Here is a 141,005-nt window from a genome sequence, read left to right as displayed (position 1 = left end):
CCTTTCTGGAATTAGCAATTGCAGTATGTGCCTTGCTTCTGGGTCTCTAGGTGCTTAAAGGACACATGAGCTTGGTTGGGACTAGGATGGGGCTAGCATCGCCAAGGCTACAGGACAGGAGGTAGAAAAGAACAAACTTGCAATGGCCGGAGCTGCCCTCTGGGGCTGCTGGCTGCTGCACACTCAAACCTATAGCACAGCTGCCTGTTCCTTAAGGCTGCACTGGGGACTTACAGAAACTGGGTTGCCTGCAGTGCTGAGGTGGCTCTCCATAAAACAAACTGTGTGACCTCCCTACAGTCACCCCCACTTTTTCCACAGGAAACTTGTCCTCCTGTAGCTAAACCCAACCTCTGTCCCAAGCTTCCAGGGTAAAAGAGAGGCTGTCTTCCAGCTGAATGTGGGGCCCCCACATCAGGCTTGGCATCAAAGCCACTGCCCAGATGCCCCTATGGCAAAAGCTCACCCCAGCTGTTTTGCATAGGATTTCTTCAACAGGCACACAAATAGTTGGTGTGCTTTGGGAACAGTGAGCTGTAAACTCAGCCTTGAACAAAAGAGAACTAAAAGGAAGGTCTTAGGAAGGAGGCCTTGGCCAGAATGCCAAGTTTCCAGGTGATGCCAGGATGAAGTTACTGATTGGAAAGGGATAGTACCTTGGGGGAGATGTTGGTCAGGGAAGGGGGATGTATTTGAAACTTAGTTTACATTTGGCTTGCAAAAAGGCTTTCTTTGAAACAGACCTCCCTAAATAAGTTGGGTCCCCTGTTCTAACATTTCACTTGTTCAGTGTCCATCATCGCCCTAGGAGGGCAGCTCTGCCATGACAGGGACTGGCCCAGCCTGTCTGCCTAATGCATGGCTGACACTGGGTGAATTGGAGGGGAAGGGTGGGGAGAAATAATCAATGTTATCTGCATCTCAGGCCTGGGTCCCTGGGAGAGGGCTTTCCTCTGAGTGGTTGCTGTCTGACATCCCTCTCTGCCCCTGCCCTAGAAGGACGGCTGATGCTGTCTGCCTGCAGGAGCTGTCAGCACCTGGCCCTGCCCTGCCCTGCCCTCCCCCTAGCCCATAACACTGCAGGGGATGGAGAAGGGCTGACCCTTGGATGCTCACCTGGAGTAATGGAGGATGAGTGAGTGCCACCCTGCCCCCCTCCCTGTGATGACTTCTGCTGATAAGTTTGCCACAAGGGCCTCCTCTGTTGTCACCACCGCTGTCACTTGCCACCTCCCAGCTCTTCCTCTTCCCTGTTGCTTCCCTTTATCAGTAGACTCCAGCTGAAGGAATGCCACAGGGGCTGGCAGCATGCTGTCCCCAGTGGCAGCATAGGACCATCCACCCCATTCCATCCTGTCCTCCCAGCAGTGGTATGTATTTGAAACCATCTGATGGAAGCACACAGTCTTTTTTTTTTTTTTTTTGAGATGGAGTCTTGCTCTGTCGCCCAAGCTGGAGTGTAGTGGTGCCATCTCAGCTCACTGCAAGCTCCACCTCCCGGGTTCACGCCATTCTCCTGCCTCAGCCTTCCGAGTAGCTGGGACTATAGGCGCCCGCCACCACGCCCGGCTAATTTTTTTTTTTTTTTTTTTTAGTAGAGACAGGGTTTCACCATGTTAGCCAGGATGGTCTCGATATCCTGAACTTGTGATCCGCCTGCCTCAGCCTCTCAAAGTTCTGGGATTACAGGCATGCGCCATCGCGCAAGGCCATGGAAGCACACAGTCTTACCCAAGTTACACACACATCTGGGAGAGGGTTTCTGCACTGGCGTTTCTCTAGAGGATGGACCAGGCCTCAGCTGTTTCTGAGGTTTGTTTCCAGAGATGGGATTACCAGAGAGGCTCACTTTCTATGTCTTGGACCTCTCTAGTTTGGCTTTTCTTTCTTTTTCTTTTTTTTTTTTTTTTTAAATAACAGAGTCTTTCTCTGTCTACCAGGCTGGAGTGCAGTGGTGTGATCTCAGCTCACTGCAACCTGTGTCTTCTGGGCTCAAGCAATTCTCCCACCTCAGCCTCCCAAGTAGCTGGAACTATAGGCGTGCACCACCACGCCTGGCTAATTTTTGTATTTTTAGTAGAGACGGGGTTTCACCATGTTGGCCAGGCTGGATGGACTTTCTTAAATAAACATTTTGTTTCAGAATAAAAATAAATAAAATATGGAAAATATGGCCAGGTGTGTGGCTCATGCCTGTAATCCCAGCACTTTGGGAGGCCAAAGCGGGTAGATGTCTTGAGCCCAGGAGTTCGAGACCAGCTTGGGCAATATGGCGAAATCCCGTCTCTATAGAAAATAATAAAATTAGCTGGGCATGGTGGCTCATGCCTCTGGTTGCAGCTATTCATGAGGCTGAGGTGGGAGGATCACCTGAGCCCAGGAGGTCAAGGCTGCTGCTGTAAGCCATGATCACACCCAGCCTGAGTGAGTCCCTGTCTCAACAAAAAAAAAAAAAAAAGGAAATATATGGGCATTGTTTGCTAATTATTGGTTACTAATATCTTTTTTTTTCTTTTGGTTACAAGTAACAACTAGTATCTTTCATAGTTATGTTTTCAGGATTAGGGCTGTGCTTAACTGACCTTTCCATAATGTCTATAGTTCTTTTGAAATTTGAGACATTTTCTAAAAAAGTCCACATGTTTTGTAAAGCACAGATTTAAAACAATTTTTTAACCTATTTTTGGCCATTAGTTATAGGCAAATAGTTCCTATCTAACTGAATAGTCTTTTTTGACTATTAAAGCCTAGTTCCAATGGCTTTATTGGATCATACACACTGAAAAGCGTGTATCATCTTGGAATATTTGAGAAGTGTTTGTTTCATTGCTTACTGTTTTACCAATTGCAAAGTTTTTTCTAAGTGATGTTTATTTGACACTTTTGAAGGGAGAAGAATGTCCCACAGCGAGTCACTTGGAGCCTTGTTTCCAGAAGTGGAGTCCTGGAAATAACCACATCTGTGGGTAGTGGGCGTCTCATGGTATAATGTTACAGTCAGTGTGGCCTAGAAGTGAGCTCCAGCACCCTGCCACCCTCCCAACACAGGACACTAAATATGTAACCAGAAAATAGAAACAAGAATGGCTCCTGTTTCTAGACTATTTAAAAGGAGGGAATCTCTTATTTTTAGATTTAAATTTAAACTTTATTTTTTTTAGAAACAGGGTCTCGTTTTCTTACCTAGGCTGGAGTGCAGTGACACCATCAAAGCTCACTGCAGCCTTGAACTCCTGGGCTCAAGTGATTCTCTCACCTCAGCCTCCCTAATAGGACTGCAAGCACATGCCACCACACCTGGCTGATTTTTAAACTTTTTTATGGAGACAGGTTCTCCCTATGTTGCCCAAGCTGGTCTTGAACTCCTGAACTCAAGTGATCCTCCCGCCTTGGCCTCCCAAAGCGCTGGGATTATAGGCATGAGCCACTGTCAAAAGGAGAGAAACCTTTGCAATGTGAATAGACTTTTCTAAAAGCACACTTGGCTTCATCCCTCAAACTTATTTGATTCTGATGCTTTTTCTCACTCCATAAACTCTTTTACAAAGTTGAATTTACATGTGTCGTTAAGATAGGTAATTTCCACTGTTAGATCCTTCTTAGAGGTCACTTCCCCTTACCTGCTGCTTGATACCACCTTTTTGAGGGGGTGTGATTAAGGACATCATGGGACTAGACTGAGCTTTTTGAAAGCAGGGGCCATTTCTTAGTCATCTTGGGTATCTGCAGCATTTGTTGTGAGTGAAGGAATGAATGAGGATGGAATGAGTGATGCCTGCTCTGCTTTCACATGGCCATAAAGCAGCCATCCAGGTGCCCATTTCCAGGAGGAGGTGGGGTCCATAGTCTCCACCCCCAAGCCCCCACCCCTTCCTGGACCCTGGCGGGAGCCCAAGTGTAAAGCAGCCCAACCCAGGGAAGGGGTTACAGCTGGACAGCCCCCAAAACACAGGAGGGCAGGTTGCTCGAGCACCCCAATCTGAGAACAGTGGGGGCAACATGCCAGAATGGAGGTGAAGGGAACGGAGGGGCAGGGGCGTGAGCTCACCTCCACCCTGCGGCCAAGGAACAGGGGCACAGGGAAGAAGGGAAGGAAACGTCCTGGGCTCAGCAGGAGAGCGCAGACCTGTGAGAGAAAGCGAGGAAGAGCTTGCAATGTTGGGAGGAGAGGCAGGAAAAAAGTTTCCTTTCCTCAGAGGAAAAGGAAGGAGAGCCCAGTTTTAAAAACAAAACCCTCACCTGCATCCTCCATTACCAAAGATCCCGGGATGCTGATCCTCAACAGCGGAGAGTGGGCTGGGACACAGAGTGGTTCATCCGCCCCCGAACTGCAGACAGCAAGCTGTGGGAGGAGCAGGTTTATGGGCCTTGAAACCCTCTGAGATGGGAGAGATAATTTCCATAAAATCCTGGATTGCTAGAGAGTCGCAGACTTGCTTCTCTAAATGGCTGAAAATAGAAAGTAGGAAGTGAAATTAATAGAGCTGGGAATGAGAAAGAAACAAGGCCATGTGTGCGTATGTTTAAAGCTAGAAAATAATAATCACATCTTCTGAACACATTACATTCCCGATGCTGAACTAAGCAATTTGCACTTATTTAATCCTCATATAACAATCTAAGAAGACGGATATTACAATCTTGTTTTATTGGTGAGGAAATTCTCTCAGAGAAGTTGTTACCACACCTGTAATCCCAGCACTTTGGGAGGCTGAGACGGGCAGATCACCTGAGGTCGGGAGTTTGAGACTAGCCTGACCAACATGGAGAAACCCCGTCACTACTAAAAATAGAAAAATTAGTCAAGCATGGTGGCACATGCCTGTAATCCCACCTACTCGGGAGGCTGAGGCAGGAGAATCACTTGAACCCCAGAAGCGGAGGTTGTGGTGATCTGAGGTTGCGCCCTTGCACTCCAGCCTGGGCAACAAGAGCGAAACTCTGTCTCAAAAAAAAAGAAGTTAAGTTACTTGCCTGAAGCCACATAGCTGAGCCCAGTTCCAGCTGACTCAAAAGGGTACGAATTTAGTCACTATGTCGGTTAATTTCAAACTTTGTTTCTTTGTTTGTTTGTTTTTGAGACGGATTTTGCTCCTGTTGCCTAGGCTGGAGTGCAATGGTGCAATCTCAGCTCACTGCAACCTCCGCCTCCCGGGTTCAAGGGATTCTCCTGCCTCAGCCTCCTAAATAGCTGGGATTACAGGCATGTGCCACCACACCCAGCTAACTTTTTGTACTTAGTAAAGACGGGGTTTCACCATGTTGGTCAGGCTGGTCCTGAACTCCTGACCTCAGGTAATCCACCCGCCTCGGGCCTCTCAAAGTGCTGGGATTACAGGTGTGAGCCGTGCCTGGCCTGCTTTCAAACTTTTTTGACTACGACCCACAGTAAGAAATATATTTTAGACAGGGCCCAGTGGCTCACGTCTGTAATCCCAGCACTTTGGGAGGCCGAAGCAGGCGGATCACCTGGGGTCAGGAGTTCGAGACCAGCCTGGCCAACATGGCGAAAACCCATCTCTCCTAAAAATACAAAAATTAACTGGGCGTGTTGGTGAACGCCTGTAATCCCAGCTACTCAGGTGGCTGAGGCAGGAGAATTGCTTGAACCTGGGAGACAGAGATTGCAGTGAGCCAAGATCGCGCCACTGCACTCCAGCCTGGGTGACAGAGTGAGACTCTGTCTAAAAAAAAAAAAAAAAAAAAAGGAAGATATTTTAGATTCTAAGCCAGCACACATACATATAATTGATAACTAAAAGGAAAATTTTATAAAATGCATGTACCCTTACTACTTATTATTAAAAGAAGAACCTTAGTCAATAAAATTTAGCAGAGTTTATTTGAGCAAATAATGATTCATGTTAGGTGTGGTGACTAATGCCTGCAATCCAGCACTTTGGGAGGCTGAGGTGGGAGGATCACTTGAACCCAGGAGTTTGAGACCAGTCTGGGCAATATAGTAAAACCCTGTTTCTAAAAACAAACAAACAAACAAACAAGCCAACAAAAAAACGCTCTTGCATCACTTGAGGTCAGGAATTCCATACCAGCCTGGCCAACATGATGAAACCATAACTCTATTAAAAATACAAAAAATTATTCAGGCATGGTGGTGCACACCTGTAGTCCCAGTTACTCGAGAGGCTGAGGTGGGAGAATCACTGGAACCTGGGAGGCAGAGGTTGCAGTGAGCTGAGATCGTGCCATTGCACTCCAGCCTGGGTAACAGGGTAAGACTTTGTCTCAAAAAAAAAAAAAAAAAAAAAAAAAAAAGAATCCATGAAAGAGTGGTTTGTAAAAAAAGCACTGACAAGTGTGAGTTGTAATTTATATCTTATATATAATTTTTTTGTGGGGGACAGAGTCCTGTTCTGTTGCCCAGGCTAGAGTGCAGTGGCGAGATCTCGGCTCACTGCAACTTCCACCTCCTCGGTTCATGCCATTCTCCTGCCTCGGCCTCCCGAGTAGCTGCGACTACAGGCGCCCACCACCACGCCCGGCTAATTTTTTGTCTTTTTAGTAGAGACGGGGTTTCACCATGTTAGCCAGGATGGTCTCGATCTGCTGACCTCGTGATCCACCTGCCTCGGCCTCCCAAAGTGCTAGGATTACAGGTGTGAGCCACCGCGCCCGGCCGACACCTTGCTAATTTTTATATTTTTAGTAGAGATGGGGTTTCACCATGTTGGCCGGGCTGCTCTTGAACGCCTGAACTCAAGTGATCTGCCCTCCTTGGCCTCCCAAAGTGCTGGGATTACAGGTGTGAGCCACAGCCCCTGGCCTATATCACATATGTATAATTTCCTCTGTCCCCTCCACTAGAATGTGAACCTTTTGAGAATGGAGAATTCTTTCATTCGCTACCTTTGTATTTCCAGCACTTAGCCTAGGGCCAGCCATTTAGATGCTCCTCAATACATTTTGGAGGATTGCTATCATTAATTAATCAATATCTGCCTGAAAGAGGACTCTGGGGGCATGGGCCAGGGCTTCAGCCTTAGTCCTCTTATGTTCAGCATTCTTCTCAGCTACTTGGACATGGAAATGGATGACAAATTTATCAAAGTTTCAGGTGGCAAAAAACTGGGGCAGCCAAAGTACTGGATGACAGAATCAGGGTCCAAAAATAACTTAGCAGCCTGGAATGGTGGGCTGAACGAAGGTAAAGAATAATAGAGATCTGTATTCTGCCTTTCTGTCTAAAACTTAGCTTCATAAGCACAGGATGAGGGGGTAGATGATTTAACAGCAATACACGTGAGGGACTTGTGGTTTTTATTGCAAGCTGATGAATGAAGCAGCAGTATGATAAGGTCGCCACCTCTGCAGACTTAGACTGTGAAAATACAGACTCAGTGAACAAAAGAGGGAGACCAGAGTCCCTCTACTTTATGCAGGTCAAATGACACTGGAAAAACTGGCTTTGTCTGAATGACAATTATTAAGGAAGACATTGACAAATTGCAAACCTTTTTAGAGAACAATATGTTGAACTTGCCTGCATCACAATTAAGGATTCCTGTTAAGTATAAGACACCATAAAGGTATTGGATGAATAACAAACTAGGAAAAGATATAACGTGTAAAACTAACACAGAATTAATATCTAGAGTATTTAAGGAACGTCCGCAAATCAACAAGAGAAAGCCAGGAGCCTGTAAGAGCAAAGGTCACAGGGAATGAGTAGTCATTTCACAGAAGAGGAAGCTTGAACTGTTACCAATATAAGAAAAGACACTAGGATTCACCACTAATCAGATAAATTAAATGAAAACAACAGGACTTCTTTTTTCTGGTAATAGGAGTATAACTCTCTCAAGCAACTCTCCAGCTGAAAACAACTAAATAGTTGAATAAAATACTGAAAACATGCCAGGCATGGTGGCTCATGCCTATATTCCCAGCACTTTGGGAGGCCAAGGCGGGCAGATCACCTGAGGTCGGGAGTTCGAGACCAGCCTGGACAACATGGTGAAACCTTATCTCTACTAAAAATTTAAAAAAATCAGCCAGGCGAGGTGGCGGGCACCTGTAATCTCAGCTACTTGGGAGGCTGAGACAGGAGAATTGCTTGAACCCGGGAGGCAGAGGTTGCAGTGAGCCAAGATCGCACCACTGCACTCCAGCATGGGCAACAGAGTGAGACTCTGTCTCAAAAAAAAAAAAAAAAAATACTGAAAACATCTTCTGTAAAGAATTGACAAGGTGGGACAGCATCACTCTGTAGGCAAAGGAGAGAGGAGTCCAGAGGCTGTTCTGTCTCCAGGAACCTTCACCCATTAGGGGAGGGTGGAGGGTCGAGCTTCTGCTGATGATGTATTTTTCCCTGCCTCCCTCCCTCCTTTTTTCTTTCTTCCTCTCTCTTTCTTTCTTCTTTTCTTTTCTTTTTGTAGAGAAGTCTCACTGTGTTGACCAGGCTGGTCTTGATCTCCTGGCCTCAAGCAATCCTCCTGCTTTGGTCTCCCAAAGTGCTGAGAACCACTGCATCCAGCCCAATGGCCTCTTTCAATGAAAGGATCTGTATTACAGCCCAGCGCCATCCTAGGTGGGAAACCTATCAGGACATCCCCTTTTCCCCAGTGAACTAAAAGTGGACCAACCTGCCAGAATTACAGCCTGGCTCTATTTGCCTGGATTATCCAGGGAACCCCCAACCCTTGACTTTGGGTAGCCCAAGACTGACAGTGCTCCCAAGCTCCTAGCAGATGCAAACACAAATTCTCTGCAGAGGAAATCACCTTCATCTTGGCTCTTAAATTATTCCCACAAATAATTTTTCAAATATAATGACCAGCATATAGTCAAAGATAACTAGGGACACAAGGAAATTAAGCTTCAGGTCACTGCCCTAGAAGTACAATTTCTGTAGCTGTGGGACTCCAAATCTAACACCTGGGGGCAGGGATGTCATAGAGTCTCTGGCCACCAACAGCTACATGCCCCAGGACCCAGAGACTGCATAAGTGAGTGAGAGTGTGGGTACATGTGTGTGCCACAATGCTGGAAAGTTCTGCCTGGCAGAGCTGGTATGGTTTTGTGACACAATAATATAACTTTTGTGCAGATCCAGAGCTTATGCCTATAATGCCAGCACTTTGGGAGGCTGAGGTGGATCACTTGAAGCCAGGAGTTCAAGACCAGCCTGGGCAACATAGTGACCCTGTCTCTACAAAAAACATTTAAAAAAATTAGCCAGGTGTGGTGGTATGTGCCAGCTACTTGGAGGGCTGAGGTAAGAGGATCGCTTGACTCCAGGGAGCTTAAGGCAGCAGTAAGACATGATTGCACCACTGTAGTCCAGCCTGGGAGACAGAATGAGACCCTAGCTCCAAAACAAAAAAAAAAAAAGCAAGTCACGTTGTAATTTGTGTAAAGGTGCTCTATGGCCTAGTGGCAGCCCCACGTACATACATTAAATATTACAACTATCTGGCTGGGCACAGTGGCTCACACCTGTAATCCCAGTGTGTCCAGAATTGGTGGGTTCTTGATCTCACTGACTTCAAGAATGAAGCCAGGGACCCTCGCAGTGAGTGTTAGAGTTCTTAAAAATGGGGTGTTTGGAGTTTGTTCCTTCTGATGTTCGGACATGTTCGCAGTTTCTTCTGGTGGATTTGTTGTCTCACTGGCTTCAAGACTGAAGCTGCAGACCTTCGCAGTGAGTGTTACAGGTCTTAAGGCAGTGCATCTGAAGTTGTTCATTTCTCACGGTGGGTTCATTGGTTCGTGGTGTCACTGGCCTTAGGAGTGAAGCTGCAAACATTCATGTTGAGTATTACAGCTCATAAAGGCAGTGCAGACCCAAAGAGTGAGCAGTAGCAAGATTTATTGCAAAGAACAAAAGAACAAAGCTTCCCCCATTACAAAAGGGGACCCAAGCAGATTGCCACTGTTGGCTCGGGCAGCCTGCTTTTATTTTCTTATCTGATCCCACCCACATCCTGCTGATTGGTCCATTTTACAGAGAGCTAATTGGTCTGTTTTACAGAGAGCTGATTGGTGCATTTACAATCCCTGAGCTAGACACAAAAGTTCTCCAAGTCCCCACTGGATTAGCTAGACAGAGAGCACTGATTGGTGCATTTACAAACCTTGAGCTAGACAACAGGGTGCTGATTGGTGTATTTACAAACCTTGAGCTAGACACAGAGTGCTGATTGCTGTATTTACAATTTCTTAGCTAGACATAAAGATTCTCCAAGTCTCCACCAGCTTAGCCAGATACAGAGTGCTGATTGGTGCATTCACAAACCTTGAGCTAGACACAGAGTGCTGACTGGTGCATTTACAAACCTAGAGCTAGACACAGAGTGCTGATTAGTGTATCTACAATCCCTTAGCTAGACATAAAGGTTCTCCAAGTCCCCACCAGACTCAGGAGCCCAGCTGGCTTCACCTAGTGGATCCTGCAGGGGGCCACAGGCGGAACTGCCTGCCAGTACTGGCCCGTGCACCAGCACTCCTCAGCTCTTGGGCGGGCGATGGGACCAGGTGCGGCGGAGCAGGGGGCGGTGCTCGTCGGGGAGGCTTGGGCATGGCAGGTTGCAGATCCGGAGCCGTGCCCCGCAGGGAGGCAGCTGAGGCCGGGCTAGAATTGGAGCGCAGCCCTGGCGGGCGGCACTGCTGGGGGACCCAGCGCACCCTCTGCAGCTGCTGGCCTGGGTGCTAAGCTCCTCACTGCCCAGGGCTGGTGGTGCTGGCCAGCCACTCCGAGTGTGGGGCCGCGGAGCCCACGCCAACCTGGAACTCGCGCTGGCCCGCGATCGCCTCCCTCGCCTCTCCCTCCACATCTTCCTGCAAGCAGAGGGAGCGGGCTCCGACCTCGGCCAGCCCAGAGAGGGGCTCCAATAGTTCAGCAGCGGGCTGAAGGGCTCTTCAAGCGCGGCCAGAGTGGGCGCTGAGGCCGAGCAGACGCCGAGAGCGAGCGAGGGCTGCCAGCAGGCTGTCACCTCTCACCAGCACTTTGGGAAGCCAAGGCAGGTGGATCATCTGAGGTCAGGAGCTCAAGACCGGCCTGTCCAGCATTGTGAAACCTCTTCTCTACTAAAAATACACACACACACACAAATAGCCAGGTGTGGTGGTGCATGCCTGTGATCCCAGCTACCTGGGAGGCTGAGGCAGGAGAATAACTTGAATCCGGGAGGGAAAGGTTTGCAGTGAGCTGAGATTACGCCACTGCATTCCAGCCTGGATGACAGAGTGAGACTCCATCTCAAAAAATAAAATTAAATATTACAACTGTCTGTTACATACTACATGGTGGCTTATGCCTTTAATCTCAGCACTTTGGGAAGCTGAGGTGGGAGGATCACTTGAGGCCAGGAGTTTGAGACCAGCCTGGACAACATGATGAGACCCTGTCTCTACAAAAAATAAAAATAAAAAAAATTAGCTGAGCATGGTGGTGCATGGGTGGCTGAGGCAGGAGGATCCCTTGAGTCCAAGAAGTTGAGGCTGCAGTGAAATGTGTTCATGCCACTGTACTTCAGTCTGGGTGACAGAGTGAGACGAAGTCTCAAAAAAATGTTTTTAAGTTCATATAATAAAATGTAGCCTAAAGCCAAATCTGAGATGTGAAGACCATATGTTAAATTTATATCAACGAAGAAGCACTCACTATTTTGTGGAAAGTTGATTAAGAGACCCAAAGCAGTACTTTAAACACATTCATAACATATGTTTAAGACAGTAAATTGAATCTATCTTATTAAAATCAGATCCCCTAACTCCGTATACCAGATGCAATTTGTGCTGATAATATTTAAAACAGTTTGCAATTCCTGAACATCCCTGGCTGGTCCCTGGAAGATGATCCTTGGGAAAGCTCTATGGGTGGAGGTGGGGGCTGCCTAGAACCTGACATTCAGGCTGGGCACATCTGGCAGCCTGTCTGGGCCTGGATAACAGAGGATTGACTATTGAAATGTATTGCTACCAATCGGCTTTCATATTTCTCGGTTTGTTGGTGTAAAATTGTTTATGTTGAGGCTACATTTGCAAACTCATTAAAGGATTAAAATTACACTGATTTGCTTTGTTGTATTTGGAATGCAAAGCTCAGATACATTTTTATTGGATTCTGGAAGCCCTAGGGGTTTCTCATAAGTAAGCTGCTTGTTAATTGCCTTTTTTGTACATAAACAAAATCCGAAATTGGAAAAATAAAAGAAAATGGAGAACTAAACTTTCTCTACTTTAAAGGCAATTTGTATAGTTTTATGTATTATTTTCCCCTTTCATTAATTATTTAACACGTTTTATGATACATGGGGGTAATTGGTCTGCTTTAAAATTAAAACTGAGAAAAAATACTTATGAGATCCAAATGATGGCGTTTTTTCCCAATAATAGTTCTGAGATACAATGGGATGCATTTGAAAGAGTATGAACTTTACAATCACTCAGACCTGGGTTTTAACTGGGGTTTCTCCATTAGCTATAAATTAATGACCCTTTTGGAGTTTCTGCTCTGTGAAATGGGATTATCACTCCCCTTGCGGTTGTTATGAAGGTAAAAGATAATATGAGTAAAGTGCCTGGCATATGAGAGACAATTTTTTTGTTTGTTTTTTTGTAGAGACAGGATCTCACTCTGTTGCCCAGGCTAGAGTGCAGTGGCACCATCACAGCTGACTGCAGCTTTGACCTCCTGGGCTCAAGCGTTCCTCCCACTTCAGCCTCCTGAGTAGCTGGGACTACAGACATGTGCCACTACACCAGGCTAATTTTTTTATTTCTCATTTTTGTAGAGATGGGGTCTTTCTTGTTGCCCGGGTTTGTCTCGAACTCCTGGCCTCGAGTAATCCTCCTGCTATTCAGCCTCCTGAGTGGCTGGGATTACAGGCATGAGCCACCGTGCCTATAAATTCTTTCCAGTGTGACTTCATTTCCCCCGAACCTAACATTTTCATATGAATTAATTAATCTAATCCATATAATAGTCTATGAAGGTCTGTCTCAAGACCATCAATATGAACTTATAATTAAAAACTAGAAAATTAGCAAAGAATCCACCACAAATTAGACTTTGTTTACACCACAAACAGTGCAGGATTAGACCCATAAGCACTTCAGAAAATGAAATTACAAGATTCAGCCTGTAAGTATGTTAAAAATTATTGAGGTTATAAAACAAGGAATCAAAAGAGAAATAAACAGAATGCTATTGGAAAATTAGGTATCATTTTCAAAATTATTATTATAAACAGTGAATGGGTTAAGCAGATGATTAGAAGTAGCAGAGAGGCTAGGTGCAGTGGCTTACGCCTGTAATCCCAGCACTTTGGGAGGCCGAGGATCACTTGAGCCCAGGAGTTTGAGACCAATCTGGGTAATGTAGCGATACCTTGTTTCTACAGATAGTTTTAAAATTAGGTGGGTGTGGTGGCATATGCTTATAGTGCCAGGTACTTGGGAGGCTGAGGTGGGAGGATCACTTGAGCATGGGAGGTCAAGACTGTGGTGGGCCATGATTGTGCCACTGCACTCCATCCTGGGTTACAGAGCGAGACCCTTCCTGTCTCTTAAAAAAGAAAAGAAATCACTGAGGACAGAGATGGATACTAGAAGATAAATCTGACAAAATTCTCTAAAATGTAGCATAGAAAGATACAGAGATGAAAAATGTGTGAAAGAGATGTAGAGGCATGGTGGCTAGCATAAGGTATTCCAATAAATATCTGAAAAAAGTTTGAGCAGGAGAGAATAGAGAGAAGAAGATGAGTGGAGAAAATGCTCATTTACAAAATCATTCAGCTGTTTAGAAACATCTAATGTGTGCCAGGCACTATTCTAGGCTCTTAGAACATATAAGGAGATAAGAAGAAGAGATCAGAGCTGATCATCCTCCAGAACTGACTTTGGACAATAATTCTCTTTCAGGAAATGAGTCCCAAGATACACTAGATTATCACCTGGGCACATAGAGAAACTGAAGGACTCAAAGATGGAGATGGGGTTAAAAAATAAGAAAGCAGGCTGGGTGCTGTGGCTCACGCCTGTAATCCCAGCACTTTGGGAGGCCAAGGCAGTCAGGAGTTCAAGACAAGCCTGGCCAATGTGGTGAAACCCCGTCTCTACTAAAAATACAAAAATTAGCTGGGAGCAGTGGCGCACGCCTGTAGTCCCAGCCACTTGGGAGGCTGAGGCAGAAGAATCACTTGAACCTGGCAGGCGGAGGTTGCAGTGAGCCGAGATTGTGCCACTGCACTCCAGCCTGGGCGACACAGCGAGACTCCATCTCAAAAAAAAAAAAACAAGAAGAAAGCAAACACATTTCCTACAAAGCAACAATGCCTGGACAGATGACAAACTTCTCAACAGCTGCTGTAGAAATTAGAAGACAAGGGAATACAGTCTTCATAGTTCTTAGAGAAAGTATCTGGCAACATAGACTATAAAACCCAACTAATCCATCCTTTGACATGGAAGGTGACTTGAACTAGTAACCAGTATACAGTCAACTCTGGTTTAGATTTACCCAAATCCTTACAAACTTTTTGGACAGCTGGAGGAATGTGAATATAGACTATATTAGATAGTTTAAGGAATTACTGTTATTTTTAGTGATATAATATTGTGGTTAAGTAGATGTCTTTAATTTCATAAGATGAATACTCAAGAATATTAGGTGAAATGTCACGATGTTACAGCATCTTTGGGGTGTCAATTTTCTTTCCGGAAACCTTTGTGGCTGGTGGTGCCTTTGGAGCCTTTGCCCATGTTCTTGTCCTGTGTCCAGGTACACAGACAAGCAAAGGGTGAAGAAGATGAAGAGGACCTTTATTTAGTGTTAGAACAGCTCAGAGGAGACCCACGGTGGGTAACTCCTCTCTGTAGACAGGTTGTTCTGTCGAGTGTTCAGCTCTCAGCAGAGAAGGCCCTGGAGTGGGTAGCTCCTCTCTGCCCATGGTCATCTGCTGCCCTCAGCAGAGAGGAGGCCCTAGAGAGAGTGGCTGCTATCCATAGGCAGGTCATTCAGACATCTCCACAGGCCTCTGAAGGTCTCAGCAGAGAGGGCAGCTCCTCTCTGCAGCTGGTCATCCTGTCGTCTCTCTGTCCTCTGCCCTCTGCCCTGTTCTGGCTGAGTCTAGGGCTTTTATGGAATGAGAGGGGATAAAGTGCCTACCAGTTGGTCATGGGCAGCCATGGGTGGGCCTGGAGGAGTCACCACAAGTGCTCACTCTGGTAGGCAGAACTGAACGCCTGGCCCCCAGCCTTCAGGCCCTCCCTGGCCTGAAAGTGGGGCCTTACTGAGGACCCCCTTCCACCCAGGGCTGTGCCTCCCACTGCCATTCAAAGCCCTAGGACTGGCCCCAACCCGGTTCCCATTGGAGCTGCCGGGGAGAGGAGAGAGGCCAGGCAGTGCGAAGGCTGAGTGGGGTGGGGCGGGCTGCAGAAATGCCCAGGTCCTGTGCCTGGGAGGGCAGCTGCAGCTGCAACCAGGGAGCTCCCACCCTGCCAATTTGGAAGGGGCAGGTTTCCTGCTTGTCCCCAGCTCCTGCCTGTTCCATGGAGCAGGAGGCCCAGGTCTGCTGCTGGGGGTCAGGAGGCTGCAGCTGCAACCCGAAGGGCAGATCCTGCCTGCTCCTGCCCTCTCCAAGAGCACAGAGAGGCTGGGATCCACAGCCACAGTTTGGGCTCCGTAGAGCAGGAGGCCTAGGTCCACAGCCAGGGTTTTAGTGGCTGCAGTGGCACCAGGAAAGCTCCCGCCCCAGGTCAGAAGGGGCAGGGCTCCCACTGGCTTCATGGAGTGTGCAGCCCCAGCCAGACCTCCTCGCTGCAGCCGGCATGATGGCAGCAGCCACTGCCATCAATCATGTGTGAAATAATTTTTTTAAAACCATAATGAGATATTGTTTCACATAATTATATTGGCTAAAGTAAAAAAATCTGAAAATACCAAGTGTTGGGGAAAAGAAATGCCTTACATGCTACTGGAGGAGGTGTAAATGGGCTAATTAGACAGGAATTTGAGACTAAGTGGTAAAGTTGAAGATGTAATCTCCTTCTACTCAGTAATTCTGCTTTTTAAGTTTATAGCTTAGAAAAATTCTCCTGCATATACAGAGGCATCTTCTAAGTGGTCCCAATGAGTGCTGCTTAGAGGTTGCATATGTATGGCCCTTTATCCCCAGCATACGTTTTCCAACATTCTTCCTTGTCTCTTGCTTTTTTTTTTTTTTTTAGACAGAGTTTCACTGTTGTTGCCTAGGCTGGAGTGCAGTGGGGCAATCTTGGCTCACCACAACCTCCGCCTCCCAGGTTCAAGAGATTCTTCTGCCTCAGCCTCCCGCATAGCTGGGATTACAGGCGAGGAGCGAGCGAGGGCTGTAAGGGCTGCCAGCACGCTGTCACCTCTCAATGGCAGGCGCCTGTAGTCCCAGCTACTAGGGAGGCTGAGGTGGGAGGATCTCTTGAGCCCGGAAGTCAGAGGTTGCAGTGAGCCAAGATGGCGCCGCTGCACTCTAGCCTGGGCGACAGAGCCAGACTCTGTCGCAAGAAGAACTATTCTGATGTGAATATTGCATCACCTATGATGTGATCAGCCAATAATGTTTGATATGAATCCAATGAAAACTTTGGATCTAATTTACAGTTTATAGGAAATATAGAGGAAAGAGGAATGTGCTAACCACTATCACAGGAAGCAGTCGGACCCAGGAGGTGGGAAACTCTGCAGGACAGCCTACCCTGTCTCTTCAGCCAATGAGCACCATGAAAAAAGGACTGTCCAAGACTAAAAGAGACTAACAGGCATACTAAATAAACTGACAGTATGTGGTTCTGGATTGGATCTGAACTGAAAAAGCAAACACTATTGGGATAATTGGGAAACTTTGAATATGTAATAGATATTAGATGATACTAAGAAATTGTTTATTTTGTTAGATGTGTTTATGTTTATTTGACTAAGAAAAAGTTCTTTTTTAATATAGACAAATTACATTTAAGGTTGGAATATCAAGACATCTAAAATTCTGGATTTTTAAAATATAAAGCAAGTTAAAAAATGTTTTAAATGAAGGTGAAGTCGAGTCATTTTTATTCAAAGAAAAACAAAGAGTTTATCACCTACACAGCCTCAGTGAAGGATTTCTAAGAGATGTATTTCAAGACGAAGAAAGCTGAACACTAAGAGGCAGGAAAGAGGAATCTACGAATAAATCAGTAAGAACTCGAGTACATTTAAAGAGGAGCTGACTGTACAAGGCAAGAATAATAATAACATCAATCTGGGGCATAGAAAATAAGATACAGCGATACGCTGGACACCAGATGGAAGGGAGGTGGTCAGTGTGGTAGCATTCAGGGGCCCTTTACTCTTCTGAAAGAAGGCACTGAAGTTGATCAATTTTACACTTGGTCAAGTGTGCATATTAAAATATTAAAAATAGGCCAGGTGCAGTGGCTCATGCCTGTAATCCCAGCACTTTGGGAGGCCGAGGCGGGCAGATCACAAGGTCAGGAGATCGAGACCGTCCTAGCCAACATGGTGAAACCCCGTCTCTACTAAAATACAAAAAAAAAAAAATCAGCCAGGCATGGTGGCGTGCACCTGTAGTCCCAGCTACTCGGGAGGCTGAGGCAGGGGAATCACTTGAACCTGGGAGGCGGAGGTTGAAGTGAGCTGAGATCGTGCCAGTGCCCTCTAGCCTGGCGACAGAGAGAGACTCTGTCTTAAAAAATAATAATAATAATAAAATAAAATATAAAAGATATTTACCAAGAGAATAGAAACAGAAAGTGTAACTTCAAACCAGTAGAGAGAAAATAATGGAAAAAAATAAAACATAGTAATTCCAAATTATTATCATGAGGTCAGGAGTTTGAGACCAGCCTGACCAACATGGTGAAACCTTGTCTCTACTAAAAATACAAAAATTAGCCAGGCGTGGTGGCAGGAGCCTGTAATCCCAGCTACTTGGGAGGCTGAGGCAGGAGAATTGCTTGAACCCAGGAGGCGGAGGTTGCAGTGAGCCAAGATTGTGCCACAGCACTCCAGCCTGGGTGACAAAGCAAGACTCTGTTTCAAAAATAAATAAATAAATAAATAAATCCAAATAGTCACCAATAACAATAAGTATAATTTTCTCATCATTCCAAGGATTAGTGGGTTGAATGATTTTTAAATAACAAGCTATGTGCTATTTACTAGATCACATTTAAAACAAAGAAGCTATTTTCAGAAAAGTTGAAAATAAATGGATGGAAAAAGATATAGTAGACAAAAAGCTAACCAAACGAAAGGGTTATTAGGGTGGGAGCAGTGGCTCACGCCTGTAATCCCAGCACTTTGGGAGGCCGAGGTGGGCAGATCACGAGGTCAGGAGTTTGAGACCAGCCTGGACAACATGGTGAAACCCCATCTCTACTAAAAATACAAAAAATTAGCCAGGCATGGTGGCAGGCGCCTGTAATCCCAGCTACTTGGGAGGCTGAGGCAGGAGAATTGCTCGAACCTGGGAGGCAGAGACTGCAGTGAGCCGAGATCGCGCCACTGCACTCCAGCCTGGACGACAGAGCAAGACTCTGTCTCAGACACACACACACACACACACACACACACACACACACACACACACACACACACACACACACACACACACACACACACACACACACACACACACGATCCCATGGATCAGAGCCGTTAGCAAATATGTCTATTACAATTTAACATTCAGGAACCTGGGAAATAACCACATGGTGAGTTCATGGCCTAACCGGGCCTGCCTGTTGTGAGTCAGACTGGAATTGAGAGTCCATCCATCACTTGACCACTGTAACCCCTATTTGCTTTTTTTTTGTTTTTTTTTTTTTTTAAGAATCAGGATCCCACTCTGTCTCCCAGGATGAAGTGCAGTGGTGCAATCACAGCTCACTGCAGCCTTGATCTCCTGGACTCAAGCAGTCCTCTCACCTCAGCCTCCTGAGTAGCTGGGACAACAGGCTTGCGCCATCACTGGAGCTGTTTTTAAATTTTTTTAGAGCTGGGGGTTTTGCTATGTTGCTCAGGCTAGTCCCAAACTCCTGACCTCAAGGAATCTCCTGCCTCAGCCTTCTGAGTCACTGGGATTACAGGTGTGAGCCACTGTGCCAGCTCCCATATATCCCTTCTTGGAATGGCATTTTGAATCCCCAGAATTGGCATTAATGCAGAGCCAGTGTCCAATAATCCCCAAAAGGTCTGGGTATTTCCTTTTTTGCAAGGCACAGTCACTCTAGGAAATGCCTGCAGATTCCTTTAGGGAATGCTTAGAAAATGTTTTTTGTAGTTGTTGGTGTTTCTTGTTTTGTTTTGTTTTGTTTTTTAGACAAGGTCTTGTTCTGTTCCCCAGGCTGGAGTGCAGTGGTGCAATATCAGCTCACTGCGACCTCGATCTCCTACAGTCAAGCTATCCTCCTACCTCAGCTCTCAAGTAGCTGGGACTACAGGCACACACCACCACACCTGCTAATGTTTTGTTTATTTTTTGTAGAGATGAGGTCTCACTATTTTGCCCAGGCTGGTCCCGAACTCCTGAGTTCAAGTGATCCTCCCACCTCAGCCTCCCAAAGTGCTGGGATTACAGGTGTGAGCCACTATGTCCAGCCAGAATGCTTAGAAGAAGATGAAGGTGTTCCCTCCCTCCCTCCTTTCTTTCTCTTTCTTTCCTTCCTTCCTTCCTTCCTCCCTCCCTCCCTCCCTCCTTCCTTCCTTCCTCCCTCCCTCCCTCCTTCCTTCCTTCTTTCTCTTCCTTCCTTCTTTCTTTCTTTCTCTTTCTTTCTTTCTCTTTCTTTCTTTCCTTCTTTTTTCTTTCTTTCTTTCCTTTTGAGGCAGAATCTCGCTGTGTCACCCAGGCTGGAGTGCAGTGGTGCGATCTCGGCTCATTGCAACCTCTGCCTCCCAGGTTCAAGCGATTCTTCTGCCTCAGCCTCCTGAGTAGCTGGGACTACAGGTGCATGCCACCACACCCAGCTAATTTTTGTATTTTAGTACAGACGGGGTTTCACCATGTTGGCCAGGATGGTCTCAATCTCCTGACACCGTGATCCACCTGCCTTGGCCTCGCAAAGTGCTGGGATTATAGGCATGAGCCACTGCGCCTGGCCACAGGTGTTTTCTTACAGCAGTGTTACAAGGTCCTGCAAGATCTTCAAGGGAACCTAGCCTCCTATTCAAGCAAAGGGCTCTGAATCAGTGAACCAACTTAAGCCTGGAAACTGAGTGAGAGGCCACCATTCACCATTGTTATGACTCAAATCAATGCCTGACTCAAATCAAGTATTTGGCTGCTGGACATAGAGTTTTCCTATTATATAGATCAGTTAAGATCTCTGTAGGCCAAAGTGTTTTGATTACTGAAACATTTCTGATGCCCTTTATGGTTGATGTGCCCGCCTTGTCTTTGTTGGTTAAGTGCTTCAACTTGGCCTCTGCTGCAGTGCAATACCGTCATCCCCACTGAAATTAGGGGGCCCATCTTAAGGCTGGAACCACCTACAGCCTGGCCTAACAAAGGGAATAACCACAGAACTTGTCAAAGACACAGGTGCTCCCCTGACAAATGTATTTTTTAATGCCTTGGTAAAGGGAGTATCTTCTTGGGTCTTCACATAGAATATAGTTAGGGAATAAGTCACACATGATCAATCCACTCCAACATTGCCGTCTCCCTGTGCTCTTGGATTTCTTCTTCCACAACACACGAGCAAAGCTCTGGTGTCTTAACCTCATTAAATTAGACCTCATGAAACTTGAATTTTGAGTTCAAGTTTCAGTCAATCAACAAAATAAGCGGTTAGATTCATCTTTATCTACACAAGCTAACACTTTGCATTCAGAATTCTAGTAAGCACACTCATGTTAAAGAATTTGGCCTGATATTGTGCTATATTTTGCCCTCTGATCTACCAACCTCAGAATCCATTCCTATGTATAGTCCCCAGATTACTACTAATATATGTTAGTAAGGCCCTGCAATCCTTTTAGTGCCTAAGCTGTCTCCCCCTGGGTCTTAAGTCCTCCTGTCCCTCTGGAGCATGCTAAGACTTTGTGGGTCTGGTGGCCACAGGGTATGGTTATGGCGGGTCTAGTGGAGAATGAGCATCCCTATTCAAGGCGTCTGCCTCAAGCAAGGTTGTCACAAGGATTTCAAACAGAAGAAAGGTAACGTCCTCAGACACCAGAGGACAACCTACTTCTGCTGGTCAGGGGACTCAGAATGACCCCCTGATAATCTTGGATCTCAAGACTATGGGCTTCATTTGGATGTCTCAATTCATTTGAGTTGTCTCAGTTCATTTGAGATGTCTTGATTACAAGGTTCAGGATCCCATTCTTTCCTAATCAGTGCCCTAACTTTCACATTAAAAACTTGGCAAGACTGTGAACTGAAATGTCATTATTATTCAGCAACCTGCACAATTAAATTTTATTTTTGGTCTTCAGCGATATCAGCCCTGGATCTACAAGAAAGATTCCTAAAAATAATTTTTTTTTAGAGACAAGTTCTCGCTATGTTGCCCAAGCTGGTCTTAAACTCCTGGCCTCAAGCAATGCTCCTGCCTCAGCCTCCCGAGTTGCTGGGATTACAGGCATGAGCTACAGTTCCCGGCAAGGTTCTTTTTAGGGTCATCATGGAAGCTTTCTGGTTCTCACTTCAAGACTTGAACTGAAAGGTAACAGACATGAGCTTGTCATTTTTTCTCTTAGGAGCTCTCAAGTACACTGGAAAGAACCGTCCCACACCTTAGAGCTTATAGTCTTTATTACTGTCATAATGGTTCAGGGTGGCAGCCATATGGGCTCCTGAGGCATGTGCTTCCTTCCGTTGGCACTCTATAAAAATCAACCACAGATGATGGCTTGACTAATTGTGATGCCATTGCATGCCCATTTCTTATGGACAAGGAGGTTAGTACTGTGCTCAAGCCCAAGGACACAAACAAACCAATGCCCAAATCTCACCTTTATCAGTCTATTCCTGGGACCACTCCTGGGATGGATTTTTCTTTTTTTTTTTTGATGAAGTTTTTGCTTTTTGTCACCCGGGCTAGAGTGCAACGGCACTATCTGGGCTCACTGCAATCTCCGCCTCCCAGGTTCCAGTGATTCTCCTGCCTCAGCCTCCCAAGTAGCTGGGATTACAGGCGTGTGCCACCACGCCCTGCCAATTTTTATATTTTTAGTAGAGACAGGGTTTCACCGTGTTGGTCAGGCTAGTGTCGAACTCCTGACCTCCAGTGATCCACCCGCCTCGGCCTCCCAAAGTCCTGGGATTACAGGTATGAGCCACCGTGCCTGGCCAGGACTGATTTTTTATCAGTCTGTGTCCAATTAGTAGACAGAAACCATCCAGTAACTTAAACAGGGTGGCTTAATATAAAGAATTATTAAATGATGACAGGATGGTAACTATAAAGATGTGAAAAAAGCTCTAAAGGGTATTGTGGAGTGGAGGGAGAATACTACTAAGGCCCTGGTTGAGACCTTACTGGAGAAACTGCGGCTGCAGTCCACTGGATGGCGGAAAGGTCTGCCACATGCCCAGGCCAGAGCTAGTCAACAATCAGCAGGCAAGCAGGAAAAAACCCCCAGGGTGCCAGGGGAATGAGGCTGATGGACAGGCCTGCATGGAGAGCTTGGCTGCTTGGAGCACGTGGTGTCCACATCAGGAGGGTTGCGAGGTGAGCTGAGGCCAGTGGACAGGCATGCAGAGAGAGTGAGGGCACCACTACGGCTGCGCGGTCTGGAGTGTGCTAAATCTGCATTGGCAGCAGCAAGGTGGTCTCTGGGCCCACACTGGGGCCTCATGGTAGCCTATTTATAGTGTGCAGCTGAGGGGCTGCACTCCCATTCTTGGTGCACACAGCTTGAACAGAGCACTCGTAGATAGTCCCCACCATCGGCATACACTCATTGCTGATAGACCGTGGAAGAGGAGCAATAAAACAAAATGCAGCACGCTGGAACTAGGAAGAGAAACTCCCTTCCTTCTACAGCATCCCTCCTGTGCCCTGTACTGCAAAAGCTCAACATCACGCTCCTTGCAAAGGAGAAATGCTTACATAGTCCAGTCTTTAACATGCTTTGATAGGGCCAGCTGCAGTGACTCATACCTGTAGTCCCAGCTGCTTGAGAGGCTGAGGCAGGAGGATCACTTGAGCCCAGGAATTAAAGACCAGCTTGGACAACATAATGAGAGCCCGTCTAAAACAAAACAAAAAAATACTGTCATAGTGGCATTCTGGCTGTCACACCTTTCCTGAGTTTGTGGCTGATTAGCTTCAATCTGTCATTTTCTTCATTCAGCATATCAATGGCACTTAACAGCAACTTAATAAGGTATGATACACAGATTAGAAAGGGAAAAATAAAACTGACATCATTCATAGATGACATAGAAAATCCAAAACAGTTCACAGAAACTGTTAAAATTAAGAAGTAAATTTAGCATAATCTTTAAATCAATTTTTTAATTTTTAATTTTTATTTTTTTGAGACAGAGTTTTGCTCTTGTTGCCCAGGCTGGAGTTCAGTGGTGTGATCTCGGCTCACTGCAGCCTCCACCTCCTGGGTTCAAGTGATTCTCCTGTCTCAGCCTACCAAGTAGCTGGGATTACAGGCGCTTGCCACGATGCCCGGCTAATTTTTGTATTTTTAGTAGAGACGGGGTTTCACCGTGTTGGCCAGGCTGGTCTCGAACTCCTGACCTCAGGTGATCCACTCGCCTCAGCCTCCCAATGTGCTGGGATTACAGGCGTGAGCCACTGCGCCCAGCCTCATCAATATCTTTTACAAGTACCTTTTTATATGCCAGTAACTATCAATTAGAAAATGAGATTTTTTAAAAAATACAATCCAGGCACAGTGGCTCATGCTTATAATGCCAGTGCTTTGGAGGCTGAAGCAGGAGGTTTGCTTGAAGCCAGGAGTTCAAGACCAGCCTGAGCAACATAGTGAGCGCTCATCTCTACAAAAAATTAATAAAATTAGTCAGGCATGATGGCATGTACCTGTGGTCCCAGCTACTCAGGAGGCTGAGGCAGGAGGATCACTTGAGCCCAGGAGTTTGGGCTGTAGCGAGCTATGATCACACTTTTTCATTCCAGCCTGGGTGACAGAACAAGACCCTGTCTCTTAAAAAGAAAAAATAATAATTACAATTGCATCAAATACCAAGAAAAATAACACAGTATCTAACCTAGAATGATATCTAACAAAAGACATGCAAGATCTTTACAAAACATCATTAACAGTGACACTAGTAAAAATGGTGGAGGGGGAACCTCTGGAGGCCACCCCTCCCCAGAGACACCCAAAAAAACTATCAAGAATTGTCAGAATCAACCTTATCAAACTCTAAAATATAGTCAAAAGTTTACTGCAACCAAGCAAATGCTTAACCAGAAAAGCTACTGTAAGGGAAGGAGAGTGTCAAAGTATTATTTTTGTTTTGTTTTGTTTTGTTTGTGAGACGGAGTCTTGCTCTGTCGCCCAGGCTGGAGTGCAGTGGCGCAATCTCGGCTCACTGCAACCTCTGCTTCCCAGGTTCAAGTGATTCTCCTGCCTCAGCCTCCTGAGTAGCTTGGCCTACAGGTGTGCCACCACGCCCGGCTAACTTTTTGTATTTTTAGTAGAGACGGGGTTTCACCATGTTAGCCAGGATGGTCTCGATCTCCTAACCTCGTGACACTCCCACCTCGGCTTCCCAGAGTGCTGGGATTACAGGCGTGAGCCACTGTGCCCAGCCCCTAGAGGTGTTTTAACTGAGCCTTTCCCCACACTCCTCCTTGGCATGGAAGATGGCAGCTGCCATTCCTGATAACTGGTTCCAGAGGGAACAGAGTGGACTTTGTTCCCAAGAAATTGTGTTTATCTGTTTTCACCTGACGAGTTTCCCTGAAGGATTGATATAAGAGGCTTCTCTTTGTTTTCCCTAACTCAGAAATCTATCAGGGTGGAGCAGCTGTGCAGAGGGCATTCTTTGAAAACTGAAAGATAAATGAACTAGCTGCTGCCACCCGGGGCAAAACGTAACATTGGGGCAGAGGAGACATGAAGAAAGCCTGGGAGGAAAATCTGGAGAGTGAGATTTTGGGGAAATAGGAGGTCTGGAAAATCTCCTCTGTATACTGGGGAGCCTAGAAATCCACACACATGCCCAAGGCAGGATGCATGCCCAGAAAAGACCGGAGAAGAGCACAAGCATTCACCTCCAGATGGTCTTTAGGCTCAGAAGAAACAGAAAGTGAAGGCTAAGAAAGAGTTGTAAATGGCCAGGTTAGGCATTGAAAAAGTCTCCCAACACAGAGCCAATCTGCAAACACCTAGAGAGTAATTTCACTTTGCCTGCTTTTCTTTCCTTCCTTCTTTCTTTTTCTTCTTTCTTTCTTTCTTTCTTTCTTCTTTCTTTCTTTGTCTGCCTCCCGAGTTCAAGCGATTCTCCTGCCTCAGCCTCCCAAGTAGCTGGGGTTACAGGCACCCACCACCATGCCCAGGTAATTTTTTAATTTTTAGTAGAGGTAGGGTTTCACCATGTTGTCCAGGCTGGTCTCGAACTCCTGACATCAGGTGATCTGCCCACCTCGGCCTCCCAAAGTGCTGGGATTACAGGTGTAAGCCACTACACCTGGCCCTCTTTCCTTCCTTTTTAGTCATATCATAATATTAAAGGTGTCGGCAGGCACAGTGGTTCACGCCTGTAATCCCAGCACTTTGGGAGGCCAAGGCAGGTGGATCACCTGAGGTCAGGAGTTAGAGACTAGCCTGGGCAACATGGTGAAACTCTGTCTCTACTAAAAATGCAAAATTAGCCAGGTGTCATGGCAAGCGCCTGTAATCCCAGCTACTTGGGAGGCTAGAGCAGGAGAATCCCCTGAACCTGGGAAGTGGAGTTTGCAGTGAGTCAAGATTGCACCATTGCACTCCAGCCTGGGTGATAGAGTGAGACTGTGTCTCAAATAATAATAATAATAATAATTTAAAAAACACAAAATACAAAAAATAAAAATACAAAAGTTAGCCAGGCATGGTGGCAGGCACCTGTAATCCCAGCTACTCAGGAGGCTGAGGCAGGAGAATCACTTGAACCTGGGAGGTGGAGGTTGCAGTGAGCCAAGATTGTGCCATTGCACTCCAGCCTGGGCAACAAGAGTGAGACTCCATCTCAAAATATAAATACATATATATACATACACACACACACACATACATATATATGTGTGTGTGTGTGTGTGTATATATATATATGGTGTCTAGTTTTCTTTTTATTTAATTTTTTTTCTAGATAGGGTCTCACTCTGTTGCCCAAGCTGGAGTGCAGTGATGTGATCTCAGCTCACTGCAATCTCCGCCTCTCCAGCTCAAGCAATCCTCCACCTCAGTCTCCAGAGTAGCTGGGACTACAGGTGCGTGACACCACACCCAGCTAATTTTTGTATTTTTTGTAGAGATGAAAGGCTGATGCAGGAGGGTTACTTGAGCCTGGGAGGTCAAGGCTGCAGTGAGCCATGATCATGCCACTGTACTTTAGCCTGGGTGACAGAGTGAGACCCTGTCTCAAAAAAGATAGAAAGAGAGGAAGAGAGAAGGAAGGAAGGAAAAGAAGGAAGGAAGAAAGAAAGAAGGAAGGAAGAAAGAAAGAAAGAAACAAACAAACAAATGAACAGAGCCTAGGAGACTTGTGAGGCACCATTAAACGTGTCAATTTAGGCATAATGAGAATGCAAGAAAGGGAAGAGATAGAAAGAGGTATAAAGAATATTTGAAGAATTAATGCCCCAAAATTTGATAAAAGACATGAATCTACACATCCAAGAAGCTCAACAAACTCCTAAACTCAAAGAGATCCACATTGAGACAGATCATCAAACTGTTGAAAGCCAAGTATAGAGACAAACTTGAAAGCAGAGAGAAGTGAATCATAATGTGCAAGGGATAATCAATAAGTATAACAGCCAGTTTCTCATTAGAAACCATTAAGGCCAGAAGGCAGTGGAATGACATATTTAAAGAGCTAAAAGAAAAAAAGCTGTCAACCAAGAATTCTATTCCAGTCAAATTATCCTTCAAGAATTTAGAAGAAATTAAGACATTCCGAGATAAACAAAAGCTGAGAGTTTATTGCCATTAGTCTGGCCCTATAAAAAAGTTATAGGGAGTTCCTTGGGGCAAAAGGAAAGGAACCCCCACAATAATGAATTTGGACACTTATTCACACCATAAATAAAAATTAACTAAAAATCAGTCAAAAACCTGAAAGTAAGAACTAACACTATACAATTATTAGAAGAAAACTTAGGGAGAAATCTTCATGACCTTGGATTTGGCAATGGTTTCTAAAATATGACACCAAAAGCACAAGCAACAAAAGAAAAAATAGGTAAGTTGGACTTCATCAAAATTAAAAACTGCTTGCATCAAAAGACACTATAAAGAAAATGAAAAGATAATATTTTCTCCCAGACAGAGCCTGTGAACCATTAAGCATACCAACTTAGACCTAATGAGAATGCAAGACAGAGAAGAGGCGGAAAGCGGCAATAGAATGGGAGAAAATATTTGCATATTAAACATCTGATAAGGGTCTAGTATCCAGCCTATATAAAGAACTCTCGGCCGGGCACAGTGGCTCATGCCTGTAATCCCAGCACTTTGGGAGGCCAAGGCAGGAGGATCACCTGAGGTCAGGAGTTTGAGACCAGCCTGACTAACATGGAAAAACCCTGTCTCTACTAAAAAATACAAAATTAGTGGGATGTGATGGCTCATGCCTGTAATCCCAACTACTTGGGAGGCTGAGGCAGGAGAATCACTTGAACCCAGGAGGCAGAGGTTGCAGTGAGCCAAGTTCGTGCCATTGCACTCCAGCCTGGGCAACAAGAGTGAAACTCTGTCTCTCAAAATAAATAAATAAATAAATACATACATACATACATACATACATACATAGATAAAATAGAACTCTCACAATTCAACAGCCAAAAGACAAACAACCCAATTAAAACATGGGCCAAAGTGCATTGCTGGTGGGAATGGGACATAAAATGATGCAGCTGCTGTGGATAGCAGCATGGCAGTTTCTCAAAAAATTAAATGTAGAGCTACCATATGGTTCAGTAATTCCACTTCTGGGTGTATATCCAAAAGAATTGAAAGCAGAGCCTGGAATAGATATTTGTACACCAATGTTCACAGTGGCATTATTCACGGAAGCCAACAGGTGAAAACAACCCAAATGTCATCTACAGATGAATAGATAAACAAAATGTGTTATATACATACAATGGAATATTATTCATCCATAAAAATACAGTCTACAACATGGATGAACCTTGAAAACATGCAAAATGTAAGAAACCAATCACAACAGGCCACATATTATGTGATTCTATTTATATGAAATGTCCAGAATAGGCAAAGCCATGGAGACAGAAGCAGATTGCAGAAGCTGGATGCACGGGGGAAATGAGGGGCGACTGCTTAATGAGTACAGGGTTTCTGTTGGGTAATGAAAAATTTCTGGAACTAGATAGTGGTGACGGCTGCATAGCATTCTGAATGTATTTAACACCACTATATCACTTTAAAATTGTTAAAATGGTAAATTTTGTTGTATGTATTTTGCCACAATTTAAAACTATTTTTTTCTTCTTTTTTTAAGACACAGGGTCCTGCTCTGTTGCCCAGGCTGGAGTGCAGTGGCACGATGATCGCTCACTGCTGCCTCGACCTCCCGGACTCAAGCAATACTCCTGCCTCAGCCTCCTGAGTAGCTTGGACCACAGGTGCCAGCCACTGCGCCTGGCTTATTTTTAAATTTTTTGTGGAAGGCCAGGTGCTCACACCTATAATCCCAGCACTTTGGGAGGCCAAGGCGAGTGGATCTCTTGAGGCCAGGAGTTCAAGACCAGCCTAGCCAACATGGTGAAACCCCATCTCTACTAAAAATACAAAAATGAGCCAGGCATGGTGGTGCACACCTGTAATCCCAACTACCTGGGAGGCTGAGGCAGGAGAATTGATTGAACCTGGGAGGCAGAGGTTGCAGTAAGCAGAGATTGTGCCACTGCACTCCAGCCTGGGTGACAGAGAAAGACCCTGTCTAAAAAAACAAACAAACAAACAAAAAGCACCTTTTTTTTTTTTTTTTTTTAATGTAGAGACAGAGTCTATCTATGTTGTCTGGAGCGGGCTTGAACTCCTGGCTTCAAGTGATCCTCCTGCCTCAGCCTCCCAAAGTGTTGAGATTACAGGTGTGAGCCACTGTGCCTGGCCACAAAGTAATTACTAATGTGAATAATGCTGGAGTGAACATGGGAGTGCAGATATTTTACAAGGTGGTGATTTCACCTCTGGGCATATACCCAGCAGAGGGGGTTGCTGGGTCATACGGTAGTTCTATTTTTAACTTCTTTAGGCGTCTCTGCACTGCTTCCCATAATGGTTGTACCAATCTACATTCCCAACAACAGTGTGCCAGGTTCCCTTTTCTCCACACCCTCACCAACATTTATTATCTCCTGTCTTTCTGATAATAGCCATCCTTATGGGTGTAAGGTGGTATCTCATAGTGGTTTTAACTTGCATTTCCCTTATGGATGAACGGATAAAGAAAACGTGTGTGGGGGGGGGGTGTGTATGTGTATGTGACAAATATATATAATGGAATATTATTCAGCCTTTAAAAAGGAGATCCTGCCATTTGCCACAACATGGATGGACATGAAAGACATTATGCTAAGCGAAATAAGCCAGACAGAGAAAGAAAATATTGCATGAGCTCACTTATATGTGGAATATTTTTTAAAAGAGCCCAACTACAGAGATAGAGAATGAGAGAGTGGTTCAGGGAGGGGGAGGAAATGGGAAGATATAAGTCGAAGGATACAAAGTAGCAGATATGTAAGATAAACAAGTGTAGACATCTAACGTACAGCATGAAGACTGAAGTTCATAAAATTAATTATTACTAAGAATTTATTATTATTTTGTTTTGAGACAGAGTCTCATTGTCAGCCCAGGCTGGAGTGCAATGGCACCATCTCAGCTCACTGCAACCTCTGCCTGCTGGGTTCCAGCAATTCTCCTGCCTCAACCTCCAGAGTAGCTGAGATTACAGGCGCTCGCCACCACGCCCAGCTAATTTTTGTGTATTTTTAGTAGATATGGGGTTTCACCATGTTGGCCAGGCTGGTCTCAAACTCCTGACCTCAGGTGATCCACCCGCCTTGGCCTCCCAAAGAGCTGGGATTACAGGTGTGAGCCACCACACCCGGCTAAGAATTTATTATTTGTTAAATAAATAGATCTCAGCTGCTTTTGTCACAAGAAAAAGTAACCATATGAGAGGACAGACATGTTAACTTGCTTCATTATTGTAATCATTTTACTATCCATGTGTATCCCACAACATCATGTTGTAAATCTGAAATATACACAATAAAATTTATTTTTAAAAATAATTGCTATTAGCCATGCATGGCGGCGGGCGCCTGTAATCCCAGCTACTCAGGAGGCTGAGGCAGGAGAATCACTTGAACCCAGGAGGTGGAATTTGCAGTGAGCCAAGATCGCACCACTGTACTCCAGCCTGGGAGACAGAGCAAGACTCTGTCTCAAAATAATAATAATAATAATAATGATAATAATAATAATAATAATTGCTAAAAAATAGTAAGGACTTAAATAAATGAAAGGCTATACCACATGAATGGGAAAATGCAATATTATAACGATATCACTTCTGAAATCTCTAAAAATAAATATAAACAAACAGATGGAATTGATTCCAAAATGTATATGGAATTGCAAAGAGCAAGGAATAGCAACACAATCTTAAAGTAAAAGAACAAAGTTGGAGGTCCTACACTAATAGATATCATAAAGCTATAATATTTAAGACAGTGTGGTATGGGTGAAAAGACAGACAGACTAATGTTATGCATTTTCTGTGTCAGTTCACCACATTACAAAATGAAACAACTAAAGTGGAACACTGTGAAGAAAGCAGGTGAACTGAAAACACTAAAGAATCATGTATATTGGAAAAGATAAATTATATTAGGAGGAGAAGGCATAAAAAGATATATGCTTGGCCATGCACATGTTCCATCTCTCGTGGATACCTTATTTTCTGCGTGTGAGAAAATAAAGACAAATTATTAAAATAATTGTGGTTCTGGAAAGCTGTGCAATCATCACCACCGTCTAGCTTACTGTGTTCCTTTAAAAAAATGCATTGATTTAGAAGGAATAATGCTGGAAGGAGCTAAGCTGGAGGAAGAGGAGAGTTATGGACGGAATTGTGTTCCTTGACCCTCTCAAATTTTTATATTGAAGCCCTCACCCTCAATGTGACTGATTTTGGAGGTACAACCTTTAAAAAGGTGACTCAGGTTAAATGAGGACATAAGAATGAGACCCTAATGCAATAGAAGCGGTGTCCTTATAAGAAAGAATAAGTTGGACGCGGTGGCTTACGCCTGTAATCCCAGCACTTTGGGAGGCCAAGGCGGGTGGATCAGCTGAGGTCGGGAGTTCAAGACCAGCCTGACCAATATGGAGAAACCCTATCTCTACTAAATACAAAAAATTAGCTGGGCGTGGTGGCACATGCCTGTAATCCCAGCTACTCAGGAGGCTGAGGCGGGAGAATCGCTTGAACCCGGAGGTTGCAGTGAGCCGAGATCGCACCACTGCACTCCATCCTGGGCAACAGAGTAAGACTCCGTCTCAAAAAAGAAAAAAAAAATCTAGAATAAAAGACACCAGTGATGCGCACACACTGGGGAAAGGCCATGAGAAGACACAGTGAAAAGGCAGTCAAACAAGCCAAGGAGAGAGACCTCAGAAGAAGCCAAACCTGCTGGGACCTCAATACTGAACGTCCGGCCTCCAGGACTATGGGAAAATAAATCTCTGCTGTTTAAAACCCCCAGTCTGGGGCATTTTGTTATGACAGCCCTAGCAAACTAATACAAGGAGACACTAGTAACTGACGACAAATTTTTAAAGGAAATTTTAATCGTGAAGACAGAATGGTTGCTGTTTGCTTATAAGAGATGATGATTGGCTGGGTGCGGTGGCTCACGCTTGTAATCCCAGCACTTTGGGAGGCTGAGGCAGGCAGATCACGAGGTCAGGAGTTCAAGACCAGCCTGGCCAACACAGTGAAACCCTATGTCTACCAAAAATACAAAAATCAGCTGGCCGCGGTGGCGGGCGCCTGTAATCCCAACTACTCCCAACTACTGGGGAGGCTGAGGCAGGAGAATCACTTGAACCCGGGAGGCGGAGGTTGCAGTGAGCCGACATGATGCCACTGCACTCCAGCCTGGGCGACAGAGCTAGACTCCGCCTCAAAAAAAAAAAAAAAAAAAAAAAGAGAGAGAGAGATTATGATCACACCAAGAGGACAAAAATCACATTCAAAAATGCATTCTGGCACAGTCTAGGGTTATCAGAAGCTGCATGACACAAGCAAAAGGAATGGGACACTTGTCCATTTTGAGTTTCTTGTGATGCTTTGCCAATACTTTCAGAAGACGATTAACAATCATCCACTTCTGAAGACTCCATTGCCAAGAAAGAAAAGCAGACTGTCCATCAGCTTCTTGGATCCGAATATGGATGAACCCCAGGCATTCACTGTTTCACTCACTCCTTCCACAGCTCATTTTGTTCACTTTTATCTTCCGCTAACAGCAACGGGGACCACAGCCTCCATATCCACATATCCCTTTTCATCTCCAAACTTCACTCACTTCACTCCTCACTAACCAACTTGCTTTTAAAAGCAAATCTAAAAACTTGCTTCATTTTATTATTGCTAAGTGTTATTTACCTTCATTATGTGTCTTTCACACATATTTCACTGTTCACATTTGTTGCAGTTAAAGGAAAACATAATTTGTATCTTGTAATGTTACTACACAAATAAACTAATGAGTTAATTTAGTGTTAAACAATTATGCTATTGGTGTTTTAAAGGCTTTATATTAAGCAGAAAAATCTTATATATATACGTATATATAGAAAATGGTTGGGGTGTTTAGATGTGCTAGGAATACATTATCATTTTTTTCCCATTTAAAATAATGACATACAGACTCCCACTATTGAAAATCACTATCTAACGTGTTTTTAGGAATGGATTGGAATCTCTGAGGGATGTCTGAAGTAGGATACGAGATATTACAAAGGATGAAGTCATACAGTCACCATATTGATGTGTATTTTAGGTTATATTCCATTAGAAGGCAAATATGATCGACCATTAGTTATGCTAAAGTTGACCCCTACCTAGATTAGGGTGGTGACATTCTGATCACTCCATTTATAGTTAACGTTTTCCTTTTGGGACTAGAAGTAATCTGTACGGTGTTACTTTGGTCCTATATGAATGTCTACAACAATCAATCATCTATTGTTTTCAATGCCAGATGATAATTCTTACCTGAATCACTAATTTATTGGAGTTTGTGAAATTACATTTCTTTTATTTCATTCACATGTATTAACTAGATGTGTACACATCCACTTAAGTTTAAAAAAATTAAAAAGGCTGAGTGTGGTGGCTCACGCCTGTAATCCCAGCAGTTTGGGAGGTCAAGGCGGGCGGATCACTTGAGGCCAGGAGTTCAAGACCAGCCTGGCCAACGTGGCGAAACCCTGTCTCTACTAAAAATACAAAACAGATTAGCCAGGTGTGGTGGCGCACGTCTGTAATCCCAGCTACTCAGAAAGCTGAGGCACAAGAATCACTTGAGCCTGGGAGGCGGAGGTTGCAGTGAGCTGAAAACATGCCACTGCACTCCAACCTGGGTGACAGAGCTCTGTCTCAAAAAAAAAAAAGTTAATAACATTTAAAACAAAAGATATTAACTAGAATTCTGTGAAGGCTTTACTCATCAACTAGGGCTATTTTGTTATCCTAAAATAAATTTTTACTGAAAGAGCAAAATAAATGCTTTTTTTTAATTTTTGAGACAGGTTCTGGCTCTGTTACCCAGGCTGGAATGCAATGGGGCAATCTCAGCTCACTGCAGCCTCAACCTCCTCAGCTCAAGCAATCCTCCTACCTCAGCCTCCCGAGTAACTGGGACCACAGGTATGCACCAACATGCCTGGTTAATTTTTGTATTTTTCTGTGTGTGTGTAGACATGGGGTTTAGCCATGTTACCCAGTCTGGTCTTGAACTCCTGAGCTCAAGCAATCTGCCTGTCTCGGGCTCCCAAAGTGCTGCGATTACAGGCATGAGTCACTGCACCTGGCCTAAAATTTTAATTTTTTTTAATTACCAATTTTCAAAGTAAGGAGTTGTTTTATAATAGTTGTCTCAAATGGTAATGAATGCAACTTCTTGACTTCTTCTTATTGTATCTTTATGAACGAATGAATTTTCATTGATTCAGTATATTCAATCCAAAATTATCATTATACTTTTAGTTGTCCAATTGTCACAACATTGTTCAGTGGGGACACCTTCACATGTGCTCCTGAGTCCTTTTGACGTGACATTATCTTCTAAAGCTTTCATTCTTCTTTTTTTTCTTTTTCTTTTTTTTTTGTTTTTTTTGGAGACGGAGTCTCTCTCTGTCGCCCAGGCTGGAGTGAAGCATGCAATCTCAACTAACCTCCGCCTCCCAGGTTCAAGCGATTCTCCTGCCTCAGCCTTCTGAGTAGCTGGGGACTACAGGCGCACACCACCACACCTGGCTAGTTTTTTTGAATTTTTAGTAGAGATGGGGTTTCACCATGTTGGCCAGGCTGGTCTCAAACTCCTGATCTCATGTGACCCGCCCGCCTCGGCCTCCCAAAGTGCTAGGATTACAGGCGTGAGCCACTGTGTCCAGCCCTGCTTTCATGCTTCTTAACATGAAAAGGAGTCCCAGGCTCACCTTGAAAAGTACCTGCACTAGACCTGAAATCAGCAGTTTCCCAATGAGCCATATCTTGTTTTAATGTGGAATGGTATTAGAGAGCACAGCATGGACATTAGGAATGCTCATTTCTTCTGGTCCATTTCAGTAGACAGGACCAGAAAAAAAATTATACATATATTTGTGTGTATATATATATATATATATATATATATATATAAAATAGAGAGAGATATATAATTTTTATATATTTTTTGAGACAAGGTCTCACTCTGTCTCCCAGGCTGGAGTGTGGTAGTGTGATCTTGTTTCACTGCAGCCTCAACTTCCTGGGTTCATGCCTCCTACCTCAGTCTCCCAGGTAGCTAGGACTACAGGCATGCACCACCATGCCTGGCTAATTTAATTTTGTATTTTTTTGTAAAGGCAGGGTTTCGCCATGTTGTCCAGGCTGGTCTCAAACTCCTGGGCTCAAGCGATCTGCCTCGCTTAGCCTCCCAAAGTGCTGGAATTATAGGCGTGAGCCACAGCTCCTGGCCAGAAAAAATATATATATATATAGTTGTTGTTGTTGTTGTTGTTGTTGTGTTTTTGAGACGGAGTCTCGCTCTGTAGCCCAGGCTGGAGTGCAGTGGTGTCATCACGGCTCACTGCAAGCTCCTCCTCCCGGGTTCACGCCATTCTCCCACCTCAGCCTCACAAGTAGCTGGGACTACAGGCACCTGTCACCACACCCGGCTAATTTTGTTTTTGTATTTTTAGTAGAGACAGAGTTTCACCATGTTAGCCAGGATGGTCTTGATTTCCTGACCTCATGATCTGCCCACCTCGGCCTCCCAAAATGCTGGGATTACAGGCGTAAGCCACCATGTCCAGCCCAGAAAATATATTTTTAAAAACAATGAGTTAATATTGATTTTTCAATTCAATTTTAACATTATTGTGTTTTCACTTAGTTTCTTTGATTATATAATTGTATCTTTTCTCTTGTACTAAAAATACTCGTTCCTGACCAGCTGCAGTGGCTCATGCCTGAAATCCCAGCACTTTGGGAGGCCGAGGCAGGTGGATCACCTGAGATCAGGAGTTCAAGACCACCCTGGCCAACGGCGAAACCCTGTCTCTACTAAAAATATAAAAATTAGTCAGGCATGGTGGCGGGTGCCTGTAATTCCAGCTACTCAGGAAGCTGAGGCAGGAGAATTGCTTGAACCCAGCAGGCGGAGGTTGCAGTGAGCCGAGATCGCACCACTGCACTCCAGCCTGGGTGACAAGGAGACTCCGTCTCAAAAAACAAAACAAAACAAAACAAAAACAAAAAACAAACAAACAAAAAACCTGGTTCCTTACATTATTATAACTATTTATGTCTCTTATGAGAAAATTATATATTTTCAAAATTCCAGTACTGATAATACTACAAACAATATTACTTCTGAGAGAGTTTAAAATTTAGGAGAGTTTAATATGTAAGGGTCTAAAGTTTAAAATTTTAATTTCAGCTTTTTTATCCTTAAAATACATCCTATTGGCTGGGAGCGGTGGCTCATGCCTGTAATCCCAGCACTTTGAGAGGCCGAGGTGGGCGGATCATGAGGTCAAGAGATTGAGACCATCCTGGCTAACATGGTGAAACGCTGTCTCTACTAAAAATACAAATATTAGCTAGGTGTGGTGGCAAAAGCCTGTAGTCCTAGCTACTCAGGAGGCTGAGGCAGGAGAATTGCTTGAACATGGGAGGCGGAGGTTGTAGTGAGCCAAGACTGCGCCACTGCACTCCAGCCTGGCGACAGAGTAAGACTTCGTCTCAAAAAAAAAGAAAAAAAAGGCATCCTATTAATGACGTAAAGTCTCTCTCTCTCTCTCTCTCTCTCTTTTTGAGACAGGGTCTTGCTCTGTTTCCCAGGGTGGAGTGCAGTGGCACAATCATGGCTCACTGCAGCTTTCACCTCCTGGACTCAAGTGATCCTCTCACCTCCTGAGTAGCTGGGGCCACAGGGGCGCACCACCAGGACCAGCTAGTTGTGTGTGGGTGGTGGTGGTGGGTGGGGGGTTGTTTGGTTGGTTGGTTGTTTTTGGTAGAGACTGCAGTCTCACTGTCTTGTCCAGGCTGGTCTCAAACTCCTGGCCTCTTTTATTTTGGGGTTAGGTAATGGCATTACATGACTCAAAGTATACAAGAAGCAGTCTCAAAGCACATGGAGTCTTGTTTCTGTTTTTACCTCTTCAACTCCTCTCCCGTTTTTATTGTTTCTTGTTTATTCTAGCAGTGCTTGTTTTTACAAATATAATATTAGACCTTTCTTATTTCTTCGCCACCTCCACCTTTTCTCATATAAAACATAGCATGCTATATATCCTGTTCTGCACTTTACTTTTTTCACTCAACAATATATACTGGAGATCATTCTACATCAATATGTGGAGCCTCTGATTATTTTAAGAGTTAAGCAAATAAGAATAGTTTTCTTTATTAACTTGGACCAGAACTATGTGCTTATAATATAAAATTTTTGATCAGACATTCTTAAAGTGTATAAATAGCTATTTCCAAATTTATTTCCCAATCTTTCTTTACATTGACTATATACACAAATTTTAATTTATACACTTATCTAGAGCATGTATATGTATGCATTTAGCATTTTACTCAACCCATAACCATGAATTTTTTATTATCTATAAATAGCCAATGCCATCAAAAGACAAGCCCACCCCCCCGCCTTTTTTTTTTAGTGATGGAGTCTCACTATGTTGCCCAGTCTGGCTTTGAAATCCTAGGCTGCAGGGATCACCCCCCTTCAGCCTCTCAAGTAGCTGGGATTTACAGATATGCCTCACCATGCCCAGGTACAGGCCTTTTTTTTTTTTTTTTGAGACGGAGTCTTGTTCTGTCGCCCAGACTGGAGTGCAGTGGCGGGATCTTGGCTCACTGCAAGCTCTGCCTCCCGGGTTCAAGCCATTCTCCTGCCTCAGCCTCCCCAGCAGCTGGGACTAGAGGTGCCCGCCACCACGCCCGGCTAATTTTTGTATTTTTAGTAGAGACGGGGTTTCACTGTGTTAGCCGGGATGGTCTTGATCTCCTGACCTTGTGATCCACCCACCTCGGCCTCCCAAAGTGCTGAGATTACAGGCGTGAGCCACAGCGCCCGGCCGACAACTGAAATTTTCAAGAATAACTCCCTGGCTGGGCGTGGTGACTCACCCTGTAATCCCAACACTTTGGGAGGCCCAGGCGAGGCAGGCGGATCACCTGAGGTCGGGAGTTCGAAACCAGCCTGACCAACATGGAGAAACCCCATCTCTACTAAAAATATAAAAATTGGCCGGGCATGATGGTGCATGCCTATAATCCCAGCTACTCGGGAAGCTGAGGCAGGAGAATCACTTGAACCCAGGAGGCGGAGGTTGCAGTGAGCTGAGATCGTGCCATTGCACTCCAGCCTGGGCAACAAGAGCGAAACTCCATCTCAAAAAAATAAAAATAAAAATAAGAACTCCCTAATATCATCAAATGTTCAGTCAGTGGTTGAGTCTACAGTTGTCTCATAAATGTCATATTAAAAAGAGATCGAGACCTTTTTTTTAACACTATGATCCAAGTAAGGTCCACACATTATGATTGGTTAATGTGTCTTTTATTTTTCTTAGAGACAAGGTCTTGCTCTGTCACCCAGGCGAGTGCAGTGGTGCTATTATAACTCACCGTAGCCTCGAATTCCTGGGCTCAAGCCATCCTCTTGTTTGTCCTCCTAAAGTGTTGGGATTACAGGAGTGAGCCACTGTGCCAGGCCTCTTTTACACTTGATCTTAGCCAAAAGGCCAAGAAGCAATGCCAGGCCTCTTTTAAACTCTAGGTTCCAATCCATCTCTTTTTTCCCTTGCAATTTTTTGTGTGTGTGTGTTAAGGAATGGGTTGTTTGTCCTTTAGAGTTTCTTACAGTCTCGATTTTGTTGATTGTACCACTTTGGTGTGATTTAATGTGTTTCCCTGCCCTCTGCATCATTTTCTGTAAATTGATAATTAGATCTTTTTTTTTTTAATTTCTACAGAAATAAATTTATTTATTTATTTCCATAGGTTTTTAGGGAACAGGTGGTATTTGGTTACATGATTAAGTTCTTCAGTGGGTTTTTTTTTTGGTTTGTTTTTGTTTTTTGAGACAGATTCTGTCTTTGCCCAGGCTGCAGTGCAGTGACCTGATCACAACTCACTGCAGCCTCCACCTCCTGGGCTCAGGTAATCCTTTCACCTCAGCCTCCCAAGTAGCTGGGACTATAGTTGTGCATCACCATGCATGGCTAATTTTTGTATTTTTTACAGAGATGGGTTTCTGCCATGTTGCCCAGCCTGGTCTCGAACTACTGGGCTCAAGCTATCCTCCACCTCGGTCTCCCAAAGCGCTGGGATTACAGGCATGAGCCACTGCACCCAACCTATATTTTGTTTATTAAGAAATGAGACTTGGTCAGGCTTGGTTGTTCATGCCTGTAATCCCAGCACTTTGGGAGGCCGAGGCTGGCAAATCACCTGAGGTCAGGAGTTTGAGACCAGCCTGGCCAACATGGTGAAACCTTGTCTCTACTAAAAATACAAAAATTAGCCAGGTGCGGTGGCATGTGCCTATAATCCCAGCTACTCGGGAGGCTGAGGCAGGAGAATCACTTGAACCCAGGAGGCGGATGTTGCAGTGAGGCAAGATCACACCACTGCACTCCAGCAAGGAGGCCTGGAAGATAGAGCGAGACTGTCTCCAAAAAAAAAAAAAAAAAGAAATGATACTATAGTTGTGCTAAAAGAATAAGTATATATACATTGACATGGCCGGGCGCGGTGGCTCACGCCTGTAATCCCAGCACTTTGGGGGGCCGACTTGGGCACATCAGGAGGTCAGGAGATCGAGACCATCCTGGCTAACACGGTGAAACCCCGTCTCGACTAAAAATACAAAAAAATTAGCCAGGCGTGGTGGCGGGCGCCTGTAGTCCCAGCTACACGGGAGGCTGAGGCAGGAGAATGGCGTGAACCCAGGAGGCAGAGCTTGCAGTGAGCTGAGATCACATCACTGTACTCTAGCCTAGGCGACAGAGCGAGACTCCGTCTCAAAAAAAAGTAGAATATATACATTGACATTACAGACTGAGTAGTCATCGCAATATTCCCAATTCACAAAAAAGCAAGTCAGAAAAATTAGAAAGTTTTTTAAAAAAAATTTAATCACAGTAGAAATTCTTCACACACACAAAATTAAAATAAAGCTACAATCAGAGAGTAAGTTTCCACATAGTTCATTTGTAGCCAAGCAAGGAAAGCCATTTATCAATAATGAGTTAATTAAATCATGTGATGCAGAAGCCAAAGAAATGTGTCCAGAGGAAATAAATTTGTTTAAGACTCTTATTCATCAAGAACAGCTGCTTGAAGAGTTGAGGACACTGGGATAAACATCAATAATCAACTAAAAAACAAGGCCAATGATTAAATGTGATTTTCCCTTGGCTCTTGATGAGCAGACAGATGCTACTGACACTGCTTAGCTGTTATTTATTCAAGGAGTCGATGTGAAGTTTGGAGTGAATGCAGAATAAGCCGCTATCAATAGTATGTTTGGAACAATTACATAGGATAATATTTTCAAAAAAGTTGAGAAAACACTACTTCTGTACAGCCTGAAGTAGAACCTACTAAGATGTACTACAACTGTTGGTGGTAAAGGAAACGGTGTAGTGAGGCATATTCACAAAGCATATGAAAATGTAAGGTGTTTAAAGCCTGTGGTTATTCACTGTATTAACCATCAGTAGGTACACTGTGAAGAATATTTGAATTTATCATGTGTTATTGAACCAGTGTGTCCACAGTGAACTTCATTTGCATCTCGTGGTCTTAACATTGTCAATGCTTTGAATGGAGTGTTTGTGTACCCCCAAAATTCATATGCTAACCCCTAATCCCAATATGATGGTATTTGGTGGTGTGGCCTTTGGGAAGTAATTAGATCATGAGGGTGGAGCTTTGCGAATGAGATTAGTATCATTATAAGAAGAGACACAAGAGAGCTTGCTTCTCTCTGCTCTCTGCCATGTGAAAATATGAGAAGATAGCCATCTACATCTTGGTCTTTCCAGTCTCCAGAACTGTGAAAAATACGTGTTTGTTGTTTAACCTACCAGTCTGTGTTAATTTGTTGTAGCAGACTGAACTAAAACAGTTTTTGTTAGAAATAGAAGTTGAATATCCTGACTTGTCCTACCATACAGCAGTTCATTGACATAGTGGTGGCAAAGAGGTGTTGAGATTTTCTTGAGCTCAGGGCTGAGATGGAAAATTTTCTGAACATGCCTTCAAACACATGTAATGGTTAAACTTTCTGTGTCATCTTGGATAGGCTATGGTGTCCAGTTCTTTGTTCAAACACTAGTCTAGATATTGCTCTAAGAGTATCTTGTAGATATAATTAACACTTAAAATCAACTGACTTTAAGTAAAGTAGATTACCCTTGATGATATGGGTAGGACTTATCCAATTAGTCAAAAGCCTTAAGAACAAAGACTGAGGTTTCCTGGAAAATAAAGTATTCTGCTTCAAGACTGTAACATTGAAATTCTGCCTGAGTTTCCATCCTGCTGACCTGCCCTACAAATTTCAGACTTGTCAGCCCCCACAGTTGTGTGAGCCAATTCCTTAAAATAAATCTTTTTTTAAAACTTTTATTTTAGGTTTAGGGGTACATGGGCAGGTTTGTTATATAGGTAAACTGTGTGTCACCAGGGGTTTGGTGTACAGATTATTTTCTCACCCAGATAATAAGTGTAGTACCTGATAGGTATTTTTTCTGATCCTCTCCTTCCTGCCACCCTACACATTCAAGTAGGCCTCAGTGTCTGTTGTTCCCCTCTTGGTATATGTGTTCTCATTGTTTAGCTCCCACTTATAAGTGAGAACATATGGTATTTGGTTTTCTGTTCCTGCATTAGCTTGCTTAGGATAATAGCCTCCAAATCCATCCATGTTGCTGCATTGATCTTTTTTTTTTTTCAGACGGTGTCTCTCTCTGTTGCCCAGGCTGGAGTACAGTGGTGCAATCTCAGCTCACTACAACCTCCACCTCCCGGATTCATGAAATTCTCATGCCTCAGCCTCCCAAGTAGCTGGGACAACAGGCATGCACAACTACTCCTGGCTAAATTTTTGCACTTTAGTAGAGAAGGGGTTTCACTGTGTTACCCAGGCTGGTCTCAAACTCCTGAGCTCAAACAATCTGCCTGCCTTGGCCTCCCAAAGTCCTAGGATTACAGGCGTGAGCTGCTGCCCCTGGCCTTGATGAATTTAATCTAAAATTACAAGGTAAAAAGGTGCTTATTGTGAAACTTATACTACAGTAGATTTATTAAAGTTGTTTGAATCACAGGTAAGGTTAAGCTACTTTATATATTTCCTGTCATCAAAAGCTAAAACAAGAACCAAAATCTCCATTCCCATACAAAATTTGCAGCAGATATATTTTCTGAGCTCAAACTACAGTTCTAGCAGGTTTTTTGGTCCTCAGTGCAAGTGCAAAGGAAATTTCTATATTTCAGGCAGGGCTTGGGGGCTAATGCCTATAATCCTAGCACTTTGGGAGGCCCAGGTGAGCAGATCACTTGAGCCCAGGAGTTTGAGACCAGCCTGGCCAGGGTTTTTGTAGAAACCCTGTCTCTACAAAAAATACAAAACTTAGCTGTGGGTAGTGGCACATACCTACCGTCCCAGCTACTTGGGAGGCTGAGGCAAGAGGATTGCTTGAACCCAGGTGGTCGAGGCTGCAGTAAGCCGAGATCAAACCACTGTGCTCCAGCCTGGATGACAAAGTGAGACCCTGTTTCAAAAAAAGAAAAATTCTATATTTCATTTAACTGTGCAATTGAGGAACTTCTACCTAACCCTCAATTGGAGGTGATTAACCTACAATGTAATGACATGCTAAAAGGCAAAGATCAAGAAAAGTATGTGTATTAGTCTTTATCATGCTGCTGATAAAGACATACCTGAGACTAAGAAAAAAAGGTTTAATTGGACTTACATTTCCACATGGTTGAGGAGGCCTCAGAATCATGGTGGGAAGTGAAACGCACTTCTTACATGGTGGTGGCAAGAGAAAATGAGGAAGATGCAAAAGCGGAAACCCCTGATAAACCCATCAGATCTTGTGAGACTTATTCACTATCACAAGAATAGGACAGGAAAGACCAGCCCCCATGATTACCTCTTCCTAAGTCCCTCCCACAACATGTGGGAATTCTGGGAAATACAATTCAAATTGAGATTTGAATGGGGACACAGCCAAACCATACCATTCCACCCTTGGTCCCTCCAAATCTCATGTCCTCGTATTTCAAAACAAATTATGCCTTCCCAACAGTCCCCCAAAGTCTTAACTCATTTTAGCATTAACCCATAAGTCCACAGTCCAAAGTCTCATCTGAGACAAGGCAAGTCCCGTCCGCCTATGAGCCTGTAAAATCAAAAGCAAGCTAGTTACTTCCTAGATACAATTGGGGTACAGCTATTAGGTAAATACAGCCATTCCAAATGGAAGAAATTGGCCAAAACAAAGGGGTTACAGGGCCCATGCAAGTCAGAAATCCAGCAGAACAGTCAAATTTTAAAGCTCCAAAATGATCTCCTTTGACTCCAGGTCTCACATCCAGGTCACGCTGATGCATGAGGTGGGTTCCCATGGTCTTGGGCAGCTCTGGCCCTGTGGCTTTGCATAGTACAGCTTCCCTCCCACTGCTTTCACAGGCTGGAGTTGAGTGTCTGTGGCTTCTCCAGGCACACGGTGCAAGCTGTCAGTGAATCTACCATTCTGGGGTCTGGAGGACAGTGCCCTCTTCTCACAGCTCCACTAGGCAGTGCCCCAGTAGGGACTTTGTGTGGGGGCTCTGACCCCACATTTCCCTTCTGCATTACCCTAGCAGAGGTTCTCCACGAGGGCCCTGACCCTGCAGAAAACTTATGCCTGGACATCCAGGCATTTCTACACATCTTCTGAAATTTAGGTCAAGGTTCGCAAACCTCAATTCTTGACTTCTGTGCACCTGCAGGCTCAACACCACATGGAAGCTGCCAAGGCTTGGGGCTTCCACCCTCTGAAGCCACAGCCTAAGCTGTACATTGGCCCCTTTCAGCCATGGCTGGAGTTTCTGGGACACAGGACACCAGGCCCCTAGGCTGCACACAGCATGGGGATCCTGAGCCCAGCCCATGAACCACTTTTTCCTTCTGGGCCTCCAGGACTGTGATGGGAGGGGCTGCTGTGAAGGTGTCTGACATGGCCTGGAGATAGTTTCCCCACAGTCTTGGGATTAACATTAGGCTTCTTGTAACTTATGCAAATTTCTGCAGCAGGCTTGAATTTCTCTTGAGAAAATGGGTTTTTCTTTTCTATCACATTGTCAGGCTGAAGGTTTTCTAAACTTTTATGCTCTGCTTCCCTTATAGAACTGAATGCCTTTATCAGTACCCAAGTCACCTCTTGCATGCTTTGCTGCTTAGAAATTTCTTCCGCCAGACACCCTAAATCATCTCTCTCAAGTTTAAAGTTCCACAAATCTCTGGGGCAGGGGCAAAATGCCACCAGTCTCTTTGCTAAAACATAACAAGAATAACCTTTGCTCCAGTTCCCAACAAGTTCCTCATCTCCATCTGAGACCACCTCAGCCTGGATCTTATTGCCCATATTGCTATCAGCATTTTGGGCAAAGCCATTCTACAAGTCTCTAGGAAGCTGCAAACTTTCCCACATTTTCCTGTCTTCTTCTGAGCCCTCCAAACTGTTCCAACCTCTGCCTGTTATCCAGTTCCAAAGTCACTTCCACATTTTCGGGTATCTTTTCAGCAGCATCTCACTCTACTGTTACCAATTTACTATATTAGTCTGTTTCCATGCTGCTGACAAAAACATATACGAGACTGAGAAGAAAAAAAGGTTTAATTGGACTTACAGTTCCACACGGCTGGGGAGGCCTCAGAATCACGGCAGGAGGTGAAAGGCACTTCTTACATGGCGGTGGCAAGAGAAAATGAGGAATAAGCAAAAGCAGAAACCCCTGATAAACCCATCAGATCTCGTGAGACTTATTCACTATCATGAGAATAGCACAGGAAAGACTGGCCACCACGTTTCGATTATCTCCCCCTAGATCCCTACCACAACACAGGGGAATTCTGGGAGATACAATTCAAGTTGAGATTTGAATGGGGACGCAGCCAAACCATATAAGCCTATAATAAAATTATATAAAGCCTTCCAAGTAATGAATATACCCAATCAAAACCAGATGGTCTTGGATTGATATCAGTATTTGGCAATACCTACCTTTGTAAAGACATTTTCAATGACAAAATATGTAAAATCTCATTGTAGATCAGCATTAACAGATGAATATTTAGGGCCGGACGCAGTGGCTCATGCCTGAAATCCCAGCACTTTGGGAGGCCCAGGTGGGTGGATCACTTGAGGTCAGGAGTTCAAGACCAGCCTGGCCAACATGGCAAAACGCCATCTCTAATATAAATACAAAAATTAGCCAGGCGTGGTGGCATGTGCCTATAGTCCCAGCTACTCAGGAGGCTGAGGCAGGAAAATCGCTTGAACCTGGGAGGCAGAGGTTGCAGTGAGCCGAGATCACGCCACTGCACTCCAGCCTGGGTGACAGAGTGAAACTCTGTCTCCAAAAAAAAAAAAACAGATGAACATTTGCAATTGACTTTAATGATAGGGAACACTAAATTTGAACCCCAATTAATCAGCGAATCTGTATTACAAAAAAATTGCATTCAATTATTATTATTTTTTATTTTGTCAAAGCATACTCACCCTTCTCACCATGTGATGCCCTGCACCAATCACCTTGGGACTCTGCAGAGTCCCCATCAGCAAGAATGCTCTCACCAGATGCACCCTCTTGACCTTGGACTTCCAGCCTCCAGAAATGTAAGAAATAAATTTTGTTTCTTTATAAAACAAATTTGTCAATGACAATTTATGCAAATTTGTTTTATTTTTAAAGTACTTAATATAATATCCTTAATTTTGTTTCTTGGCATGCAAAGCCTAAAATGTTTACTATTTGATCCTTCATAGAATGAGTTTGCCAACACCCAGTCTAGAAGAACACCTGATAAATACATCTTGGATAGCTTATAGTGATTTCTACAAAACTCTTTTTTTTGAGACACTGTCACCCAGGCTGGAGTGCAGTGGTGCGTGGCTCACTGCAACCCCCACCTCCCGGGTTCAAGTGATTGTCCTGCCTCAGCCTCCCGAGTAGCTGGGATTACAGGCACCCACCACCACACCCAGCTAATTTTTGTATTTTTAGTAGAGATAAGGTTTCACCATGTTGGACAGGCTGGTCTTGAACTCCTGACCTCAAGTTGTCCACCCACTTTGGCCTCTCAAAGTGCTGGGATTACAGGCATGAGCCACTGTGCCTGGCCTATACAAAACTCTTGATCCACTCCCAAGTTCTTTTATTCCTGTCTTCCACTCATTAAATGACCTCTAATTCAATTCCTCAAGCCAAAAGTTTACAGATCTTTTTAGATTTTTTTTTTACTTTCCCACAATCTCTATATTAATCCACCAGAATATCCTGTCAGTTCTGCCCACAAATACAGTAGCTTTAATTCATCTAGTCCTCTGCCTATCTGCTGCCTTTACCCATCTCTTGTCTGCACTACTAAAATGGTCTGATTGGTCTCCCCACTTCCACTCTTGCCCCCTAATGAGCCAATATTCACTCTAGCTAGAAGGAATCTCTCTAAAATGTTAAAAGATTATTAATCCCCTACTTAAAACTTTTTATTGCCTTCCCATTGCACTTCCAAATCTAAATTCTTTAGCATGATGTCAAAGGCTCTATATGACCCAGCTGCATCCTACCTCTTCAACCACATCTTTTCCTTCTTTCCCTATAGCTCTAGGTCCACTGGTCTCCTTGTTAAGCAAACCATTCTTTTTCTTTTTCTTGGCTTGGGCATTACACTTTCTTGGCTTGGGTTTACACTTTAGTAAACCATCTTCTCCCTTTTCTTTGTATGTCTGGGCCTTTATTTCCCCTTTGAGTATTAGATTAATGTATACAGTATGCCCTCCTTTTCTGTTACTCTCCTCCTTACCTAGTTTATTTCATTTACAGCACTGGAGTGTAAGCTTATGAGAACAGGCACTGCCCAGGCATAGTGGCTCACGTTTATAATCCCAGCACTTTGGGAGGCCAAGGCAGGCAGATTGCCTGAGGAGCCCAGGGGTTCGAGAACAGCCTGGGGAGCACGGCAGGACCCCGTTTCAATTAAAAAATAATAAATACGGCCGAGTGTGGTAGCTCATGCCTGTAATCCCAGAACTTTGGAAGGCTGAGGCAGGTGGATCACTTGAGGTCAGGAGTTCGAGTCCAGCCTGGCCAAAATGATGAAACCCTGTCTCTACTACAAATACAAAAATTAGCTGGGCATGGTGGCACACGCCTGTAATCCCAGCTACTCCGGAGGCTGAGGCAGGAGAATCACTTGAACCTGGGAGGCGGAGGTTGCAGTGAGCTGAGATGGCGCCATTGCACTCCAGCCTGGACAACAAAGCGAGACTCTGTCTCAAATAATAATAAATAATAAATTAATAAGAAGAACAGGGACTGATCATTGTGCCTAGAGCAGTGCCCACACGTGAGTAACAGTAGGTAGTTGGCAAGTATGTTTTTTTCTCAACTTTTATTTTTTATTTTAATGGCTGCTCCATAGACAGAGCAGGGCTACCCCATAGGCAGAAAAGCCTCAACTTTTATTTTAGATAGAGGGGGTACACGTGCATGTTTGTTACATGGGTATATCGCACTCAGATAGTCAGTGGAGTACCCAATAGATAGGCTTTCGACTCACGCCCTCTTCCAAATGCAAGTACTTATTGAATAAAGGAAATCGAAAAAATGGGGAATTAAGAGCTATCAGAGCACATAGCAGAGGTCCTACCCTGGCCCCATGGTCAAGATTTCTAGATGAAGTGATGTTTAAACTAATATCTGAAGAGCAGGAATTATTCCACTGATGGGAAACTATACTAGATAGAGAGATGAGCATGAGAAGCAGCAAAAACAAAGGCCTGGGACCAGTAACTGGGACCAGATCACTTGGACCTCATGAAAGAGCAAGAGGAAGCCAATGAAAGGTTTAAGCTGGAGAGTGGTGAAACATTAATTTTTGCCTTAGAAAGATTACTCTGGTCATAGTGCATAGGGTGAAATATGGAGGGAAGCAAGACAGGAGACAAAGAACCAGTTAGGAGGTTGCAGTGGCAGAAGTGGGTAAGGAGTGCATCAATGTGAAATATTTAGGAGATAGCTTTGGTAGGACAGGTATGGGAGGTGAGAGAGCTGCTGGCAAGGAACCCTCCCAGGTTTCAACCTTGGGCATTTGGGTTGATGATGGAACCATTACCAAACCTGGAAACAACAGAGGAGAGCTGGCTAGAGGAGGTGTGGAGTACTTTAGACATGTTGAGCTTGAGATGTCTACAGCATATGGCTGGTTTAAACGTCTTGTCTCTTAAAGAGATCATACAGAGTTCAAGCCCCTATGATGCCTTCTGCTTTTTTCTTCAGTGTCTGGTATACAGCAGGCACTTGTTGTTGAAAAAAGAAAGGAAAGAAGGAAAAAATCCAAGTGGGTTTGGGGCCCAGTAAAACTAGAGGTATAAAATTAAAGGTTGGCTGGGTGTAGTGGCTCATGCCTGTAATCCCAGCACTTTGGGAGGACGAGGCAGGCGGATCACCTGAGGTCAGGAGTTCGAGACCAGCCTGGCCAACATGGTGAAACTCCATCTCTACTAAAAATACAAAAATTAGTTGGGAGTGGTGGCAAGTGCCTACAATCCCAGCTATTCGAGAGGCTGAGGCAGGAGAATCACTTGAATCCAGGAGGTGGAAGTTACAGTGAGGTGAGATCGTGCCATTGCACTCCAGCCTGGGCGACAGAGCAAGACTCCGTCTCAAAAAATAATAATAATAATAAAATTTAAAGAAATACATTAAATTAAAGGTCGTCACTATTTAAATGGTTCAACTCAGAAGAGTGGATAAAGTCACCCAGGAATTTCAACATGAGTTCTGCATGGGGAAAAAAAATCACCCCGGAGTGTGTAAATTTAGAAGAGGGCATAAAGGGCCCTGAAGAACTGTAGCATTTATGAGATAGGTAATGATAATGATAACATGTAATCCTTACTAAGTACTATGTGCCTCATTTCCAATTTTGTTGAAAATATTTTGCCCCTTCACTAGAAATTTTTCCATTTCATCTAGAAATCTCCCAGTTATTAGGCCAGGCTAAGATCTCTGCTATGTGCTCTGATAGCTCTTATTTCCCCCTGTGTTGCAATTTCCTTTATTATGAGTGTGATCTCTCTCTGGGAGAACTGATCGCAGTAAAGGTGTGGGGAACTGATGACTACTGGTCTCACTCATGAAAACAGCTAACACTTATTGAGTGACTACTGCATGTAAGGCATGGTTCTAAGTATTTTACATGTATTAATTAATTCCCACTACCCTATGAGCATGGTTAAATGTAATGAACTACAGAGACAGGGGAAAGATAAAGGAGAGAGGTGATAATTAAAAGAGCAAAGGCTCTGGGAATGGGGCTGTCCTTTGACACTAGATTGGACATCTCCTCCACTGCATCTTCTGAAGGACAGAGGCAGAGAGGTAACAAGTTTATTTGTTTAAACCAAAATCTTTAATTTCGGCGCTTGTTTTCTGTATAATACCTAAAAACAAAAGAAGAAAAACTCTAACAAGCTATTTTAATTGCTTTGATACAAGTAAGGACAAAGTGTTATGGGGATTAAGGTGAGGGAGGAAGCAATTCTGCCTTAAGTCCAGCGGGCAGAGGTGGAAGTTGGGCAGCTTCAGCATATCTTGAACACCCACTAAGTAGCAACTATACCTGAGGCTTTGGGATCCCAAAATGTGTAACATATGGAGATTGTCCGGTGTGTGTCTCTGTTGCTGTGGTTTGACCAGAACCCATTCTCTTCTGTCCTAGGACTTCAATTGCCTTTGAGGATCCCATGCCCACTTTGTTGCCACCTTGATGGACTATATGATCAAGGTGCTCTGACCAGAGGGTGGTCATGAGGCTTAGAGTTCTTTCCCTGGGAAATTTTTTCTTGAGATGAGTGACACAAGAAACAAGAATGGGTCATCATACCAAACTGTATGCCTTGGAGTTCCTGCTCCATGGACCCCCGACGCTGACCCAGGTCTTATCCTTCTGATGGCTGGTCCTTTGGCCCTTCTTTCAATTCCAAGAGCCACCCCACATCCTGCCATAAATTCCTTGTCTGGTGAGGTTAGTCAGAGCCAGCTTCCAGTGCTTGAAGCCAAAGGATCTTGGCCAATGGATATAGCCACCCATAGAATATGTGTCAAGAATAGCTGATGGATGGGATTACAGCAGATCCAAGATAGGTTGACCCCTCCTCATCCCCTTTCCCAATATGTTCACAGTCCTTATCATGGGGATGGGATCATGGCATGGCTCTTTTGAGACGCTGACAAATCCCAGCTAGAATTTACCTTCTTAGCCACAGTCACATTTTTCAGACCCTTCTGAGTGCCATACCTCGTAACTTTCAGAAACAAACTTTGGGGAAGGCTATCACCCCTGGCCCTATACTTCTCACTTCGACTCCTCTGTTTACCACCTCCATGTCAGTTCAGCCACCCACATCTGTGACCACACTGTGGCCACACTGTGGCACATGGAAGTTGTGTTTGTGAAACCTCTGCTGACCTAGAAAAGGTCTTTACTTAGCTTTCTTTGTGCCATTCAAGCAGTTTGTACCGCCCACTATCATCAACTTATCCTATCACGTTGTAATGGCTTGTCTATCTTTGGTAATACCTGTGAACCCTTTAAGGGCAGTGTATTAATCAGGGTCTAGCATAGTGCTTTGCACTGAATGTTTGTAGAACAACCAACCAAACATACAGAATACAGGAAGTTGGGGAATATTATAAAGATCATGTGAACCAGCCAGGTGCGGTGGCTCATGCCTGGAATCCCAGCACTTTGGGCGGCTGAAGCAGAAGTATCACTTGAGCTCGGGAGTTCGAGACCAGCCTGGGCAACATAGTGAGACCTTGTCTCTAAAATAATAAGACTGGGTGCAGTGGCTCAGCCCTGTAATCCCAGCACTTTGGGAGGCCCAGGTGGGTGGATCACCTGAGGTCAGGAGTTCAAGACCAGACTGGCCAACATGGTAAAACCCCATCTCTCTTAAAAATACAAAATTAGCCAGGCGTGGTAGCACACGCCTGTAGTCCCAGCTACTTGGGAGGCTTAGGCAGGAGAATTGCTTGAACCCAGGTGGCAAAGGTTGCAGTGAGCCAAGATCACGCCACTGTACTCCAGCCTAGGCGACAGAGCAAGACTCCATCTCAAAAAATAAATAATAATAAAAAGATAATGTGAACCAACCTCTTTTAAAAAGGAAAACAGAACCAGTTAGGTGTTCCACACCACCCTACCAAAAAAAGTACTGGTTCAGATTTTAAAAGGTAAGGCAGGCCGAGCGCAGTGGCTCCTGCCTGTAATCCCAGCACTTTGGGAGGCCGAGGCAGGCGGATCATGAGGTCAGGAGATCGAGACCATCCTGGCTAACACAGTGAAACCCCATCTCTACTAAAAATACAAAAAACTTAGCCAGGCAGGGTGGCGGGTGCCTGATAACCCCAGCTACTCAGGAGGCTGAGGCAGAATCACTTGGACCTGGGAGGCAGAGGTTGCAGTGAGCACGCGATTGTGCCACCACTGCACTCCAGCCTGGGCAAGAGTGACACTCTATCTCAAAAAAAAAAAAAAAAAAAGTAAGGCAACCTACTGAAAGTTATTAAGTAGCAGGTCAGGGCCTAAGTCCAGAACAGTGTTCTTGGCACCAGTGTGATACCATCCCATTCCTTCCCCATCAACATAACCTAGCCACCTAAGGAACACATCCAAGGCTCTGCAGCTCCATTCTCACATTCTCTCCCACACAAATTACTCAATCCAGTCCATTGTCAGTTTAGGTTTCAGGGCACAGTTTATTAAAAAATTTTAAGTAACTGCAAATCCCACCCCCAATTCCAATATCTATCCCCTCCATATCTCAACAGAGGGGCTGTCTATCATATGTGGGTGGGATGGGAAAGGAAGAGGTATGGTCCTACTATGCAAGTTACTCTCCAGCCTTCAGCTTGTGCTGTCCCAAACCTGAGTCCCTCTGACCAAGGCAACTTGTTCAGAGAGCAGTGGTGCCACCCTGAGAGCACTTTAGGACAGTGCCATCTCCTGAGATCACTAGTCACATTCCAGTCATTGTGACCAATATATTAGTTATCAGTGGTGGTCAAAGGTAGACCAGAGGCACAGGCTGTTGAGAGAATACCCTCTATTAAAGAAGGTTCTAAGAATGAAACATGGAATGCTCAACTTGTTAAAGTGCTCAACTACAACATTAAAAAAGTGTTGGGAAGGTGTCTATTGGTGAGAAAGCAAGGTACAATCTGAGGGGCTCCTGGAAAGATACAATTTTAAAAGTACACAAAAGGACTTCTGCTTAAATCATTCCAGCAATGAGAGAAAAAAGCTTAGAGCTTAGCCTCTGAATTACTTAAGCTGTAAATCAAATGTATTTCTAGGTGGAGACCAACTCCTTCAATTCCTCATGGAGACGGAATAAAACATTTACCACTGTCTTGTGCTCTAACTCTTCTCTCACTAAATAATTGACAATCTGGTTTCCTTAATGGACATCACCACTACAAAAATGTCCACCATGGGCAAGTGATCAACTTAAGTATGAATGGCCTATAAACCACTTTCCTGCAGGGTTGGCTAGCCAAAACCTGGAGTGGGACGAGAAATTTGAGTTTCCACATCTGCCAGGCTGAGAGGCCCATATCTAAGAACAAGAGGTCCATAATGTATCTATTCTCTTGGCATGACTACAAGATCCATGACTGGTGTGCCATGTCAGTGAGGGAAAAGTATCCATCAGCAGCAGTGGTTATCTTGTTCTAGAAGCTAGTGTATAGCCTCAGCAGTCACTTGTAAGTCCAGTGGGCAGTGGCCCAGCCCTGGCCCTTGCATAGGTCCCGGTGGCGGAGAAAACAGGCATGGACTCGGAACCGACGGCCACAGTGGGGACAAGCATGCAGGGCTCCAGCATGGGTCTTCATGTGCTCTGTCAGATGGTGCTTCAGCTTGAAGCGCTTGTTGCAGATGCCACAGCCAAAAGGCCGAAGGCTGAAGGTCAGCATGATGTGCCGGTCACGCTTTGGCTTCACTGCAAACCGCTTCCCACACAGGCAACCAAAGCGTTTTCCATCTGCAGGGGGTGTCCCCCCTAGCTTCACAGGCCCATGCACGGCCTGGCCTGCTCCCCCAGGTCCTCCACCCCCTGATAGGATTTCATTACCATGAAGATCCACTGGTTTCCAGGATGGACCCCCTCCCCCAGATGTTGGCCCTGCCCCTGAAGGCAACAAGAACCCTAGCTCCCCATTCCCTTCAGTGTCCCCTCCAGAAAACACTTTGGTTTCCTCCTTTGCTCCTCCAGGCTGAGTTCCACTTCCTGATATCTCCTCCTTAGGCTCGAAGGGTTCCTGCTTAATGTAGAAGATTTTGGGGGGCAATGCAGGAGGGGCAGGAAGCTCAAGTGGTACACTCTCACCCTCTGGAAGCTTTCGGGGAGTAGCAGTCATGGGCAGTGGGTGGGGTCCATGAGGACGGGGAAAAACCCCTGATACTCTCTGGGGCTGAGGAGTCTGAGAGAGTGTGGCTGACCCCTGGTCCTCATCATCATCTTCTTCCTCCTCCTCTTCTTCTTCCACCTGAATTTGCAGCACTTCTCCCAGTTCACTTCCCTCCCCTCCCACAGGGCTCTCAGTGGAAGCAGGGCTTTCAGTGGAAGCAGAGGACTGTACTGGGGTCTGCAAAGGCGAAGAGCGAATGCACCAGCCTCCTGTAGAGGATGTAGTGGAAAGAAGAGCATGGTAGGAGTTTCCTCCACGGGCTGAAATTCCACCACCTGAGGTTTCTAATTCTCTAAGAATTTCTGAGCACTGATCTACTACTTGCCACATTTGAAGGCCACTGGCCACAAGGAGATGAGCAGGAAGAGCATCCAGTGGCAGGCGGAGACGCCCTGAATAAATGAGCTGGAGCAGCCCCTCGAAGGCATCGGCTTCAATGACACTCGGTAGAGTGAGACGAGGCGCATCCCCCAGAAGCAGCTTGTCATGGAAGTAAGGAGAGGCAGCAGCCAACACTGCTTTATGAGCCCTAAGTTCCCGGCCCTGCACCAGCAGGGACACATCACAGAACTTTCCCTCTAGCCTGTGACGGTTCAGAGATTCCAGCAGCGATGAGCTATGCTGCGGGAACTCGATCTGGATTGTCCGTGGGGCTGGGTTGCAGGTCGGGGAAGCGGGTACAGGCGGCAAAGATGTTGGGGTTTCCATGGCCTCCTCGAAGGTGACAAGAATTGGGAAGAGGAGAGGGGCTTGGGGGTAGACTCCACGGGGGATGAAGGCTGCAGAGGAAAAAGATGGAGGTCACAGAAGCCCTGGATAAAGGGAGCCACATCTCAAACAACCCCCTCCCCACGAGCAATAATTGGAAACTTTTAAGTCAGTGGCGGTTTCTGCAAATCAGTCCCGCACACCAAGAAAGCAAAAACAAACAACAACAACAACAACAACCACTAAACACCAACCGGGGTTTTAACTTCCAGCCCCTGTGGAAGATGAGAAGGAGGTCCTTCAGCCACGAGCCTGCCTTCACCTGCCCAGAACAGCTCCTGCCCCGCCGCTCTGTTCCGCCTCACAGTGCCCACAGAGGTCTGCTCCCGGGAAGCCGCGGTCACCCGGACACCGCGAGTCCCGGCCCAGCTGTCCTTCCCGCCGACACGCCCCCGCCGTTACACACGCGGCGCTGCCCTCGCAGCTACACTGCCGCTACAGCTCCGTCCCAGGCCGGAAGCCCCCGCCTCCCCGCCGGACACCGTCGCCAAGTGCGGCGGGCGGAGCTAGAGCTATAGCCAATCGAGGAATGGCAGCCTACAAGTCTCGTGTTGATTGGCTACCGCAGACGAGGAGGGCGGTGCTAGTAGGAGGGCACTGGCCCAGGGTGCCAGCGCAACGGGCGTCCCGGGGAGCTGCTGAAGTCCTCGCCGCTGCAGAGGGCTGAGAGCCAGGGCCCGGGAGAGAACAGCCCGGTCGGAGGGGGCGGGTCGTCAGCCGCCCCGGAAAGCTGCGTTTCCCGGTGATTAAGTGTAGCACCCGCCCCTGGTAGGTCCTGAGAGGGGCGAGATTAGTTGGGCACTTACCGTGTGGGCCTGGCACTTGCCCCCATCACCTTGTGTCCTCCCACCGGCCCTGCGAGGGTGGGGGTTGCCGTCCTCAGTTTCCAGGCGGGGGAAACGGGCTGGAAGCGTCACTCAGCTAATAGTAGTGGACCTGGGACTGGAACTCGGATTTGCTAAGGAACCAGGCAGGTTCTTTCCTCTTTTCTGCACGGGAGCATTTTAACCAGCAATGAAAGAAACCTTATTTCTAGGTAATTTTTAAAAGAGATAAATGTGAATATATACATGAACTCTTCTATCAGATAACGCCGCTGTTCCTGGCCTCGGACTAAGTGACACAGTGGTGAGGGGAGAGTTAGATTGGAGAAGTTTGGCCGGCGCAAAACTCCTGCTCTAAAATATAAAAAATCTCATTGGGAGGGGAGAGTGACATTCTATGAGGAGAGTGTGGCATCAGGTGGGGATATACGGTTTTCCTCTCAGGCTGTCAGCTTCCTTTCAGAAAGCAGATCTTACCACCGTACAGGTCTGGAGAGCCCTGCCTAAGAAAGTCGGCACAGCGATAAAAGAACAATCTCCGTTTATTAAACATGTTTTTTTCTGTTTCACCACACACTCCAGAAAAAAAGGAAATGGGGCTGGGAGTGGAGAAAAGGGGACAGTGAGGGGGGATAGATAAGGCTGGGAGTGGGGTGGGGAGGGAGAACGAGAAAACAAAATAAAACAGGTAGGAAGAGCAACTCCCTACCCTTAAGGTGGTGGGTGGGGAGGGAAGCAGAGGGGCGGGGGGGAGGGGGCCAGGAAGCTCTGTACAGAAGGGTTGCCCCCAGCCCACACACACACACCCCGGATATGTACAGTACAAACCCCAGATAATTACAACAGCCAAAGAAGAGAGAAGGAAGGTTGGGGAGGGTCCAGGGGTAGGGCCTGAGGTGGGGAAAGAGCACAGGGATAAAATTTCACATATTTACAACTTTTATATAAGTATAAATTTGGCCCCGGCTGGGTGTATGTGTAGGGGGATGGGATTGAAGGGGAACTGTCCATACAAAAGAAAGAGGAGTAGAATCTAGGGGAGTCTCAATACCAAACGCAAAAGGATGAAGGGGGCAAGGCTAGGTAGGGGACAGCAGTCAGGGAAGAGGGGGTGCCAAGGAGGGGCTTCTCCCCTCCCATGGCCTGCCCACCCCAAACCCCATCCATCCTACCTCCCCTATCCCGCCAGAGAACTATGTACAGAGAAACACCGAAAAATTGTGGAGCTGGCGGGAGGGAGGGAGGTGGAAGGAGATTGGGAGGGGGAGGATGAGAGGGAAGCCCAGCCCTGTCCTACCTCCCCCAGGGGACAGAGTCATGGAAGGGGGCCCCCCAACACCCCTCCTCCAACACAGGTCCCCCCTACCCTGGGGGAGAGAGACATGGCTTTTCCTAGAGTAAGTTCCCCCCTCCCCCTGGGAGTAGAGACCAAGAAGAGAGAAGGAAGGGGCAGGGGGGACTGTGTGTCAAAGTAGGACAGATCAACTAGCCTGTCCTCCCAACATACACACCCCTCCTAAACCCTGACCCCTCACCCTAACCTCAATTCCACCCCACCCAACACACTGGGGGAGGGGGGGGCATAAGCCCCCTCACCCCGCTCTGGGACCAGCCGAGAGCAGATCAGGTGTGGGGAGAAGGGGAGACAACTCCCATTCCCCCCTTGCCGCCCCCTCCCTGCCCCGGTGGCCCCCTCCACCCCATCTGGGTTCTGGGTGGGGAGGGAGTAAATTTAAGAGTGGTAGAAGGAGAAGGAGTTTGTGCGTGCTGAGCCCCCCCAGACGCTCCTGAGAAATCAAGGGGTAATAGGGCCCCCTCACCCGGGGTCCCCTCCCCATAACAAGGGGGGCAGGGGAGGCCAAAATGGGGCGGTGGAGGGGAGTTAGATTGTCAGCTCTGGTTACTGCTAAAAAAATCACCCTGAAGTTGAAAGTTTGGAGGTGCCACACCCCCAGGGTGGGGGTGAGGGTCTGTCCCCCAGTGCTCAGGGGAACGATGAGGCAGAGGATGGGGATAGCACCCCGGAGTGAAGGGGTCTGTGTGGGGTAGGCGGTGTCATGGGGCAAGGGTCCCTGGGGGTCAAAGAGAGGGCAGCACCCCAATGGGAAGGAAAAGGGGGCGGCTGAGGGTCCCCACTCTCCCTCCTGGAAATGGTGCAGTGGGGGGGGTGGGCAATCAGGGTGCCTCCCAGGGAGGCATTCGGGGAGGCAATCCCGCTGTTCCTCGGTGATGTCCAATCCTGGTGGTTGGTGCTGTTACAGGGTGGGGTGCACAGGAAAGGAAGAGAAGGTCTGTGATGCTGGGTGGGCTAGTGGTCTGCGGTGTTTCGGAACTCGCCGTTCTCCGTAATCTGCAGCCGGGGTGGGGGTGGTGGGGCTGGGGGGGCCAGGCCGTTCCACGGTGGGGCCAGCGTCACACGCGGGTTTGTTGGACCCAAGGGGGGAAGCTGCCTCTCCTGCAAGACACCAAAAAGGAGAGCGCGGACTTATTGAGACGCTTCAAGGGGGCCTGAATGCCAGTCCCCTCGCAGTGGCCTCCCCTATAGCCAGCCCACACCACGAGCCATGGACCACCCCCTCCTCCCAGGACAGTCCCCACCATCCTCCTATTTTGTTTCTCACCTGCAGTAGAAGTTAACGTCCTCTGGGATCAGAGAGAAGAGAATCTCACCCCTAGACTCCTAACAGGGGCCTTCAAGCCTTTAACCCAGAGTGTCACACCAGGAAACCAGATCAAAACAGCAAGTTCCCACCACACCCCCAACCTAACCCTTCTCTGGCTTCACCTATGTATATTCCTTGCCCATCCCACCCTCCTCCTCTTGAAACCCCCTCCCACCCATCCCCAATCCAAGGTGGGAACTTCATGTTGAGGAATAAGGGGAGGCAGTACAGCAAAACCTCATTAATCCAAACCCCTGTGGATTTGGAATTTCTTCATAATTTGAAGAAAAACTGAGCTTGCGTTCTCCTTTATCTGTGAAGAAAAGGTGTACTAAGCAAATTAGTGGTGGAAATATGTCTGTAGGAGGGGATATTTAACCCATACCAGAAAACAGACTTTTGAATCCTATCTATTCATTAATACATGCTCCCTGAGGAGTGGAAAAAGCCTTGTTCATCGAGTTATGTATATATTTTGAAGACATGCATTTCATTAAATAGACACTGTCATTCAGTTTGTCACTTATTCACAGTGGCCATCTTCTCAAATATAACATTCCAAATTAGAGAGAGGTTTAACTGTACTGGGGGGAAAAGAAGGGGATTCAGGGAAGTGATATGGGAAGGGAAAAATCTTGTGGGAGGGCTGCCCCTCTTACAATTATGGCAGAAATGACTAGGAGCTTCTGCAGACACAGCATGTCCCAATCTCTGCATCCCTGGGAAGCAGATACTGGCTTTATTCTTTTCCACCCCCATCTTCTTTTCAGTCCTTCTCCCTGGGCTCCCAATTAGAGGGTGAGGGGTACCAGACCAGCTCCTACCCCTGGTCCTGCTCTCATCACCTCCTATAGCTCCTTGACCAACTCCTGGTTCCTGCCCTGAGCTCCACATTCTGTTCCTCTGCTGGGGGAAAAGAAAGCCATCTGAATTTCCCTACACTTCTGGTTGGGAAATTCACTTCCTTCTCTCTTTGGCTGTTGTAATTATCTGGGGTTTGTACTGTACATGTCCGTGTGTGTGTGGGGGCTGGGGGCAACACTTGGCTTTTTAAAATTCAGGCTCAAAACTAATTTTTAATTAATGGCTGAGTTGCAGAGGGACCAATACCTACCACAAGTGGTTTAGAACAAATGTCCAGATTCTTTCCTGGGCCACGTGGCATTTAGGCTTGGTAATATAGCTATGTCTGACCTTAGGATACAAAACCTTCCAAGTAAAAGCTTCTATATAAGCTCTCCCTTCCATCCTAGGATCAAGGAGCTAACCTCTCAGATCACCCAAACCCCAGCCTTGGGTATGAGATACCCAGCAAAACTGCCTTCTTAGCTTGCTGGGTATCTCACACATTTTCTGCAAGTCAGTGAGAGGAAATCACTTATGGTAGGGTATCCTGAATATGGTGAGAGAGCAGGGAAGGAACCCCCAGATTCCATTCCCTCTGTTTGTCTGCTGGTGACAGCACATAAGCATGCCTTGGACACCCCCATGGACCGAAATTTAGAAAGTGGATAAATTAGGGTGCCATTATTCATTTTACAAAAGAATTTACTGCAGGAGTCCTTTAAATGGCAAGTCCCCTGGTGCCTTTTAGCATCTGTTTATAGATCACCAGCTACTTTGACAGAGAGGCTGGGCAGGCAGAGAATTAAAATTACAGTGTAAGGAGCCACTGCCCACTGCAGCTCAATCCCAAAGAAAATCACATCTCAGAAATGATGGCTATAGCTGACAGGTTCTCATTTACTGGCTTTTTAGGTAAGATTATGTGTCTGGCAAGGCCACTCGATGGCAGGAGAGGGGGAGTGAGTGGCATCAGCAACCTGGGGATGTGAGCTCTGAGAGTACATTCTTTACTATGCTGTTCCTGGCACCTCTCCCTGGGAATCAACATGCCTACTGAGCCCACGATCTGATCTAGGAGGATGTCTCTCCCCATTTCTAAACTCCCAGGCCACATGATCAAGTCCATGTCCTAACATCTGCCTGAGGTTCCTTTCTTGCTCCTTCTTGTTCCACCCACCCTGCCTAATGTCAGGACATCTCAATACCATTTTTTCCAGGGTATCTCAAGTCTCCCTGAGTTAACTACCCACTCCTAATTCCCACCCAATGGGGGCTAATATGAGCTCCAGATGCCTTCTGCCTCACAGATATAAGGAGGAGGAAGAGAGAGAATCAGGTGAGGAGTGGAAAGGAGGGTAGAGAACCAAGGTTAGGGAAGGAAGAGGGAAACCCAACCTACCTGCTGCAGTCAGCACAGCCCCTATAGCCAAGATCCTTCAACCCATCATCGCCTCCACCCCATTAACAAACCCACCCCCAGCCCCTAAGGACGCTCTGGTGAAATGGGGGGTGACAGACATACACTGGAGAGGTAGAGGAAGAGGAGGGCTTAGAGTCAGGAGGAGGCTGGGAGGGGGTGGGTTTTGCAGGGAAGTGGGTGTGACCTGTGAATGTGCTGGGCCCATCTAGGGCCCAACTCTTGGTGTTGCTAAGGTATTGTTGGACAGTTCTGGGAAGCAGCAGCAAATGCTCTCTTTGGGTGGTGTCTTGGGAGATGGATCTGTGCAGGTGTCGGAGGGCTGGAGTCTGGAGGTTCTCTGGGTGTGGAGGGCAGCAGTGAGAGGGGAGAGGCTCCGGAGGTGTTGGAGGGAGTGGGCTTCACGACCAACCTGCAGTGGTCCGGAGTCACCTCCCCCTGTGTCCTCCGCCCGTGGCCAAAGCGGAACCAGGAGAATTACCTGATGAGGAGCTGCAGTGGGAGAGAGTGGGGTCATGGGGTCAGGAGCCTTGGTGGGGGGATGGCAGGCGGGGGGAGCCTAGCAGTCAGAGCAAAGAGGAGTATGGGTAGGAAAATGAGCAGAATTTTGGGAAAGCAAGGGGTAAGGGTGCAGAAGGGAGGTCCTAGAAGCTGGCTTGTGAGAAGAGAGGCTGGGCAGCAGGCAGCTGGGAAGGTGTGAGGGTCAGAGTAGGAGGGAGGCCAAAGGGAGGCTGGACTTAAATACTGAGGGCAAAGGGAGGTTACAGGATGGAGGGCCTTCAAGATCTGAAGAGTCAAGAAGAGGAAGCTATGCAGGAGCTGCCAAGGAGACAGGAAAATTGGGGAGCCAAGAGAACAGAGGTGATGGGTCCCCAAGTTTTCAGGGTACCGGCCAGGGCCTGGAGAAACTACAGATCATACTGCCCCGTGCTCTATTCCAGAAAACGGCAGCTTCTAGCCCTCTGGCCCAAGAGCGCAGAGGAAGCTAAACAATGTGGCTTGAATAGGAGTGAGCAAAGAAGGGGCAGGGGTTCTTGGAACTAGGTGGGGTCTAGAGGCAGAAAGACCAAGGTTCTGGTAGAGAAGGTCCTGAGATGCAGAGAGGAGTGGGAAGACTGGATGAGAAGGCACAGGAGTTGGGCTGACGCTGCCAGGAGTGACAAAGGCACAGACGATGGGATGAAGATGGGGTCACTAGGGGGCTGCCAGGAGCAGCCAGTGGACAAACAGCAGACTATGAGAGACAGATGGTGATGGGGCTAGGTGGCTGGTGTAGTGAGTGCACGAAAGACAGTGGGATGGATGGGGATGGGACACGGAGAAGATAAATGACATTGTAATTTCCACCTGAGCGTCGAGCAGCCTCTTCTTGGGTTCTGGCAGCGGCTCAGCCATGGCGGGGTGGTCCCGGCGCAGCTCCTCCTCCACCAGCATCAGCCTGAAGGGACGGGCTTCAGTGGGGTTAGTGGCGGGCACAGGCTCAGAGCCTGCCCATGGAACCCCATAGCTCTCTGGAAAAGCCTCAGGCATCCTTATCCCTTAGAATCAGAGTCCCTCCATTGCTGTGATGCAAGACTCCCTGTTACTCAGGATCATGCTCTCCACCTTCCTCCCAGGAACCCTTACACCTCCCTGCTAAGGCAGCTTTCTGTGCCTCAAAGACTTCTACCATCCAGACACCTCCAGGCCTCCATCGTCCCAATCAGGACAGTAGTGCCCCTTCCCCAGACCTTCCATGGCTGAGGACCTGGCTTCTGCATCCCCCATGTCACCTCACTGTGAAGATCCTCAAGGTGATTTATCATAAAGGATATCAATTAGAGCAGTGGTTTTCAAAAAATATTTCAAGAAGCCCTTTTCTTCTAATTAAATCTTACATAAAATACATTTAGAATGGATCAAAATGGAGGTGGCTCTGGTTGGAGTGGGCCCAGGGTCCCCCCCGCCCTGACCCCACCACTCTGAAGATAATTGACCTCTTTGCTGAGGATACCCTCTTTGGAGCCCAGGGCTTGCTGGAGCAGCTGAAAACATACACAGGCTAAAAGACCCTTTCTAACAGAACACCTTTCCAAGCCTAGAGAGGGAGGGTCCACTCAGGAAGGGCAGGGGCTACTCTGGCTAGGGAGCCCTGCTTAGGTTTGGGGTGAACATCACAAGTTAAGTTGAGAATAACTAGTGGGGAGCCCCGGCCTAGGGTAAATGCAAATGCAGTGACGGTTGGACAGGAACAGGTACATTTTCCAAGGGCTTCCGAAGCTACTCTATCAGAAGAGAGGTCAGGGTTTGGTAAAGGGATATTTAATGCACTAAGCAGGTTGGGGTTTCTCTCCATCTGGTGATGAGTGAGTGGGTGGCTTCCTGGGGAGGAGAGTGGTGGGCTCTCCTGGTGGGCTCCTGAGTTTGGGGATGGGAGTCAGAGGAGTAGCTTGCCCACTTGCTCTCTTCAGCCTCAAGCTCTCCCTCACAAACCCCTCCCCAGGCCGCCCCTCACCTGCCAATGATGCTCTTGATCTGTGAATCCTTCTCTGCCTGCTGCTGCCTTAGCCTCTTCTCACTCTGCTCCAGTCGGGCCTGATACTGCATCAGGATTTTGCTGGTTTGTTCTTCCTGGGACAGCAGCCTCCGCTCATACTCTTCCAGCTTCCGGTTGGACATGTGCAGCCGCTCTTTCAGTGAATGAATCTCCTCCTCGTACTCCTTCACCTGCCCGCCGGGCACACGACCCCGCACTGTGAGGGGCGCCCCACCCCAAGCCCACCACCCAGCCTCCATCCCTGTCTGCCAAGCACAGCCACTGCATGTTGAGGGACATCCAGCTGCCTTCCCCAACCCCTTCCCTGCCTGTGGATCATATCCACACATCTGCTTTTGAGAAGACCCTGCCATGGTGCTGAGGTTCCCTCAAAATGGAGCAAGGTCACAGACTCCCACACCTGACCTGAGGTCTATGTATGGCCCCTCATGAAGACCCACACAGAAAACCTACACTCACAAACACACCTTGAGTAACTGTGCTCAGAAATTAAAAATAGGGTGACTGTTCAGCCCTAAGCCAGGCCCCAGAACACATGCTGGAGACATAGGAAGAAAAGGCAATTGATGGGGGAAAGGCAGGTGCTGTCCTCCATGTGACCCTCTCCTTGGCTCTGTCAAGGTGCCAAGGATAGGAGGCCTACAAGTGAATTCTAGGCTGAGAATCTAGGAATTCCAGAGCTGGAAGAACTCAGAAGAGTCATTTTATCTGCCCTACTGGCTCTAGAGTCTACAGCTGTGCTGTCTAATGTGGTAGCCACCAGCCCACATGTAGCTATTTAAAATTTAGGCCAGGCACAGTGGCTCAACACCTGTAATCCCAGCACTTTGGAAGGCTGAGGCACGTAGATTACTTGAGCTCACAAGTTCTAGACCAGCCTGGGCAACATGGCAAAACCCCGTCTCTACAAAAAAGAAAAAAAAACTAGCCGGGCATGGTAGCACGACCCTGTAGTCCTAGCTACTCAGGGGCTGAGGCGGGAGGATGCCTTGAGCCCAGGAGGCGGAGGTTGCCTCGAGCCACGTTTGCACCACTGCACTGCAGCCTGGGTGTCAGAGCAAGACCCTGTCTCAAAAAAATTACAAAATTAAAATTAAATAGAGCTAAAAATTCAGTTCCTGAATCACAACTAGCCACATGTGAACAGTACAGATTACAGAACATTTCATCACTGCAGAAAGTTATATTGGATAATGCTAGTCTACAGCCTTTCTCAACAAGGTTTCCTCATCTGAAGCACAGAACAGAAAAAAAATGATTCAAAAGACTATTTCCTCATTCTCTGAAGAGGATACATACATATATCACCAACCCTTCTACATGCAGAGGAGAGATGTGAATTAACTTCCTATGGTGGCTGCCTTGGGGCTAATATTAGGGTTTAATTCTCATTAAATTTGCCGGTCAAGCCCATCTGAGTCAGTCCCAACATTTCCTATACTCAAAGACCACTTCCCCGTGTTAGGGTCATATGTTCTTTATATATGACCTAATCCTGCAGCCACCTTCTTCCTCAGGCCCTAGGAGCAACAGCTTCCTCAAGTAATTTTCTGCTAAGTTATCTGTGTTAGCCCTAGAGCTCTTGGTGCCCTTTGCCCTCAGCCTCCACTAAGTGAGGGTCTGGATGGCCTTTTCACACATGACCGATACATACTATTTTACCACATGCATCCCCTGCCCACTGACTGTCACTTATGCCCATGGGACAGTGACTGGGTAGGCCAGACATCACTTGTAATATAGCTGCAACCCCCTCCATCCCCATCCAATTTATTAGCTCCTACTGCCAGTAAAGTAACATTTCGTTTCCTAAGCAGTCACAGGAGCCAGGGCTTATGTTCCTCCTGGGGAAGAACATGGAGGTAAGCCTAAAATAGATGATCCCCGGATAGTCTATGATATATATAACCTATAAAATAGAGTTGAAAGTGACTTTTAACAACTGTGTGTATCTGGTCTCCCCAGATGGACTGAAGGCTTCTCAAGAGGTGATCAGGTCTTTGCCTTTTCTTACCACCATAACTGACCCTGGAGGTTTCCCTTGGAAGTGACTACAGATCTCCCCTGTGGGTAAAAGGAAACACTGGGGCTTGGAGCTGGTAGAGCCCATCGTACCCTATCCAGCCGGCTCTCATCCATCGATTTTGAGTACTCCTTGAGCTTGTACTCTTCCCGCTCAATGTGGGCACTCTCGATGTCAGCCGACAGGTGAGGCATATTGGAGACCCAGGCCACTGTCCGCTCAGAGGCTGGCATTGTGGGGTTCAATGTGGATGGTGTCTGAGAATGCTGGGACAAGTCACGGTGAGGGCGAACAGAGAAAGGAAAGGTAGGAAAAAGCAGAGTACATTTAGAGGGCAACAGCACAGCCAAAGGAGACGACAGTCCCAGTCCTATTGCCCTGCTGTAGCCTTTATCACCTCTGAATGCCAGAGATGTGAGTTGAATGCCAGAGAATTTCTCCTGTCACTGTTCTGATTCAGGATCTGATCTTCATGCCTCCAAGCCCCCAACTGGCCCTATTCCAGTCACCCCCATTCTACTTATGGATTAATCCCCTCTGGAATGAGAGTGCTAAGAGGGTTCAGTGCCATATCCTTAGTGCCTGGCATAGCACATGGCACATAGCAGGCCCTCTATACACATTTGTTTAATGGCCAAAAGGAGGCAAGAAGATTGTAACTTCAGGCCACAGACTCTGTTTCAACCCCACCCCGCCGACCATCTCCTTCTTCCCTCCCTGTTGTGACCCAGCCCGCCTTCCTCCTGCCTTCACCTACCTGCTTGGTGATGGAGGGCTTCAGCCCCCCACCCCCTCCGCCACCGCTGCCCCCGCTGCCCCCAATGCTGCCCTCCTTGCTGAGGCTCTGTTGCCGTGGACGGGCGGGGCCATAACTTGGCTCTGGGGACTGCAATAGATTCCCGCTGGATGGCCGGGGTTTCTGGGCTGCGCTGACTGTCAACTGCTGAGACTTGCCCCTCTGCAACGGAGGCGGCTGGCCCCCGCCACCCCCACCGCTGCCCCCACCACTCCCACCTCCAGGCCCTGAGGGGGCTGGCCTCTGGGGACCAATGGTGATCTGGGGAGGGGACAGCATGTGCTGCAGGTTGTCCTGGAGTGAAAGCTGCCGACGGGTGAAGTCAGTGCCAGAGGGTCCAAACTCATCACTGTAGCTGTGGCTATGAAGGATAGAGGCAGCAGGGGGCTTGGGGACCCCTGAAGAGAGGTCCTCACTCTTGCTATAGCCATGGAATGGAGCAAAGGTGTCCCCAGGGGGCTCTCCACCTCGGTGGTGGTGATGGTGGTGGTGGTGGTGATGGGAGGAAGGTGGGCCATGGCCGCCGCCCCCTCCATGGCCGCCTGGGGGACCTGGCCCATCAGCAGCCATGTGGAAGAGAGGGTTCTGGAAGGAGAGGGGGATTCGCAGTTGCTGGGCAGGGACACCGTCTGTGGTGACACCCATCTGGCTGAGGCGCATGCCAGCCGCCGTGATGGATGAGCCACTCCCCTGGGAGAGGCGTCCGGCAGGCGCAGGCCGTAGCCCCAAGGCTGCTGTCAGCGAGGCCTGGCTTGAGTGCAGCAGGTCCCCTACGGCCGCCAGGTTCGAAACACTGCTGCTGTTGAGGCGGCCACCAGGCCCATCGCCCTGTAAGTCCAGCATGGACACACTCTTGTTGACACTCAGCATCTTCTGCTCTGGCTCTGTGATGTCCGAGCTGCTCGTGCAGTATGCTGGTGAGGAACGGGCCAGGGGTGGACGGCTTACATAGAACAGGTCTTTACCCCCACCAGGCGGTGGTGGGGGTGGCTTTTCCTTGGTTGGGGAGGGGAGGCGAGCCATGTCCATAGAGCTGTCAGAAGGGAAGGGGGCACACAAGCAGAAGGTAAGGTCGGGGCTCCTAGCAATTGAACCTTGCTGTGGTCTGGCACAGGCCTTGGGGTGAAAAGTGGGACCCGGAGGGAAGGGCTGAGAGCTAGCGGTAGCAGCCCTGAAGAGGGCAGGCAGGGAGGATGGGAGGGGACAGGTGAGTAAAGGGAAAGGACAGGGCCCCTCCGGGAAGGGGGTGAGGCCTAGAGGAGGGGAGATGGGGGCAGGAAGAGAAGGGATGGGGGCAGGGCTGGGCAGATATGGAGGAGATGAGGTCCATGGAGGAGGAGAGGAGAGGAGTAGGGCGAAGGCCAGTGGAGTGGGAGAGGGAACAGACAGGAGAGGAGAGGAGGGCGGGGGAGGGGAGAGCCCCTCACCTGTTGAGGCCTCGAGCCATGAAGGACTGAAGGTCGATGGAGCTGGAGAGAGATGGAAAGAGGGGCGAGCACAGACAGAGAAGGAGAGAGATGTGGACAAATGAAAGGAGAGGCAGGAATGGTGGGATGGGTATGGTGTCATGGAGGAAGACATGGGCAGAGGAAAAAGCAGGGCCATCATCAAAATAATGAGCAGCAAATGAAGCACGGGCACCACCCATCGGAATGGAGGCTGGGACTCTGGAGCAGGCTGCAGGCCCTGCTAGGCTTCTGCTGTCACTGCTCTAAGTGCTGGATCATGGGGAGGTCTGTGGGGTTGTGGTCAGGGGCTGGGAGAAGTGCTTATTCACTAGCTATTACCGAGATGTTTGAACATTTTGACACATGGCTGACATGACATGCTGGCTGAACCTCAGCCTGGGGACAAGCATGGGCAGGCAGAGGGACAGCAAGTCAGAGCTTGCAGCAGGGATGCTCTAGGCTTACAACTAAGCCATGAGTTGGTGGAGCCTCAGCCCTATTCCTAGAGCTCCACATCTCTCACTCCCTCAGGCTGTAAAGGGCTCTCAGCCTACCACTGACTGTACCTGTCTCCTTATTGTCTTCCCTGAGAACTTGGTGCTTTTTCCTCCCTTCTTTCAAGCCCTAGAGAGATGCGTGTGGGGCCCAGTGAGGAGTATCTAGAATAGGAGAAGGGCTCCTAGGGCACAGGCCTGGCTGTCCCAGGTGCTCACCTGTTGAGGTCCCGCATCATGTAGCCCTGCATCTCAGCCGATGGCCCCCGCAGTACCACAGGCTGAGGCCGGGGCCGCTCACTCTGGCGGCTTGGTTGCCTTTGGATGTTGGGGTTCCTCAGAGCTGTGCTGATGTCATTGAGGAGCCGGGGCAGTGGACCCAGCTTCAGGAGGGCTTCCTGGAAGGGTGAGGCTGTTACCTGGGGGCTCAGTGCCCAGCTCTAAGAGGGCCTCTGAGGGTGCGGGTGGAGGGGGTCTGAGTTGGGATAGTAGTGGTGACACCTCGAGGAACAAGGGGAGAAAAAAAATCTTCAAAGGGTAGTTTCTCAGGCTCCAGGAACCTCTGGAGCCATCTGGGGATAGGGCAAAGAGGGGATCTGCTGACCTTGCTGAGCTGGGGCAGCACCTCCCAGAGCAGGGCATGCAGTGTGGAGAGTTCTCGGCCCAAGTCGATGTAACCCTCAAAGCTACTGCTGTTGGTTAGCGTGTCCAGATTGGAGATCTCATACAAAAACTGCTGCATGGAACCCCATTCCAGCTCCAGAAACTCATTCATGAAGCCCAGAAAGTCCTCCTTTGAGGTAAACCTAGCCAAGAATCCAGACGATAAAGGTCACAGACACACACACACAAGGTATCATAGCCTCCCCATCTCAGGATCTCTGGGGACTCAGGAGACCCTTCTTGCCCACCCCCAGCCCTGCCACTCCCTGCCCTGCCCACTCCTGAAGCTTCCCTCACTTGGAAAAGTTGGCCAGGTTCTGGATGACCTTGGCAATGAGGGTGAGGGTTCGTGAGGTCTGCTCATCTGGGTACTCCTGCATAAGCCCAAAGAGACTGGGCGACATAATCGCTGGGCAGAGGAAGCGCAGGAAGAGTGAGGCGCTGATAAGCCTGTCTGCGATGTCCTCCCGGCCTCGCTCTGCGCAGCGCAGCCGCCACGAAGCAAACACCTCCTTCAGCTCCCTCGGGAACACGCTGGGGGGAAGGGGTGGGGAGACAGAGAGAGAGAGAGAGAAAGAGAGAGACCGGGACTGAGCCCCAGAGACCCTCAGCTTCCAGGGAACATGCTGAGGGGGGTGGTAGGAGGTGAGGGTGTGGAAACAGGGGTGAGAGAGACAGGGAAGGAGGGACCGCAGGAGCAAGATGGGAGGCTGCTTGAAGAAGGGGGCCATGGCAGAGGGAACAGACAGATTAGGGAGAGAGAAATGGAAGGGGAGAGAAGGTGAGGGGAGAGACACGTGGGAGAGAGATGGAGGGTTGTGGGAGAGAGACAAGGAGAGGAGGAGAAGAAAAACAGACACCAGGGAGAGACAGAGATGGGAGAGAGATGGAGGGTCACTTGAGGTACAGGGAGCTCGGACCCCCCAGCTCTTCTGGATTCCAGGGAAATGGGGATGGAGGTGCCCCAGGCATGATCCCCAGTCCCTGGAATGGCTCAGAGCTCACTCCCCGCACCTCCCAGTTCCACTTCAATGTCCCACTGACACCTTAAACTCGGCTGGTGTAAAGCAGAGCTCACCATCGCCCCCACACCTCCAACTGGCTCCTCCTCCTGACTTTCCTGGTTGTCAATGAGGCCACCGGTCTCCCAACCACCAGCCTCATGGCCTCCTGAGTCATCCATGACTCCCCACAGACATGCTCCCTCCTTTCCAATAAGCTGACAATTCCTCCTGATCCCTTCCTGAGAGGGTCCTTCCAGTAGCTCCTTCCTAACTTCTGTCACTGTTCTGATTCAGGATCTGACTTTCATGCCTCCGAGCCCCCAGCTGGCTCTATTCCAGTCATCCCCCAACGTACACCCCTCTACTCTACTACATACACTCTACTTATGGATTAATTTCTGTTTTTTTTTGAGATGGAGTTTCACTCTTGTTGCCCAGGCTAGAGTGCAATGGTGTTATCTCGGCTCACTACAACCTCTACTTCCCAGGTTCAAGTGATTCTCCTGCCTTAGCCTCCCGAATAGCTGGGATTACAGGCATGTGCCACCACATCTGGCTAATTTTGTATTTTTAGTAGAGACAGGGTTTCTCCATGTTGGTCAGCCTGGTCTCAAACTCCTGACCTCAGGTGGTCTGCCCGCCTTGGCCTCCCAAAGTGCTGGGATTACAGGCGTGAGCCACCGTGCCCAGCCTATGGATTAATCTTCTAAATCACAATATTTCTGACACCTTTAATGGCATCCCAAGGCCTACCAATGACCTCAGACTCCTTGAGGCCTTCCAGTTTCTAAAGCTAATCTTCCTGCCCAGACATCTCTCCCACCACTCCCCATTATGAGGCACATGCTCCACTAAACCTGATGTAATTGCTACTAACCTACTTTAATGTCCCCTGAAAACTCCTGGGCCTTTTCACCATCACACATGTGCCTTTCTCACAGCCTTCTTCTGAAATGTCTTTCTTGCCAACTATGTCCATATATCAGAACCTAAACCAGTCTTCAAAGCCTACCCAAGGGGGCACCTCTTCCCCACTTATTTCAAAGCTCTGCCTTCTCTCTGACCTTATACCACACAGAGGTTGGGGGGACCCTTACTCAGCACTTACACACCATTATGGCTCTGTGGCTTTTTTTTTTTTTCTTCTAATTTGTCCCCACTCATTCTGGTGGAGGCCCTCTGAGGGCAGGGACCAGGCCTCTTTCACCTGTTTGCTCTATAGTGCCTAGAACAATGCTTTGCCCATAAATGGTGCTCAGTCCTCTTTGAGGATGGACAGATAGATGAACAGATGAACACATAATTCCCCCGACCCTGGCCCCCCAGCCCAGCGTTCCCAGTCTCACCAGTGGGAGTTGACCACTTTGCACAGGGCCAACTCACAGCACATTCGCAGGTTGGCCTGGTGCTCTGCCAAACTGGATGCTGTGCACTTGATAGGGTCTACCTCGCAGTTTTCCTCAGACTCATACAGAGCACGGATGAACTCTCCTGGGGGGTGGGGGCACAAGAGGGTGTGGTCACACTTTCCAAGGGCAGGGAAGGGGGTGGCCAGGGTTGGGGAAATTTCAGAATCAGGTGTTGGAGGCTGGAGTCTTAGGACTCTGGGTTAGGAAGTATCAAGCTGTGGAAGGGTGGACTTGGGGTCTGGGGTGGACATCTGGCAGGTTTGGGAAGAAGAGGGCCTGAGTGTGGGCCATACCAATGGCATCCTTGAGGTATTTCTGACCAATCAGTCTCATATACTCTTCTATGGCTTTAGTGGCGAGCGTGTTCTCGCGGAATATGAGGTGCTCCCGTTCCATGAACCGGTCTACCTCAGACATGGCCATGTCTGAAAGGAAGTCCTGAGGCCCAGGAAAATCCAAGTGTCAGCCTCTGTACAACCCAATCTCGTGAATTTGCCCTGTCCTCACTAACCCCCAAGCAAATGCCCATTCCCAAGTCACCTTTCCCTGAGGGCACAACACTCACCTTGGCCTTGCCTGTACTCTGCAGGATGTGAACTAGTGCACTGGCAACCTCCTCCTTGCCTTTGACATTCAGGGCGGGCTCCAAGACTGCACACAGCATCCGATAATGGTTGGTGACATACTCTGCAAACTCTTTATATAGCTCCATGGGCAAGATGCTCATTGTCTGGTAACGTGCTTTCAGCCGCACAGCCGGGCAACCTCCTTTGCCCTTGCCCCCTGAGCCACCCCCCGAGCCCCCTCCCCCTCCCGAGCCCATGCCCCCAGATCCCCCACTGCCTGTTGGCAGGGTTACAGGGTACCACTGCTCTGTGAAGTGGCGCCCAGCCAGGGTGGCCACCGGCACAGTCACCAGGCCGACATAGCCTGCCTTGTCCTTCTTGCGCTTTTTGTCTGAGTCACGGTACAGATGCAGCCGCAGGGCACGGACAGCCGGCAGGTTGTTAAACTCGAAGTGCTCGCCCCAGAAGACGGTGTCCCCAGAGGCAGAGCGGGGCTTGGAGGTGGTGCGTGCATACAGCATGTCATCCAGGCAGAGCTCACAGTAGTACCGCTTCTTGGGGGGCAGCTCCCGGGCCTCTATGATCCACAGCTTTAGCACATTGTCTACCCGGCGACTGTTGTCCTGGCATGGTGGGGTGGGCACGATGTTAAAGGGGGAAGGGACAGAGAGACACCAAAAGAGGAGAGGCAGTAAGAAAGTGGGATACAGACAGCAGTCATAAGGTAAGACAGTGTACTGGGTTGAATAGTATCCCACCAAAACTCATGTCTACCCTGAACCTGTGAATGTGATCTTATTCGGAAACAGGATCCCTGCAAATGTAATCAAACTAAGAAGAGGCCAGGCATGGTATCTCATTCCTGTAATCCCAGCACTTTGGGAGGCCGAGGTGGGTGGATTGCCTGAGGTCAGGAGTTCGAGCCAGCCTGGCCAACATAGTGAAACCCCGTCTCTAATAAAAATACAAAAAAAATTAGCTGGGCATAGTGGCACATGCCTGTAATCCCAGCTACTCGGGAGGCTGAGGCAGGAGAATCACTTGAACCTGGAAGGTGGAGGTTGCAGTGAGCTGAGCTCATGCCATTGCACTCCAGCCTGGGAAACAAGAGCGATATTCCATCTCAAAAAAAAGAGGCCATACTGAATTAGAGTGGACCCTTAACCCACCTTATAAAAACTGGTGTCTTTATATGGAGAGGGAGATTTGGAGACACAGAGATACAAGATACAGACACACACAGAAGGAAGCCAGCTACATGAAGATGGAGGCAGAAATTAGACAGATGCAGTTACAAGCCCAGGAATGCCAAGGACTGCTGGCAACCTCCGGAAGCTAGGAAGAGGCAAGGAAGGATTCCCTGCTACAGCATCAAAGGGAGCGTGGCCCTGCTGATACCTTGCTTTTGGACTCCCAGCCTCCTGAACTGTGAGAGAATAAATTTCTGTTGTTTTACGTGACCCAGTTTATAGCAGTTTGTTATAGCAGCCCCAGGAAACTACTCTAGAAGCATAGACATACACTAGACAACACAAACAGTATTGGAAAGATTTTTAAAGCTGGAATAACAAGCCAAAAATATTAATGTAGAGTTTGAAGGGAACTGGGAAGTCCTGCAGAGACTATCAGAAATTGTGAAAAAAGAATTGCATATAGAATGGGTAAAGCTTGGCCAGATGTGGTGGCTCATGCCTGTAATCCTAGCACTTTGGGAGACTGAGGCAGGCAGACAACCTGAGGTCAGGAGTTTGAGACTAGCCTGGCCAACATGGTGAAACCTCGTCTCTCCTAAAAATACAAAAATTAGTCGGGTGTGGTGGTGCATGCCTGTAATCCCAGCTACTGGGGAGGCTGAGGCACAGGGATTGCTTAAACCCAGGAGGCGGAGGTTGCAGTGAGCCAAGATCACGCCACTGCACTCCAGCCTGGGTGACAGAGTGAGACTCTGTCTCAAAAAAAAAAAAAAAAAAAAGAATGAGTAAGGGCCTGGGGGGATACAATTGAGCACAAGCTAATGGTAAGGCTCAGGTGATACTGCAGTGTGTTGAAAAGGAACATGGTGTTTGTACTCTGCATAGGTCAGATCATGTCAGCATCTTGGGTTGAGTTCTTTAAGGACATCAAGACACAAGAGTTCCCCCCAGAGGAGGGTGACTAGGACTGTAAGCTTGCTAGAAACTGGGATACAGAGAATAGCTGACAGAACTGGAAGCATGAAGTTTTGGGAAGACAACAGACTCATAGAATTTATGTGCCAAAGGGACCTTAGAGATCATTTAATCCAACCCATTGCTACCAGTTCCCTCTGTCTTAGAGAGGAAACCAAGGTACAGAAACTTGGCTAAGTGTATTTTATGTGTCCTGCGGGGTGTTAGTGAAGCATTCCTGCCTGCAGGGAAGCTAGACTAAAGAATTTCCAGAGCTCCATCAACTCTGTAAGTCTACGACTTATATGGCAGGGAAAGAGATCGTAAGGCAGGGTAGCAGTACAGAAAGAGAAAAGAAATGGGGGACTCAGAATAATGGGGGTCTCCCCCTGCTTGTCCAGATACCCTGTACCTCAATCCTCTCCTTCCCCAAGCCTCTCCTCCTTTAACTCACTTTCCTCCCTAGGCCCCCAGCTTCCCGTGTTGGCGCAACCCTTGCCCTACACAGGTTGTGTCCCCTTTATTCCCCAATACCTTGTTGGGCTTTACTGCCCGCTGCAGATTCTCAATCCATTTGTCTCTTTCGGCCGCAGACCGACAGGCAAAGCATTTTGTTCCTGATGAAGTTGTTACCTAGAAAGGAATGTGGAGTTGAGGGAAAGGGCTACAGAGGGGAGGAGACTCTGCTACCTTCTCTTCCTCCCTGGCCTGTCCTTTCCTCCAGTCCCAGAAGTTTCTGTTTCCTTGACGTCCCCACCTGTGCCACTTTCTCTAGACCTCTCTGCCCCCCACCTTCCATCACCCCTGTCCTTTGGCCCTCCCTAGCCCATTAGACCCAGTACCTCAAAACAAAACTCCTGGCCCAGGATGGAGCTGTGCACTGGCTTGATAATGGAATCTTCATCCAAGTTGAGCTCCAATGCCTCAGCTGCACTGCTAGGACTCAGCAAGGACTCATGAGAGTGCGACTCCTTAAAGCTTTGCATCAGCCGGGCCCTGGCAGGCAGGAGGTTCAGGAGAGGAATGGATCAGGGCTCCCCACTCTTCTTTTTTTTTGAGACAGAGTCTCGCTCTGTCACCCAGGCCGGAGTACAGTGGCATGATCTCGGCTTGCTGCAACTTCTGCCTCCTGGGCTCAAGCGTCTCTCCTGCCTCAGCACACCCAGCTAATTTTTTTTCTTTTTTTTTTTTTTTTTTTTGTATTTTTAGCTGAGACGGGGTTTCACCCTGTTGGTCAGGCTGGTCTCAAACTCCTGACCTCAAGTGATTCAGCCTCCCAAAGTGCTGGGATTACAGGCATGAGCCACCGCACCCGGCCCCCCTACTCTTCTTAGACACATAGGTACCCTGCATCATCAGTCTGTTCCAGGATGGAGACTTGGAGAGAAGGCCCCCTGAACAGCCTTCCCAAACAGACACAGAAAGAAACCCTGCCTATCAGGAAGGACGTGAGGGATGTGAGAAAAATCAGAATCCTTTAAGGAACTCCCCTGCTCCAGCTGGGCCTGGTGGCTCATGCCTATAATCCCAACACTTTCAAAGGCCGAGGTGGGAGGGTCACTTGAGCCCAGGAGTTCAAGACCAGTCTGGGCAACACAGTGAGACCCTATTTCTATTTTTTTTTAAAAAAGGAAAAAAAAGAAACTCCCACCATCTCACACCTAAGGGATTGGGAGGACTGGGGACACCTAGAAATATCTCAACCCAGAAATGGACCATGGCAGAAAAGGAAAAAAAAAAAAAGGAGAGAACAAAGTGGGCCTGGGGCACTTCTAGGTAGTACCTCCAGGTAACCCCAGAAACCAGAGCCTCAGTATAAAGGAAAAAGTGGAAGTAAAGAAGTGAAGGCACAGAGAAGAGATATGTCTAGCCTGGGCCTGGCACACGGCTAGTGCCTGATAAATACTTAATGATTCAAAGAATGAATGAACACAGCATAAGAGGACAAGTTTTAGCAGAAGCAGGGGAAAGAGTAAGGGAAAAGCATAAGAAATAGGAGAAAGCTGTGGGCAGAAAAGAGCTGAAAGAGGATAAAAGACAGAATACAGGGACTAGGCAAGAAGGAGAAAGGGGGAGACAAAGGCATGTGCAGCAAGACAGAGGACAGGAGAAGAGGAGGGCCAACTGGAGAGATGGCCGGGAGAACCGAGGTGAGGGCTAAGAGGGGATGGAATGCAAAAAAATCACTGCAGGAGGGCAGAAGATAAAGGGGGCTGGGGGCATGGAATAATGAGGGGTAGGACAGCAATACAAAAGCGGTATGGAGATGGGCAGGGGATGAAGAGTAGAGAGCAGTGGGAAAGCGGAGGGGAGCTCGGGTGTGGGAGCCTCCAAGAAGTTATTTATAGCAGCCCCGTCATCGCAGGCTCTGGCTGCCGTCAGCGCGACGCTCCCCCGGCCCCCGGACCCCCCCCCCGCCCCCGCGGCCAGGAATACCATGCCCTCACCCCCTGCCGGCCCCAAATCCAGCTCTGGCAACATGGGAGGGGGGCAGGGAAAGGTGTGACTCACTTTATCCCAACCTCCCTACCTGCCCAATACTGGGGGTGGCCAGACATGGGGGAAAGGGAGGGCATGGTTCTCCCTGGGGAGTGACTGGGTGAGGGGGAAACCCAGAGAGGAACCCCAAATGGCAGGCAACAAAGGCAAACAGTGGAGGTCTCCTTCAGCCTGGCCTCAGGGACAGTGCCTTCTGGACTTCTCCGCGGGCTGCTTCTTCATGCCTCAGTCCATGGATTGCTCCCCATTCTGTCACCCTACACACCTGTCCCAGCCTCCCCTTCTCTGCCATGCTCTATACTGTCTCTTCCCTCACTGATGAGGTCCTTGAGCCCTAGCCATCATCCATTCATTCAGCCACCCCCAGCCCCACTCCAACCTGCTGCCCCTGTATTTCCTGACCTTCCCTGACACCCTTCCACCTAGAGCCTATTGCTCACTCACCTACCAACCCCTTCCCTGCATTCCTTAAACATTCCTCCAGGGTCACTCTCCTCTTGTACAGCTCCTTTGATCCTGGGCTAGAGCCCATCCTTCTTAGCCTGAGGAGTCCCTGAGGAGTCCCTCCTTGGCTTCACCTTCATTCCCTTTCCAGCCTCCCTGTCTGTCTTCTCTCTGCCACCCTACCCCTCTCCTGCTGCTCACAGATCCCTATTCTAGTTCTTTTCTGTTCTGTCCCCTGCCCCGTGACATCCCCCAACCAACTTGAGTTGAATCCTTCAACCTTTGCACACAGATAACCCCCTCCCTCTGCATCTCACACAAGAGACCCTACATTACATCAATCTCATCCCACATGCTCCAGCCCCTGTACCGGTCATGGTCAGCACTTCGGAAGCGAGGCAGGATCTGGCGAAAGCTGCTAGTCCGGTCAAGTTTGGGTTGTGACTTCGTTCGTTTGATGGAGCTTTTTAGCCGTCGGCTCAGGAAGCCTTGCTGGGGGGGAAATGGGGATGGGGTGGGTTGGGGCAGTGTCAGTTCTACCTACTCATCCCTCAGCTGGTAGAGAGCCCCTGGATGAAAGTGGGATGGGGAAAAGGGAAGTCTCCAGAGGTGAGGAAAGGGGGATAGGAACCCTAATACCAGTTTGTCTTCCTTGCTCCCACGGGTACAGTGCAAGCACAGACACACACACACACACACACACACACATACACACACACACAGCTTGGAGAAGGTGGGAGGGCTGGTCTCAGAAGCAGGGGGGCATAGCCAAGAAGGGGGAAACCAAAGAGGTGGGGAGACACACACACACACTCTTTTTCTCACTCTCACTCCCTCTCTCCCCCTCCTGCCCTCTTTCTCAGACTCCTAGGGCCCCAGTTGGGGCTGGAGGGGAGGAGGCCCAGCTGAGCCACATCTGGTAGGCACCACTCACCGAGGGCCGGAAGGGCGCAGCAGGGGCACCCTCCATGCTGTACTGCTTTCCCCCTGGGACACTCTTCCTCCTCGAGCGACCCAAGTGGTATTCTGGAAGGGAGGAAATGGCCAGAAGGGAAGTTTGGGAGGGGGCCAGGAGAGACGCTGTTAACCCAGGTTCCCACCCCTGACCCCAGTGCATGCCCCCACCTCCCTCTGCCCCTCAGCTCCGGCCTCACCTACCCCCCGGAAAGCAGCAGGAAGAGCAGCGACGGCGGAGAGGCTGGCAGCGGGAAGGAGGGGGCAAGGAACCTGAGCAGGAGCCCCCTGAGGGGGATGGGGTGGGAGGCCTTAGGCCCATGACTGGGGCTGGCAGTCAGCAGGGGAGCATGGCTGAGAGGGTCAGTAAAACCCCAGTAATGAAGGACACCAAAGATCCAGGGAGGCTAGGTCCCTGGTGCCCACCCACCCCAGAAGGGGCTAGCTGTGGGGAAAGATGGGTTAAAGGTCATTGCCCGTAGGCAGGCTTTCCTCTTCCCCCTGGTGGGCACATCTTCCACCTGCCCCCCACCTCCTGGAACCCCTGTCTGTCTGGAGGGCCAGGGCTGCCTCCCATGACCCCCTCCCTGGACTGGAGGGGGAGGTCTTGGAAGAGACCTGTGAGGAGTAGCAGGAGTAGAAGCCGGGGACAGAAAATCCAAGGAAGGGGCAGGTGGGGGGAGGGGAGAAGGAGCCGGTTCCACGTGCACTGCAGTGGCAGGGGCTCAGAAGGTTGGGGGGGAGGGGAAAAGCAAAGAATGCAGGGGAGTGGGCAGGGAGCAGGAAGGATGGGCAGTGGGGGTTCTGGGGACTCCCAAGTAAGGATAGGGAGAGGAGGAGGAGGGGAGGTGAATGCGGATGCAGCTCAGTCTGCCAAGAGCCTAGAGGGATGGCAAGCTCTGAAAAAGGAAGCTGAGGCTCGGCTGCAAGGGAATTTAGAGGGGCCGAGGGGCTGGAAGAGAATGTAAGTGGGGGGATGCCAAGCTCCGGCTCCAGCTCCAGAATGGCTGCCCAGGCCTGGGCTCCCCCCTCAGCCCCACAGTCACCACTGCAGCCAATGGGGGGGCAGGTGCTGCATCAGGGGCGGGGCCACCATCTCCACGGCAACAAGAAGCTACAGGCTGGAAGGAGGGGGGTGGACCGGAAGAGCTGCCTGTTAACCCTCTAGGTTCCAGAACAGAACAAGGGAGGACCACAATTATATTTTCACTATCTGCTTCCAGAATTGCAGGTTGCCTGCAAACTGCCCTAGAATCAGTCCCCACCTTCCCTTTACCTGTAAAACCCAGGTGTTAGAAGGTTTGCATACAAAAATGTGGACCCCATGACACGAGAACCCTATCACTCCCTCAGGAACAGGTGTATAGTACAGAAACATATACTGAGCTGTGGAGGTACGTGTATATGAGAACCACAATACAAAAAAATAACTGGGGATCTATGTGCTTTTGAGACATACAGACAACTGTGAGCACGGGCATAGCACGGATCCACATTCTGAGACCCTGAGGCCCACACACCCCACAGGATACATGCTTTGACATATGTGAGCACTGCAACAAGGGAGTACATACTTGAACCCAGTTACCCACATGAGAGCTGCTGGTGTGGACTTTGTGGCCCAAGTCTCTTGGGCAATCATGTGGACAGCACACTACAGAAATGGACCTATAACCCTAAGACACGCATGTCCCCATGCAAGGGAATTCCAGTTTAACCCCTGAAATACATGCTTGAGTACACCGTGATCCTGACCACAGAAAGGTATCCCCATATCTCAGAAGCACAAACATCCTTTCATTCACGTGAAAAGTACAACCACATCCACTCTGTCTCAGGACAACCCCCTTTCCTCCCCCAGCCCTTCTCTCACTCTAACACAGGCATCCAAGATTGCCACCAGAGTAAAGAAAAACCAGGAGCAAATGTGTTAATTATCCTTCTGGTACACACTAAGCAATGCATCCAATGGTTCAGGATATCTCTTCCCTAGTAACATTTTTTCTGCATTTCTCAGGTATGGCTGCCTCACTCTCATTTCAGGGAACCGAGCTCAGCCATTATTTTCATGTGCAAGCTCACCTAATAAAGGCATAAAGTCTAACTTTAAATGCATTAAAATTCTGCTTTGGAACTAAAGCATTAACAGAAGAACAAATTTGCTAATTGGCTTGCTTGGTTCTTGGAAGTAATATAACCTTACACATATTACCAAGAACTAAGATCCATGAACTCACTCATAAGTCACAGGTACACAGAGGTCACATACACATATGCTTATTAAAGACTTTTGTTGCCGCAGGAAAAGAATAGCAGAAACACAGAGAAAAGGGGGGCAGAGTGACAGAAACACAGAACATCCTGTTATTAGTGCCGCATGCAGTGACATGTACAGAGAAAACAACACACACCCGTGTACACACACACACAGCAAACCTGAAAAGCACAAACTGTGATCCTGGGTCTCCATGTCCCATGCCTGCATGATGTATACACGCATGCACACACATAACAGCCACCTACACAAACCCGTAACACAGGCATTGTGCACACACCCACACATGTACACACCCTGTGTACACACACAATGGCACTCACACACACACAGCAAGGGCTTGGACTCCTGCCCCTCCAACATCTCTTATCTTGCCATCACCCACAGACTCTCCCCCTGCCCTCTGAATCCCTAACCTTCCCTTTGGCCTTTCTTCCTCTCCACACCCAGCTGGCAGCTCTCAAGGGGAGCCAGGGGAGGGAGGTTGCCAGAGAAGGGCGAAGAACAGGGTTGGACACAGAGCAGAGAAATGGGAGACAGAACTCTGTGCTGGGGATATGAACCTCTAATGACAGTCCCTGCCATGACAAGGCCTCACTGTGAGCCAGCCCGTATGCCTGAGTGGCCTTTCCTGATCCAAAACCAAGCCTGATCCTACAAGGCCTACAAGAATCCAGTGCTTTCTCCCATCTTCTTCCCTTTCTTCTTTCAGAGATCACTTTACCAGAAGGCCTGACTCTCTCCTCCCCACTGCCTCCCCAGCTCCCAGACCCCTTCTTCTCCCACCATCTCTATCTAGTTCCCCATCTTAAGCTCTTATCCCCTGTTCTCTCTTCTAAGTCTGGCTCGGCTTTCTCCCACATTCCCATTCTCCAGCTATTCTTTCTCCCTGGCCTGCTGTCTGCTCTCTTCTTCAAGCCTCTCTCATTTCTTCTCTCCTATCTCCTCCCCACTTTTCCTCTTTACCCCATTTCTTCCCTTTTTGAGCTTTTCTGTCCCCACTTACTGACCAAGCAGGGCTTACACCTGCCCAGCCCAAAGGTGTTTCATACACAGTAGAATTCCAAGGAACACATTCACACACTTACTCCCCCAAGCCACACCACCCACATCCAGACACGCCCTGGACACCCATACTGGGATTGACACAGATACTCAGGCCAGTGCTGGAACACACATGCAAAGACACACACCTGCCACCAGGGACACAGAAAATCCTGCTCATAGGGCCACACATTCCCACACACAGAAGGCTGACAGGAGGTGAGCCCCAGCCAGGGATATGCACGCTCAGGGTCAGAGGTGACATGGACCAGCAAGGCCGCGGACTGCCCCACAAGCCCGTGGCTGGCCCAACAGCCCCCTAGGCAAGAAACAGGCAGAGGCAAGATAAGACAGGACACACTTGCACAAGGCTGGCTGCACATGTGTGCACGAGGAACTGGGCCCCCGTGTGCACATGGCACCGACACACAGAAGACACGAGCATGGGCACGAACACACACGCGGACACACGGGCTGCTCCTTCCACCAGGGGCTCCAAGATCCCACACACACCGGCCGCCCCCGCGTGCTCAAGACCCTGTCCGCACGAGGCCAGTCCCCGACCCTCCCGTCCTCCGCTGTCCCCCTCCGGTTACCATAACTCCCCCCACTCGGAAGATGCAGCGAGAACATGCGGAGGGAGCAGCTGCCGCCGCCGCCGCCGCCACCGCGGCTTCCCCACCCCCTCCCCGCGCCCACGCACACGCGCGCCCCCGCCCCACGCGCGCGGCGCCCCCCCTCCACGCGCGCTCCTAGTCCGCCCGGCCCCGCCCTTACCTCGCACCGCCCCCCCGGGGGGGTCAGGGGTGTCCCCGGTGGGGGAGGGGCCCCGCCCCTGCGCGGGGGAAGGGCGGGGTGCGGAGGGAGAGGGGGCGGTACGGACCGGCTCGCGCCGCCGGGCGCGGTGGGGGCGGCGGCGGGGCCCGGGACGGCCGGGACGGCCGCGCGGTGACGGCCGCGGGAACGGCTCCCTCCGCCGCCGCTCCCGCCGCTGCCGCCGTTGCCCGGGCCCCGCCGCCGTTGCTAGGCGACCGCTGCTGCCGTGGCCGCCTCTGTCACGAGCCCCGTCGCCCGGAGACAGCGCGAGAGAGACGGGGGAGGGGGGCAAGGGGACCCCCAAAACAAACCAGGCCACCCACCATCCCCTCCTGAGCAGGACCCCCCCACACACACAAAACCGCGGAGAGAACGAGGGTTCGCGGCTCCACCCAGCAGAGGAGGAGCCCAGGATTCCAATGCCCCTCAAAGGTCCGGCGACCTCTCCCGGGCTGGAGAGTCCACAGCCTCAGCAAACACCTTTGCATAGCCAAGTCCCCAAGGTCCCAACGACCCCTATGTCCACTGCACATCCTCCATGCCCTTTACACATTCCATGTCTGCCTGAAGACCCTAAACGTTCACCTCCTATCAACTTTCGCTAAGCCCTCCCCCCAAATACATATGCCCCTGGAACCCCTCCCAGCCCCTACTGAACTCCAATACAGCAACCTCCACATGCCACCTCAACTCCAAACACACACGGTGTCCCCACCCAAAACACACGAGAGACCCCCGCTAGAGACCCCTAGACACTGAGGACTCAGGATAAGGAGAAAGATGGGGAATAAGTGGGCAGATCTGCCAACCACAGGACACATGATAAACATGGTCTATGAGCATGTGACCATTCTGGCCTGGAAACGCAGGTATACACACATGCACACAAACACACACATCTTCCCCAGACATGAACATGACATACACACATATACATATACACACAGATGTGACAGACATCACACACATTCTCTGTATACACTCCACCACCACCTGACTTTGCCTCACAGAGATGTGCTACCCACACACCCCGATGGTATGGGGTTTCCATGACAATGACACACATCCCTGACCACCCACCCACCCACCCAAGGTCCCCAAACCGGCCCACAAGGCTAGTAGGGCCTGGACCTATCAGAAGGCTGGAAGGAGCCAAAGGATGGGGACAGGTCACTGGCTCTCTAAGGGAGAGAAACTGGTAGCTTGAATTCCTGAGGGGAGGGGGAGCTGGTGGGAAAAAGGGGTCACCTGGGGGTTGGAGGAATGGGGAACCTGGATCTCTGGGTCCGGGAAGGGAAATGCAGTGGAAGGGGGCAGTGACGAGGGGGTTTCCGGGGGCTGAGGGCGTCTCTCTGCACCTTGGCTGCAGATCTCTGTTCTCTGCCTTCATCTCCCCTCACTGTTCCCATGGAAACCTTTTAAGCGAACTTCTCAGGAAGACAAAAATCTTTTTTTAAATGACTAAAGAGGGGGTTGGGGGGGGCAGAAAGGGGGAGGGAGGGGAAGAGACAGATGGAGAGAGGGAGAGAGTTGGAGAGACAGACCGCGCAGATAGCTCTACAGACAGAAAGGAGATGAGATGGGAGTCTGATGGACTTTCGCCGGGAGCAGAGGGGAGGGACGGGGTAATCAAGAGGGGTACAGAAAATAAGAGAAATCAGGGAGGAAAGAGAAAGGAGGTGATACAATTGCAGAAAATAGAAGCAGCTGATGAGAGGAGAAAAAAGGGGGCAAGAAAAGGAGACCTCAAGGACTGAAGGTCCGGAAGAAGAATCAGGAGCATAGGGGTGGGGCAGAGGTCTGGGGGGAGGGCAGGAACTAGGTCATTCTTTCCAAGATCCCAGACCAGGGGCTGGGAGGGGCAGGGGCAGGAACACACGGACTGGAAGCTAAAGATCTAAGGAGACTATTTTTACAAGCACCAGGAAAATAGTCAAACTTCACTGCTGGAGAGGAGAAAGGGAGCGAAGCCGAGCGAGGACCCACAGGGGCCTCTCACCCACAGCCCCTGTCCCGCTCCACCTTCCAGAGGAGGGCGCCATCTCCCCTCGGGAAGCGAGACTTTGTCTCCGCCTTCTCCCGCCCCCGGCCAGCTCCCGCCGCTCCCCGACGCCCCCGCCCCGCCAGCCCGGTCCACCTTCAGCCCTCTCCCCGCGCCTGTCCGGGTCATGAGAGCCTGCTCGGCCGCCGTACCATGCTCGCCGTGGGGCCGCCCCTCCACCGGCACGGAGACTGTGCGTCTCAGCAGTTTGTTGCGACTGGACTCGCTCCTCCGGTCCCGGATCAGTAGGGGGTGTATCTAGCGGAGGTGGGGGTGTGTCAGACCTCCCTGGCCCACGCCGCCCCTCCCCTCCCTCTTCCCCCCTCTGCCCCCTCCCAAGAAGGGCGGGCCTCCCTTTCCCCCTAAGCCTGCCCACTTTTTCTGCCCCGGCCCCTCCACACTTGGTGACTGGATCTCTCCCTTCTCTCCCCCCGTCTCTCTCTATCATTCTTTGCCGTCCCACCCTCTTCTCCCTCCATTTGTCTTGAAACACCTTCCCAAGAATTCTCCCAAACCCTACTCAGCTCTTGTGCAACTCTTCAGAAGTTAGCTACTTCCTGAATCCAGTTTTCCCTTGACCTTCAGTTCCTCCATTCTCCCTGCTTTCCTCCCAACCTCCCACCTCCCTTACCCCCTTCTCTCCCTCCGAGCCTGTCACGGGGGTAGCAGAAGCTGCATTTATAATCAGGATCCACAGCTTGTCTCCCTCCCACGGCCCGGCTTGCGGCCAGACTGGGACCCAACCTCCCCTCCCCCCAGAGGGCCTGGTCACCTTCCCCCACCTTTCATCTCCTTCCATCACCCGACCCAGCATCTCTCAGTTCCCTTCTTCCCCTCAGCCATCACCTTTCCCTAAGCTTCACACCCCACTCCCCCTGTCCACCTCCATCCCTACCTCCATACACCTCCACCCCTGCAGTCTCCTCCACCTCTACAAAGAGCCACAGGAACAGACCCCTCACTATCCTCCAGCCCCAGTTCCACCACCCATCCAATTCCAACTCCCTGCGTCTGTTCAGGCTGCTCATTTTCCCAATTCCATCTACTCCCCCTCCCACACACACGCCCTTCCTGCTCCAGACCGGCCATTCCTACTGCCCCTCAGCTTGCTGGCCACTGGTCCCTTCAGTCTGTCCCTATCTCTGTCATTCCTTCATTACCCCAATCCATTGTCTTCCCTCTTCATCCCTATAACAGTCCCCACTCTTGGTTCCAGTTTCCCCCATTTCTCCTACAGACTCCAAACCTTGTTCTAGGGGTTTGACCACAGTCACTCAAATGTCTCCCAATGGTGTCCAAAACTTAGACTCCCCAAGCCACCTCTCCTTTCAAAGTCACCATATCCTCTCCTTAACACCTCTATTTTACTCTGTGGCCTGGAAGCTGTCTACCCAGCCATCTCTCCACACTCTCACCTGCCCCCACAGGTCCCTTGACACTCTAGTTAGCCCTGACTCGAATTCTAACCCTTCCTCATGACACCATTCCCAATAACTTTCAGGGCCCATCTCTCACCACGTTTGGTTTTCCAGGCTACCCTACCATTTTTTTAAAGCTTGTCCCCCAAATCACCCCCATTCCCTGACTCACACTTGTGGGGAACCCTTCCAGTTTTCATCCTCTATTTCCTCCAATGGACACTCCTGCTGACCCAGCTCCCAAATCAGAACCCACACTCCCCTGGCTCTCAGATCTCCATACCTGGCCACCACCTCCCATAAGAGGCCTCTGTCCGTTTCATCTCCTTTACTCTGGCTAGTCCCTGCCCCTACTCCACTCGTACTCCTTTAGATAACTCCACATACTCCCAGTTCCCCTCCCTTATATTCCTTCCTGATGTCCAACCAGTCCCTTACAGAAGCCCTCTCAGTGTCTCTCTAAACCTTGATCTCAGTCACCGTCACCCTCCCAGTCTTCACCCGCATCATGCCAAGATCCACTGACCTCAGTCTTCTCTCCCAGTATCCTCCAGCTACCTAAAACCTTCTCTATCCCCTGCCTTTTCTCTGGGTCCTGCAATTTCTCTCCTTGCACTCTGCCCCCTGATGGAGAAAGGACTGGGAGTCTTGCTCAGTGGGCAAAGCAGAGAGGGGTCCTGAGGATTGCTTTGGTGGGGAGGGCTTTCCATGTCTTCACCCCTTCTCCAAACCCTTCAGTTCCCCTTCCCCATTCTAACCTATCCTACAATATGGACAGTGTGAAAACAGGAGCCTCCCCACCCCCAAAATCTTCAGAACCACATCTCCTCCCCAACACAGCTCATAACCCTCAAAGACTCCCTGCCCAAGATGAGAGAATGACTACCCCTCTTGTCACACTCCAACCCAAGTCTCAATGGCCACCCTCCTGCCATTTGCAAATGTTTCTTCTTTGTCTGCCTTCTTTGTGGCTCCCCTTCACTAATGAGGACTCTCCCCATGCTCCCACATGCGTTTTCCCAGCCTTCTCACCCTGCTCACCTCGTCCTCATCCAGCATGAGCAGCTGGTTCCCCGAGATGATGCAGAACCGAGGGTTCCAACCAGGACGATCATACGGGGAATGAACGTATTGGGTTCGGTGCATAGAGGGTCCCCGTACATCTGGAGGACAGAGACACACAGAAACAGTAAGGGAGGCTCTATGCATTTGGAAGCAGAGGCCTAAAATGGCAAGAAGAGAGTCCACAAAGTGAGAAGGGGACCCCACCGGCCTTCAGGAGATCACAGTTGAAAGTGAGGCACCTGGCAACTCTAAAGGAACACAAGACAAGCATTTATGCATAGGGGAAAAGAGGAGAGGATCACATCACAGAAGGCTCTGGAGACTTAGGGGAAGAAATGCAGAGTTTCAGGGATGGGAATTATATGACAGAGAAAGTACACGTTTGGGGGCAGAGAAAGATGAAGGAGCTCTCCATCTACTTCAGGAAAATAAGGTGGAGGTGCCGCAAAATTGGCAGGAGAAAAACAGAGAAGTTGGTGTCAGATATCTGGGTAGAGGAAGGCATCCAAATAGCTGCAGAAGACAAGAACTTGGAAGGTGGCACCACCCCTCTATAAAAGAGTATGAGGAAAGCTACACGGCTGTGGGAAAGAAGGATGGGGTGTGTGTGTAGGAACATTGGGATCATGAGATTCTGAGGGCTAAATATCTAGAAAAGAAGAAGTCGGGGAGCTTACCTGTTCACAGTCAGAGACATGAGAGGGGCTCCCCTCCCAACTCTTCCCTCCTCCGTGCCCTCCTCCCCTAGTTCAACCCTGTTCATCCTTTAGGGAAAGTTCTGGTTCTTCTGGTGGTAAGGAGAAGATGGCTTTTGTCGGCCTCTGCCTGTGGAGGGGCCAGGGCAGAAGCTGGGAAATATGCCCTTGTTTGGACGAGTAGAGACCAAATTTATCTCTTCCCCCATTCAGTGCCCAGAGATTCAACACTGCCCCCACCACCTAGTCTCAGTGGACAGGATGGAAGCCACTCCATAGGTCAGGAGTCTTCCCAAGGCACAGTGAGGAGCTTGAGGAAGAAAGATGTCAGGGGGAAAGAATGGAATATCCAGGCCTGGTGACATAGAGGGGGCTCCAAAGACAAGAGCTGGAGATGGGAACAAAACTTTCAGAAGAGAGAACAGTAGACCAAGTGTCACCCATGGCTGAGATGAGCCCAGGGTCCTCCTTCCCCAGCTCTGTTGTTCTTGCCATGCCACTCTCCCTGCAAACTGCCTCTCCTTTAAACCCCAATGCCACACAGGCCCTATTGAAGTAAGAGAGATGTCACATTGGCAACAGCAAAGAGCTAGAAATTAGGCTTAAGGTATCAGATTTTAGATGGAAAAAAGATCAAACTCTGACACCTTTATGGGATAACCATGAGTATATTGCAGGAGAACTGGTCTTTGAGCTTCATTCCAACAGAATGCACTGAGTAGCAGAGTTTTGCAAATTCAGCCCTTTTCTGTCTATATATATGTCTCTCAAATTTACCCAACCTCCAGATCACAGTGAGCGATGAACCCTCAGAATGTCCACCATCTAGAAACCACATACTTTGAAACTCTATCTCAACCCATCTCAGAGACTAACTAATGTTCTCTAGACACAGAGATCACCAATACCTAGCCTCTGAAACTACAGACATTGCAGGCAACATGCCCACCGCACTTAGACACTTGGTATACCCAGAGGAAAAATCTGTTGATACACATAAGCATTTGGGGAAAGGGCTGGTTCAGGCTGCAGCCAAGGGAGGCAGGTTAGACTTCAGAAGGCATCTTTCTCCTGGCAGCAGGGAACTTAGGAACAACTCTAGAAACACACACACACACACACACATAAATACTGTCTGGACTTGGTGAAGAATGATTCTGGGAGGCAGATGCAAGAGGCAGAGGAACATGGCTGAGAAACGGGAAATTTTTACTAAGATGAGAAATCCCTCAAGGGCTGAGATGGGGATCCCTTGTTCTAATCATCAAAACCTGTGTCTTTGTACCCCAAATCTCCAACACCCCAATAGGTAGAGGAGACAAGAAAAGAGAAATGATAATAAGAGTTGAGGTATTAAGGGAAAGTGGGTAGGCACAGACTTGTGGTGACAAGGAATGGTCTGGGAGACAAATAATTGGAGTAGATAGAAAAGGAGGCAGAAATGATGGTAAATGCCCAGGGGCAAGGGAATACACCTGAAGGGCTCGACTGGACATGTGTCAGAGCAAAGGAGGCAGACCTAATGCGGGGGCTATGACAAGGGGTCAAGACCGACTAGTAGAGAAGCGATAGAGATATAAGGGAGCGACCACATAGAAAAGAGATAGAGAGAGGCAAGGAACACCAGAGAGGGGACTGATATAGGGGAAGGACAGAAGGGGGACTCATATAAGGAGCGGACACCATATGGGGGGAAAGATATAGGTGATGGACAGCAGAGGAGGGAGGGGGAATGGAAATAAGGATTGGAGGGGTGGGGGCAGGGGGTAAAAGTGATGAAGTGAAGACAGCATTAAGACCCCAGAGGTTACATTTTACTGGTCAAGAGTCTTTAAGAGGCTCAGAGTCTGGGGCAGGATCCTAACCCGTCCCCTACTCCCATCGTTTAATCTTACTTGTACTACCACCCCCCCAAGCACACATAATTTGGCCCTCCCCCTGCCCTGGTCTCCCCTCCCCCACCATTCCCTCTCTCTTCTCTCTTCCCTCCATCTGGACCCTCCATCCCCCCGCCCCCCACTGCCTCCCTCTCTCTCCATCTGGCCCCTTCTCTCCCTCCATCCTCCTCTCTTTTTCCGCCCCTTACCATACTCTGAGTCCCCCATCAAATTCTCCCCCCACATCTTCTTGGCTTCTCTTTTCACCCCTATGTTTTCATTTCTCCTTCCTAGCCCCTCTCCCAAGACTCTGTCCCTCTATTTCCTTGATGTTTTCCTCATCACTCAGCTCCCACCCCCAAATTATTTCTGCAGCTTTTTCCCCAACCCAATCCTTCTACCTTCCCACCCCTTTCTGGCGCTTTCTTTCCCCTTCATCATTTTCCCTTCAGCCCCCTTTCAAGGCCCATTTCCTGGCCCCTCCATCCCTTATCTACCCCTATCCCTCTGGCCTCCAATCCCTCCTTCCCGGTTGCTCCCACCCCTGCCTTCCCGGTCCTCCCCTCTCCCTCCATTTCAGCCGCTCCCTTCCCTCGGCCCCGACTCTCCCCCGCCCCCTGCCCCTCCCCCTGTTGCCCCCCATATGGCCCTCCCCCTCCCCCCACCACGTACCTCTGAAGGGGGCATAGGACATCGCGGGGATGCTCCCCCGATGGATGGAGGCTCGAGACCTGCTCATCAGGCCTGGGGGGAGGGGGCGGGGGGACGGGGGAGAAAGAAGAGAGAAAGAGGGGGAGAAAGAGGGGGAGAAGGAGGAGGAGGTGGAGGAGGAGGAGGAGGAGAGAGGAGGAGAGAGGAGCAGAGAGAAGCAGAGAGGAGGAGAGAGGAGGAGGAGGAGGAGAATAAGAGCCAACGGCAGCAGCGGCAGCCGAGAGAGAGGGGGGGCGGGGGAGCGAGCGAGAGCGAAGAGAGCAGGAGGAGGAGGAGGAGGGAGAGACTCTGCAGCCCCCACCCCTACTCGGGGAGGCCCAGATTGTGAGAGAGAGAGACCCCTGACTCAAAAACACACCAGAGACAGACAGAGGTCCTAAAGATGCAGACCCCAGACCCTGAGACAGAGAGACCCTAGACCCACAGAGAAAGATACTTCACCGCCCCCCACTATGGGTTAATTTGAGACACAGGCCCAAAATCTAGAGGAAAAGAGACTCCTGATTTAAGGAAAAAACGACCCCAGATCCCCCAGAGAGAGGAGCCCAAGATCAAAATCTGAAAATCCAGTCTCAAAAGGGTTCTCCATACCTACAGACATCTTAGACTCCAGACCCTGAGATGATGATTTCAGGGACCAGGACCTGAGACCTAGACTCAGAAAAAGATGAGGCCCAGATTCAGAAAGAGCCAGGTGTAGAATTGGAGCTTAGAGAACTCAGACCTAGAGAGAGACCCCAGACTCAGATCTCAGAGACTGATAACTTAGAGACAGATACACTCCTGACTTAAGGGGAGATAGAGACTTCAGCTGGTCCGGAGATGGACAACTCAGAGACCCAAAATTTATGAAGAAGACTTCGAAAGACCTCAGAGTGCAACCACAGATCCTGAAACATAGAAACCCCCCCAAACCAAAAGCATAAAAGGAAACTCAATCCTAAGAAAGATCTCCGCACAAATACTGAAAGACCCCTCCGAAATCTGTCTCAGAGACAAACTCCAAACTCAAAGACAGAGATCTCAGGGAACCTCCCCTCCCCACTTCCCTGCCCTAGAACCTCCGAGAGGTATAACCCTGACGTCAGCCTGGGAAACTCCGAGGCATCCCCACCACCAGACCAATGACCTCAGACCTTGAAGGGAGGGGAAATATTGGGTGGGGGCAGTGGCAAGAGCTTTTTTCTCTGCACCTCCTCCCACCTCTCTGCCTCTCATTGGCCCCTCTCTCCATTTTTGGGTCACAGGATGTGCTTGGGCCCCAGGGAAGTTATGTAGGGCAGGTCCTGGCTCCTCGGGGGATGGGTTAGGGAAAGAAGACCCGAGGCTGAGAGGTGGACCAATCCTGGGGAGTGGAATAGGCATGGAAGAGGGGACAGAAGGACCATCACCACTGTCCCCATCCTGCAGCCCTCGTTCTCCTTCTCTCTGATTCAGTAGTCTGTCTCAAGCTTTGGGTTTTCAATTAAGATGGCTAGGCCCCATTTTCACCATCCTCTACCACATTTACAGGGTTTCGCTCTGTTTTAAAATGCTTCTTTCGTCACCTAGCTATTGTCTTGCCATGCCCGTGCCTGCCTAATCACTCCCTGCTACCCAGGGTTGTTCATTCCCAAACCCAGGCATATCTCTGTCCCAACTAAAAGGGCAGGGGGCGCTCTCTTAACCCCTGAGGTTGGAGTGAAGGGTCCTTCTCAGACCCTCCCACTCCTTAAGGCCTCGGAAACAGTGCAGGGGAGGTCACTAGGCACACTGTGGGGTTTAAGGATGATTCCCCACTCCACAGCCTGACGCATCGACTATGCGGGGTCTCTGGCCCTCCCTTTCCTGGAGCCAGCTCTCGCCTCACGTGGCCTGCGGAGCTGGCCTGTGATTGGCCACTTGGCGTCACTCACTGAGTGCCGCCGCCGGAGAGGACCGGCCCCCTCACGTGACAGTGGAACGCCGCAGCGGCTCTCAGCAGCCAGCAAGTGGTAGTTTCGGGTTCACACGGAAACGGGCGTGCCATTTCCGCGCACGTCTGCAGATGCGGTGGTCGATTGGTCAAGTCTCCCATGGCTCCTCCCTCACCAGGAGGCGGGCAAACCGCGCCATGAGAGGGCCAGGATTGGCTGGCTCTGGAGGCGCGGGTGGTCCTTCTTCTACTGTCACATGGTGCGCGCTGTTTTCTAATCACGTGGCTGCCACCCAGGTAAGAAGAGGCCGCTCTTCCTGGGGTTGTTTCTCCGTGTGACGTGTGGCCTTTGAGATCAACTCTCCTGTACCAGCGTAGGCCGCATGAGTGGGGGGCGGGCTCCCGCGGTCCTGCTCGGCGGAGTGGTGAGTGACCGGCCCCGCCCCGCCCCTTCCGGTCCTCGAAGCCTCGACCGCTACCTGCACCCCAAATCCCAGAGGTTGGCCCCCTGAGGTGTGAGTGAAATGAGCCTTTGCTTTATTTTCTAAGTTTCTCTCTCACCTTCAGGGGCATTCTTCAGGGGTGCGTCAGAGGGAGGGCAGAGCCTGAGGATCTAAGCGAAGGGTTCCCCGGGTGTAATTTCCTGGGCTGTTTGTGAGGAGAGATCGAATTCGCCTCCTGCTCTCAGGCCTCTCTGCTCCTGTCTTTTGTTTGGATGCCGGCGCTGCTGCCTGTGGCCTCCCGCCTTTTGTTGCTACCCCGAGTCCTGCTGACCATGGCGTCTGGAAGCCCTCCCACCCAGCCCTCGCCAGCCTCGGATTCCGGCTCCGGCTACGTTCCGGGCTCGGTCTCTGCAGCCTTTGTCACTTGCCCCAACGAGAAGGTCGCCAAGGAGATCGCCAGGTAGGGACCTCGATGTGCAGCGAGAAAGGATGATCATGAAGGGAGAGTTGGGGGTGGGGCAGAAGAGTGCTGCTTCCTCCTTTCTCCAGCTCTGGAAGCCTGTCTCTGGGCTGCCAGTACAAAAACTGGGGTCATAGGGTACTCTGAATGGGACTGTCTCTTCACTCCAGGGCCGTGGTGGAGAAGCGCCTAGCAGCCTGCGTCAACCTCATCCCTCAGATTACATCCATGTGAGTCATAGGAGTTGGGGGGTTAACCTAACTGTAGGAGCTGACTGGGAACCTCTTTCCTGGGGGAAATTCTTTGCTCCCCACAACTCTCCGCCTCTGACCTTTCAGCTATGAGTGGAAAGGGAAGATCGAGGAAGACAGTGAGGTGCTGATGGTGAGAAACATTTCCCCCACCCAACAAAATATCCCCAATCCCTGACCCCTTTAGCCTTTACCCCTCTTCTGAGAAACTGAACTCAATCCCACTCCTTGATTCAACCATGTTTATCTTTGTCCCTTAGATGATTAAAACCCAAAGTTCCTTGGTCCCAGCTTTGACAGATTTTGTTCGGTGAGAACTTTGAGATGGATGGGGTGAGGGTGTGTACTGTGTGGGTGTGACTTGCTGGGCAGTCTAGGGCTTGTGTGTGAGGGAGTGGGTTCCTTTGGGTAAATCTTTGAGTAACCCCCTTCCCCCACCCACCTATCTTGTAGTTCTGTGCACCCTTACGAAGTGGCCGAGGTAATCGCATTGCCTGTGGAACAGGGGAACTTTCCGTACCTGCAGTGGGTGCGCCAGGTCACAGAGTCAGTTTCTGACTCTAGCACAGTCCTGCCATGATGAACCCTGTTCCTGCCGTGATCCCCTCAATACTTCGCCTTCTGACTTCCAGGTGATGACTGGGCCCCCAATAAATCCTGTCTTTGGGTCTCTCTGCCTTTTGCCTGTTTTTTCCTTGTCATGTATGCAAATTTGTTGGGAGAATATAAGTGCTTCTAGTCCCTGTATTCTCTACATCTTTCAGAATGACTCAGAGCTGCTAGATTTGTTTATTTCTCTTTATTTCAATCATACAGAGTCCGGGATCCCTTATCATCCTCCCTCCTCAGTCTCTGCCCCCAGGGGTTAAATAATTTTAAAAAATATTTAAAAAGCTGTAACAAAATAACATCAAAGGAAATGGGAAGGATGGGAGGGGTCAGGAATCATGAAGGAGGGTAGAGAAGAGTGTCTCTTCCCCACCCCCCACTCTTGGATTCCAGCCTGGGCAGTAGGGAGAACTACCCCCTATCTCTCCAGGTACATCCCAGCTGTAGGTGAGGTCAGAGGTCAGGGTATGAAAGTGCCGGTGTGTGTGAATGGGGAGCTGGGCAGAGGCAGGCTGTTCAGAAGATGCCCCCTCCTCCCCACTCAACCAAGTACTGCACAGAGCCATCAGGCCGTACTCTCCGAGCAAGGACCCGGACAGGGTCCCCTCGGGACAGGTAACCAACCCCACCTCGGACTCCTCCCCCAGTCCCAGGAGACAAACTACGGCACAGGGGAGAAGGGGGTGCTGAGCGTCTAGGAAGACCTGGGGATGGGGATGAGACTGAGGAAGATGAGGCAGTCATCGAGTGGGGGGCACTTTTAGGGATGTCTGTGGGGAAACCAATGTGAAGTTCCAGGGGTGACCTAGGGAGAGAAGGCAATTGTAAGAAATGGGCAGAAATGGAGAGCACATGTGAATCAGAGAAACAGCGTTAGAGACTAGGAGACTTGAGCACATAGAGGGGAAGAGAAGCATCACTGGTAATAGAAGACAGAATCTCACCTGTCTGGGGGTTCACCGTCCCCAGAGGTCCCTGCGGTGCTGGCAGAAGGGTGGAAGGAAGCAAACATCCGGATGGGGCTGCTGGGGTTGGAGTGGGGAAAGTCAGGACCTGAAGCAGGGGAACAGGACCTTCTCCCCCTGGGAAGTGCAGAGCTCAAACACTACCCCCAAGGGACTCCCTTCCCCAAAATACTGGCTACCAGACACTAGTTCTAGAAGTCGGTCTAGGCCAAGAAGTGGGTAGCCAAGGGGGAGAGGGAAAAGAATTCTGGGTGATAAAGTCCAGAAGATGTGAATAACTGGGAGCATATTTTGTGGGGGAGGGGCAGAGGAGCACTGACCTGGGCAGGCAGCGGGCATCTGTGGGCCGGAAGTTGTAGCCGCTGCTGCCCTGGTAACTCTGGTTAGGGCTGGGGGATGGTGGAGACACTGAGGCCTAGAAGAGGGGGCAAACGCCTGAGAGATAATCCTTGACTCCTTCCCACACCCCACCATTTGCTCCATAGGGTTCCCCCTGCTCCAGTACCTGCAGTGCCCTCTGCAGATGAGCCCGCTCCCTCTGCTCCCGGGGCTCGGGCTGATTGCGCACTGCTGAGGGTGGCCCCAGCTCCTCCACTTTCCCCTTCTGCCTCCTCCTCAGGGGCTCTGGCTCCGGCCTCCGGCGCTTCCCCAGGGGACGTGAGACCCCTCCCCCAGGGCCCTGCCCTGAAGGGAAGCTGTAAGAGGCCTCCTTATCCCCCCAGCCCCCTCCCGGACACCCCCAAGACCTCCCCATCTCTATACATATACCCCCCAGGACTAACACCCTGAGAATTTCCCCCATCCCCCCTGGACCAGTGACCTGGTGAGTGCTCCATCTCCAGTAGGGGGCTCCACAGGGGGAGGCATCCGAGCATGGAGACCAAACAAACATTTCCTCTTCTTAATCTCTCTCCCTGAAATGAAACTGGGGCAAGAAGAGAAATGATATAGGGTCAGTGCTGTAAAAAAAGGTTCCTCCTTACGCCATTCCTCAATCCTTTTCAGTCACAGTCTTCCAGGTGGGTTGCAAGCCCCTCCCCTTCCAGGCTTCCACTCTCCATCTCTTTCCGAGCCTCATCCTTGCCTCCTCTTCCCTCCAACTCACCGGTCCTTGTGGCTGTTGAGAGCAGAGAGGAGCTTGGAAGAACGTTCTCCTTTGGGGGTGTCTGAAAGCTGGGAGAAATGAAGAAAAATGGGGCCAGGGGAGCAGTGATTTCTTCTCTTCCCCTTTCTACTACATCTCCCTGTCCCATCCCAACCCCCAAAACTGCACTATCCCTTACCTCCCCCAGGAGCAAACTGTCCCAATTCTCAGAAGTGAAGGGGAGGATCTCACGATCAAAATCAAAGTATTTCTTCTTACAGCAAACGCTGAGGTGATACAGGACAAGATGGGCCACATCCACCCTGGAAAAACAAAGTTTTCAAAACCACAGAGGCATTTTAAGAACCAGGGGAGTCCTGAGGTGGGAGGTTGGGGCATACAGAGTGAAATACTGGGGGTGTGAAGTTACACTGAGGTCATGCCCAATCCAGCTCACCAGCGAAGCTGTAGTCTCCGGACTTTCTCAGGGCCCCCGCGACACACACAGCATTCAAATTCGTAGAACCTGGACATGGGCAAGAGGGAGCAAACACACTTACACAGGAAAACTATGCCATCCCCTGGAAGACTCACAAGCAAGGATGGGGCGAACAGGTGAGGTAACGCTGCAGAGGTTGGGAAGAGACTGGAGTAGAGAAGGGCGTGGGAGAACTGAGGGTGGATCACGAAGAAAGAGGGCATCCTTGGCTCCTAGAGAGTCTGCCTTGGTCTCACCTGTCCCCATAGAGGAGGGGCTTGCTCAGACACTGGGTGCAGGCCTCATGGAACCACTGCAGGCAGCTCCGGCACTGCAGCATTTTCAGGTTCCACCTGAGGGGGAACACAGGACTTCTGGCCTCCAGAAACCCCCTTCCCCATAACTGCCCCAAACCCTAAACTTACCTCCCATCCCCCTGAGTGCTACCCTCATCCTGTTCTTTTTCCTTCATTTCCTGGGATCCACCACCACATCATTCATTCCACAGTCTGCTCCCCTCTCATTACTCACTCCCCAGGGCCACCACAGTAACAGTAACTCTGCTGTCGGTTGCTCAGATGTCCAGCATCCCAGTCCAGCCCCTTCAGTCCATATGGCAGAGAGAGCTTCATACCCAGCATGGCCCGGGCATAGGGGCCCTTCTTCAGGGCACCTCCCCTCTGCAGAGACAGGACAGGTGGGTGGCTTCAGGGGTGGGGAGAGGAAAAGGCTTGGGAGAGGCTGTGGATGGGAGGCTCCCACAGGAAGGGTAACAGGGAAGTGCCTTTACCTTGGTGGCGATTGCAAAGACACACTGGCGGCATACCCAGGATGTGCCCTCTCCCTCTCCAGGGGCTGGAGCCCTGGGAACATGGCAGTCCTGGTGATAAGCTGAAGAGTGATAATAGTAGACCACTTATTGCATTACCTGTATGTGCTTGGTATTGGGACAGGAATAGTCTTTACCCATCTCATTTAATCCTTGACCATGGTCTTGATGAGGGGGTGCATTATCCTTATTTTACAGGTCAGGGAACTGAGGCTCCTAGGGGTTAAGGGACTTGTCCAAGGTCATATGGTTAGAAAAGGATGCATTTAAACCATCCTCTGCCTGCAAAGGTTATACCACCCCTTTCCATGGCTGCTTCTCCCTCGGCTGAAAGGGGATGAGGACTAAGATAGGGCTAAGCAGCCTGGCCAGAGCAGTGGTTTGGGGACTAAGGCCAGGACAGGTGACATAGGGACCTTCCTGAAGGGAAGAGCAAGCTGGACCATTCAGGTGACCTGCCCTCTCACCATGGCGACACTTCTCACAGCTGACCAGCCGGTTCCCAGGGACTACAGTCTCAGAGCGACAGACACAACAGAGGAGTTCCTCTCCAGGGAGGGCAGCTGTGAGAGAACACAGTGTCATGGGGCCTGCCCTTAAGTCTCTTTCTGCCCCTCTAGGCCAGGTTTGTTTTCCATGGGATGTGCAATCTCAGGTCTCTAGAGTCTTACCAGGGCTAATGTCTTTCCACAGAACCAGAAACTGTGAATCATCCTCAAACTGGACCAGACACACCTCCCTAGCACTGTCCACCTGGAATGGGTGAGCAAAGAGGATGAAATGGGAACCAGAATTAGATAAGAGGACTAGGAAGAAGGTCAGAGGTGGATCTTACCTTTTTGATGGTACCCAAGTATAGCAGCCCATCAGTCCATCTGGCCAGCACATCTTGACCCTCCCAAAGCCGAGGCCTGGGGCCAGAGGTGGGAGCAGGAGAAGCTGGGTCCCAAAGTGAGGAGGCAGCAGAGCGGCTCAGCCGGGGGGGCTGCGCCATTGCATCCTGGGGGGGCCTAGCCAGAAAAGAAATGGGGAAGAGAACGTCATGAATGCTGAGAAACCTTCCCCATTTTCTTTTTCTCTTTTTTTTTTTTTTTTTTTTTTTTTTTTCTGAGATGGAGTTTTGCTCTGTCGCCCAGGCTGGAGTGCAGTGGCACAATCTTGGCTCACTGCAATCTCCACCTCCCGGGTTCAGGCAATTCTCCTGCCTCAGTCTCCCAAGTAGGTGGGATTACAGGCGCATGCCACCATGCCTGGCTAATTTTTGTATTTTTAGTAGAGATGAGGTGTTGGCCATGTTGGCCAAACTGGTCTCGAACTCCTGACCTCATGATCCACCCACCTCAGCTTCCCAAAGTGCTGGGATTACAGGCGTGAGCCACCGGGCCGGCCAGCTTCCCCATTTTCTTTGCCTATTTTGCCGTCAAGAATGAAGTATCTGTGCCCCCATCTCCAAATCCCTGAGACACCTGGATAGGAAACCACTGGGCACCCATCACCAGCTTTTTGAGTCCTCTTCCAACTCTAGTGACTGGTTCTCCTCTCGGTAACTGGCCTCCCCCCGACCCCAAACCTAGTTGCTAGTTTCCCAGCTTCCAGAGCTCTCCTGGGATATTATATACTGGCCTTGAAATTTTAGGAGAAATTATGGTTGTAGAAGCAAAGGCTACTCAGTTTAGACGTATCATAATTAGGGTGTCCTGTTGCCCAGAGATGTGTTTTGGGACCTTTTCTGGAGATGTTTTCCAGAGCAGAAACGGCTGTCTCCCCAGGCCTGCGTGTCTCATTAAGAACAATCATCCTGGTGCCAGGTTATGTCAGGTCACCCTCAAATTCGGGTCTCCCTGCCCCCGGGTTAGACAACTTCTCTGAGTGCCCCGGGAGGGGGGCGTGTCCCAGTCCCGGTCTCTACTCCCCAGGACGGCAAGTCCGAGAAGCGACTTGTGTCGGCCCAGCCCGGACCCGAGGCCAAGGCGGCGAGGCTCTCCCGCCCGCGCCCCGCGCCGACCCCCGGCTCCCTGCCCCCCCACCGACGCCTCCTGCCGCCTCCTTACCGGTGACAGCTGGGGCCGCCGGGAGCCGGGCAGGGGCAGACGTAGGAGACCTAGGCGAGTCCCCCGCGCGGAGAGGGCACGTCCGGGCGTGGGGGGGCGTGCAGGCGGAGGCCGGGGGGTCCCCAGGCCCAGCCCCTCCGTCCCGGCGGCTCTGGGGCGTATGACGCAGCAGCCAAAGCAGCGGCAGCGGCAGGAGGAGGAGGCGGCGGGGGGGAGGGCGGGAGGGAGGGAGGGGAGGGACGGACCGGTTGGGGGGGAGGGTGGTGGGAGGGGAGGACTGGGGGAAAGGAGGAGCCGGAGGGGGAGGGCGGGCACCACCTCACCCCACCTCCCTCACCTCCAACAGGCCTGGAGGGCGCCAAGGAAGAGGCTGGCCCTCCGCGGCTTGGGGAGCGAAGAGTCGGACCGGGTGCGAGAGGGAATCCCCTCAGCCCCTTCCTCCGACCTGATATTCGCCCTTGGGGCACGAGGGAATCCCCCCTCCCGGCAGCCCGCCTCCGGCCTGGTCCCCCGCCCCATGCCACATCCGTTAGCTGCCCCACCCCCCATGGTCACTCCAAGTCCCGCCCCCCGGCCCCAGTTCACGGCCCCGCCCTCCATTCACCCCTCTCGATGCCCCCACCACGCCCTCCTCCCTCGCGCGCCCCGCCCTCCACTCGCCGTTAGCCCCAGCCCCGCCCTCCCCGTGGCGAGTCGCGCCCCACCCACAGCCCTTTTGCGCACGCGTGTCCCCTCCTGCGCGCGGCACCTGGGAGGACTGAGCCCCTCCTTCACCGGGCGGCGGCCGTCGGCGGTTGGCGCGAGGGAGTCGGCGGGCGTGCGCGCCGCTTCCCGGGGACGTCCCGCCCCGTGCTTCCAGGGCTGGCGCAAAGACGAAGGGGGCGAGGACCCGAGGCGGTGACGCCACCGAGAGCCAGCCAATGGGCAGCGAGCAGGCAGAGCCCCAGCCGTTCGAACGGAAAGGCAGGGAAAGGGCGGGAGGAAAGAGCCAGCAGTTTGGGAGCGCGCGCTAGCCCCGCCTCTGGACTCCGGCCCCCATTTGCCGACACCCACCAAAGGAACGTTCTTCCCTGGGGCTGGGGTGGCCGGCGGAAGGGTGAAAGTTATCTATAACTAGTGACTAAGGAGGGGGCGTGGATAGCTAGAGGGCACACCTCCCTGATGTGACGGGGTAGGGGGTATTAGCAGAGGGGAAGATGATCCAGGCCAAGGTCCAGAACCGGTGATAGCAGAGGGAAGAAAAGACCAAGCCCTCAGCCCTCGCTCCCGCCTCCCACATAAACGTCTGGCAGAGGGAACAGATCACAGCTCCCACCTTTACAGATATGAAAGTATCTGCCTTCTTGGGCAAATGCTAATAAAACCTTTATTTTAAAAAAAACTATTCTTTATTTGATAGCCCTGGGACATGGTGCCCTCCACCCAATAAAGCACCCTCCATCAACTCTCCCACCCCTCACCCGATACATAGACATATGGACACACACACACGAAGATCTGGATCCGCCTTCACTTCCTGTTGGCCTGAGCAGTACCAATAACACACTGGTTCACCTGTGGGCAGGGGGTTAGACAGGATAAAAGTTTGCAGCGTAACCAATACAACATTTTCCCCAAGATCTCCTCCCATCCTCCAATGCTAGGGCTGCCCTCAGAAATACTGAAATAAGGCCTCCAAAGGCTGGTTCAGGCTGGTGCCAGTTACGGTTGGTTCTCCTCTGCACACTAGGTTTGGTGGAGGTGAAAAGGCTTGAGAAGAGATGGAAGCCCCAGAAGAAAATACAGGAGCAGAGAGAGGAGGCTTTCATTTCCAGCAATACCTTGTACTAGAGACCTCCAACCTCTCCCACTGTAAAACACTTAAACCGAAATAAAATAGTAATAACACCCATTTAGGAACTAGGACTCCTTAGAAAATGGATCAGTTGAAGTCTGGGGGAGGAAATGTACAAGTTGAATCTGAAAAGACTACTAGAGTTCTGTCTAAAGGACACTGACGCCAATCTGAAAGAGGCTTTTTTTTTTTTTTGAGACGGAGTCTCGCTCTGTTGCCCAGGCTGGAGTGCAGTGGCGCAATCTTGGCTCACTGCAAGCTCCGCCTCCCGGGTTCATGCCATTCTGCCTCAGACTCCCGAGTAGCTGAGACTACAGGCGTCCGCCACCACACCCGGGGAATTTTTTGTATTTTTAGTAGAGACGGGGTTTCACCCTGTTAAGCCAGGATGGTCTCGATCTCCTGACCTCGTGATCCACCCGCCTCGGCCTCCCAAAGTGCTGGGGTTACAGGCATGAGCCACCGCGCCCAGCCAGGAGGTTCCTATTGGCCAAAGATGGGGCAATTTGAGCATCAGAAAGAACGACTGTGGCCGGGCTGGGTGGCTCACGCCTATAATCCCAACACTTTTAGTGGCTACAATGAGCTATGATTGAGCCATTGAATTCCAGTCTGGGCAACTGAGCAAGTCCCTGTCTCAAAAAAAATAAAAAAAAAGATAACCCTCAGATAAACATTCATTGGTCACCTTTGGAAGCTGCTAGGATATCAACTCAATACTGGAAATCAATAAATAATTCAGCATTTATCTTGTTTTTCCTGTATGAATTGAATTTCAGAGAAACCAAGTAGATGACAAGGCAAATGTCTTCATAAAAGAATCGTGACTAACCAATGCAGAACAACTAAGATTAGAAAAATCGCCATTTAGAAACCCCTTAATGAAATAAAGGATCCAGGTATGGTCACTGCTGGATAAAATCACTAGGTGAAAAAGTCAATAAGGAGCTTGTAAATGGATGGGTCAGGTTGACAACACCCAAATATGATAAATAAGTGAAAGTATGGGGGAAAGAGGAAGCAACCAGCCAAAATCCAGAATAGTATATTCTATAGGACAAATGACCTTCAACAAACAAATGACGTAATAGTGGCAGTGTGGGATAGGGTTGTAGAACTTGAGACATTTCAACCAAGTGGGTGGCCCTTGCCTGGATCCTGATTTGAACAAACTTATTAGGTATAAAAGACACTTCTGAGACAGTTGGGTGAAATTTAACATAAACTGGGTATTAGAGGATATTAAAGTTCATGTTGTTGGATGTTACATTGGTATAACATTAATAAAAAGTTAGAAAAAACATCACCACCCTCTAAAATTGAACTTGCAAGATAGTGAGGGAAACCCTCATCAAAGTAGAATACCAGATCAGGGTGCAAGTGCTGGCTACTCCACAGAAACAATCAGTGCTGACTGGGAGGAGGCCCAGGCGCACAGCAGAACAGACCTGATCAGACCTCAAATAAAGCCAGAGCCCATCAAAGGGCTATACGCGCAGGAGGAGGATGTACCAGACAAAAAAATTACCGTGGAGGCAGACAGTAAGGAAACTTTCTGACTTGCTTAACACTAGTGGAAGGAGATTCTAGTGGAAGGAATTCTCATTAGTGAGAATTCATATGGCCACTGGCTGACCCTCATGAGGTTTGGAGTCTGAATTCACACTATTTGGAATAGTCTGAAAAACCTCTAAGTCTTTGATCCAGTAATCCCATTTCAAGGACTATTTCCCTGGTTAGATGTAACTGAAAAAATACAAAATGATGTATGTACAAAGTTAGTCAACGTGGCCTTGTTTGTGACTAAAAAAGTGTGGAAACAATCCAAGTGTCCAGTAGAGGGAACTGGTGGATAAATTTTGGTGCAATTACATAGTGGAGTCCTAGGCAGACCTAAAAATAATGATCTCTGTATGCTGATAGGGAGGAATCTTAGGGATTTTTTGTGTGTTGGTTTTTTGAGACAAGGTCTTACTCTGTCACCCAGGCTGAAGTGCAGTGGTAGGATCACGGCTCACTGCAGCCTCCACCTCCCAGGCTCAGGTGATCCTCCCACCTCAGCCTCCTGAGTAGCTGCAACTACAGGTGTGAGCCACTACACCCAGCTAGTTTTCCTATTTTTTGTAGAGACAGGGTCTCACTATGTTGCCCAGGCTGATTTTAAACTCCTGGGCTCAAGCAATCCTCCTGCCTTGGCCTCCCGAAGTGTTCGGATTACAGGCATGAGCTACTGCGCCCAACCAGTTTAGACCTTTTAGTCACTTTTTCTTTTTTTTTCAATCAGCTTTCTCAGGTTAAATTAATCACCTGTTTTTAAAAAAACTTAAAAGCTAATAATTAAAAATGGAACCAGGTGAGTGGTGCCTCAGATACCTGCGAATGTAAAACCTTTCTGCACAAATGTGCTCCCTGCCCTAGAAGACAGAAGGGATTGGAATGGAGAAGCCTACAACCACCCACGGGTCCTGATAAGGCTGACTGGTGGTAATCGCACCTTGGAGGCAAAGCGTAGAGAGTTGAGGGACTCGGAGACGTTCTCTTCCAGTGGAGAAATGTTCACAAACATGAGCCTATGAAAAAAGAATGTGCCCAACCCTAGCATTAGGGGCCAGCAGAGTCTGGACAGGTCTCCACTATTCCCCCCTTTCTACCCCTCACCCCAACACAGTTCCTACCTGACCCCTTCCATCTGTCCCTTTCACTCACATCTTAGCACTACCACCCAGAGAGTTCTGCAGCAGGTAGGTCAGTTTACTGTTCCGGTAAGGCACGTGGGACTCCTAGATGATTGAGGTGGGGACAGATGTTTAGGAATAGGCAGGGCTCTGCACAGCCAACCCCAACTGTCCCCCAGGTCCCGTATCTCACCCCACTCCCATTCCCACCTTGTTGCTCAGGGCCATGATAACCAGCCCCAGCGTGGACAGGCTGCTGTTAATGGCCTGTGTTTCCCGAAGGCGTTCCCGCTCCCCAGGGCCAAGGGCTAAGCCGGGGTCAAGTCGCTCACTCCCGGCCAGGTCCACAAGACTGAGGGGGGCCCCACACTGCAGGCCTCGGCTGGAGTGCTCCCCAGAAATCTGTAGCTGGAATACACTGTGGCTGCGTGATGACCGTTCATTCTGGGCTGTGCGGGCCACAGCCCGATTCTGGCGGGCCAGATGAAGCAGGGCCTCTACCTGGGGATGGGAGCAGAAGGGGCAAAAAGGCAGGCAGAAGTCAGTACATAGTAATATGTATGGAAATGAATAAGAGCCCACCCCCACCCTCTTGAAGCTTTCTAGCCTGTCAAGAAACAAAATAAGATGCACAGTATGTCTGAAAATGGTAAGGAATACATAGAATAGGGAGTGTATAAAGGCGGGGTGGGGAACACAAGTTTTGACAGGATAGCCAAGATCTCCAGGAAAGAGCATCCAGGCAAAGGCCCTGAGATGGGGAGCACGACTAGCTGGCTGAGGAACAGCCAGGAGGCCAGCATGGCTAGGATGAGCTGAGCAAGGAGATGAGACCTGAGATGTAGTGACCCTCCTCGTTTTGGCAGATGCATCACTCCCTCGCCACTCCCAGGTTAAGGCAGATCTACTGACAGCCCACAGGCCAAAACGGGATGTGGTAACCCAGCCTCATAACTTGCACTTCATCCTTCAATTCTCTCCTGCTCCTTTCTCCCTCTACCTCCATCTCATGGCACCCTTCCCACTCCTCCCCATTCCCCAGTTCCAGTGCCCATGGGTCCTCACTTCTTTCTCACAGGAGACAGGGACATATCGAGCATTGGTGACAGTGAGCTCCTCGCTCCCTGGCCCTGCACGGCGAATCTCACACTCGCCCCCTTGACCCTTCCGGGTTCCAGTGGCCAGCAGGTCCCGGACAGTCTCATTGTAGATCTCTACATAGCTTGCTACAAAGCTGTAGGTCCAGCCCTGACCACTCAGCTCCTGGGCCACAGAGAAGAGGTGCCGCAGGGCCCGAGGGATCAGCCCCGCCAACTGGGGGTCTCCCCCAGGCCCACCCTCCATTGTGAAGGTCTTGCCACTGCCTGTCTGGCCATAGGCAAAGATGCATACTGGATAGCCATCCAGAGCTGACTGGACAAGCATGGCAATCTCTTCAAACACTTCATCCTGTCCACTTCCTGGTGGGAATACCCGGTCAAAGGAAAAATCATGGCGAGTTGGGGGAGCTGGTGCCCCACTCAGGGTCCCACGCCGCTCGTCAGACCGGGAGAGGCTAAGGCGGGTTAGAGGATCAGAGGGCCCACCAGGGCCAGAGGGAAACAGGAGGAGGCCAGGGGGTGGAGTGGGCTCCCCCGGCAGGACAGGGCGGACCCGGCAGAATACACGGATGTTGCCCTTGAGTTCCTGCAGCTGGTTGTGCAGTCGCCGGCGCTCCATTTCTAGCCCATGAAGACGTTCTTCCCGCTCAGTCAGTAAGGCTGCCTGGGCCACAGTCTCCTGCCGCAGAGATGCCACCTCTGCTCGGCTGCTTGACAGGGCTGCTTCTGACGTCTGCAGCCTCCTCTGCCCAGAAGAGAACACAACATACACAGAGGGTAAGATGCAACCAAGAATAAGAACAAACTGTGTGGCGTATGGAGTGGGTGGAGGTGAGGTCCCTGCTCAAAAGCACCTCAAAGTCTGGTAAACAAAGAAAGATGAGAAAATAAGGAATCATGGTACTAAGACAGGGAGTGCTATGGGTATGCCCAAGCACAAGGAGGAGCACAGGGAAGATGATATCTAGGCTGTACCCAGAAGTACAGGAGTGAACCAAGGAAGGATGCAGTACACAAAGAACATTCCAGAAAGAGGGAAGCACATATGCAGAATGCCCAGAAGTGAAAGTTGAGTCATTTAAGAGACTGCAAATAACTTAATCTAGTTGGTGCTCACCAGGAAGGAGTCAAGTGGACATGGGAGGAGGGAGAGTACCACAGGAATTTGTGATCAGGATGGGAACCCAAAGAAAGAGGGATGGAGGACTAAGGAAGACACAGATCTAAATGGGAGCTTTGCAAACAGTCAAGGGTAAGAAGAAGCATGGCAGAAAGCAAGACAGTCAGGAGTGGGCTGGAGTGCAGACAGGTGGAAGAGACAGGTATCTTCAGCAGCACCTATACTGCTAAAGATAGGTGCTCAGGAGTTCTCAGCCCAGACTTGAGGGGTACCTGGAAGGGAGGGGAGGCATGACCTCTGCCAGGAAAGCGGGGCTGATATCTGGTGAAAATCTGGCCCTTACCTCCTTCTCCTCTAGTTGGGACGTCAGTCCCCTCCGTTCTTCCTGCAATTCCACCTGTTTTTTCTGAAGCTCTTGCACCAAGCCCTCCTGCGTGCTCAGCCGCTCTTCCAGCTCCAGGACACAAGCACGCAAGTTCTTCAGCTCCTGTTGGCCCTGCTCAGCCTGGGCCTGTACCTTGGCTAAATGCCCCTCCAGTGTTTTGCGCTCTGTCCCCAGGGCCTTGGCCTGCTGTTGGGCATCTCTGAGCTGGTCCTGAAGCTGCTGGTTCTCTTGGTCCAATGTTTGAGTCCTCTCACGGCATCGTTTTAGTTCTGCATTTCGGTCACATAACTGACCCTTTAAGTCCCAGGCTGGACGTTTGCTGGGTTTCTTCCCTCCTGCCATGGGAGGAACTCCTGATGCTAAGATGAGCACAGAAAGGACAAAGGTCAGTGAAGTCTAGGCTCTCTATCCCTCCTCCCTTCTAGCCTTTATGGGATCCACACCTGATGCTACATCTCCTTCCTCTTAGAGACCAAACGGATTTTTCTGGGCACTCACCATCTTCTCTTCCCTATCCCAGCCTCTCACCCAGTGGTTATGTTTGTCACCTACTGCCAGACTTCTGGACAGGAACAGCAGGAACTGGCTTCTGGTTCTTCAACCCTAGAGAATTGAGGAGGTGACTTAGGAATTACAGGACCAGCGTCCCTCCACCTCCATCATTCTCCCTTTACACATACCCCAAATCCATTCTCAGACCCAGCTCTTGAGCACAATTACCTGTGGCAATAGCTGTGGAACACCGGGGTCCTGTCTTCTTGGAAACTTTTTGAGCTGCCCAGGAGATGGGAGAGAACAAAGGTAGAATGATCATTCTTAAGATGGCATGTACACTTGCTAGGACAGGGGCAGAAGTGCTTTTCTCAGAATTAGAAATAAGATAGCTTCCTTCCCTTATCCCTAAGTCTGGCCAGCTCCTAATGATACCTCCCCTAGAACCAGAAATTACAGTCATCCCTCAGTATCCAAAAGGGGTTGATTCCAGCACCCCCCAAGAATACCAAAATCCAAGGATGCCCAAGTCCCTTACATAAATAGGTATATAGTATTAAATATAGTCTATGCACACCCTCCCATATACTTTATTTACTGATTGACTGAGACAGAGTTTCACTTGTTGCCCAGGCTGAAGTGCAATGGCATGATCTCAGTTCACAGCAAACTCTACCTCCAGGGTTCAAGCGATTCTTCCACCTCAGCCTCCCGAGTAGCTGGGATTATAGGTACGCGCCACCACGCCCAGCTAATTTTGTATTTTTAGTAAAGACGGGGTTTCACCATGTTGATTAGGCTGGCCTCAAACTCCTGACCTCTGGTGATCTGCCTGCCTTGGCCTCCATTTTGTTTTTTTTTTTGAGACGGAGTTGCACTCTTCTCACCCAGGCTGGAATGCAATGGCGTGATCTCGGCTCACTGTAACCTCCACCTCCAGGGTTCAGGCAATTCTTCTGCCTCAGCCTCCTGAGTAGCTGGGATTACAGGCAAGCGCCACCACGCCCGGCTAATTTTTTTTAAAATATTTTTAGTAGAGACAGGTTTTCGCATGTTGGCCAGGCTGGTCTCAAACTCCTGACGTCAGGTGATCTGCCTGCCTCAGCTTCCCAAAGTGCTGGGATTACAGGCGTGAGCCACCGCATCCAGCAGCATATACTTTAAATCATCTTTAGATTACTTATGACAGACTGCATATACAACAGTAGCCCCGTAACATTATAATGGAGCTAAAAATTCCTATTGCCTAGTGACATTACAGCCATGGTAATGTCATAGCATTCCTCACCTGTTTGTGGTGATTCTGATATAAACAAACCTAATGCACTGCCAGTTGTATAAAAGTATAACACATATAATTACATATAGTACATAATACCTAATAATGATAATGACTATGTTACTAGTTTATATATTTATTGTACTGTACTTTTTTTGTTATTTTAGAGTATACTCCTTCTATGTGCAAAAACAGTTAACTATAAAACAGCCTCAGGCATGTCATTCAAAAGGCATTCCAGGCCAGGCACAGTGGCTCACGCCTGTAATCCCAGCACTTTGGGAGGCCAAGGCGGGCAGATCACGGGGTCAGGAGATTGAGACCATCTCCACTAAAAATACAAAAACAAAATTAACCAGGCGTGGTGGTGGGCGCCTGTAGTCCCAGCTACTCGGGAGGGTGAGGCAGGAGAATGGTGTGAATCCGGGAGGCGGAGCTTGCAGTGAGCCGAGATCACGCCACTGCACTCTAGCCTGGGCGACAGCGCGAGACTCCGTCTCAAATAAAAAAAAAAAAAAAAAAAAAAAAAAAAAAAAGGCAATCCAGAAAAAGGCATTGTTATCACAGGAAGTCACATCTCCATGTGTGTTACTGCCCCTGAAGATTTTCCAGTGAGACAAGATGTGGAGGTGAAAGCCAGTGATGTTGATGATCCTGACCCTATGTAGGCCTAGGCTAATGTGTGTATTTCTTCGTTTTTAACAAAAAGTTTGAAAAGCAAAATAATATTTAAAATTTTTCAAATTTAAGCTTATTTCTTGGAAAAAATACAAATAAATAAAATTTTAAATTAAAAAAAGAATTTCAGGCGGGGCACAGTAACTCAGGTCTGTAATCTCAGCACTTTGGGAGGCTGAGGCGAGCGGATCACGAGGTCAGGAGATCAAGACCATCCTGACTAACACGGTGAAACCCCATCTCTACTAAAAATACAAAAAATTAGCTGGGCGTGATGGCACGCACCTGTAGTCCCAGCTACTCGGGAGGCTGAGGCAGGAGAATCACTTGAACCCAGGAGGCGGAGGTTACAGTGAGCCGAGATCGCGCCATTGCACTCCAGCCTGGGCGACAGAGCGAGACTCTGTCTCAAAAACAAAAAACAAAAAACAAAAATTTTATTTTCAAGCCAGGAGACAGAGATTCATATTGCCCTGAATATATGCTCCCTGCCCAAAACAAAATTTAGATAGAAAAAAAGCATGAGGAATAAGGACATAAAGGAATAAAATATTTCTGTGAAGCTATACAATGTTTGTGTTTTCAGTTGTTATTACAAGAGTCAAAAAGTTAGCCGGGCGTGGTGGCCCACGCCTGTAATCCCAGCACTTGGGAGGTTGAGGCAGGCAGATCACGAGGTCAGGAGATTGAGACCATCCTGGCTAACACGGTGAAATCCCGTCTCTATTAAAAATACAAAAAAACAAAATTAGCCAGGTGTGGTGGAGGGCGTCTGTAGTCCCAGCTACGCGGGAGGCTGAGGCAGGAGAATGGCGTGAACCCGGGAGGCAGAGCTTGCAGTGAGCCGAGATTGTGCCACTGCACTCCAGCCTGGGCGACAGAGCGAGACTCCATCTCAAAAAAAAAAAGAGAGAAGCTCTCAGCTTTCGGCTCGGAGGAGGCCAAGGTGCAATTTTCTTCAGTCGTCCCGAATCCGGGTTCATCCGACACCAGCTGCCTCCACCATGCCGCCGAAGTTCAACCCCAACGAGATCAAGGTCGTATACCTGAGGTGCACCAGAGGTGAAGTCAGTGCCACTTCTGCCCTGGCCCCCAAGATCGGCCCCCTGGGTCTGTCTCCAAAAAAGGTTGGTGATGACATTGCCAAGGCAACGGGTGACTGGAAGGGCCTGAGGATTACAGTGAAACTGACCATTCAGAACAGACAGGCCCAGATTGAGGTGGTGCCTTCTGCCTCTGCCCTGATCATCAAAGCCCTCAAGGAACCACCAAGAGACAGAAAGAAACAGAGAAACATTAAACACAGTGGGAATATCATTTTTGATGAGATCGTCAACATTGCTCAACAGATGCGGCACCGATCCTTAGCCAGAGAACTCTCTGGAACCATTAAAGAGATCCTGGGGACTGCCTAGTCTGTGGGCTGTAATGTTGATGGCCGCCACCCTCATGACATCATAGATGATGACATCAACAGTGGTGCTGTGGAATGCCCAGCTAGTTAAGCACAAAGGATCATTAGACAACTGGTCGAAAAAAAAAAAAGACAGTTAAAAAAAGATTAAAATGTTACATCAGCCTCCGCAAGTGGGAAAAAAAATGTTAAGTTTATAAAGTAAAATAGTTATAGTAAACTAAGGTTAATTTATTATAAAAGAACTATTTTTTATAAATTTGATGTAGCCTAACTGTACCATGTTTCTAAAGTCTACAGCAGTGTACAGTAAGGCCCTAGGCCTTCACATTCACTCACCACTCACTCACTAACTCACCCAGAGCAACTTTCATTCAAACATGCTCCATTTAATGGTTAGTACCCTGTACAGGTGTACCATTTTTTATCATTTATATTGTATTTTAACCGTACCTTTTCTATGTTTAGCTATGTTTATATACACAAATGGTTACCACTGTGTTATGTTACCTACCGTGCTTCAGTATAGTAACACGCCACACAGGCTTGTTGCCCAAGAACAATAGGCTATCACAGATAGCCTAGGTGTGTAGCAGGCTAGATCATCTAGGTTTCAGTAAGTACGTTCTATGATGTTTCCACAATAATGCACTTCTGATAATGTATCTGCATTGCCAAGTGACACATGACCATAACTGTTATACTGTATTTTTTGGTTTTATTTTTTATTTTCCATGAATATTTTCTCATTTTCTTTTTGAGACCAAGTCTCGCTCTGTCGCCAGGCTGGCACAATCTCGGCTCACCGCAACCTCCACCTCCCGGGTTCTAAGCAATTCTCCTGCCTCAGCCTCCAGAGTAGCTGGGATTACAGGCACGGGCCATCACGTCTGGCTAATTTTGTATTTTTAGTAGAGACAGGGTTTCAACCATATTGGCCAGGCTGGTCTGGAACTCCGGACCTCAAGTAATCGACCCACCTTGGCCTCCCAAAGTGCTGGGATTACAGGCGTGAGCCACTGTGCCCACTCTCCTTGAATATTTTCAACCGATGGTTGGTTGAATCTGCAGAAGCAGAACCCACGGATACAGAGGGCCAACTGTACTCCATATGCCAAAAAGCAATTTGGATTAAGATAAGTAAAAGCATGACCATGTCTAAAGTATGCCACCATTTGTGTAAAAAAGGTGGGGGAGTATAGTCTTACTTGCTTGAATACCAATAGAATTTCCCTGTAAGAACACACAGTTGCCCTGGGTAGCAGAATTGGGTGGCTGGAGGACAGAAGTAGGAAGCAAACTTCACTATACAACAACCTTTGTGCCTTTGGAATTTTGAACCAAATGAAATGTTATTACCTATTCAAAATAGACAGGCTGGGTGCGGTGCCTCACGCCTATAATCCCAGCACTTTGGGAGGCAGAGGCGGGTGGATCACCTGAGGTCAGGAGTTCAAGACCAGCCTGGCCAACATGGCGAAACCCCGTCTCTACTAAAAAAAAAAAATACAAAAATTAGCTGGGCGTGGTGGTGGGCACCTGTAATCCCAGATACTCGGGAGGCTGAGGTAGGAGAATCGCTTGAACTTGGGAGGAGGAGGTTGCAGTGAGTGAGATTGAGCCACTGCACTCCAGCCTGGGCGATAGAGCGAGACTCTTGTCTCAAAAAAAAAAAACAAAACAATAAAATTGAAAGAAAAGAAACAAGTGAGTTGAAGAGCACTGGACTTCCATGTCCTTGGAGTCTATCCATCCTGAGAGCCCACCTGTGGTCTGGCCTTGTGTCTGTGGCACTGTAGTGAGGGACGGAACTCTTGGGTGGGATGTGGTAATTCTGGTCGTTGCACCCAGGCCTCTTGTCCGTTTCTGGGGAAAGATAAAGACAAGGTCCATAGTCACCCTCCCTAATGGTTTATACTCTCTCTCTCCTTTTTTTCACACACACACACACCCCCCCCCCCCCACATACACATGCACAGCTCTCCACGCCCAGCTCACCTTCTCAGGCTCCAGGCCATCTTCCATCTGGTCAGGCCTCCTCTTGAGTGTGCTTCCTGAGAGAGGCAGCCGGGAAGGGGCCTTAATCAGAGGTCTCTTCAGTTCTATGTTCCCCTTTACTTCCAATAGGGGGGACTTCTGTTGGGAAAAGAGACCCTTAAGACAATACCCAGGAGCACAAATGTCCCAAGAACTTCCCGTCTTGGCCCCCAGCCTCAATTATCAACATCGCCACCACCAAGCACTGAGCACCACTTGTGCCAAAAGCTGAATTATGTGCCAGACAGACAGCATGAACAGAAGTGGGAACGTAACCTAAAAGTAGGAATAATCCCTAGGGGAAAAGCTGGACTTGACTAACTTTAAGGGTGGGACTCAAACAAGCAGAAAGGAATGGATGCTCTTCCTGGAAGGCAAAAATTCAAATATGTACATAGCATGGCTAAGAAACCAACTGGCCCTTTTGGCTGAAGCTGAGAATCATAAATAAGCGAAAGAGTGGAAGATATGTGAGGGCTGAAGACTGCTTGGGAGAATCAGGCAACATTTACTGAGCCATGTTTGAAATGTTTTACCTGGACCAGGTGCAGTGGCTCACGCCTGTAATCCCAGCACTTTGGGAGGCTGAGGTGGGCAGATCACAAGGTCAGGAGTTTGAGACTAGCCTGACCAACATGGTGAAATCCTGTCTCTACTAAAAATACAAAAATTAGCTGGGTGTGGTGGCACATGCCTGCAATCCCAGCTACTCGGGAGGCTGAGTCAGGAGAATCACTTGAACCTGGGAGGCAGAGGTTGCGGTGAGCCGAGATCACGCCACTGCACTCCAACCTGGGCAACAGAGTGAGACTCCGTCTCAAAAAAAAAAAAAAAGGCATTAGAACTTAATTCTGGCCAAGCACGGTGGCTTATGCCTGTAATCCCAGCACTTTGGGAGGCTGAGGCAGGCAGATTACTTGAGGTCAGGAGTTCAAGACCAGCCTGACCAACATGCTGAAACCCTGTTTCTACAAAAATTACCCAGGCATGGTGGCATGTGCCTGTAATCCAGCTACTTGGGAGGCTGAGGAGGAGAATCGCTTGAACGATTGGTGGAGGTTGCAGTGAGCCGAGATCACACCACTGCACTCTAGCCTGGGTGACAGAGCGAGACTACGTCTCAAAAAAAAAAAAAAAAAAAAAAAAAAAGAATTTGGCCGGGCGCGGTGGCTCACGCCTATAATCCCAGCACTTTGGGAGGCAGAGGCAGGCAGATCACGAGGTCAGGAGATCAAGACCATCCTAGCTAACACGGTGAAATCCCGTCTCTACTAAAAAATACAAAAAATTAGCCGGGCGTGGTGGCAAGCACCTGTAGTCCCAGCTACTGGGGAGGCTGAGGCAGGAGAATAGCGTGAACCCAGGAGGCGGAGCTTGCAGTGAGCCAAGATTGCGCCACTGCACTCCAGCCTGGGCAACAGAGCGAGACTCTGTCTCAAAAAAAAAAAAAAAAAAAAAAAGGAACTTAATTCTCATGGAACCTAGTTGAAAGGGGCTATTCTAGAAGCTTGAGGGCTAAGCTAGGCAGACATCCACCTTAGCGAATCAGATGACATTTGCCTGTGGTCCCAGCTACAAGGGAGGCTGAGGTGGGAGGATGGCTTAGGCCCAGATCAAGGCTGCAGTGAGCCATGATCATGCCACTGCACTCCAGCACTCCAGCCTGGGCGACATACTGAGATCCTGTCTCAAAAAAAAAAAAAAAAAAAGAAAGAAAGAAAAAGAAAAAGAAAATAAATAACACAGAGATCTGAGTACCTGAAGAGTTGGTTTTTGTTTATTTGTTTTGAGACAGGGTTGCCCAAGCTGGCTTTGAACTTTGAGTTCAAGTGATCTTCCTGCCTTAGCCTCTTGAGTGCCTACGACAACAAGCACATGCCACTGGACCCAGCAGGATTGGTTTCATGGATGCTAAGTTCATTTTGGGAAAGTGAGTTTGAGCTATCCGTGATACAATGAGATTTACTCAAGGAAGTTCATAGAGCATCATTATTTTTAAAAATTATGAAACAACCTGATACACTGTTTTCTTTTGTTTTTAATTTATTATCATAACCCCATATAAGACTGTGAGCACCATAAGAATTCATCTGTTTTGTTCATAACTATATAACCAGAGGGCCTTATACAATGTCTGCTACATGGTAGGACTCTACAGTTTTTGAAGGAATGAAATTGAATGTTCATCAGTGGGGCAATACTTAAAACTGTGATATATCATACCATTGGCTTCTAGAAAAATAAAAAGGGAAAAAAGGTAGCATTTTTCCTGCCACCTACAGAAATGTGCACAAAGAATGCTTATTTTAATTTAGTGTAATCAAATATAGTATGGAAACCAAATTTTTCTTTAAGTATTCCAAAGTCAAACACGAATTTTTTAAAATAACCTGTGCCCTTCCTCCTCTCTACACTACCATAGTGGATCTGCTACAGACCTACCTCCTTGGAATTTACGTCGGTTCAGAAAACGTGTTTCAAGGTTTGTTTATTCAGAACAACTCCAAAGACCACAGTATATATATTTTTCCCATTTATTAATATAAAGCTAGACATGATGCCCTCCAACTTTCCACAATGAGAAGCATAAGCACTTATCCTTCTATAAGAACAGATATTCATGCAACCCTGCCTACATCCACCTCACCACAAGATCAGAGGTGGATGGCCCTGCTCCCAAGGCAACCCTTTCATATATGCATCACATCCCATCCCTCCTCACCAAATCCTGGACTCACCAAATCCTCCCAATTTCAGGAACATTCCTCCAGCAATCCTCCCTTCTCACCTCTGCACCATCAGCTTTGCACTCTATGGCATCACTCCAATTGGCATACCACAAACTCTATTATTTCTTTGAAACTAAAAGAATCTGAACTCTGCTTTCCCTAACAGGTACTATCCTTTTTCCTTGCCACCCTTCGCAGCAAAACTCTAAAGTATTACCTCTAGTGTATTCATTGTGGCCAATTTCTCTCCTAAGCCCATTGCAATCAGGTTTTCATTCCCACCATTCCATTGAAATTGCTATCCTCAAGATCACAAGTAACTTCATGTTGCTAAGTCAATTCTTTATCTTCATTTTCTTGACCCATCAAACAGCATTTGATACAACTGATTACTCCGTTTTCCTTAATAGGCTTTCTTCATTTAGCTTCCAGGAGACCACCCTTTCTTACCTCACTGGCAGGTCCTCCTCATCTCTCCAGATTTTAACAGCATTCTCTATCTATACTCACTATCCACTCCCATGCCTTTAAATATCATTGATATGCTGACAGTTTCCAAATTATATGTCCAGCTCAGACCTCGATCCTGCACCTATACTGAACTGCATCCTCAACATCGCGATTTAAGGCTGGGAGTGGTGCCTCATGCCTGTAATCCCAGCACTTTGGGAGGCCAAGGCAGGCAGATCACTTGAGTTCAGGAGTTCGAGACCAGCCTGGCCAACATGGCAAAACCCCGTCTCTACTAAAAATACAAAAATTAGCCAGGTGTGGTGGCACGTGCCTGTAATCCCAGCTACTCAGGAGACTGAGGCTGGAGGATTGCTTAAAGCTGGGAGGTAGAAGTTGCAGTGAGCCGAGATCGCACCACTGCACTCTGGCCTGGGCAACAGAGAGACTCCGTATAAAAAAAAATCTCCATTTGGAAGTCTAATAACTGACCTCTTGATGTCCAACCATGCTTTGAACTTGTTCCTTTTGCAGCTTTCTCCATCTCAATTGATATAACTCCATCTTTCAGTTGCTCAAGCCAAAAACCCAGAGTCTTCTTTCTCCTACATACCACATCTAATCTGTCAGCAAAGCATGGCTGATTGTACCTTCAAAATATATCCAGAATCCAATCACTTTTTACTGTTTCTTCCACTGCTATCATCCTGACTTAAGACACCATCATCTGGCACCTAGATTATCATAAACCAGTGGTTCTCAACTGGGGTGATTTTATCCACCAGGTGACATCTGACAATGTCCAATGCGGTCCTGTACACTGTCAGATGCCTAGCAGCATCCCTGCCCTCTACCCACTAGATGCCAGTAGCAACCCCCCACCTAGTCATGACAATAAAAAATGTTGGCCAGGTGCGGTGGCTCATGCCTGTAATCCCAGCACTTTGGGAGGCCAAGGTGGGAGGATCATGAGGTCAGGAGATTGAGACCATCCTGGCTAACACGGTGAAACCCTGTCTATACTAAAAATACAAAAAATTAGCCGGGCGTGGTGGTGGGCGCCTGTAGTCCCAGCTACTCGGGAGGCTGAGGCAGGAGAATCACCTGAACCCAGGAGGCGGAGGTTGCAGTGAACTGAGATCGCACCACTGCACTCTAGGCTGGTGACAGAGCGTGACTACTTCTCAAAAAAAAAAAAAAAGTTGCAGGGCACCGTGGCTCATGCCTGTAATCCCAGCACTTTGGGAGGCCGAGGCAGGCGAATTGCTTGAGCCCAGGAGTTAGTTCCAGACCAGCCTGGGCAACATGGCAAAACCCTGTCTTTACAAAAAATACAAAAAATCAGCCAGGCATGGTGGCAGGTGCCTGTAGTCCCAACTACTCAGGAGGCTGAGGTGGGAGGATCACTTGAGCCCAGGAAGTTAAGGCTCCGCCATAAAAAAAAAAAAAAAAAAAAGACAACGGTGCTATGGTTACGAAAATCTGTTGGACCCAACAAATCTTATCTCTTTGCTTAAAATCATCCAATGATTCCCCATCTCACTCAGAGTAAAAGTCCTCACAACGACCCCCACAAGGACAAACTGTGATCAGCAACCCCACTACCCATTACCTGACTTCCTTTCCCACAACTTCTCCCCATGCTCACTTCACTCCTGCCACACTTCCCTCCTTACCACTTAGGGACTCTGCTCTAGCAGATTCCCTCTGCCTCAAATGTTCTTCCCTCACTATCTGCTTGTCTATCTCCCTCACTTCCTTCAAGTCTTTATTCAACTCATCTTTTCCATTGGGGTTTCTGAGACCACCCTATTTAATACTCTATCCCGCCAGTTGGCCTCCCCTATTCCCTTAACCTTGAATTTCTCCTTTTCTCCACAGCACTTACGGCCTTCTGGCAGTTATATAATTCATTTATTACATTTATTGTCTGTATCCCCATAGAATGGCAGCTCCATGATGGCAATGATTTGTCCCTTGTTCACTGCTGCATCCTAAGTACCTACAACCGCGCCTGGCATGTAGTAGGTGCACAATAAATACTTGATTAATAGCTCTGAGAAGGCTTTTACTACTTCTTACTGTCACATCATACTACTCTGCTCTCTGGTTGTCACGACTGAAAGAATCTCTCTTAAGGCTGAATCCTAACTTTAGGGAAACCTGGACGTGAAATACTAGTAAACAAAGGATTCAGGCAGGAGACCTTTCCTGGCACCAGAGATCAGTACACTCCAGCTGTCACACACATTCAGAGAGGAAGCTGCATATGGTTGTGGAGTGCAGCAGGGCACCATTTAAGAGAAAGAACTAAATCAATCAGTTTCATTGGGCAGGAATCTGCACAATTTAGGAAAGGAGAGAGAGAATGAGAAGTCTTTTGGCCCAGATTACCCTACTCTCCTCCCTTTCCTACACTCCGAAGCAGCAGTGATGAGGAGAGGCGATAACACAAAAGGTCCTCAGCAAGGATGTGGCCTCAGACACCATGTCCCCAAAGGAAGAAGTCATATCAGAACTCTCCCTTCTTACACACTGCAATCACATCCTGAGTAGGAATAAAGAAGTGGAAATGTGTCAGACGAGCCTGAGAATTCGAAATGGGAAATCTTGGAGACATGAAAGTAAGGGAGGGGCTCCAGAGACTTGAAGCTGGGGGAGGGCAGACAGACGTCCCTTCCGACCTCCCCGGGTGCTCTATGCCGTCTCCACTCCTACCTCCGCCCCTTTCCACTTGTGCGGGGGCGCACGGACCTTCGCTCTCCCGGTAGACATGACAAAGGCCGACCGGGAGCCGGGGGCGCGACGGCATCGGAGCGGTCAGCCGTCGTCCCCATCCCCAGGGCAGGACACCTGCGCCGCCCCTACTCACCTGCGGATCCATGTCCACCTCGGTCCCACACGCGCCGGGGGAATGCAGTGGAAGAGAACTGGGTGCCGGGGATCCTGGGACTCGCGTTCTCTCGCCCGCTCGCGAAGAAGGGTAGAGAACTCGCACGGCTCCGGCCGCTACCAGCCCCGCGCCACACCCGCCACTTTTGAATTCCAACGGCCGCCACCCACTCTCACCGCGCTCTGCACGCAGGGACCAATCGTCGCTGTCGCCACAGCCGAGGGCCAATCGCAGCGTCCTCCGCCACCCGAAGCCACACCCCGCCCGACAGGCGCCTTGTCTTTTCTGTTTCGCAGGCGCCGGAGAGGTAGGAGGATTAATTCCACTTCCGGTGCCACTTATGCTTCTCACCCCTCCCCTCCTCTAGCGGCAACGGTGCCGGACTTCCGCTCGGCTCCCCGCCGTCGCTCGGACGTCAGAAAATGCGTGGACGTCGCCGCACAAACGCAACTGGCCAAACGTAACTGGTGGCGGCCGGAGGAGAAGGGGCGGGGACGCTGGAGGAAAGAAATGACGCGTGCGCACACAGGGACCCGTGCCGGGAGACAGGCGGGACTAGCGCCTCCTGGTGACTGCAGTAGGGAGCGCACTTGTTTTCCGTCGACGTGATTGCGGCTCCAGCGCTGCCTCTCCCGGTCGTGGTTGACTGGGCCCGGAAGTGGCTCCTGGAGCCCTCACGTGGACGTGAGTGGCCTGGTCTGTTCATTCCCTGGTAATGTTGCCATTTCTCACCAAATTTAGGAACTTTTGCGCTCCATTGAAGCCTGACAGTGGGGATTCAAAGCTCAGGAAATAATTTTTCTTTATAGCCCTCTTTCAGCCAGCCTACTTACCTGGGTGCTGTTACTGGTGCTGGGCTCAAGGCCTTTGGAGTCTCGAGCTCAGGGAGGATTTACTGCTTCAATTTACGGAGTATTTAATGTTTTTCAGATTATGCACCTGTATTATCTCGTCTTATAATCACAAAAATTCACTGAGTTCCTACATTGTGCCACGTTCTTTGTATAGATGGATGGAGACAGGTTCAGAAAGGTTACATAATAAGTATAAGGTCACACTGCTGGTTAGGAATGGATCTAGATTCCATTAGCTTCAAAATCCAAGCTATTTCTGTTAACTCACATTGCCTCTAACAGTCTCGGTGACAAGAGCAACCCCTTACATGTGAATAAGGTGCTAGTTTGCAAAGTCGTTCTACCATATTTACTCATCCGAGTTTCCATCCAATCCTGGAGGTAGTCAGGACAGGGTTTTATTTATGACACCGAAAGGCAGGGGCCTCAAGCATATGTTCGGGGGTTTGGTGTGCAGTTGGAAATTGGCAGGTCTGGCACCCACGCTGCCGTCTTCTACCCATTGCTTTAATTTGGCTTCAAACAAGCTTGTAGAGAGAAGCAGATTGTGGGGAGACACACTGTCTGAAAACCATGTTGCCATCCCCCCAACCTTTGATATCCTGGGAAAACTCCAAAAAGCAAGAGCTTGAAGAGAACACAGTAAAAAGAAAAGGAAGAAACTAGAGAAAACCAACCATAGAAGGTAAAGGGGGATAACTGAGAAGGGAGACCTGAGAAGAAACATAGCAAAAGATATTTATCAAATTAAAAAAAAAGTTTTTTAAATGGAATGGAGAAATATAGACCCATTAGCAGATTAAAGGGGGGAAAATTTATTCATCTCAATTGATGCAGCAAAGCCACTCAAAATATTCAACACCCATTGATATATTTTTTTAAACTCCAGAAGCTGATAAAGGACATCTTCAAAAATTTCGCAAAACACATCACCATAACGGTGAAATGTTGAAAGCATTCCTTTCAAGATGGGGAACAAGGCAAGGATGCCTGCTCTCAATAATCCTCATCAATACAACAATGGAAGTTGTAGCCAGTCCAATAAGCAACAAATATATAAGGATTACAAGAAACAATAATGTTAATATTCGCAGATGAAATTATTGCATGTGCAGCATCCCTAAAATAAAATTCAGATAAAACTGATAAATCAGTTTAGCAAGGTTGATGGATAAAAAAATCAGTAAGAGGAAAAAAATCAATTTTCAAAATCAATTGCATTTCCATCTTCAGCAACACCAGTTAGAAAGTGTAACTGTAAAAATTATACCATTTGTTGGCCGGGCGCGGTGGCTCACACCTGTAATCAATCCTAGCACTTTGGGAGGCCGAGGCGGGTGGATCACGAGGTCAGGAGATCGAGACCATCCTGGCTAACATGGTGAAAAACTCTCTCTACTAAAAATACAAAAAAAATTAGCCGGGTGTGGTGGTGGGCGCCTGTAGTCCCAGCTACTCAGGAGGCTGAGGCAGGAGAATGGCGTGAACCCGGGAGGCGGAGCTTGCAGTGAGCGGAGATCGCGCCACTGCACTCCAGCCTGGAAGACAGAGCGAGACTCCGTCTCAAAAAAAAAACCAAAAAAATTAGCCAGGCGTGGTGGCAGCCTACTCGGGAGGCTGAGGCAGGCCCACAGAAACAGTGGCATGATTCGTGCCAAATTCCGAAGCAATCTTCCCACTAAGGCTATTGGACACAGAATCCGAGTGATGCTGTACCCCTCAAGGATTTAAACTAATGAAAAGTCAATAGGCCGGATGCGGTGGCTCACGCCTGTCATCCCAGCACTTTGGGAGGCTGAGGCGGGTGAATCACGAGGTCAGGAGTTCAAGACCAGCCTGGCCAAGATGGTGAAACCCCGTCTCTACTAAAAATACAAAAAAGCCGGGTGTGGTGGCGGGCACCTGTAATCCCAGCTACTTGGGAGGCTGAGGCAGAGAACTGCTTGAACCCGGAGGGTGGAGGTTGCAGTGAGTCAAGATCGCGCCACTGCACTCTAGCCTGGGCAACAGAGCAAGACTCCGTCTCAAAAAAAAAAAGAAAAGAAAAGAAGGAAAAAAAGAAAAAAGAAAAGTCGATAAATAAACGTGGATTTGTGCTCTTAAAAAAAAATTGCCAGGCATGATGGATCACGCCTATAATCCCAGCACTTTGGGAGGCCAAGGCAGAAGGACCACTTGAGGTCAGGAGTTCCAGACCAGCCTGGCCAACATGGTGACATCCCATCTCTACTAAAAATACAAAAAAAATTAGCCGGGATTGTGGCATGTGCCTGTAATTCCAGCTACTCAGGAGGCTGAGGCAGGAGAATTGCTTGAACCTGTGAGGTGAATGTTGCGGTGAGCCGAGATTGTGCCACTGCACTCCAGCCTGGGCAACGAGGGCAATACTCCATCTCAAAAAAAAAAAAATTATTCAAAAATTTGAAAGGCTGTAACTCAGCCTTGATTCAAATAGGTTAATAGTAGTCATGATGATATTTAACAGGAAACATTGCAAGATGAGAACTTTGATGAGGTCTTTCAGGGGAGGACAGATGGTATAGGTATAAGTACATATGTAGGTATAGGTACAGGTACAGATATTGGTATAGGTACAGATACAGTTATAATAATGGTAGACTCCAAATCACAATGAACCAACATTTGGCCAAAGGCAAAAAAGTTATTTAAGATTACTTTTATGTATGTTCAGTCTCTAGCAAAGGTAACTACCATTCCATTTTTTAAATTTTTTATTTTTTGGAGACGGAGTCTTTTTTTTTTTTTTTTTTTTTGAGACAGAGTCTGGCTCTGGCACAATCTCGGCTTGCTGCAAGCTCCGCCTCCGGGGTTCACGCCATTCTCCTGCCTCAGCCTCCCAAGTAGCTGGGACTACAGGTGCCTGCCACTATGCCCAGCTAATTTTTTATATTTTTAGTAGAGACGGGGTTTCACCATGTTAGCCAGGATGGTCTCGATCTCCTGACCTCATGATCCACCCTCCTCAGCCTCTCAAAGTGCTGGGATTACAGGCGTGAGCCACCGTGCCCGGCCAAGGAGACGGAGTCTTGCACTGTCACCCAGGCTGGAGTGCAGTGGCGTGATCTTGGATCACTGCGACCTCTGCCTCACGGGTTCAAGCGATTCTCCTGCCTCAGACTCCTGAGTAGCTGAGATTACAGACATCTGCCACCATGCCCAGCTAATTTTGGCATTTTTAATAGAAATGGGGTTTCACCATATTGGCCAGGCTGGTCTCGAACTCCTGACCTCGTGATCTGCCCGCCTTAGCCTCCCAAAGTGCTGGGATTATAGGTGTGAGCCACCGCGCCTGGCCTACCATTCCATTTTTAAAACTGTAATAAAGTCACATAGCCTCTGAGATAGGCTACTTCTTTTTTTAAATAATATTTTATTTATTTATTTTTTAAGACAGAGTCTTACTCTATCACTCAGGCTGGAGTGCAGTGGTGCGATCTGGACTCACTGCATCCTCTGCCTCCCAGGTTCAAACAACTCTGACTCAGTCTCCCGAGTGGCTGGGATTACAGGTGTGCACCACCATGCCAGGCTAATGTTTGTATTTTTAGTAGAGAGGGGGTTTCACCATGTTGGCTAGGCTGGTCTGGAACTCCTGATCTCAAGTGATCCGCCTGCCTCAGCCTCCCAAAGTGCTGAGATTACAGGCATGAGCCACCGCTCCTGGCCAATATTTTAAAACTTTTAATAAAATAAAATAGAGACAGGGTCTCACCATGTTGCTCAGGCTGGTCTCAAAACTCCTGGGCTCATGCAATCCTCCCACCTTGGCCTCCCAAAGTGCTGGGATTACAGGTTTGAGCCACTACACCTGGCAGTAATTGGCTACTACTAACTCTGAAAACTGTAACCTGAAACTTAAGGCTTTGATTATTTGTTATAGGAAACTACATTTGTCAGAATGCTATAGTAGATTGTGTTTGTTTACTTCAAGTCAACTATATTTGTTATGTGAAGTTATATTTGTATACCAACCTATGTTGGTAAGCCACTGTTTATGACCTCACTGATTTTCTTATAATCATATCTGTGTATTATCTTGCCAAGATAGATTCCAAATCCAGAATTTTCCTCCTTATGGGTTGTAAACATAAAACAAAACGTTATTTGTCTAAGTCTGTTTGTGCTACTATAACAAAATACCTGAGACAGAGTAATTTATAAACAGAAATGTGTTTCTCACAGATCTGGAGGGCTGGGAAGTGAAAGATCAAGGTGCCAGCAGGTACAGTGTCTGGTGAGAGACCTGGTTTCTTCTTCATATAGAGCCTTGTTGTTGCATCCTCCAGAGGAGATGAATGCTGTGTCCTCACATGGTAGAAGGACAAAAAAGGGCCGAAGCTAGTTCCCTCCAGCCCTTCCCTCCAGCCCTTTCCCTCAATGAATAAGGCACTAATTCATTCTTGAGAGTGGAGTCCTCATGACTTAATTACTTCCCAAACAACCTCACCTCAGTACCACCACAGTTGAGATTAAATGTCAACATATGAATTTTGGGGGACATTCAGATCAAAGCAGTATTATAGCACATTTGCTTTCAGAAATGCATAATGATATATTTTTGTGTGTGTTTGTTTTTAGTCAGGGTCTTACTTTGTCACCCAGGCTGGAGTGCAGTGGCACAATCTCGGCTCACTGCAGACTCCACCTTGCAAGTTCAAGCTATTCTCCTGCTTCAGCCCCCGCCCAAATAGCTGGGACTGCAAGCCTGCACCCCAGGCCCAGCTAAATTTTGTATTTTTTGTAGAGACAGGTTTTTGCCATGTTGGCCAGGCTGGTCTCGAACTCCTGACCTCAGTGATCCACCCACCTCAGCCTCCCAAAGTGCTGGGCCCAGCGGCTGGGGTGTCTTTTGTCATCTCATGTTTACCCCCTTTTTCCCCTGAACTATCCAAATACCCAGCTAAAGGTAGAGATAGAAATAGGAGAGGAGGCAAGTTGGGCTGAGAATGCTTGTGTAACATCAGGCCTGAAGGCACTTTCAGAAGCCAGGCATCGCCTATATTTCATCTCAAACTGCTACACAAGTGTTATTTCCAACCATGTGCCAATATCATACAATGTCACAACTACACGTGGAACTGAATGAAGGTCCTGGAGAGTCTCTCATAATAGAAATTCTCAGATCCAGACTTGGAAATAACTGGTCATTTAAGTGAGCTAGAGGTGGGGTTAAAATAAAGAATTGTGCTTTTCTATATTTTATTATCATTTCTCTGATGAGAAATGGAAGATGTTAAATAAAAATGGGAGTCTAGGCCCGGTGTGGTGGCTCACGCCTGTAATCCCAGCACTTTGAGAGGCTGAGGCAGGTGGATCACCTGAGGTCAGGAGTTCAAGACCAGCCTGGCCAATATGGTGAAACCCCATCTCTACTAAAAATACAAAAATTGTCTGGGCGTGGTGGTGGGTGCCTGTGATCCCAGCTACTTGGGAGGCTGAGGCAGGAGAATTGCTTGAACCCAGGAGGCGGAGGTTGCAGTGAGCCAAGATCGCACCATTCCACTCCAGCCTGGGCGACAAGAGCAAAACTCCGCCTAAAAAAAAAAAGCTGGGCACAGTGACTCATGCCTGTAATCTGTAATCCCAGCACTTTGGGAGGCTGAGGCTGGCAGATCACCTGATATGGGGAGTTGAGACCAGCCTGACAAGCATGGAGAAACCCCGTCTCTACTAAAAATGCAAAATTACCCAGACGTGGTGGTGCATGCCTGTAATCCCAGCTACTCAGGAGGCGGAGGCAGAAGAATTGCTAGAACCCGGGAGGCAGAGGTTGCAGTGAGCCGAGATTGCGCCATTGGACTCCAGCCTGGGCAACAAGAGCGAAACTCCACCTCATAAAAAGAAAAAAAAGGGGGGGAGTCTAGACCAGGCACAGTAGCTCATGCCCGTAGTCCCAGGACTTTGGGAGGCCAAAGCAGATGGATTGCTTGAGCCCAGGAGTTCAAGACCAGCCTGGGAAACATGGGGAAACCCTGTCTCTACAAAAAATACAAAAAATTAGCCAGGCATGGTTGCACATAGGTGTAGTCCCAGCTACTCGGGAGGCCGAAGTGGGAGGATCACCTGAGCCTGGGAGGTCGAGGCTGCAGTGAGTAATGATCACACCACTGTACTTCAGCCTGGGTGACAGAGTGAGATCCTGTCTTCAAAGAAAAAAAAGGGGGGGCAGGGGGCAGTCTGTGCACACACATTCCCCTTCTTCCAGATCCCTGCCTTTGGACATGAAGACCTCCCTTTAGGGTCTCCAGTCCAAGCTGCCAGGGAGACATCACTCAGCACCACCATACCCTCCATCTGCGTGGACAGGCCTCCTAGGGGATGGCCACTCCTTGTGTAAGATCCATTACCACTCCGAAAATCAATGTCAAAGATCCAGGAAAGATATGCCCTCTAGAGGAGTTCTAGGGAAACATCTTCCTTTCCCTGATCATTGCTCCTTAAGAAAAATTAGTTACAAAAGGAAAAAAAAAGTGACTGTATTTCATAATGTTTTGGTTCATTTTTATACAAGCTGCAAATTCAATATAAGAAACACTTATGGCTGGGCGCAGTGGCTCACGCCTGTAATCCCAGCACTTTGGGAGGGTGAGGCAGGGAGATCATGACGTCAGGAGTTTGAGACCAGCCTGACCAACATGGTGAAACCCCGTTTCTACTAAAAATATAAAAATTAGCTGGGCATGGTGGCGGGCCTCTAATCCCAGCTACTCAGGAGGCTGAGGCAGGAAAATTGCTTGAACCCGGGAGACAGAGGTCACAGTGAGCCAAGATCGCACCACTGAACTCCAGCCTGGGCTAACACAGCGAGACTCCTTCTCAATAAAAAAAATAATAATAATTTTAAAAAAAGAAACACTTATTGTGTGCCAACAATCTGGAGCCAGAGGCCCTGCAAAGGTGCCACACTGTGCTGCTTGCTGGGGATACAGCAGTGAACACAACAGATGTGGGCCTCCATTTCTCAAAGTTCCTGCACGGTGAGGAGTACAGATGAGCAGAGAGGCAGCGACAAAAACTAAAAGAGATCATGCATGTGAAGTTCTTAGCATGGTCTGTACAATTGTATGTATCCCTGAGCAGCAGCAGCAGGGCACGACAGGCCAGAGCCGGGCTCATCAAGTGTGCAGAACTGAGAAGGGCTGCAGCACGGAACAGTCTGGGGAGCTGAGGCTGGCGGGATGGGTAGGAGGGGGCAGACCATGAAGGCTTTACCCTGGGGATAAGAGCAGGAGTCTCCTACAAATCTGTCAGTTGGTCGGGATTCCCTACTTCCAGGATGGGGAAGGGTGAAGCTTTATAGGGACAAAGTCTGTGCTGGAGTGAGCCCAGGAATTCAAGACCAGCCTGGGCAACATGGGGAAAAGGAATAAACACTCCTTTTCTTGTGCATCGTGCAGTTTACCACCATCAGCTATAGAGAGCCCCACAGGGCAAGGTTTCCTGCCGGGCCACCTCAAGTGCTACAGGCCTGCCCAGGGGTGTCCTGCCCACACAGGGTGCTGTGGCTCAGGCACTCAACCTTGGTCCAGCCTCTCGCAGCTGAGCATAATACTGATACTGACACTGAGCCTTTGATAGAGGCTGTTAGTTTCCCCCAGTATTGTTTCTCCAATCTTTTCCTGTTAATAAACCCTCCATTTTTTTTGCAAGACACATGGCCACCAAAAAAGATCTCAACTCCCAGCCTCTCTTGAGACTAGGTATGGCAATGAACAGTGCTCTGGCCAATAGAGCACAAATGGAAGTAATGTATCCACATTTCAGGGAGAGCCCTAAAGGAAGGAGTATGCCCTTCCCCGTCAAACCATGCCATTTGTTGAGAATAGAAGAACCACAAGCTTGACCGGGCGTGGTGGCTCACACCTGTAATCCCAGCACTTTGGGAGGCCAAGGAGGGCAGATCACCTGAGGTCAGGAGTTTGAGACCAGCCTGGCCAACACGGTGAAACCCCGTCTCTACTAAAAATACAAAAATTAGCTGGGCGTGGTGGCACGTGCCTGTAATCCCAGCTACTTGGGAGGCTGAGGCAGGAGAATCGCTTGAACCCGGGAGGGGAAGGTTGCAGTGAGCCAAGATTGTGCCACTGCACTCCAGCCTAGGCGACAGAATGAGACTCCATCTCAAAAAAAAAAAAAAAAAAGAACCACAAATTAGAAACGTCTTGCCTTCCTGGTGATCTTGGAAGTTCTACACCAGTCCTGGACTGGTTATCTCAGAATTTGCTTACATGAAAAATTCACTTGTCTCTTGTTTAAGCCACTGTTATTTCTCAAACTCATAGACTCAAGCCATCTGCCTTCCGTGGCCTCCCAAAGTGCTGGGATTACAGGCATGAGCCACTGCACCCGGCCTAGACATTGTTGCTATGCCTCCACAGAGCACTGTCGCTATGCCTGAGTGGCCTGGGCCATGCCTCGGACCCTGTGCTTGAAGGGACTCTGCACTTTGGAGTATCTTCCTTGAAATTTCCTAAGTCACTCTACAGAGCCGAGGGCCAGCCTGTGCCAGCAGAGAACTCGCTCCCATTGGGTGCTCATGGGGTTCTATAGCCTTGTAGGATCAATTCTGCTAGCAGAGAGGTATTTCTTTTATGGATCGCACATTATTGGGCTACCAGTTGGTCCACTTTGACCCTTAAGCTTGAGCTGTATGTGTGGGTCCTAGTGATGGCTCCCACGCCGCCATTCTTTGTGTTCCAACTGTGGTGGTATCTCCGTTACCTTAGAGTGGCAGGTAGTCAAAGGAGTCCTTCGTCCTGTGTGTCCTTCACTGATGGTGTCGCACCACATGCTTCACTGGCACCCAGGAAAGTCATCCCATCCACTCCACAGCCTCTGTGCTACATGCGAGATTGTCCTCTGGGGATAGCTCTGCCTATCTCCTCTCAAAGCCTTCAGGAAGGTTGTTCCACAACCCAACAGGCTCTTCCCATTAACGTCCTCTCTTCTCTTCAATTGATGTGCTGACTTTCTGCTCTCCCAGGTTAGCTATGCTGGTCAAGGGATGGACTTTCTTTACGTGAAAGTGACTGCTTGGCTTGGTGCAGTGGCTTACCCTTATAATCCCAGCACTTTGGAAGGCCAAGGTGGGAGGATTGCTTGAGACCAGGAATTCAGCATCAGCCTGGGCAACATAGTGAGACCTCTTCTCTACTAAAAAAAGAAGGAAAAGAAAGGGACTGCCCTTCTCATTCCATCTACAGGCCGCTCACCTATCCACCCTACTGGTGGTCCTGTGTAAAATGTAGGGGTGCTGCCATCATTGAAGGCGATCACATTCAGCCAGGCATGGTGGCTAATGCCTGTAATCCCAGCACTTTGGGAGGCCAAGGCTGGTGGATCACCTGAGGTCAGGAGTTCAAGAACAGCCTGACCAACATGGTGAAACCCCGTCTCTACTAAAAATACAAAAAAATTGGCCGGGCATGGTGGCGTACCTGTAGTCCCAGCTATTCAGGAGGCTGAGGCAGGAGAATCACTTGAACTCGGGAGGCAGAAGTTGCAGTGAGCCAAGATCGCACCACTGCACTCCAGCCTGGCGACAGAGTGAGACTCCATCTCAAAAAAATAAAATAAAATAAAATTAAATTAAATTAAATTAAATTAAATAAATAAAAACAGAATGTTTGGAAGGCCCGTCCTTTGTCTACTCGGAGTTGTAGTGATCTGGGTTGTAAATCAGAGTTAAGAGGGGTCTGATAGCTCCTAACTCCCTATTGTTAAAGAGTTTATAGTAAGAATATGGCTTTTCTTGTAGCCACAGGAATTTAGAAATTTGCCATGCCAGCCAGACTCTGAACCCTCTACCTGTAGGTAACTTTGGTTTTCTTTTTTTTTTTTTTTTTTGAGATGGAGTCTCACTCTGTCACCCAGGCTGGAGTGCAGTGGTGCGATCTTGGCTCACTGCAACCTCCGCCTTCCAGGTTTAAGCAATTCTCTGTCTCAGCCTCCTGAGTAGCTGGGACTACAGACGCCCGCCACCATGCCTGGCTAATTTTTTGTACTTTTAGTAGAGACAGGGTTTCACCATGTTGGTCAGGCTGGTCTTGAACTCCTGACCTCGTGATCCACCTGCCTCAGCCTCCCAAAGTGCTGGGATTACAGGCATGAGCCACCACTCCCAGTCGGAAGTAACTTTGGTTTTCTTAACTGTAGGGCCCTTGTTAGTTGATAAGGGAACATATCAGATTATGGGACTTTACACTTCAGCAATGAGAGGGAGTGCTCTTTAATTTAGGCAGTGATGTGAAGGTATTTGCATTTTTGAAAGAACATGCTAGCTACAAAATGGAGAATAGATTGGCAGTAATTGGGTGAGGATGAGGAAAGATAGTTAGGACACCACTGTAGTCATCCAGGCAAGAGGCAAGAGGACCTAGACAAAAGTGTAGTTGTGGAGATGCAGAGAGGTCAGAGATGTGGAAGGTTCTTAACAGGCAGAACCAGCAGGACCTGGAGATGGATAAGACATGAAATGGGTGGGGTGAGCAGAGAAGGTAGTTGGAGGGAGAATGTCAGATTTTTGGCTTGAGCAACTGGGCGGCTGGCAAAGTCAGTCACAGGGAGACAGGCACCAAAAGAGGAGTTTTGTGGAGAAGGTCAAGGGCTCTGCTTGGACATGTTGAGGCTACACTGCACTTAGGGTGTGCAGGGTATAAGCAAATACATAAACAAATTTATTTTAAAGTCTATAACAGGCTGGGCACAATGGCTCACTCCTGTAATCCCAACAGTTTGGGAGGCTAAGGTGGGTGGATTACTTAAGCCCAGGAGTTTGAGACTAGCCCAGGCAACATATTTAGACCATGCCTCTACACACACACACACACACACACACACACACACACACACACACACACACGAAAAAAAAAAAGAAAGAAGAAAAGAAAATATATTACAAAATACATGAGCCCCACACCTGTAATCCCAGCACTTTGGGAGGTCGAGGCAGGCGGATGACGAGGTCAAGAGATCGAGACCATCCTGGCCAATATGGTGAAACCCCGTCTGTACTAAAAATACAAAAAATTAGCTGGGTGTGGTGGCGGGCACCTGTAGTCTCAGCTACTCAGGAGGCTGAGGCAGGAAAATCACTTGAACCCGGGAGGTGGAGGTTGCAGTGAGCCGAGATCACACCACTGCACTCCAGCCTGGGCGACAGAGTGAGACTCTGTCTCAAAAAATAATAATAGTAATAACAACAAATGAGACCATGTGAAGTATAGTGATGTCATTTTTTTCAAGACGGAGTCTCGCTCTGTCACCCAGGCTGGAGTGCCATGGCGCCATCTCGGCTCATTGCAGCCTCTGCCTCTCGGGTTCAAGCGATTTTCCCACCTCAGCCTCCCAAGTAGCTGGGATTACAGGCAACCACCATCATGCCTGGCTAATTTTTGTATTTTTGTAGAGATGGGGTTTCACCATGTTGGCCAGGCTGGTCTTAAACTCCTGTCCTCAGGTGATCCACCCGCCTCACCCTCCCAAAGTGCTGGGATTACAGGCGTTAGCCATCACACCCAGCCTCAACTGTATATTCTCCTGAGCTTTTTAAGATATAGTCAATGCATTCCTAAAATGTGATCACTTTCTTTTTTTTTTTTTGAGACAGAGTCGCACTCTGTCACCCAGGCTGGAGTGCAATGGCGCAATGTCGGCTCAGTGCAACCTCCAGCTCCTGGGTTCAAGTGATTCTCCTGCCTCAGCCTCTTGAGTAGCTGGTATTACAGGCAGCCGCCATCGTGCCTGGCTAATTTTTTTTTTTTTTTTTTTTTTTTTTTTTTTTTTTGAGGTGGAGCCTTGCTCTGTTTTGCCGAGAGTTTTTTGTTTGTTTGTTTGTTTGTGATGGGGTTTTGCCAAGTTGGTCAGGCTGGTCTCGAACTCTTGACCTCGTGATCCACCTGCCTTGGCCTCCCAAAGTGCTGGGATTACTGACTGGTGTGAGCCGCCATGTTTTTTTTTTTTTTTTTTTTTTGAGATGGAGTCTTGCTCTGTCGCCTAGGCCAGAGTGCAGTGGCGTGATCTTGGCGATTCTCCTGCCTCAGCCTCCCAAGTAGCTGAGACCACGGGTGCGAACCACCATGCCCTGCTAATTTTTGTATTTTTAGTAGAGACGAGGTTTCACCATGTTGGCCAGGATGATCTCAATCTCTTGACCTTGTGATCCACCTGCCTCGGCCTCCCAAAGTGCTGGGATTACACGTGTGAGCCATCGCTCCCGGCCTATTTTTAAATTTTTGAGACAGAGTCTTGCTCTGTCACCCAGGCTGGAGTGCAGTGGCACGATCGCAGCTCACTGCAACCTCTGCCTCCCGGGTTCAAGCGATTCTCTCGCCTCAGTCTGAGGAGTAGTTGGGACTACAGGCGTGTGCCACCATACCTAGCCATAGATTTTTGTCTTTGAATATAACACAACATGGGAAAAGCATAGTAAATTCACTGATGCCTCACTTATCTCAAATGATACAACTTTTGAACCATTATTAAATTTCACGGAAACCATTATAATTTATATAAACAATATGCTGCAAGCATTTGAAACAAGTCATGTAATAGCAAGTCTTTACAAATTTATTAGCCCTAGGAGAAGTATTATTTTTTTTCTTCTTGGATGCCAGAATCTTGAGAACAGTATGTGCAAAGTAAAAATGCATTCGATTTGAGAGTTATACTTAGCTTTTTGAAGTTTTTCAAATCCTGCTAGTGAGCTGTTTGCTAAGTAAAAGTGATCTTCTGAGCCTGATGTGGTGGTGCGTGCCTGTAGTCCCAACTACGCTGGAGGCTGAAGCAGGAGGATCCCTTGAGTCCAGGAGTTCAAGACTGTAGGATTTCCAGGCTATAGTGCACAGTGATCTCGTCAGTGAATAGTCACTGAACTCCAGCCTGGGCAATATAGCAGAAACTCTGACTTTATTTTTTATTTTATTTATTTATTTATTTATTTATTTTTCGAGACGGAGTCTCGCTCTGTCTTCCAGGCTGGAGTGCAGTGGCGCAACCTCGGCTCACTGCAAGCTCCGCCTCCCGGGTTCATGCCATTCTCCTGCCTCAGCCTCCCGAGTAGCTGGGACTACAGGCGCTCCCCACGCCCGGCTAATTTTTTGTATTTTTAGTAGAGACGGGGTTTCACCGTGTTAATCAGGATGGTCTCGATCTCCTGACCCCGTGATCTGCCCGCCTCGGCCTCCCAAAGTGCTGGGATTACAGGCATGAGCCACCATGCCCGGCCTGACTTTATTTTTTAAAACAAATAAATAGAAAGAGGACTTCCATTCTGTCAGAGACGTTTGAACCAGAGCAACTCTGTCTTGAATAGAGGTTGGATAAAATGAGGCTGAAACGTACTGGGCTGCATTCCCAGGCACTTGAGGCATTCTAGGTCATAGAATGAGATAGGAGATCAGCACAAGATATAGGTCATAAGACCTTGCTGATAAAACAGGTTGCAGTAAAGAAGCCGGCTGAAACCCACCAAAATAAAGATGGCGATGAGAGTGACCTCTGGTTGTCCTCACTGCTACACTCCCACCAGCAACCTGACAGTTTACAAATGCCATGGAAACATCAGGAAGTTACCCTATATGATCTAAAAAGGGGAGGCATGAATAATTTCCCTCTTGTTTAGCATATAATCAAGAAATAACCATAACAATGGGCAAACAGCAGCCCTCAGGGCTGCACTGCCTTTGGAGTAACCTTCTTTTGTTTCTTAACTTCTCTAATAAACTTGCTTTCACTTTATGGATTTGCCTTGAATTCTTTGTTGCATGAGATCCAAGAACTCTCTCTTGGGGTTTGGATCATGACCACTTTCTGGCAACAATTCTTCAAAGAAACCTGTTTTTTTTTTTTTGAGACAGAGTTGTATGTTTCCCTCTTGTTGCCCAGGCTGATTTGCGATGGCAAGATCTCAGCTCACTGCAGCCTCCACCTCCCAGGTTCAAGTGATTCTCCTGCCTTAGCCTCCTGAGTAGCTGGGATTACAGGCGCCCATCACCACGTCTGGCTAGTTTTTTTTTTTTTATTTTTAGTAAAGATGAGATTTCACCGTGTTGGCCAGGCTGGTCTTGAACTCCTGACCTCAGGTGATCCACGTGCTTCAGCCTCCCAAATTGCTGGGACTACAGGCGTGAGCCACCACGCCCAGTCCAAAGAAAACTTCATATCTGATTTTATATTTTTTTAAAAAGGCCTTACAGGTTGGGCATGGTTCCTCAGGCCTGTAGTCCCAACACTTTGGGAGGGCAAGGTGGGTGAATTGCTTGAGCTCAGGAGTTCGAGACTGAAACTGCCTTTGCAAAATTATGACTGAGACAGTGAAAGAAATCTAACTTAACCGACTCCATCTTGCTTCTAACTTCCAAGCTGTCATTCATTCCTGGGCCTAGGCTGAACTAACTTTGGGAGAAACTTGGTTTATAATTTAAAACAAAGACAATAATAGCCCTTTCCCAAAACAGACCTCCTTCTTGCCTGGGGACCAGATTGCCTTTGTAGGACTAACACAGATTAGAAATTATGGTTTAGGCTGGGTGCAGTGGCTCATGCCTGTAATCCCAGCACTTTGGGAGGCAGAGGCGGGCGGATCACCTGAGGTCAGGAGTTCGAGACCAGCCTGACCAATATCATGAAACCCCATCTCTACTAAAAATACAAAAACTAGCTGGGCGTGGTGGCATGTGCCTGTAATCCCAGCTACTCAGGAGGCTGAGACAGGAGAATCGCTAGAACCCCAGAGGCAGAAATTGCAGTGAGCCGAGATTGCGCCATTGCACTCCAGCCTGGACAACAAGAGCAAAACTCTGTCTCAAGAAAAAAAAAAACAGAAAGAAATTACGGTTTAGGAGTCATGCAGGTGAAGGCTACAAGATTCTGACCCTCCCTAAACATCTCCTAAAATCAGGGCTTGAGACATTTTGCAGACCCCGCACTTGATGGATCAGCTGGTACCACCCAGATTGATTAACTGGCTCATCTGATCTTATGGACCCCACCCAGGAACTGACTCAACACAAGAAGACAGCTTAGACTCCCTATGATTTCATCTCTGACCAATCAGCACTCCTGGCTCACTGGCTTCCCCTGACCCACCAAGTTGTCCTTAAAAACTCTGCTCCCCAGGCTGGGCGAGGTGGCTGGTGCCTGTAATCCCAGCACTTTGGGAGGCTGAGGCAGATGGATCACCTGAGGTCAGGTGGGTGGATCACCTGAGGTCAGGAGTTTAAGACCAGCCTGGCCAACATGGTGAAACCCCGTCTCTAAAAATACAAAAATCAGCCAGGTATGGTGGCACAGGCCTGTAATCCCAGCTACTGAGGCTGAGGCAGGAGAATCACTTGAACCTGGGAGGTGGAGGTTGCAGTGAGCCAAGATTTTGCCATTGCACTCCAGCCTGGGTGACAGAGAGAGACTCCGTCTCAAAAAACAGAACAAAACAACAACAACAAAAACAAACTCTGCTCCCTGAATTCTTGGGCAGACTGATTTGAGTAATAATAAAACTCCAGTCTCCCACACAGCAGGCTCTGCGTGAATTACTCTTTCTCTATTGCAATTCCTCTGTCTTGAGAAATCGGCTCTGTCTAGGCAGTGGGCAAGGTAAGCACATTGGGCGGTTATGAGACCAGCCTAGTTAACATGGTGAAACCCCATCTCTACAAAAAATACAAAAATTAGCCGGGTGTGGTGGTGCATTCCTGTAGTCCCAGCTTCTCAGAAGGCTGAAGTGAGAGGATGGCATGAGTCCAGGAAATGGAGGTTACAGTGAGCCAAGATTGAGCAACTGTACTCCAGCATGGACAACAGAGCCAGATCCTGTACCAAAAAAAAAAAAAAGCCTTACATTATTTTTTTGCACCATTTCAACCAGTGCATTGTGACAGCTCTGCCCATTAGCTAAATCTTGCTAATCAGTATAAGCATCTGCCCAGTCTGCCCATCTGGCCGGACTTCTCCAGGGAAAGTCCACACTGACACTAAAAGTCTGGCCACAGAAGCTGTTATTCTTTAAAAGTGCCAGGCCTTCACATTGAAAGCTTAAAACAATTTTCTCCCTTCTCTTTCTCTCTTTTGAAATTATGACATACTTAAGTAGAAAACTACATAGAATAGCTATAATGAACCTGTATGGGCCAAAGGAAAACTTCCCTTTCGCCCTCTGAAGGTTGGCTGGAAAATCAGCTCACAAAAGATAGATGCAGGCTGGGCACGGTGGCTCACGTCTGTAATCCCAGCACTTTGGGAGGCTGAGTCGGGTGGATCACCTGAGGTCAGGAGTTCAAAACCAGCCTGGAAACATGGTGAAAATATAAAAATTAGCTGGGCGCAGTGGCATGTGCTTGTAATCCCAGCTACTCGGGAGGCTGAGACAGGAGAATCACTTGAGCCCAGGAGGTGGAGGTTGCAGTGAGGTGAGATTGTGCCATTGCACTCCAGCCCTGTCGACAGAGCGAGAGTCTGTCCAAAAAAAAAAAAAGATGCATTGGAGAAGAGGCATATAAATGGATTAATGTGTACACGGAGAGAACCACAGACTGATTAACCAATCCACAACAGGGTTCAGGAGCTTATTTACCATCCTGGCAAAACAGGTTATGGGATAAGGAACAGGAATTCTCTTGAGGGGCCATAGGCGATTACTAGGGAGAATGAATGGGCCCAGAGATAGAGATTAATTTTTGAATAGTTCTCTGTGGAATGTGAATGAGCCTGAGAGACAGACTCTCTTGGGAAAGGACCTGCTCAGGTGTGATTCCATTCCTGATCTTATAGGGAGGGGAAGAGAAAACAATTGTTCTTTGTGGTATGTCTGGACTCGAAGCAGATAAAGGAACTTCAGAGAATAACTCATCCTGGCTGTGGGAGAGCTGGTTGAGAAGAGAGGTCAGAGAAACCTTGAAGTTTCTTCTTCAGTTCAGCATGTCAGCATATTTTGGGGTATTAACTTCTGAGCCTCAACAAACCTCACAGACTCACCACTTCCTTATACAACTGTAAACACAATTTTTTTTTTTTTTTTTTTTTTTGAGACAGAGTCCTACCCTGTCACCCAGGCTGGAGTGCATTGGCGTGATCTCAACTCACAGCAACCTATACCTCCCAGGTTCAAGCAATTCTTGCCTCAGCGTCCCGAGTAGCTGGGATTACAGGCCTGTGCCACCCCACCCGGCTAATTTTTGTATTTTTAGTAGAGATGGGGTTTCACCATGTTGGCCAGGCTGGTCTCAAACTCCTGACCTCAGGTGATCCACCCGCTTCGACCTCCCAAAGTGCTAGGATTACAGGTGTGAGCCACTGTGCCCGGCTTCTTTTTTTTTTTTTTTTGAGACTAAGTGTCAATCTGTCACCCAGGCTGGAGTGCAATGGCAGGATCTCAGCTCACTGCAACCTCCACCTCCCGGGTTCAAGCAATTCTCCTGCCTCAGCCTCCGGAGTAGCTGGGATTACAGGTGCCCACCACCATGCTTGGCTAATTTTTTTATATTTTGAATAGAAACGGGGTTTCACCATGTTGCCCAGGCTGGTCTGCAACTCTTGACCTCAGGTGATCCGCCCGCCTCAGCCTCCCAAAGTGCTAGGATTACATCTTTTTTTTTTTTTTTTTTTTTTTTTTTTATGGGGGTGGAGTTGGGGGTGTCTCACTATGTTGCCCAGGCTGGTCTCCAACACCTGGGCTCAAGTGTTCCTCCCACCTGCCTCAGCCTCCCAAAGTGCTGGGATTACAGGCATGCACCACTGTGCCTGACCTAAACTGTTTTCTTCCACCATACTCTTGTTACCTGAAAAAAACCGGGGTTTGTTTGCCTGGCAAATAACAAATGACTCTCCACAAGGCAGGTTTTAATCAATAGTTAAATTTAATCAATAATTAATTACTCGTCACAAGTAAGGAGAGCACTGGGAGGATTCTTCAAAGCAGTGTCTCCCGGAGAGAAGTGACAGGAGGATTTTAGGGGGCGATGGGGAGGGGAGAGGGTGCCTCATTGCATGTAGAGGAGGGGTCCCAGTTGTGGAAACACAGTGAATCCTCACGCCCGCACACAGGTCACATGCTGTGAGAATGAAGCCACAGCTCCTCCCAGGATGGAGACTTCAGCATGGTAATGAGAAACTTTCACTTGGGTTTCTACAAGTTGCTGGGGTCTGCCAGGAGCCAGTTTTAACCAACTAGGTGACTGCACTCAACACAGGGTTTAGGAAAAAAGAGGCTGCTGGGCAGGAGGCTGTAAAACAAGCCAATTGCTCAGGGTGATTAAATTTCTATAATCCCTGAAGACCCTCCCTGTCTGCTCACACAACACAAAACACTTGTGACCAGATGTATGGGACTTTTTCTCCACACACCAAACAGTTAACTATCCAGCAAACACTGAGTGTCCTATTTGATTCAATTCAGCCACTAGCTACCTGGAGATGGTATCAGATTCCACAGGTGGAGGGCTGAGTCCCAAAAGACTGCTTCCCACTTTAGATGCCAATTCCAAGACCAAGGCTGTGATCTGTGCTTCTGACAAACCTGCTATAAATCAGGGTTCCCACAACCCCCTCCTTGGCTTCATAATTTGCTAGGATTGCTAACAGAACTCAGGGAAACACGTTTATCACTTAATTATAAAGGATGTTATAAAAGATATAGATGAATAGCTAGATTTAAAAGATGCATAGGGTGAGCTTTCAGGAGGAAGAGGCTTGGCGCTTCCATGGCCCATCTGGGCACCACCCTCCCAGCACCTCCAAGTGTCGGTAGCCTGCCAGCCCATCAATTCTTTTTTTTTTTTTTTTGAGAGGCAGTTGCACTCTGTTGCCTAGGCTAGAGTGCAATGGCAAGATCTCGGCTCACTGCACCTTCCGCCTCTTGGGTTCAAGGAATTATCCAGCCTCAGCCTTCTGAGTAGCTGAGATTACTGGCAACTTCCACCACGCCTGGCTACTTTTTGTATTTTTAGTAGAGACAGTGTTTTGTTATGTTGGCCAGGCTGGTCTCCAACTCCTGACCTCAAGTGATTTGCCAACCTCAGCAAAGGGCTAGGATTACAGGCATGAGCCACCGCGCCCAGCCCCCATCCATTCTTGTTCAAGAGTTTTTATGGCCGGGCGGGATGGCTGACGCTTCTAATCCCAGCACTTTGGGAGGCCGAGGCGGGTGGATCACGAGGTCAGGAGATCAAGACCATCCTGGCTAACATGGTGAAACCCCGTCTCTACTAAAAAATACAAAAAATTAGCCAGGCGTGGTGGCATGCGCCTGTAGTCCCAGCTACTCGGGAGGCTGAGGCAGGAGAATGGGGTGAACCCGGGAGGCGGAGCTTGCAGTGAGCTGAGATTGCGCCACTGCACTCCAGCCTGGGCAACAGAGTGAGACTCCGTCTCAAAAAAAAAAAAAAAAAAACAAAGAGTTTTTATGGCCAGGCCACTGCACTCCAGCCTGGGTGACAGAGCAAGACTCCGTCTCAGCAAAAAAAAAAAGAGTTCTTATAGGCTGGGTGTGGTGGCTCTCGCCTGTAATCTCAATACTTTGGGAGGCCGAGATGGGCAGATCACCTGAGGTAAGGAGTTCGAGACCAGCCTGGCCAATATGGCAAAATCCCATCTCTACTAAAAATACAAAAATTAGCCAGGCATGGTTGTGGGCACCTGTAATCCCAGCTACTTGGGAGGCTGAGGCAGGAGAATCCCTTGAACCCAGCAGGCAGAGGTTGCAGTGAGCCAAGATCACACCACTACACTCCAGCCTGGGTGACAGAGTACTCTGTCTCAAAAAAATTTTTTTTGAGACGGATTCTCACTCTGTCACCCAGGCTGGAGTGCAGTGGCCTGATTTTGGCTCATTGCAAGCTCCGCCTCCTGGGTTCCGGCGATTCTCCTGCCTCAGCCTCCCGAGTAGCTGGGACTACAGGCGTGCGCCACCATGCCCAGCTAATTTTTGTATTTTTAGTAGAGACAGGGGTTTCACTATGTTGGCCAGGCTTGTCTCAAACTCCTGACCTCGTGATCCAACCACCTTGGCCTCCCAAAGTGCTGGGATTACAGGCGTGAGCCACCGTGCCCAGCCAAAAAAGGAGTTTTTATAAAGCTTAATCTTCAAACACCGCTCCTTTTCCTGGAAGTTGGTGGGTGAGGCTGAAAATTCCAAATCTACTCCTTTAATACCTTGGTATTTCTGGTGCCCAGCCCCATCCTGAGGCTACTTAGGGGCCTCACCCTAACTCATCTCATTAGCATAAACTCTGGTGTGATCCAAAAGAGCTCATTATGAATAATAAAAGACACTCCTGGCCTGGCACTGTGGCCCAACACTTTGGGAAGCAGAGGCAGGAGGATCACTTGAGCCCAAGAGTTCAAAACCAGTCTGAGCAGCATAGTAATTTGCCTGTCTCTATTCAAGGAAAAAAAAAGTTAAAAAATAAAACAACAACCAGGCGAGGTGGCTCACGTCTGTAATCCCAGCACTTTGGAAGGCTGAGGCAGGCGGATAATGAGGTCAGGAGTTCGAGACCAGCCTGGCCAATATGATGAAACCCCATCTCTACTAAAACTACAAAAATTAGCCTGGTGTGGTGGCACGCATCTGTAATCCCAGCTACTTGGGAGGCTGAAGCAGGAGAATTGCTTGAACCCGGGATTACGCCATTGCACTCCAACCTGGGTGACGAGAGCAAGACTCCGTCTCAAAAAAAATAAAACAACAGAAGACATTCATCACTCTGGAAATTCCAAGTGTTAGGAGTTCTGTGACGGGAACGGGAACAAAGATCAAATATATTTCACACTATACCACACCAACACTAATAATTTGCCCTCTTTTTTAAAATAAGTAACACAGGCCCAGTGCGGTGGCTCATGCCTGGAATCCCAGGACTTTGAGAGGCCGTCGTGGGCGGATCACCTGAGGTCAGGAGTTCTAGATCAGCCTGGCCAACATGGCAAAACCCTGTATCTACTAAAAATACAAAAATTAGCTGGACATGGTGGCGGGCACCTGTAATCCCAGCTACTCGGCGCTGAGGCAGGAGAATTGCCTGAACCCGGGAGGCAGAGGTTGCAGTGAGCTGAGATCCTGCCACTGTACTCCAGCCTGAGCGACAGAGCAAGACTCTAGCTCAAAAAAAAAAAAAAAAAAAAAAAAAAAAAGGCCAGGCGTGGTGGCTCACTCCTGGAATCCCAGCACTTTGGGAGGCTGAGGTGGGCACATCACGAGGTCAGGAGATCAAGACCATCCTGGCTAACACGGTGAAACCCCGTCTCTACTAAAAATACAAAAAACTAGCCAGGTGTGGTGGCCGGCGCCTGTAGTCCCAACTACTTGGGAGGCTGAGGCAGGAGAATGGAGTGAACCCAGAAGGCGGAACTTGGAGTGAGCCGAGATCGTGCCACTGCACTCCATCCTGGACGACAGAGTGAGACTCTGTCTCAAAAAAAAAAAAAGACAGGAAAACGTCATTACTGATAAATTTCACACTTTGGAAATGTAGAATCATCACAGAGAAGAATCACAAGACTATGTTTTAAAAATAACCTAGGGCTAGGCACAGTGAGGTGACTCACGCCTGTAATCCCAGCACTTTGGAAGGCCGAGCGGGGCAGATCACAGAGGCTAGAGGTTGGGAGTTCGAAAACAGCCTAGTCAAAATGGCGAAACCCCGTCTCTACTAAATATACAAACATTAGCCGGGCATGGTGGCATACACCTGTAATCCCAGCTACTAAGGAGGCTGAGGCAGGAGAATCGCTTGAACCCAGGAGGCAGAGGTTGCAGTTAGCCAAAATCACACCATTGCACTCCAGCCTGGTTGACAGAGCAAGGCTTTGTCTCAAAAATAAAAAATAAAAAATAATAACCTGGTGGATGGCTTTCAATAAGTAACTAATAAATATGGTATGTCAACATCCATACAGATTGTACACATATTCGGCCTTTTTCTTGGACTTGATTGGTACTGGAAAAATTTATTTTATTTTTGAATACATGATACAACTGCAGGGTTTGAAGTGTAAAAGAAGAGAAAGGGTATATGTGACAATCTCCCTCCCACTTCATCCCTCATCCACATACTTCCCTCCCCTGGAGACAACGAATGTCATCAATTTCGTCCAAACTTTATTTATTTATTTATTTCTGGATTATTGGTATTATTATTATTTTCTTTTTTTGAGACAAAATCTCCCTCTGCTGCTCAAGCTGGAGTGCAGTGGCGCGATCTCGGGTAACTGCAACCTCCACCTCCTAGGTTCCAGCAGTTTCCCTGCCCTCACCCTCCAGAGTAGCTGGATTACAGGAGCCTGCCACCATGCCCAGGTAATTTTTTTTTTTTTTTTTGAGACAGAGTCTCATTCTGTCGCCCAGGCTGGAGTGCAGTGGCGCAATCTCGGCTCACTGCAAGCTCCGCCTCCTGGGTTCACGCTATTCTCCCGCCTCAGCCTCCCAAGTAGCTGGGACTACAGGCGCCTGCCACAACGCTTGGCTAATTTTTTGTATTTTTTTAGTAGAGACGGGGTTTCACCATGTTAGCCAGGATGGTCTCGATCTCCTGACCTCATGATCCACCTGCCTCGGCCTCCCAAAGTGCTGGGATTACACGCCCAGGTAATTTTTGTATTTTTAGTACAGACAGGGTTTCGCTATGTTGGCCAGGCTGGTCTCGAACTCCTGACCTCAGGTGATCCACCTGCCTTGGCCTTCCAAAGTGCTGGGATTACAGGCATGAGCCAACGTGCCCAGCCTATTATTTTTAAATTGACAGATAAATTTTACATATTTATCATATAGGACATGATGGTTTGGTTTTGGTTTGATTATTTATTTATTTATTAAATATTTATTTATT

General features: G+C 48.7%; 5 protein-coding genes across 22 annotated transcripts; 2 read left to right on the top strand and 3 right to left on the bottom strand.

Annotated features, from left to right (window-relative positions):
* Window positions 1-51,984: 51,984 nt before the first annotated feature.
* Window positions 51,985-91,110, bottom strand: SYNGAP1 (synaptic Ras GTPase activating protein 1). Of its 4 annotated transcripts, XM_054557392.2 has the most exons (20): window positions 89,122-91,110; window positions 85,854-85,975; window positions 83,547-83,652; window positions 77,199-77,290; window positions 76,635-76,756; window positions 74,164-74,317; window positions 73,856-73,954; window positions 71,174-71,797; window positions 70,902-71,046; window positions 70,546-70,690; window positions 68,493-68,729; window positions 68,137-68,338; window positions 67,752-67,930; window positions 67,018-67,059; window positions 65,552-66,623; window positions 64,887-65,060; window positions 62,730-62,941; window positions 61,583-61,673; window positions 54,680-57,764; window positions 51,985-54,496 (listed from the first exon to the last, which is right to left on the bottom strand). In XM_054557392.2, exons 1-19 carry the CDS (start codon window positions 89,186-89,188, stop codon window positions 57,618-57,620), a joined length of 4,032 nt encoding a protein of 1,343 aa, XP_054413367.1. In that variant the 5' UTR covers window positions 89,189-91,110; the 3' UTR covers window positions 51,985-54,496; window positions 54,680-57,617. The 4 variants fall into 4 exon arrangements, with proteins under 4 accessions (XP_054413367.1, XP_024104879.1, XP_054413373.1 ...); XM_024249111.3 differs by lacking the exon at window positions 67,018-67,059 and having other exon boundaries at window positions 62,730-62,935; XM_054557398.2 differs by lacking the exons at window positions 51,985-54,496; window positions 54,680-57,764 and adding an exon at window positions 59,696-60,727 and having other exon boundaries at window positions 61,583-61,686.
* CUTA (cutA divalent cation tolerance homolog) lies at window positions 91,101-92,878 on the top strand. 3 transcript variants are annotated; one of them, XM_002816754.6, is made up of 6 exons: window positions 91,101-91,351; window positions 91,743-91,957; window positions 92,128-92,187; window positions 92,296-92,341; window positions 92,469-92,518; window positions 92,662-92,878. In XM_002816754.6, exons 1-6 carry the CDS (start codon window positions 91,187-91,189, stop codon window positions 92,786-92,788), a joined length of 663 nt encoding a protein of 220 aa, XP_002816800.1. In that variant the 5' UTR covers window positions 91,101-91,186; the 3' UTR covers window positions 92,789-92,878. The 3 variants fall into 3 exon arrangements, with proteins under 3 accessions (XP_002816800.1, XP_002816801.1, XP_063581524.1); XM_002816755.6 differs by having other exon boundaries at window positions 91,304-91,479; XM_063725454.1 differs by lacking the exon at window positions 91,101-91,351 and adding an exon at window positions 91,515-91,567.
* A 114-nt stretch (window positions 92,879-92,992) lies between these two features.
* Window positions 92,993-99,192, bottom strand: PHF1 (PHD finger protein 1). 12 transcript variants are annotated; one of them, XM_024249129.3, is made up of 15 exons: window positions 98,973-99,192; window positions 97,009-97,183; window positions 96,845-96,926; window positions 96,641-96,736; window positions 96,135-96,235; window positions 95,876-96,024; window positions 95,602-95,697; window positions 95,324-95,392; window positions 95,066-95,189; window positions 94,888-94,955; window positions 94,603-94,707; window positions 94,288-94,477; window positions 94,103-94,197; window positions 93,762-93,842; window positions 92,993-93,622 (listed from the first exon to the last, which is right to left on the bottom strand). In XM_024249129.3, exons 2-15 carry the CDS (start codon window positions 97,165-97,167, stop codon window positions 93,334-93,336), a joined length of 1,704 nt encoding a protein of 567 aa, XP_024104897.1. In that variant the 5' UTR covers window positions 97,168-97,183; window positions 98,973-99,192; the 3' UTR covers window positions 92,993-93,333. The 12 variants fall into 12 exon arrangements, 9 of the variants coding, with proteins under 9 accessions (XP_024104897.1, XP_063581523.1, XP_054413379.1 ...); XM_063725453.1 differs by having other exon boundaries at window positions 94,103-94,217; window positions 98,973-99,101; XM_054557404.2 differs by having other exon boundaries at window positions 93,762-93,839; window positions 98,973-99,101.
* A 380-nt stretch (window positions 99,193-99,572) lies between these two features.
* Window positions 99,573-119,331, bottom strand: KIFC1 (kinesin family member C1). Of its 2 annotated transcripts, none has more exons than XM_024249125.3 (11): window positions 117,290-119,331; window positions 111,200-111,337; window positions 110,968-111,067; window positions 106,059-106,112; window positions 105,891-105,941; window positions 105,297-105,697; window positions 103,799-104,578; window positions 102,944-103,234; window positions 102,765-102,838; window positions 102,553-102,628; window positions 99,573-99,778 (listed from the first exon to the last, which is right to left on the bottom strand). In XM_024249125.3, exons 1-11 carry the CDS (start codon window positions 117,299-117,301, stop codon window positions 99,734-99,736), a joined length of 2,022 nt encoding a protein of 673 aa, XP_024104893.1. In that variant the 5' UTR covers window positions 117,302-119,331; the 3' UTR covers window positions 99,573-99,733. The 2 variants fall into 2 exon arrangements, with proteins under 2 accessions (XP_024104893.1, XP_054413377.1); XM_054557402.2 differs by having other exon boundaries at window positions 117,487-119,331.
* LOC100461109 (large ribosomal subunit protein uL11-like) lies at window positions 108,456-109,259 on the top strand. Its single transcript, XM_054557409.2, has one exon. It carries the CDS (start codon window positions 108,792-108,794, stop codon window positions 109,200-109,202), a length of 411 nt encoding a protein of 136 aa, XP_054413384.2. The 5' UTR covers window positions 108,456-108,791; the 3' UTR covers window positions 109,203-109,259.
* Window positions 119,332-141,005: the final 21,674 nt, after the last annotated feature.

The sequence above is a fragment of the Pongo abelii genome, chromosome 5 (assembly GCF_028885655.2).
Source record: "Pongo abelii isolate AG06213 chromosome 5, NHGRI_mPonAbe1-v2.0_pri, whole genome shotgun sequence".
Taxonomy (NCBI): Eukaryota; Metazoa; Chordata; class Mammalia; order Primates; family Hominidae; genus Pongo; species Pongo abelii.
This window is presented reverse-complemented; position numbering and strand designations above follow the sequence as displayed.

Bases quoted from the DNA above. Each gene is read 5' to 3' on its own strand.
- LOC100461109 (XM_054557409.2), top strand. From the start codon at position 108,792: ATGCCGCCGAAGTTCAACCCCAACGAGATCAAGGTCGTATACCTGAGG.
- SYNGAP1 (XM_054557392.2), bottom strand. From the start codon at position 89,188: ATGAGCAGGTCTCGAGCCTCCATCCATCGGGGGAGCATCCCCGCGATG. The intron at 73,955-74,163 runs GTACTGGGTCTA...ATTCCTTTCTAG, and splicing joins GCCAGGAGTTTTGTTTTGAG to GTAACAACTTCATCAGGAAC. The intron at 68,339-68,492 runs GTGAGGGAAGCT...ATTCTTGGCTAG, and splicing joins AACCTGGCCAACTTTTCCAA to GTTTACCTCAAAGGAGGACT.
- CUTA (XM_002816754.6), top strand. From the start codon at position 91,187: ATGCGGTGGTCGATTGGTCAAGTCTCCCATGGCTCCTCCCTCACCAGG. The intron at 91,352-91,742 runs GTAAGAAGAGGC...TCCTGCTCTCAG, and splicing joins ATCACGTGGCTGCCACCCAG to GCCTCTCTGCTCCTGTCTTT. The intron at 91,958-92,127 runs GTAGGGACCTCG...TCTTCACTCCAG, and splicing joins GTCGCCAAGGAGATCGCCAG to GGCCGTGGTGGAGAAGCGCC.
- PHF1 (XM_024249129.3), bottom strand. From the start codon at position 97,167: ATGGCGCAGCCCCCCCGGCTGAGCCGCTCTGCTGCCTCCTCACTTTGG. The intron at 96,927-97,008 runs GTAAGATCCACC...CACCCATTCCAG, and splicing joins ACTTGGGTACCATCAAAAAG to GTGGACAGTGCTAGGGAGGT. The intron at 96,737-96,844 runs GTAAGACTCTAG...GTTCTCTCACAG, and splicing joins GTGGAAAGACATTAGCCCTG to CTGCCCTCCCTGGAGAGGAA.
- KIFC1 (XM_024249125.3), bottom strand. The intron at 111,068-111,199 runs GTGAGCTGGGCG...ATCTTTCCCCAG, and splicing joins ATGGCCTGGAGCCTGAGAAG to AAACGGACAAGAGGCCTGGG. The intron at 105,698-105,890 runs GTAGGTGACAAA...TGCTCATCTTAG, and splicing joins TCCTGTCCAGAAGTCTGGCA to CATCAGGAGTTCCTCCCATG.